Source organism: Lotus japonicus, chromosome 4, assembly GCF_012489685.1.
Source record: "Lotus japonicus ecotype B-129 chromosome 4, LjGifu_v1.2".
NCBI classification, from domain to species: domain Eukaryota; kingdom Viridiplantae; phylum Streptophyta; class Magnoliopsida; order Fabales; family Fabaceae; genus Lotus; species Lotus japonicus.
In genome coordinates, this window is record NC_080044.1 from 808,713 (window position 1) to 930,608 (window position 121,896).

General features: G+C 37.2%; 13 protein-coding genes, 2 long non-coding RNA genes and 3 pseudogenes across 31 annotated transcripts; 5 read left to right on the top strand and 13 right to left on the bottom strand.

The window, feature by feature from the left end:
- Nucleotides 1-14,187: 14,187 nt before the first annotated feature.
- On the bottom strand, nucleotides 14,188-19,927 carry LOC130715870 (uncharacterized). 8 transcript variants are annotated; one of them, XR_009011798.1, is made up of 10 exons: nucleotides 19,404-19,920; nucleotides 19,161-19,277; nucleotides 18,339-18,442; nucleotides 18,185-18,249; nucleotides 17,604-17,751; nucleotides 16,825-16,891; nucleotides 16,582-16,719; nucleotides 15,966-16,011; nucleotides 14,932-15,778; nucleotides 14,188-14,430 (listed from the first exon to the last, which is right to left on the bottom strand). It is a non-coding gene; the product is annotated as an uncharacterized LOC130715870 (long non-coding RNA). The 8 variants fall into 8 exon arrangements; XR_009011800.1 differs by having other exon boundaries at nucleotides 14,932-15,373; nucleotides 15,758-15,778; nucleotides 16,582-17,751; nucleotides 19,404-19,927; XR_009011796.1 differs by having other exon boundaries at nucleotides 16,825-17,751; nucleotides 19,404-19,926.
- Nucleotides 19,928-20,835: 908 nt separating this feature from the next.
- LOC130711875 (C2 and GRAM domain-containing protein At1g03370-like) lies at nucleotides 20,836-27,601 on the bottom strand. 4 transcript variants are annotated; one of them, XR_009010798.1, is made up of 10 exons: nucleotides 26,810-27,599; nucleotides 25,232-26,473; nucleotides 23,906-24,088; nucleotides 23,448-23,731; nucleotides 23,222-23,338; nucleotides 22,846-23,108; nucleotides 22,112-22,280; nucleotides 21,730-21,999; nucleotides 21,327-21,582; nucleotides 20,836-21,232 (listed from the first exon to the last, which is right to left on the bottom strand). XR_009010798.1 is itself a non-coding variant. In XM_057561651.1 (9 exons), the coding sequence occupies exons 1-9, from the start codon at nucleotides 27,156-27,158 to the stop codon at nucleotides 21,391-21,393; spliced, it is 3,042 nt and encodes a 1,013-aa protein (XP_057417634.1). In that variant the 5' UTR covers nucleotides 27,159-27,601; the 3' UTR covers nucleotides 20,836-21,390. The 4 variants fall into 4 exon arrangements, 2 of the variants coding, with proteins under 2 accessions (XP_057417634.1, XP_057417633.1); XR_009010799.1 differs by having other exon boundaries at nucleotides 20,836-21,235; XM_057561651.1 differs by having other exon boundaries at nucleotides 20,836-21,582; nucleotides 22,139-22,280; nucleotides 26,810-27,601.
- Nucleotides 27,602-30,255: 2,654 nt separating this feature from the next.
- Nucleotides 30,256-30,858, top strand: LOC130710604 (miraculin-like). The gene has a single exon (XM_057559936.1). The coding sequence runs from the start codon at nucleotides 30,256-30,258 to the stop codon at nucleotides 30,856-30,858; it is 603 nt and encodes a 200-aa protein (XP_057415919.1).
- A 6,328-nt stretch (nucleotides 30,859-37,186) lies between these two features.
- On the top strand, nucleotides 37,187-37,789 carry LOC130710605 (kunitz trypsin inhibitor 5-like). The gene has a single exon (XM_057559937.1). It carries the CDS (start codon nucleotides 37,187-37,189, stop codon nucleotides 37,787-37,789), a length of 603 nt encoding a protein of 200 aa, XP_057415920.1.
- Nucleotides 37,790-39,482: 1,693 nt separating this feature from the next.
- LOC130710919 (DEAD-box ATP-dependent RNA helicase 21) lies at nucleotides 39,483-42,033 on the bottom strand. Its single transcript, XM_057560312.1, has one exon. The coding sequence runs from the start codon at nucleotides 41,840-41,842 to the stop codon at nucleotides 39,767-39,769; it is 2,076 nt and encodes a 691-aa protein (XP_057416295.1). The 5' UTR covers nucleotides 41,843-42,033; the 3' UTR covers nucleotides 39,483-39,766.
- A 1,859-nt stretch (nucleotides 42,034-43,892) lies between these two features.
- On the bottom strand, nucleotides 43,893-46,355 carry LOC130714271 (U-box domain-containing protein 35-like). Its single transcript, XM_057564175.1, has 4 exons — nucleotides 45,694-46,355; nucleotides 44,695-44,813; nucleotides 44,500-44,615; nucleotides 43,893-44,296 (listed from the first exon to the last, which is right to left on the bottom strand). The coding sequence occupies exons 1-4, from the start codon at nucleotides 46,055-46,057 to the stop codon at nucleotides 44,029-44,031; spliced, it is 867 nt and encodes a 288-aa protein (XP_057420158.1). The 5' UTR covers nucleotides 46,058-46,355; the 3' UTR covers nucleotides 43,893-44,028.
- A 734-nt stretch (nucleotides 46,356-47,089) lies between these two features.
- On the bottom strand, nucleotides 47,090-49,591 carry LOC130714272 (uncharacterized). The gene is made up of 2 exons (XM_057564176.1): nucleotides 48,667-49,591; nucleotides 47,090-47,891 (listed from the first exon to the last, which is right to left on the bottom strand). The coding sequence occupies exons 1-2, from the start codon at nucleotides 49,091-49,093 to the stop codon at nucleotides 47,848-47,850; spliced, it is 471 nt and encodes a 156-aa protein (XP_057420159.1). The 5' UTR covers nucleotides 49,094-49,591; the 3' UTR covers nucleotides 47,090-47,847.
- A 408-nt stretch (nucleotides 49,592-49,999) lies between these two features.
- On the bottom strand, nucleotides 50,000-52,910 carry LOC130715920 (U-box domain-containing protein 54-like). 2 transcript variants are annotated; one of them, XM_057566075.1, is made up of 5 exons: nucleotides 52,507-52,910; nucleotides 52,125-52,402; nucleotides 51,577-51,701; nucleotides 51,387-51,502; nucleotides 50,000-51,169 (listed from the first exon to the last, which is right to left on the bottom strand). In XM_057566075.1, the coding sequence occupies exons 1-5, from the start codon at nucleotides 52,521-52,523 to the stop codon at nucleotides 50,923-50,925; spliced, it is 783 nt and encodes a 260-aa protein (XP_057422058.1). In that variant the 5' UTR covers nucleotides 52,524-52,910; the 3' UTR covers nucleotides 50,000-50,922. The 2 variants fall into 2 exon arrangements, with proteins under 2 accessions (XP_057422058.1, XP_057422059.1); XM_057566076.1 differs by having other exon boundaries at nucleotides 52,125-52,429; nucleotides 52,507-52,908.
- A 5,351-nt stretch (nucleotides 52,911-58,261) lies between these two features.
- Nucleotides 58,262-59,877, bottom strand: LOC130710610 (sugar transport protein 1-like; annotated as a pseudogene).
- Nucleotides 59,878-61,968: 2,091 nt separating this feature from the next.
- On the bottom strand, nucleotides 61,969-63,449 carry LOC130710611 (sugar transport protein 1-like; annotated as a pseudogene).
- Nucleotides 63,450-63,523: 74 nt separating this feature from the next.
- LOC130710612 (sugar transport protein 1-like) lies at nucleotides 63,524-64,962 on the bottom strand (annotated as a pseudogene).
- Nucleotides 64,963-65,520: 558 nt separating this feature from the next.
- On the top strand, nucleotides 65,521-70,629 carry LOC130711136 (phosphatidylinositol/phosphatidylcholine transfer protein SFH9-like). Its single transcript, XM_057560633.1, has 11 exons — nucleotides 65,521-65,783; nucleotides 65,883-65,911; nucleotides 66,509-66,592; nucleotides 66,688-66,741; nucleotides 66,964-67,041; nucleotides 67,528-67,581; nucleotides 67,686-67,745; nucleotides 67,831-67,926; nucleotides 68,293-68,394; nucleotides 68,522-68,602; nucleotides 70,063-70,629. Exons 1-11 carry the CDS (start codon nucleotides 65,729-65,731, stop codon nucleotides 70,342-70,344), a joined length of 975 nt encoding a protein of 324 aa, XP_057416616.1. The 5' UTR covers nucleotides 65,521-65,728; the 3' UTR covers nucleotides 70,345-70,629.
- Nucleotides 70,630-71,027: 398 nt separating this feature from the next.
- Nucleotides 71,028-73,836, bottom strand: LOC130711135 (WEB family protein At1g12150-like). The gene is made up of 3 exons (XM_057560631.1): nucleotides 73,634-73,836; nucleotides 73,165-73,346; nucleotides 71,028-72,886 (listed from the first exon to the last, which is right to left on the bottom strand). The coding sequence occupies exons 2-3, from the start codon at nucleotides 73,315-73,317 to the stop codon at nucleotides 71,336-71,338; spliced, it is 1,704 nt and encodes a 567-aa protein (XP_057416614.1). The 5' UTR covers nucleotides 73,318-73,346; nucleotides 73,634-73,836; the 3' UTR covers nucleotides 71,028-71,335.
- Nucleotides 73,837-78,974: 5,138 nt separating this feature from the next.
- On the bottom strand, nucleotides 78,975-86,074 carry LOC130714382 (acetyl-CoA acetyltransferase 2-like). Its single transcript, XM_057564284.1, has 14 exons — nucleotides 85,843-86,074; nucleotides 85,468-85,566; nucleotides 85,158-85,331; nucleotides 82,215-82,320; nucleotides 81,814-81,952; nucleotides 81,358-81,435; nucleotides 81,209-81,274; nucleotides 80,580-80,665; nucleotides 80,268-80,367; nucleotides 80,076-80,186; nucleotides 79,918-79,959; nucleotides 79,691-79,777; nucleotides 79,377-79,462; nucleotides 78,975-79,237 (listed from the first exon to the last, which is right to left on the bottom strand). Exons 1-14 carry the CDS (start codon nucleotides 85,862-85,864, stop codon nucleotides 79,204-79,206), a joined length of 1,230 nt encoding a protein of 409 aa, XP_057420267.1. The 5' UTR covers nucleotides 85,865-86,074; the 3' UTR covers nucleotides 78,975-79,203.
- A 663-nt stretch (nucleotides 86,075-86,737) lies between these two features.
- Nucleotides 86,738-99,773, bottom strand: LOC130710290 (sister chromatid cohesion protein PDS5 homolog A-like). 4 transcript variants are annotated; one of them, XM_057559499.1, is made up of 33 exons: nucleotides 99,449-99,773; nucleotides 98,202-98,405; nucleotides 97,874-98,055; nucleotides 97,584-97,710; nucleotides 97,287-97,505; nucleotides 96,788-97,004; nucleotides 96,552-96,697; nucleotides 96,305-96,447; nucleotides 95,865-96,014; nucleotides 95,688-95,736; nucleotides 95,413-95,604; nucleotides 94,660-94,842; nucleotides 93,844-93,998; nucleotides 93,637-93,763; nucleotides 93,406-93,558; nucleotides 93,247-93,306; nucleotides 92,957-93,093; nucleotides 92,749-92,866; nucleotides 92,444-92,578; nucleotides 92,139-92,335; nucleotides 91,221-91,377; nucleotides 90,979-91,125; nucleotides 90,369-90,440; nucleotides 89,683-90,285; nucleotides 89,492-89,593; nucleotides 89,234-89,313; nucleotides 88,780-88,831; nucleotides 88,595-88,681; nucleotides 88,439-88,461; nucleotides 88,144-88,197; nucleotides 87,905-88,056; nucleotides 87,321-87,724; nucleotides 86,738-87,237 (listed from the first exon to the last, which is right to left on the bottom strand). In XM_057559499.1, the coding sequence occupies exons 1-33, from the start codon at nucleotides 99,542-99,544 to the stop codon at nucleotides 87,184-87,186; spliced, it is 4,977 nt and encodes a 1,658-aa protein (XP_057415482.1). In that variant the 5' UTR covers nucleotides 99,545-99,773; the 3' UTR covers nucleotides 86,738-87,183. The 4 variants fall into 4 exon arrangements, with proteins under 4 accessions (XP_057415482.1, XP_057415481.1, XP_057415484.1 ...); XM_057559498.1 differs by having other exon boundaries at nucleotides 88,439-88,464; XM_057559501.1 differs by lacking the exon at nucleotides 88,144-88,197.
- Nucleotides 99,774-104,698: 4,925 nt separating this feature from the next.
- On the bottom strand, nucleotides 104,699-107,764 carry LOC130713700 (nuclear transcription factor Y subunit B-6-like). Its single transcript, XM_057563500.1, has 2 exons — nucleotides 107,256-107,764; nucleotides 104,699-105,569 (listed from the first exon to the last, which is right to left on the bottom strand). Exons 1-2 carry the CDS (start codon nucleotides 107,311-107,313, stop codon nucleotides 104,917-104,919), a joined length of 711 nt encoding a protein of 236 aa, XP_057419483.1. The 5' UTR covers nucleotides 107,314-107,764; the 3' UTR covers nucleotides 104,699-104,916.
- A 599-nt stretch (nucleotides 107,765-108,363) lies between these two features.
- Nucleotides 108,364-112,859, top strand: LOC130714465 (uncharacterized). The gene is made up of 4 exons (XR_009011289.1): nucleotides 108,364-109,020; nucleotides 109,311-109,708; nucleotides 111,827-112,047; nucleotides 112,440-112,859. It is a non-coding gene; the product is annotated as an uncharacterized LOC130714465 (long non-coding RNA).
- A 2,358-nt stretch (nucleotides 112,860-115,217) lies between these two features.
- Nucleotides 115,218-119,319, top strand: LOC130714936 (nudix hydrolase 2-like). Of its 3 annotated transcripts, XM_057564918.1 has the most exons (9): nucleotides 115,223-115,412; nucleotides 115,790-116,022; nucleotides 116,964-117,029; nucleotides 117,178-117,315; nucleotides 117,798-117,875; nucleotides 117,955-118,005; nucleotides 118,114-118,148; nucleotides 118,367-118,475; nucleotides 118,742-119,319. In XM_057564918.1, exons 2-9 carry the CDS (start codon nucleotides 115,801-115,803, stop codon nucleotides 118,946-118,948), a joined length of 906 nt encoding a protein of 301 aa, XP_057420901.1. In that variant the 5' UTR covers nucleotides 115,223-115,412; nucleotides 115,790-115,800; the 3' UTR covers nucleotides 118,949-119,319. The 3 variants fall into 3 exon arrangements, with proteins under 3 accessions (XP_057420900.1, XP_057420899.1, XP_057420901.1); XM_057564917.1 differs by having other exon boundaries at nucleotides 115,218-115,412; nucleotides 115,795-116,022; nucleotides 117,955-118,148; XM_057564916.1 differs by having other exon boundaries at nucleotides 115,219-115,412; nucleotides 117,955-118,148.
- Nucleotides 119,320-121,896: the final 2,577 nt, after the last annotated feature.

A 121,896-nucleotide genomic window follows, 5' to 3' on the forward strand; every position in this document is an offset into this window, starting at 1 on the left:
AGACACAGCAGCGCCGGAGGTAGCTAAAATCACTCAAGGGGACAAAGGTAAAGGTAAAGAGATAGTTGAAGAGTTGGGCGATCCTGCTGGGGAATGCTCATCTATTGCAGGAGGATTTGGCGGTGGTGCAATTTCAAGTAAGGCTAGAAAACGCTACGTAGCGGCAGTACACTCAGTACAGGAGTCGAACGAAGGCGAGTGTTGGGTGAATCATTCCCCTATTATATTCACCCCTCAGGATTTTGCGCATGTAATTCCCCATGACAACGATCCAATTGTGGTAACAATTAGGGTTAACAATTATGTGACAAAGAAAGTATTCTTAGACCAGGGATCTTCGGCAGACATCATCTATGGAGACGCCTTTGATCGCCTGGGACTAAAGGAATCAGATTTGAAACCATACAGGGGAACTTTGGTGGGATTCACAGGAGACCGTGTCAGTGTGCGGGGATACGTCGAAATTCCGACTGCCTTTGGAGAAGGAGAGTTTGTCAAGAAGTTTCAAGTAAAGTACTTAGTATTGGCGTGTAGAGCCAATTACAACGTACTCTTGGGGCGAGACACCCTCAATAAGGTCTGCGCGGTCATCTCAACTGCTCATTTAACTGTTAAATATCCCGCCTGCAACGGGAAGGTCGGGATATTGCGTGTAGACCAGAATGCAGCAAGGGAATGCTATTTGAGGAGCGTGGCGCTCTATGGGCGGAAGGCCGCCAAGGAGAGCCACCGAATTACAGAAATCTTCCCACAAGAAGGATTTAGCTTGGACCCAAGAGATGATGCTGATGATTTTCGCCCACAACCGCTGGAAGAAACCAAGCAGGTGCAAGTCAAGGACAAGTTTCTAAAGATTGGCAGTGGGTTGACAACAGAACAAGAGGACAGACTAATCACCCTTCTGGGTGATAATCTAGATCTCTTCGCATGGACCATCAATGATGTACCAGGGATTGATCCCAAGGTGATCACCCACAAGCTAGCCATACGACCAGGGGCGACCCCGGTCATCCAACCAAGGCGAAGAATGAGTGAAGAAAAGAACAAGGCTGTACAAGTAGAGACTGAAAAATTGATCAAGGCCCGCTTCATCCGTGAGGTACAGTACCCAACGTGGCTCGCCAATGTTGTAATGGTCAAGAAGGCCAATGGGAAATGGCGAATGTGCACGGACTACACGAGCCTGAACAAAGTGTGTCCCAAAGATTCGTACCCACTTCCCAATGTTGACAAGCTTGTGGATGGAGCTTCAGGGAATGAACTTTTAAGTCTCATGGACGCTTATTCGGGCTATAATCAGATTATGATGCATCCCTCGGATGAGGAAAGTACAGCATTCATGACCAATCAGGCGAACTATTGTTACAAGACAATGCCTTTTGGTTTGAAGAATGCAGGAGCTACGTACCAACGGCTCATGGACAAAATTTTTTCAAAGCAAGTAGGCAGGAATATGGAGGTGTATGTGGATGACATGATTGTAAAATCCGCCAGGGCTAGTGATCATGGCGGCGACCTTAAAGAAGCGTTTGATCAGTTAAGAACATATCAAATGAAGTTAAACCCTGAGAAGTGTTCTTTTGGGATCCAGGGAGGAAAATTCTTGGGATTTATGTTAACATCAAGAGGAATAGAAGTAAACCCAGATAAGGGAAGGGCGATCTTGGAAATGAAAAGCCCAACAAGTATAAAGGAGGTTCAGCGTTTGACAGGGCGAATGGCCGCCTTGTCACGTTTCTTGCCAATGGCGGGTGACAAAGCGGCCCCGTTCTTCACATGTTTAAAAAAGAATTCAAAGTTTCAGTGGACAGAGGAATGCGAACAAGCTTTTACCAAATTGAAAGAAACATTGGCCACATTACCGGTACTCTCCAAGCCAACACCAGGCGTTCCATTAGTGCTCTATTTGGCGGTTACTGACAAGGCGGTAAGTACGGTTTTGCTCCAGGAAGAAGGAAAAAAGCAGAAAGTTATATATTTCGTGAGCCATACTTTACAGGGGGCAGAATTGCGGTACCAAAAAATTGAAAAGGCGGCTTTGGCGATTCTGAAAACTGCAAGGCGCCTCAGACCTTACTTCCAAAGTTTCCAAGTCAAAATTAAAACTGATGTTCCCTTAAGGCAAGTACTTCAGAAGCCTGATTTATCAGGGCGATTGGTTAGCTGGTCGGTTGAGCTGTCAGAGTATGACTTACAATATGAGCCAAGGGGCCAAGTCACAGTCCAGAGTTTAATTGACTTCGTGGCGGAATTAACACCCACTGAAGGAGAGAAGACTCAAGGAGAATGGGTCCTGTCTGTGGATGGATCCTCTAATAACACTGGAAGTGGGGCGGGAATAACAATCGAAAGTCCAGATAAAATGATCATTGAACAGTCTCTCAAGTTCGAGTTCAAGGCGAGCAATAATCAATCTGAGTACGAGGCTCTAATTGCCGGCTTAAGGTTGGCCATTGAATTGGGAGTCCAGAAGTTATTTATCAAAGGAGATTCGCAGTTAGTGGTTAAACAAGTGAAAGGTGAGTACCAGGTGAAGGATCCGCAACTGTCCAAATATTTGGAAGTGGTGCGCAGATTGATGATGGAGGTCAAAGAAATCAAAATAGAACATGTCCCGAGGGGACAAAATGAGAGGGCTGATGTGTTGGCAAAGTTGGCAAGCACAGGGAAATTGGGCAACTACCAGACAGTCATTCAAGAAACTCTGCCTCGCCCGAGCATTGATTTGGTAGAAATAAAGTTGAAAGCTGTAAAGTCAGTCAGTGAGGGCGAGGTATCTTGGATGGAATCGATTAAAACCTTCTTAGAGAACCCACCAAAGGAGGATGATTTGAACACGAGAGCAAAACGAAGGGAAGCCAGTTTTTACACACTGGTGGGTGGAGAGTTGTATCGGCGAGGAATCATGTCTCCTATGCTCAAATGTGTCGATATCAAGGACGCCCTCGGAATAATGGCGGAAGTCCACGAAGGCGTGTGTTCTAGTCATATTGGCGGGCGATCCTTGGCAGTTAAGGTGATAAGAGCAGGATTCTATTGGCCAACGATGAAGAAGGATTGTTTGGAGTATGTTAAGAAATGTGAAAAATGTCAAGTCTTTTCTGACCTACACAAGGCTCCACCAGAAGAATTAACAACCATGATGGCGCCTTGGCCGTTCGCCATGTGGGGGACCGATATCTTAGGACCATTCCCTGTGGCGAAGGCACAAATGAAGTACATCATCGTGGCGGTTGATTACTTCACTAAGTGGATAGAGGCTGAGGCAGTAGCAACTATCACGGCCGCTAAGGTCAGGAGCTTCTTGTGGCGAAGGATTATTTGTAGATTTGGGGTTCCCAGGGCATTAGTAATGGACAACGGAACACAATTCACAAGTAGTGTTACCCGAGAATTTTGTACAGAAATGGGAATCGAGATGCGATTTGCCTCTGTAGAACATCCACAGACCAATGGGCAGGCTGAATCGGCTAACAAAGTTATCCTGAAGGGTTTAAAGAAGAAACTGGATGAGGCAAAAGGGCTTTGGGCGGAGGAACTACCAGGCGTTCTTTGGGCATACAACACCACGGAGCAGTCAAGCACAAAGGAAACCCCGTATCGTCTAACTTATGGAACTGACGCCATGCTCCCAGTGGAAATTGAAAACCAAAATTGGCGAGTGGCTCGGTTTAATGAAAATGACAACGGAGAAAACTTAATAGCAAATCTAATTATGCTGCCCGAGGAACAACGAGAGGACCACATAAGAAATGAGGCGGGAAAAGTGAAGGTGGCAAGAAAATTCTCAACAAAAGTGGTGCCAAGAAAAATGAGGGTAGGAGACTTAGTGCTCCGAAAAAATACAATGCCCGATAAACACAACAAACTCTCACCCAACTGGGGCGGGCCTTACAGGATTATTGGCGATGTTGGAGGAGGAGCTTATAAGTTGGAACAACTAAGCGGTCAAAAGGTTCCACGAACATGGAACGCCTCTCATCTAAAGCAGTATTTTAGTTAGTAGAAACAACAAATGTGAACGAAGTCGCACTCTTTTTCCCTTTCTTTGGAAAGGTTTTTAATGAGGCGACAATTGTAATGAAGGGACAATTGTTCCCATACGAAAGAAAATTAATGAAAAGATCATTTCAACAGAATCATATATGTTTTGAATTTTTATTACGAGTTCATGCAATGCAAATCGTATCAAGGTATGCAATACCGCGAGTAAACCTTTCGGAATAAGAAAGTATCGCCTTCAAAAGTTAAAAGCCTTGGCAATTCTAGTGGCCACTAGAAACCAAGCCTCGTCGAAAAATCGGCTAAGGTATATAACAACGAAAGTTGGGAACAACTAAAAACAACGAATGAACTTAAGATGATATCCATTTAAAGTAGAAAAAAGGGGGCGATGCCCATACATGATTTGGAATGAAAATAAAACAGGGCAATGCCCAAAGAAAAATTTCAACTTCATAAAATAAAAACAAATTCAAGCCAGGTTCTCGTGGTTGGCGTTGTTGCCCTGGCTTGTCCCAGCTTGAGGATCTTCCTTCCCTTGATCCTCATTCCTGTGCTGCTCATTCCCATCCTCGCCATCTTCTTCAGGCTCACTCTCATCATTGAATTGGGGAAGGAGATCGAGGCTAATGTCATCATCACCAACTACTTGACCATCCTTGATCTCCTTCAGCCACCCAATGCGGGAAAGATCAAAGCCCGGCTCAACTACACTGATCTGCTCTTTGGCCGCCAGAAAGCCTTGAGCATATTGGAGAGAAGCACGCCCTAGGATGGAAGCATTCAGGCGATCATGTTTCTTCTCCAACTTTTGATATTTGGCTTGAATGGCAGTGTGCTTGTCATTTATGGCTTCTTTAAGAGACTTGGTCTTTTGAAGAAGCAGGTCCGAAGCAGCCAAGTCTTCAGTTAATTTAGCACACTTCTCCTCAGCAGATTTCAGCTTGTTGTTGGCGGTCTCAGCATCAGTTTTAGCCCGTTCATAGGCTGTCTTGTAATCAGCTGCCTTCTTCTCAAAACGGTTTTTGGCTGAGATCAACTCTTTCACACACTGAGCCATTCCCGCCACAGTACTGGCGGCAGACAGCGCGTGATGGATCGCCATGGAAGCAATGTTGGGGGGACCCTGACCGGAAATGTCCTTGTGAATCCGGTTGTCAAAAGTACGGGTCATGAATTCCAGCCCATTGAAGTGAGGATCCGACAAGCTCAGCAAGGGGGGAGGAGCTTCGCCACCAATGGCTGAACTAGGCCCAGCCTGGCCAAATGGAGTTGATGGGCGGTTGATCAGCGTGCTTGAATCTTGTTGAGGGGGCGGGACATTGTCATGTCCCTTCTTTTTCTCAGCGGGACGACTTTTTGAATCAAGAGTTGATTGGTGGAGAGGCTTACCACCAGCAGCACCTGAAGTTTTTTGACGTTTAGGGTCCCTGACGTTGTCAGAACCCGAGGTACCTTCATTCTTCTTCTTCTGCTCAGCTTCGGCGGCCCTCTTTTTCGCCGCCGCAGCAGACTGGGCGAGGTACTCCTTCATCTTGAGTGGGTTCGCGTCAACCTTGCCTTTTCCCATCGTAGCTGTACGGAAAACATCAATTAGACGAGATACATGAACAAAAAGAAAAAGAAGTTACGTACAAAGATTATAAACTTACTAAAAAATTGATTTAAAGTGCCGGATTTCGACGCCTCAATCAAGTCGTGACCGGAAATTACTGGTAGTGTGCGGAGGTAATCGGCGACGCCTTGTTCAGATTCATCCAAGGCGTCGTATGAAACAGATATTTTTCGGCGAGGGTTCTTTGTCCAGTAAAAAGGGAAGAGGGGGTTATTGTCAGAATCTCGGAACAAGTTCTTTATTTCGGGCGACTCCACAACTTTAAAGTATTTCTTCTGCCATACTTTGTAATGGCTTTTAAGGGCGGTAAACCGACTCATGTTCTTACGGGCTAATAGTGGAACCCATTTCACAGAAGTAGGTTTAGTGGTGACTGATTTATAGAAAAGGAAGAACAAGGGATAGGTTGGAGTGAAACTCAAGTGTTCACAAAGAATTTCAAAGCAGCGGAGGAAACCCCAGGCGTTGGGCTGGAGTTGGCAAGGCGCCACATTCAGAAAAGAAAGAACGTGACATATAAACGGCGAGAAAGGAAGTTTAATGTTTAAATCTAAGAAGAAATAGCCATAAACAAAGAAAAAATCGGGCGATCCATCGTCTGGTTCTTTACGCAACAGAACACAGTCATCTTCGCCACATGGGAGGACATTCAACAGATGATCTTCATTATTCGAGGTGGCGGGATCTATCTTCGTGAACCCTTGAGCAGAAATTCGAAGCGAACTAATGCTCCCAACGCTGCTCCAGATAGAATGCAACAGACATTTATCTTCAACTAAATGCACGTCAGAGCGCCATTCAGGTGAAGACAAATCTCCATTAGAGGAGAGAATTGAGTCTACAGAGCCGGCGGGACCGGAATCATCATGGGTAGAAGGCGAGGAATGAATTTCAATTATAGAGGGGGCGACAACTTCCTCCTCCGTGGAGGGTGAAGAAAGTTCTAGGGAAGAAAGGCTAGCGTTTGGTAAAGACATGCGAGGCAGTTTCATAAAAAGAAGATGAACAGAGTTAAAAGTAAAAAGAAGATGAACAGAGTTAAAAGAAGAAAGAAGATGAACAGAGTCAGAGAAAAAAGAAGTAAACGAAGAGTCTCAAGAAAGAGAAAAACTAACCAGAGGGAGAAACGTGAATTTGAGAAAGGAGAACGTCGGCGATAGGGGAGCACCGCGCAATGACGACGGCCGGAGGAAGAAAAGGTTCACCGGAGTTCAAAGAAGAGAATGAAAGCTGCGGTGAAAAGGGTTTTCAGAGCAAAAGTTTTAAAAAAGTGAAAAATGAAAAGTGAAAAGGGGATTTTATAGAGAGAAAGGAAGAGAGAGAATGAGTGGGGGAAGATCGTGGGATCGTGGGATTTGAAATTCGAAAAGTTAGGAAGCGAAAAGACATTACTCCTCGAGACGCGCAACTGAAGATTGCATTTATAACAAATGATGACGAAATCCCGGAAAATAAGGATACGTGCGTCAGTTGAAAAGACGTGGTTGACGGTTATGATTAATGGCGACATATCTTTGAAACGGCAACAAAGGTGGCGAAGTGTGAAAATGGCGATGTAACAACGAAGGTAAAATGGCGATGAACGAATAAACAATAGAGGCGAACTACTAGGTAACATGATGAAGACATTTCAACTCTTTACTCGAGTCTCATGTCTTGGGGGCATGTGGACTGGGCGGGACATAAAGAAGATTATGTCCCGCCCAAAATGAACAATAAACCATTGACGATAGCCAAGGCGGGAAAGGCAACATGACGAGCTTCATTGCCCTCCCTTAGGTGATGGACCCACAAGCCAGCTGGAAGATTCCTTTGGATTTGTCTTATGTGTACGGGGATTTGGGCCCTGATTGTCAGGCCCAAATATAGGAAAGATCCATATCATGACCACCCCCTCTATAAAAGGGGAGGTCATCCACTTGTACGAGACCAACTTTTTCAGCATTAATGAGAATATTCCTTTTATGGTAGTTTTGCTATTTTAGTGCTCTGCTAGGGTTTACTTTTTGTCTTTCTCTTACATAAGCTTGCCCTAGTACAGAACAGAATGTAAAACTAAATTTATGGTTACAAGTCAAGAACTAGTATTACCGAAGTTGATGTTTACTTAGAAAAGTTACAATTGGAGATGTATATTTTGCCTTCATGCTATTTTGAAGCCTCATGTTATATAGAGGTAACCTTGTTGTAACAGTTGGAGATGTATGCTTAAAACGAGTTTGGCTAATCTGTTTGACCATTTGGTTTATTTGGTCTTTACAACCAGCAGACTAATTTTCTAGCAAGACAATCTTTTTGTGGCGGATTTTAACCGTTATATTTCTTTTTTCTACAGCCCGAAAACAGAATCACCAAGAGGAGTTTTTTACTGCATGTGTAGGATTATACTCACCAAGTATTCTAAGTTCATAAGGGGTCAAAGTCCTCAACCCCTAAATGGTAGTATCTCATATCCTCTTTCGCCTATAAAATTGTCTCATGGGCCATGGCAATTAAAACCCACCATCTTAGGTTATAAAAATGTCATATCCATGCATTTTTAGTTAACATGACATAATTATATTGTTTGAAACAAGCAATAAGATACTTAATGAGATCAATTTACAACTTTTTATTTTGTAGAAAATGACTTTGCAGTCATACTACATCAACAAGTCCATAAAGAAGGGGAGAAATATCTTCTACCACTCTTCAATCAGCCCCAGTATTCCACACAGTGCTGAATTTTCCCATCTAAATGCCTGAGTTCGTTGTCGTCCTTCTGGGTATTCTAATTTCCTTAATTGGCCCCTTAAAACCTAAAACGCAGGAAAACAAGGTTTCCTCAAATTTCTATTTGCCTCTATAAACCACGAATGACGACAGTAGGAATTGACCACGGCGATGATAAGAATCACAGGCGACGATGGTTGCATCGTTGTGTTCAAAGAGAGAATTTCACCCAAACATTACATGGTTTAATTTGGAATTATTCAAAACTGAGAATGAAAATCATAATTATTACAATAGTAATTAACTAATTAATGACATGTACATATGTATTAGTTTTACTGGGCCAACTCACTAAGGTAGCCTACACTCAACTTAGTAAGCACCCTTTTTTTCCCCCTATCTTAATGTTTCGATGCTATCCTTTTGTAGCATGAGACAATCAGATTGTTTGACCATAGCAACAACACAATAAATTCATTAAATTGTGTTTAATGAAACGTCATTTGATTGATTCAATAACAAATGAGTGAAGAGAAATTGTTGGGATATGTTGTTTAATGACATAAATGTCAACGGAAATATTGGTGTGGTAAAGGCCAAGAATTGATACAAATATTGATTGTCATTATTTCACATTCCCCCACTAATGGCAAGAGAAATTTTAATGAGTATGGAATAGGATTTTTCCTGAGAGAAAAGAAAAGAATTTCTGGTCAATAGAAGAGTTTGAGCTTAAGTGCTAATGTTCAGAGGATTGAATTAACACGTAGTGATGTGAGGTAATGTTACATGTTCAGTAAGTGAATTTCTCTTGAACCTAATGGACTCGAGACAAGACCCCCACAACACACTCATAACCTTCAAATTCGCAAAGACTCCGCGATAATATAATTGCACATTCACATTTTTAGGCCTTTCATTCACCTTGGGTCACTCATGAGTGCTCTAGAAAGATTGCCAAAGTCTTTCATAGTAGGTGGCCTAAACCTTCACACTCACGTAGATACATCTAGTGCGTCTCTATAGCCCCACCCAGCGAATGAGCTATGTATCAATCATCAGATGTGCAGATACATCAAGTGCGTCTCTTAGCACCACCAAAACACTGGGCTATATATCTCTTATGAGCTTTGCAGATACATCATGTATCAAATGAAAGTTCAGTTCATAACCTCACATCAAGCACTACCGCACGCCATAGAGATGAGATGTAGTACATAGGAGTCTTCGCATGGCTTCGTTTGACCACAAAATGGGTGTCCACCATACGTTCATCCACTCAAGGCGTTCATCCCCTCGACGTATCCCGACAAATTTCCCGGTCAATCCCTTTATCTAAAGATCCACAAGAACTTTCTCACTTCTCACGCAATCGAGTGAGACTACATCTTTTATTGGGTGACTAGCGATACATCATTTCTCATATGTGTCTCTATTTGCCATTATAGGCCTTTAGCAATACACCAATTGCAACTTACTCACAATGAATATTTATGATGTTCACCCCCACAATGGTGTATCAACCAATCAGCTTCCTGACCTTTCAATGTGACGACATCTGCTTGTGAAACTCACCTGAGACACAATTTGCATAACAAAATATATATGCTTTCTAACACTCAAACGAAGTTAGAGGATTTTAAGCTCATCAATGTAGGTGCATCTGACATTCACAGCTAAAATTATGAGTATGACATCTCAATCTACTCACAATATCTACTATTGGTATAATTCATAAAGACATAGCACATGCTTTTTCTATATAAAAATGTCTCCAAACAAAGTCATTGAAGAGTACAATCATGGATACATACCATAAAATAATTTGACCATATTTTTCCAATACAATTGTCAATGACAATGCAGTAAAGGTTACTGCCACCTCCACCAAAGAAATTTCAGCTTTAAATTTCTTTCCATCATAATAATTCTTTTTTTCCTATATCAAAAATTCGAAACATGCATGAGAGAAATCATTTACAGGACACAAATACGATTGTTGTTGTGTCTTCTCTCCAAAGTAGGTCAAGTTTGTTTTGCCATATTAACACCAGCTTACAATTTAGTGTTTATTAACACTAATTTTAAAAGCTGTATATGAAACTCCACTCTACCCACTAGACATTGTCCTTAAAATACAATTGTCTTTAAAAATAAAAGAAATTATAGCTGCTGCATACACACAAATCAACAAGCTTCACTTTGAGACACACTTCATCCATAGATGATAATCTTCCAAAAGTTTCTTAGATAGAAAATTAAAATATTCCTTTGTCTTAAAAGGTATTTCTTAATCCTCGTTCATTTCGCCCCATATGTCAAATAGTCGCTATATCAATATATAATCTGTTGCCAAAAATAAATAATTATTTAAACAATTAGCATGCAAGCAATTCAACTTGTTCTCAGTTCTCACTATTTAATTTCAATTCACAGCTTCATACAAATAAGCAAATCCAAAAGACAGGGAACTTAAGAACAAAAAAAGATCCACTATTTACCTTTCACAATTTCATACCATATTCTGCTTATAGCAACTAAAAAAATTAGTTTGTGTTTCCACCTTGAGCAGCAACACAGTTTTAAGCCACGCGTGAACAATCAAGGCAACGAAGGAGATCAAGTTTTTGAAAGGTAACTCACACGTTACTTTTACCGTTTTACGTTATGTTTTTTCCTTCCTTCCGGCTATCTTACTTTTATTATAAGAAATAACACAAACATGCCATATATATGTCAATCAATAATTAAAGCAAGGCTTAAATAAGTTTTTAATCCCTAACCTTTACCAAATGCTTGGTTTTAGTCCCTCGCCGGAGCAAAGGTGGGTTTTAGTCCCTAACCTTTGCCACAAAATTTGATTTTCATCCCTCCGGAGCTCTTGGTCAACGCCGGAGCTCCAGTGGCCCATGTAGCCTTGCCATGTGGGATTAATGAGGCCAGGTGTTAATTAATTATTTTTTAAAAAAAAATTAACTCAATAATAAAAACTCAATTACCTAAACTAATCCCTCCCCATCCCCCAATCATCAATCAAACCCATAAAACAAAATCCCAAACCCAGAAAAATTCCCAACCCTAGAAACACATTTAGCTTGCAAATAACAGTGGCATAAACCCAGAAAATGTTCAAGCAGATTAAAATAGTACAAATTGTTTGAGCAATATTGTCATACTAGAAACAAAAATAGAAATCAGAAATAGTTTGATAGAATGGTAGCAAGAACAAAAGTGTAAAACGGGTAACAGGAACAAGAGTATGAACTGGCAACAGGAAGTTGCAGCATGTTATCCATCTTCATCAAAATCACATATCATGTTGCTCGTACTCTCCCTCTTGCTCTTCATACTCATCTTCATCAGTAGTTCTCATCCATTCCTTACCCAGAAGCGAACTCAAGCAGAAAAAAATTACCCATAAAATGTTCTCTGTCACATTGAGAATAGACCAGAAATTAACATGACAGTGATAACAGTTAAGATAACAAAAATTCCGAAAATTACCTATTTTCCCTTATTCACCATAAACCCAGAAAACAACAACCCCACACCCCAACCCAGCCACTCCAAACCAGGCGCATACCCAGATCGAGACCCCCAAACCCAACCACATCCAGATCGAGCCGCAGAACTTGCTGTAGATGAGGATATTGTATGCTTCTTTGTTTGCTTCTGACGGAGATTGAGACATGGTGCTGGATGTTACAGATGGTGAAATCCAAGCGCTGAAGGGTGAGGTTCCTAATCAGGGTTTGGGAAAGCAACTAAGAAAACACCATCACTGTCGTCTCCCTGTGTTGAGTCACCACCGCCCCTCACAACGTTGTGCTTCTTCGATGATGTGGAAAAACAATAAAATCCACCTCTGTTCATTAAATGACATGGACATGTCACATGGGCCACCGGAGCTCCGGCGTTGACCAAAAGCTCCGGAGGGATGAAAACTAAATTTTTTGGCAAAGGTTAGGGACTAAAACCCACCTTTGCTCCGGTGAGGGACTAAAACCATGCATTTGGTAAAGGTTAGGGACCAAAAACTTATTTAAGCCTTAAAGCAATTATACATGATATTATCACTATCTCACTAATTTGCATATACGGTACCTAGAAAATATTATATCTCTTGTAGGTTACCTTCATGTTTTCTCTTATTCAGAAAAACTAGCAATACCAAGCACCATGGCTCATCTCCTTTTAGTTTATGCACATCGCCATGTCCCTATCATAACTCCAAGAAAGCATACCTTTTTCTTTGAAGTTATTCTCCAATCAAAACAGTAAAATCTGGGACCATTTATAAACTACACTCAGAAATTGCTTACTTGTAAAAATGGAAAATAGTTTGATGATTCGTAATTTAACATGATAACCTCCAATTGTTCAATCTTGACAAATTATAGGATAAGATCATAGGATTTACAAAGAGGCTGATGAACTTCTTGCCTCCATCTTGATAGATTTCACAGCAACCCTTCTTAAAATTAAAAAATATTCTAAAGGCCTAGTCTCGCTGTAAATGCAAAATGATGCCCTCAAATATTGTATTTGATTGCTTAGGTGGATATGAATATTGATTATCAAACAATACATTAATACAGAGAATACCTTTTCAGGATTCACTATATCAGGAACTCTCTGCACCAGAGCTTTTTTCACTTGAAGGTACTCCATTTATTGAAGTGTAATTCATAACCAATACACAACACCTCAATTAAAAATACTAAATAGAAATGGCTTAAATACTATTTTGGTCCTTGAAATTGTAAAGGGAATCAAATCTGATCCCTGTAAAATTTTCGCATCAAATTGGGTCCCTGAAATTGTTTTTTTAATCTAATTAAGTCCTTTTGCTCAATTTTGGCATGGCCACATGCACTTTTTCACATCAATTTTAGTCCCTTAAAAAATATTTTAATTAATTTTAGTCCTTGTTCTTCCACCTTCCTCTTCCACCTTCTTCCTCTTCCTCCATAACTCAAATCCTTAAACCTAGAAATTCAAAACCCTAAAAAAACTATATGTTTATCACATTCACCTTGTTCTTCCTTTTGAATTTATGTGATTTGAGTTATGGAGGAAGAGGAAGAAGGTGAAAGTGGAAGAACATGAAGGTGGAAGAACAGAAACTAAAATTGATTAAAATACTTTTTAAGGGACTAAAATTGATGTAAAAAAATCCACGTGGTCGTCCTTAGCTGACTAGGCTTGCCACTGGACTGTTGACCGGTCAAAATTGAGCAAAAGGAGTTAATTAGATTAAAAAAACAATTTTAGGGACCCAATTTGATGCGAAAATTTTACAAGGACCAGATTTGATTCCCTTTACAATTTCAAGGACCAAAAGGTTATTTAAGCCAATAGAAATAAAGCTAATGCTTAGTGGTTACATAATAAATAATGATGACCTTTAAACACACTTAATGTTTCTTAATGCATAATAACTCATGACCATTCATTTTTGTAACTGCGAACCCTGCATATTCTAATTAAAAGTGACTTTATTTCTAACCGTAACTTAGTAATCAAAACAGAAGCCGCTATGATTAAATTGATACAATTAAAAAAGGAAGAAGAGAGAAAAAAAAAGCTAATTTTCTTAATTCTTAAAGATATATCTAATTATGAGCCTCAAGTTTACCCTGGCCAGAGAAGAATTCTGATTGTTTTCCTTAGTTTTTCTCTAAGCAACCAATAAAATATCAAAAGAAACTTTGAAATCCAAAAAAAAGCTCATAGATAGATTAAAAAACACTTAGCAACTATGACAATGATGATAATAATAACTCATTGATTAATTAAGCAGACAAACTAAAATAGTACATGAAACAATAGCAGAAAAAGATTAAAACTGTAAGAAAGGAAGATAAGAAAGTTCGATGACCTTGTTCCCATTCAAACAATGAGTAAAATTACATGTGATTATTTACCTTACTGAAAAAATAAATAAAATAAAATAAAAAACAGTAATATCTTCAGCAAGTGTGTTCTCATCGGTGGAAGGATCTGAGAGGGCAGATCTAAAAATGTGAATTTCTGCTGACATGGGCAGCACAACTGGTCCAAGAAGTCTACTTCATATCTTCTTATGGCTGAATAAAACCCTGCAATCATACAATTAATATAAAACTGATGTTAACTTCAAAAAGAAATGTGTAAAACCATAAAAACAAATACCAATCAATCTAGTAAAAGTCAATTACTTCAAGAATGAATTTAGAAACAAACCTATATCAAAAGCATTCATGAAAAAGAGGGTTGATGAATCTGAAATTTGATTTGCACTAAAACGAAGAATCCCATACAACTTTTTCCAACCTCTAAACTTTTTTCCATACTAAAAAAATCACCTGCAAACCTCTAAAAATAACCTATACAACATGTAATATTAACATAGGCTTGCAGGTCCACAATCTTTTCTAAGCATTCTTTTTTTAAGGAAGGCTTATCATCATTAATTGTTAAAAACAGAGTCTACAAAAAGAGCATCAGAAACCTTCTGAGGGGGAACATCCCACCAAACATGTGTAGGGTAAAAAAATACAATAGAAGCTAAAGTGTGAGCAACTTGTTAGCCTCTCTCCTAACATGAGATAGTGCAAAACCTGTATATCGAGCAGCCAAGATCTTACAATCCCATAAGCAGACTGGACTTCCGGTGGGCAAGAGGTTCCATACATGGCATTGACTATGACTATAGCATCTGATTCCACTATAACGTTGTCCATGTCCATCTCCATCTCTAGCATTGTGGACAAGCACCATCGTAAGGCTAAAGCCTCAGCAAGGATAGGTGGCTGGCGCAGATTCTCCAACCATGACGCTGCCATCATAAATAATCCACCATCCCCTCGAGCAACAATGCCAAAACCCGTGGCGGTCTCCCCTGTCCAGTGTCCACCCAGCGTCCACATTGACCTTTTCTAAGCATTCTTGATTAGATTATTAAAATAATTACTCCATCACTTTGGTAGTAATCCCGGGAAACAATATGACAGTGATAAACAAACTCAGCAGCAAGGGAACATACAATGATGTAGCGTTTTCCTGAAAAGTTGACATCAATGTACTCATAATCACTAACAGTCAATCTTGCATTTTTCTCCCAACTGGATTTGCAAGGCATTGTTCAAAGAGGGTATATTATAAATACAACAGACATACAACTTCATATTAATTGGAAACCATAAATAGATACTTAATATAAGCAGAAATAGATACTCAATAGCATAAAGGAGCAAGGCATATGAATCTTCTGCAATGGTGAATGCTATTTCAGAGAGAAAATAAAACACCAATAACATTGAAACTTTAAACATTGAAGATGAGCAGAAATGGTTAATCTAGATTTTGACTGCTTCATTTGTTTAAAATTCTCTTCTTGTGCAGCTTTCACCATGTAGAATCCCATGTGTGATAAAGAAACAGCACCTGATGAATCATAGGGCTCATCTGCAGCAAAAATACACACATGGTTAAGGAGAAGAGGAATAGTCTAATACATGATTCAGATTTTAACATATGGAAAATAAAGAGTTTGGACAGTGGTGCTTATGAACATATGTACTGCAAGTAATGTATTAAGTTAGCATCTGAAATTACATACTAGTAATAAAAAACCACATAGGTAGGGGCTTACCTGATAAAAGAGAAAATTAATCTCATCCATCTGGGATATGGATTCACTGCATATATCAAGATTTTAGAAAAGAATTATGCAGTGGAATGGAAACAGAAACGAAAGTCATGAGTAGAGCAAGTGAATATGTCCAAAAGATCAATTATCTCTAACTCATGGATTTGAATTATGTCCTTATCATTTCTACCATTTATAAAATGAATTGTAGCATCTAGTTCACCGCACAGCTTGGATGGTTTCTTTGAATGTTTATGGGAAACACAAAGAACCAGGTCCCACAACAATGAAAATTGCAAGTTCTAACACGTTTAGTCATTCCAAAGTCACCATGAAAACACATACAGAGTCACAAATATTAAGGACTCTTAATTAGCTAAAGCTGTCAATCCCCCTGAAACAGAGAGAGCAAATGAAAGGTGGTCTAAAATTGAAGGATCCCACTAAATTCTATTGAGAGACTTTTCTTAACAAAATCATTAAAAAGAAGTACAGCCTCTTGCATGTAAGAGAGGGCAGCTTGTGCAAAAATGATTGGAAAAATAGATCAGATTACACTTTGGCTTATGACCTTGTCATCGAAACGAATTCCAAAAGACTTCAAGTGCATAGCAGATACCTCACAATGCAACTGCATCATCCACTTTTAGCTTGACCATCAAAACCCATATCAAGAGAACATTGGACCCTGAGGAGCATGCCCAAATTCAGCCTGTGGAAACTCGACCGTGACCCAGTTCTCTTTCTCTCTCTATCTCTGACACACACACACACAATTTCTTTACAGGTTTTACCAAACGTTAGCAAAAGGAATAAAATGGTATGTGATCAAATGGCAGAGGTAAAAATCCAAATGTCTTACATTACATCATTACTTGATTGTCAAGCTATTACAAAAATTGCTTCCTTTCAAATCTGGCATTATTAATCTGTTGAAAGGAAGCAAGCTAAAGTTTGATTACTTAATGCAGTACTCATTAGTCAGACATGATCATAAAAAGAAAAGAAACATTATTTTCTTTGTCTTTTAACTCTCAAGTTAAGATATAGTTAGGTTGATGTTTCCTTTTCATGTCATGAACGTGCCACAAGTCCACAACAGACAACAGAACATGTCTATTGGATAGCTAATGCCTGATTCAAAAAATGACAGCAAAATAATGCATGGACAGAATCAAATAATTTACTTCACTCCTATGATTTTGAGTAATAAACTTTTCTTCATCAAAGAACAGAAATTTTAGGTCCTTAGCCAAGTCGTCTTCTCTAATATAAGGCAAGACAGGATGATGAACAACAGTAAGAGCAGTTCAGTTTAATTACAGTTCTTGAGTAGACACAGTTAAAGTGATTTTCCATCTAGATTAGTGTAAGAATATGAGAAAAATGAATATTAATGCTGATTAATATAAAGAAAAAGTACAAAACCCGTTTCTCAGTAATGAAGGAAAAGCAATGGACTGGCTTGAGAACCAATGACAGTAAATCTAGTGGAGATTGTAGCTTCAGGAAATTGCACGATTCTTATAAATAGTTATAAGCAACACTTAGACCATTCAAGAGAATAAAAATAAGGAGGCTCCAGCAATCAAACAGAAACTCGCTTCAAAGTAAGGTTAAATAATTGAAATGAAAATGAACCTCTTTTTTCTTCTCGTCAGACCCTGAGCTTTTCCTTCTCTTTAGGTGTTTTCTCCTCCTTAAGATTTTCCACTTTCTTAGCTTCAGCTTTGTTCGCTTCTCACTTCTTGGGTTCCTTCGATGTTCTCTCCTAAGGTTTCCTTTCCACCTATCAGAACACAAAAAATAAATGAAAACAAAAAAACAGAACCCAAATCCACAAAGATGAAGGTTAAGAGGAGCAAAAGAAAAGTAGCAAAAAGAAAAATATCAAGTAGTTAAGAAAAGCAAGAGAGGAAAAAAATTTAGAACCACATTGCTAGTCAAAACACACTGCAGTTGTACTTATTAATGAGGACCCATGAAACAACAAAATATACTCATCTTTGAATATGACTTTCTTTATTAACCAACTATGTCACAAATTTTCTTTATTTTATGAATTCATTTAGCATTTCCATTTCCTAAACAATCTGTCCATGTGTAATCTACATATGAAAGATCTTGAATCTTGAACTCACCAATTCTATTAACATAATAATGTACATGTAGAAGAAGGAGCATTCTAATGTTGTGAAGTTTGTCATGTGTAAAGAATTAACCTTATTGCAATTGGATATGAGTTCTTGTGGTGAAAGCATCCTCTCGTTGATATGTCCCTTCGTTTCTGTATAAGTCAGAAAAATCAGAAACAATATAACTGCAAAATTGTTTTCTTTTTTTAACAAAGCAAAAAGAGAAGATGGTCTTGCTCACCCTTTCAGATTAATTATGCACTAAAGCTGAGCGGTTTCTCTTGGAGCCCATGCCACTTTGTGTCCTTCTAACACCCAGTCACCCACTGATTCTTCCTCAACATCCTGCAATTAACCATAAAAGGGGGTTATAGTAGAGCACTAAAAATAAAGTAAGAAAAAAAATTAATTTAACCATGGCTTTATTATAGCACAGTAGAATGGAGAGCATACAATGCCAGTCACCATGGCTTTATTATAACCATATAGCACTCTGGGAATAGGGAATGTGTTACGCAGATGGTCATTGCTCGCCAAAATTTACACCATAACTGAAAGTTGGCAATAATTTCAACCTCTCTCAATAAAAATCTCAGTTAGGGTCCCATATACATATTCTCGTAGCTCCTGCTTGCTTAATGTCCCATTTGCATCTTTATCAAGGGCAAGAAACATGTCTACAGAAATATTAACGACACACAACACAAACTGATAAGAAATAGTTTTAACTCTAAGTCAATTCCAATCTTTCATCCAATGGTTTATCAGACTCTTTGCCAACATCTTTGAAAAGTTGTACAATCATGGACATGAGCAGGAATATGTAACCGGTGCCACTTCAGCTTCAAGTTTCAGGGCCACGTGAATTACTACTCAGCATTTCACAACAATCTCCTCATGTGGGAGTTAAGTTGTCCTATGAAATATGTATACACAGACGACACCAGTAATTTCCATTATTCATATACTAATATTGACTTATTACTCATTTAATATTGAACAATTACATATTATGGCTAAGAATACAAAAGACAAATTGGATGATTAAATATGCTGTACAAACCAGATCTTTCTTTCTCTGTTTGAATTCTCCTAGCATAGCTGATTTTGACACTTCTACATCCACATCTGCATCTGATCCGGCTTTAGCATTTGTCGTTGCAGCTTACCCTAATCACAACTTTAATGGTTGATTTTCTAATTAATGACTATAATCACATGCACAAAAATTACAGAAAAAAACTGTGTTTTGTGAGGAAAATGACTAAATTAGCAGGGCAAAAAGACCAGAAGGGAAGCTAAGTACCAGGCAAATCCCAAGGTTCCCATTTGCAGACATTGATTTGAAGGATAAGCCAAACATCGTCGCCATTTCCGTTGATCTTCGAGCGGAGGTAGTAATCGATGAGCTCCTCGTCAGTGGGGGGGGGGGGATCGGAATCCCAAACATGAGCTTGTTCAGAGACAGTACCGCCACCTTTTCCAGTCTCACCGCGAAAACCTTCGTGGGTGGGAGCTTGTGGTGGAAGTCTTTGGAACCCACCCTCAGTGCGCATAAGTCAACAAAGCAATTGATTCTCATTAGATGGCAGCGGCTGAGGTGCAGAAAGAAGTCAAGCATGGCAGAGGAGTGGAAAACACAAACGCGGGTTCGTTGCTCCGAAATGTTCCAGAAATGTTGTTGACATTTGTTGTTCAAGTTCAAATGAATGTCATATAATGAAGTTGGCACATCTACAAATCCGTCTCATCAAAATATTTAATCAACTTTTGCCCAACATGTATAGTCAATAACATATAATGCATGAAGACTTTTAGGTTCAATTCATATGCAGATTCAACACCATAATTAAAACACACAAACTCCATTGTGTTGAAACAATTTTTGAATTCGTCGTCAAAATTCCAACTTCTCAGATGACCAATTATGACATCTTATTCGTGTGACATATCTCTCCATCATTTTCATCTATGTGTTCTAGTAAAGATGAGTCGACTCAGTCCATAACAGAATCTATACTACCAAACCATTGCAATTCAAATTTTTTCCGGGAAGACACACCATTAAGCCACGTGGTTTCATATGGGTTTAGCAAAGTGCTCCAAACAGTCCAAGTTTGTATATGAGAGGGGCACTTCATCTAATCTGGTCTTGTAAAGACTTCTCATTTGTATCTTAATAGATGAACTTAAACTTTGGTAGTTTAGTAAGAATGTCATGCATATTTGACTGATGGCATTCAATCATATTCATATGAGATGATGATCATTTCTAGTGTTATAAAACAGAATAAATACTAAATGTTTTGGCAAAACTGCAAAGCAGTCAAAATGGTTTTTACCTACATTTCGTACGCCCACAACTCCCCTGTGCACTTAGAAAAGAACCCCAGAATCTCCCTAGAGCTGTCACACACCACCCCGTTGATGCCACTTAAGCCCGGAGCCACCCTAGCCGAGCCATCCACGTTAAATTTTAAAACCCCATCAGATGGAGCCTCCCACACGCACGGCCTTTGCTTCTTTGGTGGCCACGGAAGACGAACAAAGACAAAATTCTTGACCGAATCAAACGCAGAAAAATTTGTTAAACAAAATGCATGCATGATGCACACTCGTCCAACAACGTTTTCCTTGAAATGAATGTATCATCATTTATCCTATTTTATACCTAGGGCTATTAAAATGCACAACAGAACATGGTCTATGATTTTTATAAGACACATCAGAACATGGTCTGTGATAAAGAAGACACACATATGCTGATGACTTCCATTGCACTTGAGCTCAAAAATTTGTTTACAACAAGCACATTGATCAAAACTTCTCTTTAACAGTATCTATACTTTTGAAAGCAAAAGACAAAACTAGCTATGATACAAGATACTGGACCATTGTTAACCAGAGAACTTATCATCTAAATGGTGACAGGAGATAACAAAACCAGAAGCTGGATTGCTTGTAACTGCTCATACAATCTGAGTATCTTCTGCTAGGTACCGACTAGTAATTTACAAAGTTAGTAATATCTCCAAGTGATCGCATGCTGAAAAATCCTTCTACAATTGATTTTGAAGCCAAAATACATTCTGGGAAGAAGCTTCTGTGGGCAGCTTCTGGGTTACATTATTGATTCTGCTGAAAGAGAACTAGAGGTAAATCCAAAGATGCTACAAGTCAATACTATGGTTTGAAGGACAGTTTTGGTTGCAAATCACCATCGTTATACCTGAGCAACTTTCATCTTCATTATAGACTGGTTGTGCAAGGTCAAATTCAGCATAACTCATTCACTATTTTGCCAAAAACTCCTTCTCTACTAGACTGAAGGTCAACTTTAAACGTTCCTGTAGATTTTTCAGGATGTTCTTTGTAATCCTTTTCTGATGTTTTGTACTTTTCAGCCATTCAATTCCAAAAAATACTTTTACTTTACATCCCTGTGCTTCCCCGGGTGAATCATCGATTTGATAGCGAAGGTGCAGCTGTGGAATGTTATTATAAAACCTTAGTCATTGGTACATAACATGAAAACAAACAAAAAGATTATGATTAAAATAAGAAAATCCTCGAAAATAAAGATATTAACATATGGTCACAGAAAGTTAAGGAGCAAGTTAAATTTGGCTTACATTGAAATAATCTCCAAGAGGGACTCCATGGAAGTTCATGACCTCTTCCAATAGCCAACTCTTTTCATCCAAAATAGATTTTTGTTGAGTACTAGTTACTTCAACTCTATAATGTGAAATACGCTTCTCAAACTTGTAATATATCGCCCTCTCATAGACATCACTATACTCAGATACCCAAGGGGTGTAAGAATAATTAACACAACCAGATTTTTCCATGACCCCACGGTCCAACTCACCCCCATTGAATAGCTCTATAAAGAAACTGACCTAAATTGATAAAGGAAAACAACTATAATCAAACACAAATATTGGCCAAGATATTAAAGAAATCAAATATGGAACCAATATTTTGCATGAGAGAGAGAGAGAGAGAGATTACAGGAACCGAAAGAGCACAAGAATGAACCTCAGACATGCTAACTTCATCAAGGCCAATGAATGACCCACTCTCTTCACTGTTAGTGCTCTTTGTTTCACAGTCGTCTTCAACTAATTGGACCTTCTGTTCAGGACTCAAGGATCTGGCCTTCCAGAGAGCCATGATAGTCCTATATCGGCACTCGAATAGTTTTCAGCTTAGAGAGATATGATATTTTACAATATAGTGTATCAGTACTAATTTCATAGATAATTCTTTAAAAGCATCATTATGAGCAGTTTGATAACCAAGATATGCTTCCAAAGCAATGGAATTTACTTGGGTGAATTCAAAATTTCACATAAAAATCTAGCTGGAGAGTTTTGGTAGCTAAACGATTTTTATCTCAGAAAATGATAATCAAATAAAGTTGGAAGAAAACATTATCATAGATTTCATGTATGAAAGCATTCATAATTCGCAATTCTCAAACTTCACAAACAATTGTCAAACCAAACTTTGGCCGACATGAAACAAAATGAGCTCAAGGACTATACTGAAAACACATAAGAAAAAACAGCAACCAAAATGAACATATTTTGGTGTTGTTATATACCCTAAACTACAAGGGTGAAGCAAAAATAAGTAAAACAGATAACAGAATATTTTTATACAAGTTGCATTTTTTGCATATGAAAAGGCTAGTATGTAGAAAAATCAAGCTTGTATGGTAACATTAAATAAGTCCAGTCTACCTGTGTGCTACATTGAAAGACACAAAGGACTGGAGACGGAACTTAAGTCGGCCTTGTTCATCCTGTGTTTTTGCACCATGCCTTGCATCCGCACCTCTACCATGCCTAAGAGTTATGACTATTATTGGACTACCCATTGATGAAAATGTAGGAGGAATGACTTGGATGTCTTCAATGTCTTCCCAAAGCAAAAAGAATTTTGTCTTGTGTCCAAACAAATTTGCATGAAACCCAATTATTCTTGCTGAGACGAATAGGCGGCCCTGTAGAGAAGCACTGACAACTTGATGAGATTATACAAAAGAAACATGTACTAGTTAAAACCAAAATAGAAATTAACCACCGCTTTCAACAGCTCGCAACAAACCAGCCATACCTGCAGGGGCATTTTCCTTTTCAAATGACAAGTGAAGTCATTGATCAAGAATTCCTCAGGTGGGAGCCCAAAGAGTTTCTGAAAGGCTGAATTTGTTTGAGGAGACCGCAAATTAATCTACAAGTTTGTAAATAAGGAGAAAGTAAGTCAAAAAATTGTAATGATCCAAGAGTACAAACAAAAAAGAAATTACAACTAAATGATGGTAACATGGATGGATTCATACCTTTTTACCCACTTCTTTCTCCATTTTACTTATATAGTGTTTTACAACATTCCCACCCCTAGTGTTGTTCAAGAAAATTCTTAAATGCAACTTAGATTGACATGCCAAAGCCAACTTTCCTTCAAGAGAAACCCAAATATCAGCAAGATCTGAGATGTTCGTTTTGAGGAAATTGATTTTAGCATGTCCTAGAGATGCAACTTCATCAAAGGGTCCATCAAAATCATAAATTTCCATATCTAGTACAGAAGGAGGGTCATCCATCGCATCAAATTCAAATATTTCTGCACAGATAGACAATTTTCTTAATAAATAATACTTTATCTTACAAAAGTCTAAACCACATATAGGAAAAAAACTAGACTGATTTGATATACTGCTGTTGTTTCAGCCTTTCAGGGTTTCAAATTTGAGTTATAATATAAGAATGACCAAATGATCCATGATATGATATTCACCATTCCACAAAGGATCAGATTTCTTGAACTTGATCGAGCTTGTTCTTGTTTTCCCATTGCAAGTAAACACCACATAAGGATCACAAAACCCACTAGAATGAACAGCAGCTAAATTGCTTCCTTCAATTAAGGCCACAGTTAGCAACCATCCATCTCCTTGTGCTTTAATTCCATGGTCACTACCTAATATTGAAGTACCCCCATAAAAAAGACCATATAAGGAAACACATAGGTACCAATAAAAGAAATAAGGGGTAAATAATAACACCGAGGGAGAAACAAATTCATTGTCAACCCAGTAAAAAGCAATAACAATTCTGGAGATATAAGAAAGCCAAATCTATTATTTCAAACAAGTAATTGGGTGAAATTTTCACCCAGACTACCTTGCCATTTATTAGGCTCATATTACTTCCGCCATGCATACAAAAGGATCTTACAATCACAAAAGGTAATTCCATTCACCCATGTACAATGTTACTATACTTGCAAATGTATATCGTGATGGAAGTTCTTTTGGGAAGGTAATAGTCCTTGGAAACCTTTACAATTAGGTCTATTATGATCAGTAGAATTAACATTTTTTTCCAAGCATGAAACTGCGTTAAGTTTTATTACCTAATGTTTGTGTGATGTATTTATAGAGTTCAAGACTAGTCCATTTTAAGGTATAGCCTGGAAATTTTGGCATGAACCTTTTACTAATTTTGATGAAAAGGAGGATGTTCCAGATATAATTTATCCCAAAAAGATATTAAGGGTTTGACATATAAATGAGCTGTTGTATTTGTAACATTAATTTTTATTATTTGTGCAACTGTAAAATATTGTAAAACAATCTCTCTTAACTAAATAAAATTCAGAGGATAATATCTGAATAAGACATGAACTTCTTCTTATCATGTCTACTAGCACTGGGTATACCTCTTCTTGTTAAGAGAGCTATTTGCTAATTAGCATTATAATGCTATACGGAATTCAAATTTGTATGCATCAATCATGTATTTGGATGGAGTGCAAACATAGTAACTTATACAGTGACTTATTGGTTTATCATCTTTTATGATATAAGTTTCCTTACGCGCTTTAGTACATGTTTTTCTCTTTGTTGCTGGTTGACTTCCCTTTTATTCTATTTTTCTCAAAAGGATTTATTGTTTCCACCTTTGTACTTCTTTTTCTGTCTTGGCGTATTATTCTTTGAGTAATAGAAAATACAAAATTTTCATTTGCTCTAGTACTTATCTAGTCGAATGAGATTTTAAATTCAATCAAATTCTCACATGAAAAGATTATTGTAGAAAATAAAGGCAACTACAGGATTACCTTTTCGTGCTCTAGCCTTCATGAAACGTGAGATTAAACCCAGCATTCGTTCACCTTGAAGTACCAAGATAGCAGAAACAACAAATTCACCAATTGAATCGGGCAAGTCAAGCCCAATAAACTCAAGCCCTTGAATTGTGTCAGGTGTAGCCAACCAAATATGGACAAGAAGGTACAACCCCATTAAGAAAGTTGAGACAAATGTGAAGTTAGCAAAATATTGCAGTGCTATCTTCCAATCTGTCTGGGGCTCTGCCTGTAATGATGCCAAAGCTTGTTCCTTGCCGGAACCAAGGTCCTTGGAGTCAACAGGCTTAACAGTTTGGCATAACAAAATGGCATACTGAACAAAGCTTTCCTTCATACCTTGCCGAGCTCCATTTTCTATCACCCCTTTCATCATGGTGCTTTGCAAAAAATTCATTCGCCATGATATCACGAGACGCGAACACTGTTCTCCAGATGGCAACTCTGGTCCTGGTGTGATCACATAAAGTAATTCTGCCCTAAACGTGCTTCCATACATAACATCCGGAGTGCTGACACTTGCCAGAACTGCAAAGTTCTTCCCATCAATTTTCAAATAAGTTTGTTCCTCATAGCCTTTTACTGCCTTGATTAATTTACTGGCAGCTTTGATGTAAGTAAGGGATCTTTTCAAGCTTTCTCCGTCATTCTCTAACTTCCAAAGACCTATTTGCAGTTCTGTGGTACCCTGTACATCTGCCAATGACTTGGGAAAATTAGAATCGGGTGAAAACAATAATACATTCAATTCTTCTGGTGCAATAATGTATAATTGATCTATAAGCACCCCTCCAGATAAGTTGCTAGGAATTTCACTTCCTTGATCTGCAGACTGCACTTTTCTGACAAGTTCTTCAAAAGTGTCATTAGAGGATGGATCCTCAGTCTTTGGCTCGCAAACTTCAGTTTTATCTGTGTCTGATAAGTCTAAATCCATGCTTGTACTGGGTGAAATTGAAGACATATCAGAACTTTTATTAAATATTTGAGCAAGTCTACCAGCAAGTGATTTTTGTGAACACGATTTTTCATCCTTAGTAGATGTTATTTCTTCCCTTGCAGGAGAAGATGAGTTTGAACGGCCAAAGGAAGATTTCGTAGAAAAATCAGGAGTTGCATCAACACATTTTCTTGGGTGGAGCATCTGATCACCAATACCATTTGACTCTGGAGATGTATTATTTTGGCAAAGGGATATACTCAGATAAATCTCACCTATCCAGAAGAACAAAAAAGAAATATCACAATTTAAGTTCAACGGCATGATCCATACAAGCAGAACATTCATAGTTAGTCAGCATATTATTTTCCAAAAGGACTTGATGCAAATGGCCCTTTAAGATGTAAACTCCAAAGTCTCAAATTGGACATAATCAGTCATAAATAGGGTTAATTTCACACCATAAAATAAAGAAATAAGCAAACTAGCTAGCCTGTTTGAATGCAGACTAATTCTACTAAAAAGAACAAGACAATGTGGAAGAAATGAAATAAAGTATTAGATAAGACTGAGGATAGTTTAGTTGAGCAGAGTAGAAATGTAGAATATACCACATTCCTTGATCTTGGACTTCTTTTTTTTGGATTTGAGAGAATACCAAGCATTGCCAAGAGATTTAATATCCTCCTCGAAAACTTGTGAGACTGGAATTTTAAGGCGCCCCACCAAGTCATTATTGAAGAACTTATCTTCATCCATGACAGAGATAACAAGTGAATCTTTGAGGTCATCAACCCAAAAACTAAACTGTTCATCCCACTTTGGTTTCAAATCGTTCTTAATCACTTTGGTCCTGAACTTGTGCTTTCCCAACTGTACCCGCACGTAGAAATGACTTACCCCATTGGAATCCATGGCTGCCAAGTTATTTGCTTCAATCACACGAACCATGAGCTTCATTGTATAACCAAAATCTTAGGCAAAAAATATGTCACTTTTCTAATCACGGAACAACCCAGGAACATGAAATGGGGAAAATTGAATGCATAAAACCCAAAAACAAATAGATTTACATAGTTTTTGTTATGAATTCATCATTCATTATAAGAAAACTGCATAAAATTGTATTATTAAGGATGAATAAACAAACCCTAAAAAGACCCAAATTAATTGTGGTTTGGAAATTAAAAATTAATGAATGGAAAATGGAAAGAGAGGAAATAACTGTGTGCGTCTCTCTCAGGTGTTTTGTGTTGTGTGTGATTTTCTTTTCTTTTCCATTTTGTAGAAGTAGAAGGACCAGGTGGTGGTGGTGGCCACCGTTGACATAGGACTATTTCACGTTGCAATTATCAATCTACTATGTTGCCTCATATCTTTGTCCCTTCCATCATTTCGTTTTTCTATCCAACTTTACTATTTATACAAATCATATATCATACACTCTTTCATACAATGATAAGAATTTACCCCAAAATATTAGGAGAATAATTTTTGTGCACTGCACTAACCGATGTTATTAAACTCAATTTCGTGATTGATTCGGTTGAGACACTGAATTAATGAGTCAAACGTTTAACTGGCGAGTCATTGGTCCAACCTGTTAAACCAAAAATATAATTATAATTCTAGGAGGTGATTTCACTTGATCCACAACTTGTTCTCAATCATTATACTCTTATAAGATAAATTTAACATTCAATACGCCGATAAGAGCTAATCATATACTAATTCCTTAGCTAGGTAAACCTACCCGTTGAAATGCTAGCCTTAATTCCTCAAGTCCAAGTAATCACAAAAGGAGCATTATAATCTAAACCTACTCGATGAGACATACCCAAAGCTTTATTCTTATTCAAAGAAGTTCATGTTTAGGTGGATAAAATATAACATTGTCACTCATAAGATTCTTTCAGCTCCTAACTAGATAATCATATCTTAATGGTGAGTATCCCGACTGTCACTCGGTTCAGACCTCATTCCCAACTCATAATATTATTACCTAAGGGTTAGTGTGTGTTTGGAAAACCCATTCAGGATCCACGTTTGGCCCCGATCCACGTTTACAGAAGCAAGAAATAGTTGCTTTTGGATATATGGATCCACGTTTGACCTCTCCAGATTTGAAACCAAATATAAACATTTCGTCGGATGACTGATGCAAAAGGCGGTTCCTTTCATTCACAAAACTGACACAAACTTTCCAATTGTCATGCACAAAGAAAATTAACAAACCTAAGACATAGGTGTCTCTCCAATTTCTATGAACTAAGCATACAACAATCCATATCAATCTTTCAATATGTTTATGAATCATTAAAGCTCTTATAACACCAATTGACCAAAAGAAGCCTTAAGCATGGAGAAGAACTCCAAACAAAGAAAATCCATAATTAGAATTGTATAAAAGTAGATTAATCTCTAACTAAAACTAAAAAAACTAATAAAAAGATTAAATAAATAAACCCAAAACACCTAAATTAATGCAAATGCAACTAAATACAAGCCCAAGTGGCTCAAATCTTATTCTACCCCTCATATACTCACTATCACTCGTATACTAACCTATTTGGAAAAAAAAAACGTAAAACTCAATTCTAAATCATATTTGGGCCGAAAGACAAGCCATATAAGTCAAATACCAAACCTAAGTGGCCCATATTCAAGACAAACCCAAAATAAAATCAAATTACAGAAACAAAGAACATCGTGAGAAATAGAGAAAATACTAGTTATACAAGCTATGATGGAAGTCAAGTATTGAAAGATGACTCCAACAATATCTCCATAAAATAACTCATCCTAGATCCTCCCTCTCCCTTTGTAGGAAAGCATGCATTAGAAACATAAAGAAAATGGCTTATATAGTACACCCTCAACTTATGATTGGTTGACTAATTATGAGAATCCTTGTCATAGAATGTGGCATGCCTTAGAAGGTTCAAGTTTTCTTATGGTTTATTGGGAAGAATGGTATTCAAACCACTTTGACGAGAAATTGTTCATACTTAACTGTTCACTTACAATTTAAAGATAACATTATCTTTTTTTTCCGCCAATAATACTTTGTTTCAATAAATTGTGATTTCTCTTAAAAATTAAATACCAAATGGTTAAAGAGAAAGAAGACAAATAAAGGAAATAGAGGAGAGAATGTGTGAGAATAAATGATAAATACAGTAATGGATATAATTCAAAAGGGTAAAAGAGGAAAACATATTTAATATTTATGAACATAAACCAAATTTATTGCATTTATTAATTTATGCAGGTTTAAGGTTGTGTGCTCTTTTTCCTTCCTAGGCTTTTTCTCATTGGGTTTTTCCTAGGAATGTTTTAACGAGGCACAATCCTTAAACTTGGTGCCATACTTTGCCTGATATTCGCTTTCTCATGAGAGAGTTGTTCTCATGAATTGTTATTTTTCAATAAAATATTTCTGTTTTCCAAAAAAAATGAAAAGAGTATAATATAATTCAATCAATGCAAAGTATAATTTGACAATAAATCATTAGTTGTGGTATTTTTATAACACAAAAAACTTTATTTGTGTTATTTGATCAACAATAAAAACATAATTGATTTCCCATTAATTTAGTGCAATTATTTTAGTTTTAACAAATCAAGTCTATCATATTATGATTATATTATTATTCTAATTAATTGCTTTAATGTTATGGAAAAAATTATTTGGTTTAATGTTTAATATACATGTAACTATAGAAAGAACCATTAAGTTTATATTAATATTTTTAAATGACATTAATTGATTAATATATCATCAACCATTCCTTTGTCAAACTTTACTAATATGTGCATATAAGCATCAAATTTATAATAATATATTACCACAATTGGCTAAATAAATTATTTCAACTTTATTACCATTACTAATTTCTAATTGGTTGGTGTAAAATATAAACGGATCCTTCACCACCGTTGGATCCATATATCCATGTTTTTCTTCGTGATTTGGTTTGAATTTAACTATGTATAAATAGATGATCCTAAAGCACTATTTTCTCATCCCAAAACACAAACAAACACTCCTATAGCAATGACAACAAATTCTCGATTACTTATCGTCTTTTTCCTTTACATTACCTTGACGATAGAACTCAAGTTTTCTGCTGGTGCGTTGCTAGACACAGATGGTAACCATTTGAATGCTGCAAGCTACTACAACATCTTACCCTTGGATTGGGGTAAAACACTTGGTGGAATTTCGGATAGAGTTGTTGCTCCCGATGGAACAGTTTCTCTTGTTCTCGATAGGTCTAAGACCTTTGCTGGCTTGCCAGTGAGCTTCTCAAACGTCACTGCATCATCAAAGGTCATCGAAAGAGACGACATCGTAATGGTCAGTTTTGTTCTGAGCAAAGATAAAAATATTTTTCCTTGGGTTCTTATCTATGATGAGTTGGCCAAAGTGTGGTTTTTTAGCGCTGGCAACCCTATCAATTACCCGGGTCGACAGATTAAGAACGGGACTTTCCGAATTTCTTATGCTAATTTGGGTTACAAGCTTGTTTTTTGTGGTGATGCCAATGCCTCAACTTGCAAAGATATTGGGATATATATAGATAGCGCTGGAAATAGCCGTATCGCTATCGATAGACCAGCAATGCTAGTTAAGTTCAAAAAAACAAGACTTTTCTAGCAACATCTTAAGGTGCGGTTCTGATTTTTCAGCAAGAAAGTGAATAAAAATATTGTATGAATAATAATGAAATCAATGTCATTCAAAGGAATTATCCATAACATAATATTTAAATAATGTTTGCTAGGGAGGTGTATCATATGAGAAACTCTTTCTTCTGTGAGAAAAATAAGAATAATTTGCAGCCTTTAGATTAAAATTAACGGATTAGATTAAAACATATAATTAAATGAATCACGTGACCTCAATCTGAAACAACTTAGTGGGTTTTGTTAATCCCCGAAAAAAATCAAAATTCAATGCAATCAATTAACAACAGAACATAACTACTCGATTGAAAGATCACAACTACAGTTTTACAGCGTCGCAGATCCAATAGTAACAATGGTAATGCGAGAAAACACAAAAATCGTTCGTTGATGGACTTAGAAACTGAGGTGCCTCTGCCATAGTGGTTCCATGGTGAAAAGTTAGATATGCGGTTCAATAGCAGCGGAGAGAAAACTTGGTGGGGGAAGAAGAGTGGAAGTCTGGCACATGATTTTTTAATTGAGTGTTTTAATCCTAGCCATTTATTTTAATCTAATGGTTTAAAAATCATGCTCATGTTCTCACGGTGCAAAGAAACCCCATTACTTTTATGTCTACAAATACTTGTTCCTCGACTTGGGGATCAAGCTACCCTTCTCCCCATTTCTCTGCCAAGTAATGAGGGAGATCAACATCGCTCCCTGCCAACTGCACCAAAACGCCGGGGCCTTCGCCAGGTGTTTTGAGATACTTTGCAACGCCGTCGGCCTTGAGCCGAGGGTTGCCCACTTCTTCTATTTCTACGCCGTGGAGCCGAAGTCCCTGAAGGCCCTAGGCTGGGTCTCTCTAAAATCCCGCACAGGTCGACAACGCCTCCACCCATACAAGAGTAATGTTAAGATGGGGCCCGAACGCCGGTACTTCCGTGTGGTTGTGCACCCCACATACCCTGAAGTCTTAACTCTGCGTGACGGGACTGCCCAATTTCCTTTTTACTGGACTAAGACCCCCCGCGTCGTTCCGCCGCCCTCGGACGCGTCGCTGAGCGGTGAAGACAAGATCATACGCAGCTTCTTCTCTAAGCTTCCCATTCTCGAGTGCTCGCAACTGCTGGTGGCCGCTCGGGGAAACACCCTTGGTCCACTCTAAGGTTGAAACCCTGCCTACTCCCTCTTCATATCGCACCATTATTATTATTATTATTATTATTATTATTTTAACTGAATCTCTTGCTAACACTTGTTGTGCATATCTCCTTTTATTCTCAGAGGAAATGAAGTTCACCAAGGTTGAATTGGAGAGTGCCCTCGCCTCCAAGGTGGTTAAATTCCCTCCCGTTTTCAACACTGATGGGGGCAAGAGAAGACGCGCCGCCGCTTCGGACGCAGTCGACGTGCCCGTCGCCCACTTACCGAAAAAGCAAATCAAAAGGTCCGAAGAAGTTTTATCTGGGGGCCAGCGCCAAACACTGCCGGTGAGACTTCCCCTCCTGAATCTGGTGAGCCGGCGTCGAGCGCCGCCGACGAGGCTGTCCTCCCCCTGCCGAAGAAAAAACCCCGAAAATCCAAAGAAGTCGAATATGGCGAACCGGCATTGGTTGGAGAGGATCGGACCGTCGCCCTCCCATCGAAATAGAGAAGCAAAAAATTCAAAAAGCCCAAATTTGGCGAGACTGCCGTCTCTCGCCATGACCCGGCTGCTGGGAGCGACTCCAATCCAGAAGGAAATACGAATGCACAGTCCGCCCCCGAGGAGACCATCACCAGCCAACCTGCGCTCGAGGGCTCTACTACCGTCGCCCCTCAATCAGTCCTTGTATCTGATCATTCGACTCAACGAGTTGAGGCGAGCTCACCTCGGGCCTCCCCGCTCGTTCAATGGATTGCAATGATGGGGATCAGGTTCCTGCCATTCTGTCGTCGCCTCTGCCTTCCCCTCATCACTCTTCTCCCGTCCCCGATCACCTAGATGTCGAGGGAGAAGAGAATCCCACGGTGGGCCACCAACTTACCCCTGTCGACTTTAGTGCAGACTAGCTAAAAAGAAATAAGCAAACTAGCTAGCCTGTTTGAATGCAGACTAATTCTACTAAAAAGAACAAGACAATGTGGAAGAAATGAAATAAAGTATTAGATAAGATTGAGGATAGTTTAGTTGAGCAGAGTAGAAATGTAGAATATACCACATTCCTTGATCTTGGACTTCTTTATTTTGGATTTGAGAGAATACCAAGCATTGCCAAGAGATTTAATATCCTCCTCGAAAACTTGTGAGACTGGAATTTTAAGGCGCCCCACCAAGTCATTATTGAAGAACTTATCTTCATCCATGACAGAGATAACAAGTGAATCTTTGAGGTCATCAACCCAAAAACTAAACTGTTCATCCCACTTTGGTTTCAAATCGTTCTTAATCACTTTGGTCCTGAACTTGTGCTTTCCCAACTGTACCCGCACGTAGAAATGACTTACCCCATTGGAATCCATGGCTGCCAAGTTATTTGCTTCAATCACACGAACCATGAGCTTCATTGTATAACCAAAATCTTAGGCAAAAAATATGTCACTTTTCTAATCACGGAACAACCCAGGAACATGAAATGGGGAAAATTGAATGCATAAAACCCAAAAACAAATAGATTTACATAGTTTTTGTTATGAATTCATCATTCATTATAAGAAAACTGCATAAAATTGTATTATTAAGGATGAATAAACAAACCCTAAAAAGACCCAAATTAATTGTGGTTTGGAAATTAAAAATTAATGAATGGAAAATGGAAAGAGAGGAAATAACTGTGTGCGTCTCTCTCAGGTGTTTTGTGTTGTGTGTGATTTTCTTTTCTTTTCCATTTTGTAGAAGTAGAAGGACCAGGTGGTGGTGGTGGCCACCGTTGACATAGGACTATTTCACGTTGCAATTATCAATCTACTATGTTGCCTCATATCTTTGTCCCTTCCATCATTTCGTTTTTCTATCCAACTTTACTATTTATACAAATCATATATCATACACTCTTTCATACAATGATAAGAATTTACCCCAAAATATTAGGAGAATAATTTTTGTGCACTGCACTAACCGATGTTATTAAACTCAATTCCGTGATTGATTCGGTTGAGACACTGGATTAATGAGTCAAACGTTTAACTGGCGAGTCATTGGTCCAACCTGTTAAACCAAAAATATAATTATAATTCTAGAAGGTGATTTCACTTGATCCACAACTTGTTCTCAATCATTATACTCTTACAAGATAAATTTAACATTCAAGACGCCGATAAGAGCTAATCATATACTAATTCTTTAGCTAGGTAAACCTACCCGTTGAAATGCTAGCCTTAATTCCTTAAGTCCTAGTAATCACAAAAGGAGCATTATAATCTAAACCTACTCGATGAGACATACCCAAAGCTTTATTCTTATTCAAAGAAGTTCATGTTTAGGTGGATGCAATCTAACATTGTCACTCATAAGATTCTTTTAGCTCCTAACTATATAATCATATCTTAATGGTGAGTATCCCGACTGTCACTCGGTTCAGACCTCATTCCCAACTCATAATATTATTACCTAAGGGTTAATGTCTCTCATTGTCACCTAGAAAACCTCAACCCTACCCAAATATAAACATTTCGTCGGATGACTGATGCAAAAGGCGGTTCCTTCCATTCACTAAACTGACATAAACTTTCCAATTTTCATGCACAAAGAAAATTAACAAACCTAAGACATATGTGTCTCTCCCATTTCTATGAATTAAGCATACAACAATCCATATCAATCTTTCAATTTGTTTATGAATCATTAAAGCTCTTATAACACCAATTGACCAAAAGAAGCCTTAAGCATGGAAAAGAACTCCAAACAAAGAAAGTCCATAATTATAATTGTATAAAAGTAGATTAAACAAGAGTGAATCAAATTATATCATAGAAATAGAAACAACGTACATAAAAGGAAAGAGAGGAAAGATGAAGCCCAAGGTAGGTTAGAGACATGGCCTTTCGGAGGAGCTGTCATCTTCCTCCATGATGCTCAAGCACCCACCTCCAAGGGCCCAACCTTCCTCTCCACCAAGCAAGTCTTTCGGCTCAAGAGAACCTCCTGATTAGGTGTTGAAATGGTTTTAAGTTCCTCCCAAGATATCCTGTAAGAAATGAAAAAACTCTATTTATAAAGTTTCAGCGTCCGCCCACAGATGTGTGTGGCCTCCTCTACGTACATGCGTGGGAAAAACATAAAACTGCAACCACCAGGTCAGTGTTGCTACGCATGTGTGTGGCCCAGTGGCGCACATGCGTGCCCTTGAGTTTTTTTTTTCCTTTTCTTCGTACAGTGCTGCCACGCATGCGCATATGAGTGGCTCGTCTAATTCTCCTTTAGTTTTGTAACTCCCTCTTCTCCTATCATCATGACTCTTTACTTGATCTTTAACCATCATCATTAGCCATCAAAATCCTATCCAACCTGCAAAGAATCTCAAGAACTCATCAAACAACAATGTCACTCATAGAAACATCTCATTAATCCTAATAATTCAGCAACCCTTCATTCAATTCAACAACTAAAACCCCCAAATGACCATCAACACCCATAAACTCATAAGATTTCAGTTCAAACCTAACCATAGGAATTAATCTCTAACTAAAACTAAAAAAACTAATAAAAAGATTAAATAAATAAACCCAAAACACCTAAATTAATGCAAATGCAACTAAATACAAGCCCAAGTAGCTCAAATCTTATTCTACCCCTCATATACTCACTATCACTCGTATACTAACCTATTTGGAAAAAAAAAACGTAAAACTCAATTCTAAATCATATTTGGGCCGAAAGACAAGCCATATAAGTCAAATACCAAACCTAAGTGGCCCATATTCAAGACAAACCCAAAATAAAATCAAATTACAGAAACAAAGAACATCGTGAGAAATAGAGAAAATACTAGTTATACAAGCTATGATGGAAGTCAAGTATTGAAAGATGACTCCAACAATATCTCCATAAAATAACTCATCGTAGATCCTCCCTTTGTAGGAAAGCATGCATTAGAAACATACACAAAATGGCTTATATAGTACACCCTCAACTTATGATTGGTTGACTAATTATGAGAATCCTTGTCATAGAATGTTGAAAATGGCCTAGAAGTGTGGCATGCCTTAGAAGGTTCAAGTTTTCTTATGGTTTATTGGAAAGAATGGTATTCAAACCACTTGGAGGAGAAATTGTTCATACTTAACTATTCACTTACAATTTAAAGATAACATTATATATTTTTTTGCGCCAATAATACTTTGTTTCAATAAATTGTGATATTCTCAGTTCTCTTAAAAATTAAATACCAAATGGTTAAAGAGAAAGAAGACAAATAAAGGAAATAGAGGAGAGAATGTGTGAGAATAAAGGATAAATACATCAATGGATATAATTCAAAAGGGTAAAAGAGGAAAACATATTTTATATTTATGAACATAAACTAAAATTATTGCATTTCTTAATTTATGCAGGTTTTAGGTTGTGTGCTTTTTTTCTTTCCTAGGCTTTTTCTCATTGGGTTTTTCCCAGAAAGGTTTTAACGAGACACAATCGTTAAACTTGGTGCCATACTTTGCTTGATATTCGCTTTCTCATGAGAGAGTTGTTCTCATGAATTTTTATTTTTTAATAAATTATTTATTTTCCAAAAAAAAAACGAAAGGAGTATAGTATAATTCAATGCAAAGTATAATTTGACAATAAATTATTATTTGTGGTATTTTTATAACACAAAAAACTTTTTTTGTGTTATTTGATCAACAATCAAAACATAATTGATTTCCCATTAATTTAGTGCAATTATTTTAGTTTTAACAAATCAAGTCTATCATATTAAGATTATATTATTATTCTAATTAATTGGTTGAATGTTATGGAAAAAATTATTTGGTTTAATGTTTAATATACATGTAACTATAGAAAGAACCATTAAGTTTATATTAATATTTTTAAATGACATTAATTGATTAGGATATCATCAACCATTCCTTTGTCAAACTTTACTAATATATGCATATAAGCATTAAATTTATAATAATATATTACCACAATTGGCTAAATAAATTATTTCAACTTTATTATCATTACTAATTTCTAATTGGTTGGTGTGAAATATAAACGGATCCTTCACCACCGTTGGATCCATATATCCATGCTTTTCTTCATGATTTGGTTTGAATTTAACTATGTATAAATAGATGATCCTAAAGCACTATTTTCTCATCCCAAAACACAAACAAACACTCCTATAGCAATGGCAACAAATTCTGCACTACTTATCGTCTTTTTCCTTTGCATTACCTTGACGATAGAACTCAAGTTTTCTACTGGTGCGTTGCTAGACATAGATGGTAACCATTTGAATGCTGCAAGTTACTACAACATCTTACCATTGGATTGGGGTAAAAGCCTTGGTGGAATTTCGGTTAGAGTTGCTGCTCCCGATGGAACACTTTCTGTTGTTCTCGAATGGTCTAAGACCTTTGCTGGCTTGCCAGTGAGCTTCTCAAACGTCACTGCATCATCAAAGGTCATCGAAAGAGACGACGTCGTAATGATCAGTTTTGTTTTGACCAAAAATAAAAATATTTTTCCTTGGGTCCTTGTCTATGATGAGTTGGCCAAAGTGTGGTTTTTTAGCACCGGCAGCCCTATCGATTACCCGGGTCGACAAGTTAAGAACGGGATTTTCCGAATTTCTTATGCTAATTTGGGTTACAAGCTTGTTTTTTGTGGTGATGTCAATACCTCAACTTGCAAAGATATTGGGATATATATAGATAGCGCTGGAAATAGTCGTATCGCTATCGATAGACCAGCAATGCTAGTTAAGTTCAAAAAAACAAGACTTTTCTAGCAACATCTTAAGGTGCGGTTCTGATTTTCCAGCAAGAAAGTGAATAAAAATATTGTATGAATAACGATGAAATTAATGTCATTCAAAGGAATTATCCATAACATAATATTTAAATAATGTTGCTAAGGGGGAGTATCATATGAGAAAGTCTTTCTTCTGTGAAAAAAATAAGAATAATTTGCAGCTTTTAGATTAAAATTAACGGATTAGATTAAAACATATAATTAAATGAATCACATGACCTCAATTTGAAACAACTTTGTGGCTTTTGTTCATCCCCGAAAAAATTTAAAATTCAATGCAATCAGTTAACAACAGAGAACATAACTACTCGATTGAAAGATCACAACTACAGTTTTACAACGTCGCAGATCCAATAGTAACATTGGTAATGCGAGAAAACACAAAATTCGTTCGTTGATGGACTTAGAAACCGACGTGCCTCTGCCATAGTGGTTCCATGGTGAAAAGTTAGATATGCGGTTCAATAGCAGCGGAGAGAAAATTTAGTGGGGGAAGAAGAGCGAAAGTCCGACACATGATTTTTTAATTGAGTGTTTTGATCCTAGCCATTTATTTTAATTTAATGGTTTAAAAATCATTCTCATGTTCTCGTATAAAAATGACTTTCTCATGTGATACATTCTCTCTCTCTCTCTACACCCTCCGGTCACATATATAAGCAAAAATAACATTTTAGATTCATTCATTTAATGAATGTATCTAGATATTATTAATGACTAGATACATTCATTAAATGAATGAACCTAAAATGTATTTTTTGCTTATATATGTGACCGGAGGGTGTATATATAATTCGTTTATAAATATCTAACGGCTATTATTAACTCGTCTTATCTTTCACCATAAACCACTCATCTCACTTAATATGTGCCTTATCTTCTCTCACTCAAAGGTCTAGGTAGTTTTTTTTAGTCAACCATAATTTTGCTCCGCAACAGAATAGGAGCCGGCTATATTGGTCCCTAGAAGATGGAAAAATTAGTCCATACAATTCAAGATTTATCCATTGGTTATATCAATCCTCGTGTTTGCATCCATGATTGTAACGCTAATATATAGAAGCGCCTATATGACGTGGTCAAGGCCCATGTTATCCTAATTACTACTGTCATATTAATCTTAATAAATTAATTTTCAGGACTTCTATCTATACCATCCTCTCTAAGATTTTAAGTAACTTTCGAGCTTAAAAGCCCTCACTAAAATAGGAGAAGAAAAAGGCTTCACCATATTGAGTTACCATTTTGTTAGCAGCTTTGAAGTTTCAGACAACTTGGAGATTAATTGATGAAGGTAAAAGGTGCAAATAGCTAATGTAAATTGGCATTTGCAAAGGAATTTTTCATGTGTTAACAAAAAAAAAAATGGTACGAGTTATCATATACAAGGCGCGCCAGTAGAATACCACGATGATAATACATAACTGCAGACATGGCACCCATGATAGACCAGATATCAACCAAAACTGAAGCCATATAAGACACAAATAAGTTATTAGTTCATCTATATGATGCACATAAAATATATCCCATCCAGCATTTGATTAGACATCAGCAAATTTTTAGAAACTAGTTTTAATTCTTAAGGAAAACCCAAACATAATCAAACTCAACAATTGGTAACAGGTTAGGGAGAAAGCAATAAGCATAATCAGAAAAGACAACCACCATTGTAGCACAAGATGACAACAAATATTATAGCCAAATGTCAAAATATTCTCATAAAAAACCTATCAATTCCTGTTGGAAATATTATGCAGGATAGTTGCTCCAAATAAGCAGAGCAAAAGCAACTACAATGATGCCAGGAAAGTGTTTTAATTGAGCTTTATACAAGACTAAAAATATAACCGCAAAAAGTAAATCGCTGCTAAGCATCATCACAGGCAAGATGTTCTACCCCAGAAAACTGGATATTACCCTCAAAGTAAGTGTCTACCTCCAAAGAAGATAGCTAATGCGCAAATACAGTATCATTTCGCCTAGGTGGTCTATCGGGAATACTTCCCGGCTTGAATTTTGAAGCTTCATGCCTTGCCAATTCAGGTGGAACAGGACTATTACTTTGAATGAGCATCTGTTTGAGGTCATAAAAAACATCAGTGTCATGAAGAGTCAGGAATGTAGTGGCGACACCCGTCTTCCCTGCACGGCCAGTACGCCCAATACGATGGGTGTACATTTCAATATTCCCAGGCATATCATAGTTGATGACATGAGCCACATCAGGTATGTCAATACCACGTCCAGCAACATCAGTGGCAACAAGAACATTGTATCTCTTGGTTCTAAATCCCTCAAGACTAATCTCCCTCTGCTCCTGCGATTTCCCTCCATGTAAAGTGGTCACACGGTATCCGTCCTTATCCAAATTCTTGGCAACCGTATCAGCATTCTTCTTGGTGTTGACAAAAACAATTGCTGTCTTGTCATTGAGCTCATCAAGCAACCTCTGGAGCTTATGAAACTTCTCAGGTTCCTTCACCATCATCACATACTGGCTGATCAACTCGGTTGCTTTTCCAGCAGTGCCTATGGTCACCACAACAGGGTTCCTCAAATACTTCCTGGCAAGCCTCTCCACTGCAGGCGGCATGGTGGCGCTAAACATGTAAGTGGTCCTGTAAATCTTCTTCTCGTCAAGCTCCTCATCTTCATTCTCAGGTTTCAGATTACTGGAAGGCATGGCATCCAGCACCCCCATAACCTGGGGCTCAAACCCCATATCAATCATGCGGTCAGCCTCATCAAGGACAACATAATTACATTGATTCAGAACAGCATAGCGCCGCTCCAAGCAATCAATCAAACGACCAGGGGTTGCAATCACAATCTCACAGCCCTGCCTTATCTTAAACCCTTGCTCCTCAATGGACTGTCCACCAACAATAGACACCACTTTGATGCCGAGATACTGAGCAAACTTAACAGTCTCATCCTCAATCTGCTGAGCAAGCTCACGAGTAGGTGCCATGACAACAGCATACGGACCCTCAGCTTCATTCTCCTCACTAATGGGTGGAAGCCTGGTGATGTAACTCAACATGGGAAGAACGAAAGCGGCGGTTTTCCCAGAACCGGTTTCGGCAACTCCAATGACATCACGCTGCTGAAGACCAAGTGGAATAGCAGCCATCTGAATAGGAGAAGGGGTCTTGTAACCAGCCTTCTCAACAGACTTCAAGAGCTCCTGGCTCAACCTACTCTCATCCCAGCTCCGCATAGGGCGAGGGATCTTGGAACCCTTGTAGGAGATGTTGAAGTCCTCCCTGAAGATACGCCAATCCCTCTCCGTCATCTCCTCCAGCTTCTTCTCACTCCAGTGGCGGTCCACCCTCATGTCAAACGTGTCATACATATCAGCAGCCTCCTCCTTCCGGCGCTGAGCGTCCGCCTCCTCCGGCTTCTCCTCAATGCCGTCCTTCTTCCGGATTTGATCCCGCATATCCTTCTCATTCTTGGCAGCAAGCTTCTTCTGCTCGCGGCGGTCCATCCCGGCGCGGAAGCCACGGCCGAAGAGAAGCTGAGCCTCGTGAGGGTTCTGGTAGAGGGCATTCATGTCACGCGAGGTGTCCTCCGTGTTCTCCCAATCGAAGGAGAAGCGGAACTTCTCACTGGGCTTGATAACACGCTTCTTAGGCTTCTTCGACCCGAGGTACTGCTCCTTGATCGCATCCAGCTCCTTCTCACGCTCCCGCTCCGCCAGTTTCTCCAAGCGAGCACGCTCCCTGGCCTTGTTCTCCTCGTCGCGCTCCCTCTCTCGGTTTCGCCGTTCGCGGTCTCTGTCCCTGTCCCTCTCGCGGTCCCTTTCACGGTCACGGTCACGGTCCCTATCCCTATCCCTATCGCGGTCGCGGCGGTTGGGGTCGGCGGAGGGGGGATTGGAATCGGAGAGGATCTGTTGATGGCGGCGCCTCTGGTCGGCGATTTGATCCTGACGGCGTTTTAGGGCCAATTCCTCGCGCTCAGCTTTAGTGAGGAACTTTGGCTTGGGTAGGGTTGCGGCCACGTCATCGGTTGGGCGTTTCATGGTGTTTGATTTTGGAATGAACTAACTAGTAGTTGCTGCTGTTAACTAGAGAAAACAAAAGAGAGAGATCGCTTGGTTAATTGCAGGAGGGGAAGGGTAGAGGAAGAGGAGAGAACTCAGATCAGATGACAAGTTCCAGACTCTTCTATTCTATCTCACACAACGGAACACACAAGGGTTTGCAAACACAAAACCCTAAGTAACAGAAAACTGGAATCCACCAGGATTTGAGAAAATTCTCGTTTTTAATTGTCAATAATAAACTGAAATAGGCTATTCCTTACAAATTCTTAAATAGGAAAAGAAAATATCCTAACAGAAAAATAAATAATATCCTAAAAGATCCTAATTAAAAATAAAAAATCCTAATTAAAAATAAATAAGCTCCTAACCAAAAATAAGTAAGATCATAAAGATTCTAACTTAATTAAAAAAAACATAATAAATCCTAAATTGATTTAAAAATACTAAAAATAATAACTTCCTAATTAATTGCTCCTGCATTAGACGAAAACACGCACAACATCTTCATCAAAACGCGCAGCAAGCCTGTCTGCGTCACTATCTATCTATCTATCTATCTATCTATCAATCCTCTCTCTTTCTGCTCCTTCTGCCTTTACTTGTAAGGATGACTATTGCCTATTTCCTAAACTTAGGGCTTGATTTAGGTTGATATAGATTGTTTTTCATAAAACGATAATTTTGAGATATATGATTAGATTCATGGGTAAAACTTTTTATGTCATATAAATTAAATCTATATCTATATAATATACTAAAGGAAGGAGTCGATCCTTTCCGTCTTCAAGAGGTTTGAGACATGATAATTTCCTCTCTCCTTATTTTTTTTTATCATGTATGTGAAAAAAAAATTAATCATATTGTGCATATTCAATAGAGGAATGCCATCCATAGAGACCGGTGGCCAAAGGACAAAAAAAACATAGGAATGCCATCCATATGATTCAAATTACGAGACAAACTTCTGAGATTTCCCACCTATTTATTACTCATGATAATCTTGTTTTCTTTCAAGCTAATAGGAGGAAGCAGATGTAATGCACCAGATCCTGATTAATTACCAACAAGTGTCAGCCAACTTATTAACTTGGATAAATCTGGACTTTCTTTTAAGCTGAAATGTTCCAGAAGGTTATAAACATGCCATATAAGGACAATTTTAAATTAAGGAGGTCGAAAGTCAATCCAAGTATCTTGAGCTACCAACCTTAATTGGCAAGTCAAAACAACAAGTTCTTAACTTTGTTCATGATATAGGGTGTGGAAGAAGCTAAAGGGTCGGAAGGAGCGATTCCTGGCGGCACGCAGTTGGAAGAGAAGTTCTCATTAAATCGATGACCCAAGCTATCCTGACTTATATTATGTGTTTTTATATCTTTGCATGTTGGACAATGTAAACAAGGAGAAAGGATAATACATTGGGTCAATTATAATGCATTATGTCAATCTGAAAAGGAAGTGGGGGCGAGTTTCTAGAGTTTTTAAGTCTTTAATGATGCTCTTGGCTAAAGATATTCTCAATGTCTGAATTCCTTAATGGTTAGATGTCTGAAGGTCAGATACTTCCTAAGATCGCATTTCACTCATGCAAACCAGGGACATATGTCCAGCAACACATGGCGAAGCATGCATTCAACAAGTAAGTTGGGTCATCAGGAAGGGTTGCTATTGGGGGATAGGGGTGGGAGTGATGTCGAATTGTCGATGTATGGACAGATAATTGACTCCCTAAACAAAACGACTTCAGAGTTTTGACTCAAAAACAAGCTAGTTGTACTTTCACTTGTGTTTTTTACCTGATGGGTTTGCATAACAAGTTTTGGCAGTACTAGCTAGGGTTCTTCATATCTGGTCCAATCCAATAAAACAAAAAAATCGATAAAAAAAAACCAAAATCCAATAAAATCGGAAACCGAACAAACTGAAAAAAAGATATAATTTCAAGTAATTATTTGAATAAATATGGATCAACGTGAACAAAATAATCTTAATTTTTTATAATATATGACAATGTTATCTATATTAATTCTATAAATCATTTAAGGGTGAGGTTATTATATATTGTATATTTTTAAGATTTATATACTACAACAATATCAAAGGATAGAAAAGTTTAGGGCCTTACATATCTAATTTTCTTTTTTGTTGTGCATATTTAATATTTACAGTGATAGATGTCTGAACCAAAATAACGATAATGGATTGGGCATAAAACGCTTAAATGGGACAACACCACGGGATTCATCTTCTTCTCCATGAGGAATTATGAAATTGCCATTGTCTTTTGAGTGTGGTGAAGTACTACTGCAATAAATCATCTGGTCGATCACTTCTCTCCCTTCGCATATGATTTTAATATCACAGCTTTCTTGTATAGTTTTCAGCACCATGTCCGCTATTGCATTTTGCCTTCTAGACCCAGCAGATTTTCTACTCATCCATGATCCAATTAATAAAACAGTTAGAAAATGCTAAGTATTTTTTTTTTGAAAGCATAATTTTTATTTGATGAAATAGTTGAAAGTACAAACATTACTCAATAAAATGAGCATAATCCCTTCCAAAAATGCTAAGTATTATAAGGGGAATTTATATGGTGTCACAGAATTGATGATTCTTGACATGGTATATACCTTAAGTTAGACTTGATAGTTCCAATCACTAATTTCCTTATATTGAGATTCCGGACCAGGTCCACGATGGCTTTAGCAACATTGTCACCCTCAATCAGCATCACCTCCACCTTAACCTGTACGTTAATTAGCTTAGGTCAATGAATTTGAGGAACTAATCTTAGATATTGCATTTCTAATCAAGAATTTTGTTACCTTTGAATCAACGCATAGGTCAATGAACTTTTGAAGGAGCAATTTCCTCTTGGCTTTCTCTAGGGTCAAGCAGATGTTAACATGCTCTAAATTTACATGACTCCTAGGAATTTTCCCCACTGTATACATCATATTATCACACATAAAAGCAGGCAAATCAGTACCGGCCACAACCACTAACTGAAGTTGTCACTTTGACTCAGACCCGATCTGGTTTATAGGTGAGTTGAATTGGTCAAAATTCAGCTCGCCCAAAATCAAAGTTAGACGAACCCAACTCATCCAGCCCGCGGGTTAGACGGGTTCGCACAGGATTGAGTTTGGCTGGCCTCTGATATATATATATATATATATATATCATCTTCCCATATATAAAATTTATCTTAGTTATATCTTAACTTAATGTGATACTTTTTAACATATTCTCTCATACCTAGGATCGAAGATTATCTTCTAATATATAAAGATTATTTTGATCATGACTCGATCGAGTCAATGTGAAATTTTCCAATACTTGGAGAGTTGAATTTGCTTGATGAACTATTTAGATTTGTTGTAAATAGTGTACTATAATCCTTTGAGAAAAAAATTCTTTTTTTTTTCTTTCATTTTTCTAACTTTTTCTATCTAAAAACCCGCAAGCCAACCTGAGAACCGTAGTAGCTCAAGCCGGACTTGCTCAATTCACTTTCCTGACAACTCAAAGCAAGTATGCTCGGGTTCGCTAGTTTCGACAACCATAGGCGGTAGAAGAAACCTTGGCGGATCCGGTATGTGGCCAAGCGAATCAAGTTGTTGATAAATCAATGAATCTCAGGATTTATCTATAGGATTTCACATATTAGAGGAGCTACAAGTTAGTTGTTGATGTAGATTTTTCTTTAAAAATGTTTTGTTCACGCCTCATTTGAGGTTGAAAGAGGTGGAGAGAAGAGAGATATAAAGAAAATATGAGATTTAATATGTAATGTTATAAGAAAAGTGGAGAAGATCACTTACGTGGAGTTGGAATGAGCTTGACTTGAGGGAAAACGTGTAGGAGACACACAGTGGTAGAGGAGGGTGTCACGGCATGCTTCAAGGCCCATGAAAGCGCTTCCATACTTGAATTTCCATCAAAACTCACAGCCACATAAACAACATCATCTTTCTCAGCTTGGTGATTATCAATATCAAGAGAGAACACACTGGCGCTCTCGCAGTCTTCTGGTATTGTATCTAAACTTAAACCCTCCTTCATATTAATATTGATCTCAAACAGCTCGGAATCTGATTCTGACTCTGAATCTTCGTCCCCTATCTCACTGCTGCTATAGCTAGAGCTACAGCTTTCTTCATCATGCAAACACTCACTTGTTAACATTATACTTATTGCTTTCTCCAATTTTATGCCAAGTTGCTCTCCCGTGATTTTAGTTGAGCTAGCTAGACCTTCATCCTAGCTTTATGTATGCTTGATCAAGATTTAAAATGAATTGAAAGGTAGATGAGTTTTTGTACTTGACATGATTTAAGTGTATATATATGTTGGTTTCTTGTTCTATAATAATGTTCTAAATTGACTTTTTTTTTTCAAATAATGTTTTTGTCCCCAAATAATAGCTTAAGTGTTAAGATATGTGGACATATGGGTTGAGAGTGAGAGGTCTAGGGTTCAAACCTTAGAGATTGTTATTTATTTTTCTGATGTAAAATAAAAAATAAAAATAAATAAAAATCCATTTAGATAATTTGAAATACTATTTAAGATTTTTGGTTAATTATATTTTATTTGATTCCTTCGTACTAGATAGATTTGACTTTGTCCTTGTTTCCCCCAAATAGCGTCCATAATCTTAAGAATTTAATAACATACATTGAGTCTAAATAAATTTTCAATAGATGTTTGACTATACTTTGAGATAGCTATGTTTAATTATACTACTTCTTTTATAGATAATAAACTTCTGTGATAATATAAAAAATTTGACATGCACTTTGGGATGATAGAAATAAATCATGGCCATTGGATATAATATTGAATCTAACATTGAATTATCAAATTTAAAACATTAAGTAATGTGACTTTTTTAATTAACTTTTATTTTTAAGTGGTCATGGTGGCCATAAATAAACTTTTCATCATGAGATATATCTCATCAGTCTATGATTACTTAATTCCAATACTAAGTGTGTGTTTAAAAAACTCATCCAGGATCCATGTTTGACTCTGATCCACGTTTTTAGAAGCAAGAAATAGTTGCTTTTGGATTTCTGGATCCACGTTTAGCCTCTCCAGATTTGAAACCGGTATACAAGTTGAGTATAATGTGAAAAACTTTATCACAATTCAAAAGAAAGTTCACTTTTATTTAAAAATACATACCAAATAAACAGATATCAAAACATTGCTAAATTCATTATAATACGTATATCTTGTATATTATTCAGCCTAAGCAAGAACCTCGAGCAGAATATGCCCATTGGGCCCATTAGTTAAAAACAAATCACATGCTTAGTCAATGGAACCCATAGCAGCATGCAAATGGGAAAATTAAGTATATCACAGACACTGATATACGTTTCTATACATTTATCTCGACATGACCAAGAAAACAATGAACAATTTATTGTCAAGAACACGTACGTCATATCTATGCGTAGAAAATTAAAAAGATGAAAATGGTAATGAATTGAAAGCAACAAAACCTGATGGGGAGCCTGGAGAAGAGCCTTTAAACAAATTAAAGTAAAACAAAGGCCATTAACAAATCTATCCTACTTCAGTGATAGTATCCTTCTGTAGTACGAATCAAGCACAATAACAGCATGAAATGCTCGCTCCAAAAAAAAAAATGTTGCAGTTCATGGCAAAAAAGTTCACCTGTTTTCATGAATAACTTGAGTTTGCAGTTTTTCACAACAATCAGGATTCAGGACTACTATTAGTTAAAAACATTTCCAGGCCAACCAAACTCTGCCCACAATGTTGTATGTAAAGTGCATTCTTCCTGGTTTCAAAAACTAAATTTTCATGTCCGCTATTGAAGTTTCAAAACCATTCAATTCATTAGTCAAAGAACTTGCCCCCTTTGCTGCAATTTACTCACACACTCAATGGTCATATCTGTGTCACTGTATGTAACCATTCCAGCAAAGGCTCTTGTGCTGGCCCTAGATGTTTTCAGCTAATATATTGTTGCAGAGAAGAATTTGGCCTGCAGCAAACAAAATTGAGCACTCTTAACCATTTATATTATTTGGAATATTCATGGAGAATATAGAGAAATTACGATATGTGGAAATGAACTTCAAAACAGAATTCAAATACAATGGTTTTTGGAATTTAATATAATCCACTAATCCTTGAGTCAAAATATAAGTGAGCAAGCAAAATTTGTGAAAAATATCTAAGCTAAAATTCAAAATATTCAAAAATATAAAAGCAGATCAAAATAAGAATCCAATTCCCAATTGAGGTGCATTAATTTCAATCAGCATAAGCATATCCATAAAAGCTTGAAGCAAGTCTCTCTTTGCTTGAGTTATGTACTTTTTCATTTGCAATTGCAACTAATAAGTGAATTCAAAAAACCATGCAGTCAAATGTACCCAAGTTAATCACAGCATCTTGTGACACCTTAAAATATACCTTCAAATCAGCTAATCTATGCAAGTGAAGAAGATGAAATAATTAACACTTAACAGTTAAAACCCATGTACCAAAACAGGCATCCAAATATTTTAATCAAAATCTACAACACAGAAACACAATTCTCTCCCCCTCTCAAGTAGCACATATAATCCAGGATATATAACCAGGAACATATTTCAATGTAGCATCAAGATATCAATTTATTAATAGGATCAGGCAAAATTAAGCAGTTGCAAAGATCCCCACCTCAGATATAGATAAAAATCTAGAACCCATAATAAGACATAGTAAGGATTAAAGCCTAATGGTGATAACAAAAATGTACCGAACATACTTACATTTAACAGGTGAAACCAAGCTTTCAATGTAATTGGTGAGAGAGCAACCAACGATGTCGCTAGCAATTTTGGTGTCTACTAATTTATTTATGATCTCTCCCGATATAGAGAATTGCTTGGGACCCACCATATGTTGACAACAACAAGGCATCCCCATTCTCAGATAAGATAAGCACGTTGCAAACCGGGGCCAGCTAAAAAAATTGTCATCGCCAATGATGTTGAACAACTGAGTCCATGACTTGTGCACTCCAAACTCCTTCATTTGCCAAACCACAAAATTACGGGTTTTCTTGTCATTTTGAGAAACACATAGGGAATCCCTCAAAACTCCTAGGATTGGCATATAAAGGTGGGGCGAATTGAGGCATTGTTCTGGTAGCTGGGTTCCAGAAACAGAGCAGCGAGCAGTATTTCCTAATTGCATAATCAAATTGTAATTTGCATAAAAGAAATCAAGCCGTTGCAGGTTCCAATTCCAAGAGTGAAGTTACAGAGCGAGATGAGATATAAGGTCGGCGAAAATCATCGAAAAATCTGCATTTCTAGAAGATTACCGGTGAAGGTGAAGTTTCACGAATGCAGAATCGGAGATGAGAGACTTACATGATTGATTTTGACACACACGTGAGATTGTACCGGAAGCCATGAAAAGATTTCTACCACAAGTTCTTCCGGGAGAAACCACGCCATGTTGCGTTGCCGGAGGTGGTGGCTGCCGGTCTCCGATTGCAGGAATAGTAATACTAGTATGTTAGGTTACGCACCGCAACGAATACTCCTTATTGCTTTTTTATTTAATACTCCTAAATTGGATCAGTTTCTTATTGGGCTTTTGGCCTGTTGCCTTTTATTTAATTTTAATTAACCAAGAAATTAGTTTAACAATAATTTATTCCTCACAAAACTAAACTATTGCCAGTGAATTTAGCGACGGATCTCAAGGGAATAAGGAATTCGACTCATTCACATCCGGATTATTATGAATGTTTGGAACCCTTATTATGCAAGGAAGGAGACATTGCTTTTTGCTAATTCCACCTGGTTTCAAAAACTAAATTTTCAATGTCCACTATTGAAATTTCAACATCATTCATTAGTCAAAGAACTTGACTCGGCTATATGATTATATCCCTGTTTACGGTGATTTTTGGTAAACAAACAAAATCCAAAAGCAATTTAAGGACCGGATTCGGAGTCCTTTCTGGGTTCTTTAGTGAAGACGTTTTAAATGTCAAAGTTGGGTTTTCGTGAAGAACGGTATGAACAAAAAGGAAAAAAGAGTAGAGGATCGAAAGAAAAAAGAGGAACAAAAAGTAAAAGGAAATTAAAATGGCAAAGGAAATAAAATTGCATTGAAAATTAAAGGTGAGAATCACAGCACACTCTTAGTCTCTTTGTAGCCATATGTCACATGAGACTTGGAGGCATCCATGGAGAGTTTTGAGTAGTTGTGTGAGTCTGCTTAATTTTACAATCAGATTTGCTACTTATAGAACTTGAAATGAAACTGCCACTAGATCCTACGGTAGAGATTACATCTTAGAAAATAACTCCCTATACTAGAGCCATACACTTGGCATAAGTACAAATATAATAGCTTGCAGCCACATTTTCCACTACTCCACTTCAATAGCCAACTTGTAACTTCCACTTAATATCACTAATATCTTCCACTAACTGTTGCTTGAGGCTTTACGGTTGAGATAAGAAACTCTGAAGCTCTCTTGCATTGCTCCATGCTAAATGGTAACCGCTCCATACATGATTCCATCTTGTTGAGAAACTGCCACTAAGATTTGCCACTACTATCTGCCACGTGCCTTTGAATTGATCTCGTGCACATCCATTAACATGTTTAAAATTAAACTGGTCAAATACTAGCAAAAGTTTCCACTTAATACTTTTGCATTTTCTCCTTGTCGAAATCCTATGGTCGAGAAATATATATACATGGCATTACTTTGGCATTAGAATGGTGCCATCAACATATAATTTGGAACTCAAAACCAAAGCCATATTTCGACTTGGAAATCAAGTTGGTATATGATTTTGACCAAGGAAATGTTGCAATAATCTCGACTCAGTAAGCTAAAATTCGACCAATATATGCAATGGATAATAATCTGGCATTAAAGTAGAAAATACACTGAAATATACCATGCATCCATGTACACCATATCTTAATATTTAATTTCCAAACCTGTAAATTTTGGTGCTAACAATCCCCAAATTTGCTGCAATTTAGTCACACGCTCATTTAAACTTAGGCTTGAAACAAATACATGAAACCAAATCACTTTGCTGACGTTCTTTTGGGGTCATGGAAATAGCAGAGGTAGAAGCTGCTGTGACTGTGAGGACCTGTGGAGAGGGTGACATCAACATCATCTGCTCATTCACTTCCTTTCCTTCACATATAATTCTCACCTTGCAACTTTCTGGTGCATTCTGCAGTATCTGATCAGCTACACCATTCCCTTTCCTTGATGATCTTGATTTTCTGTTCATCCAAAATGCATGCACTTAATTAAATGTGAAATGCTTCTTATACAGGCCTAATAAACTTGAAATATACTGTACTAGTTTGAATTCACAATTTGCACAAAATCTTAATGCACTTTACTTATGAGTTAAGACTTAGTAGCTTCAAATCACATGTGATTCGAGAGCATTTCACCTGGAACCAAAGATGCTATTAATGGTTTAGGACTATATACCTGAGTTGGACTTTGTTGGCTCCGATCACTAATTTTCTTACATGAAGAATAGGAATCAGGTCAAGGATAGCCTTCCCAACCATGTCACTCTCAATGAGGATGGTGTCTCCCTTAACCTGTTTTAAATATTTTTGTTATTAATTGAATAAGGGTTTAGTTACTTTCAATAGTGGATTTGTAGAATTAGTACCTTGGAATTAGAACATGATTGGAGGAATTTCTGAAGGAGCTCTCTCCTCTTGCCTCTTTCTTGAGCCATGTAACTCTCCACCTGCTCAGCACTCACTTGATTCCTTGGAATCATTCCCACTCCCACTGTCATCACACAGAAAAAGATATTCACACATCTTTAGATCCATCTTAAGAAATTACATTATTTGAACATGATATGTCAGCCTATGGAAATTAGTATTTTCACATAGACACTGAAATTTTATTTCTGTTTAGTTGGTATAAAATGAAACAAAACTCATTTTACAATCTGGTCCCCAATCATCTACTTGGTTTCCCACAATCTTAGTATTCCAGCTTGGGAAGTCATTTATTGAGTCTAATTAACGGACCATTTTACACCCTACCCCAAAATAGATCCATAGTTTGAGCTTTCTTTGAATTGAAGAAACCAAATAACACAGAAATATAAAGGGGGAATAAAACAAGCTAGCAATTAAATCATAGCTTTGGATCAATAGCATAGCTAACAATCAAATATTTGATATAACTGAATTGATGACTTACATGGATTTGGAATGTGCTTGATCTCAGGGAAAACATGGATGAGATAAAGTACGGTTGAGCGAGTAGCCAAGTTGTTTAGTGTCCATGACAGAGCTTCCATGCTTGTGTCGCCCTTACCCACTGCCACATAAACAGAATCTTGTTCTTCATCTTCTTCGCCAATGGCGGCCATAGGACTAGCCCCGTCATGGTTGTCCTCTTCCACTATCTCTATCTCACAGCTCAGGCTATTAGTGTAGCTCAACATTTCGTGATGGCACTCCTCCATGTGAATGGTACTGCAATGTCTCCCCCGTTAACTTCGCCTACATAAATTAATATTTGAAGGACAAACTAAAGTTATATTTATATATTTGTGTTACAAGACAAGAGAGGAACTTACTTGAACGAGAATGACATGTTGTTGAATTGAATAGGTAAGGAATTAAATAATACAAAGAGAGGAAAATGTGGAAATCTTGAAGAAGTAAAACATGTATCCAAATCCAATTAAGTTGTCACTAGCAATACTAGTTAGAGCCCTCTCTATGCTGAATCTAACATATATTATGTTTCTTCCAATTCCAAGAAATGAGAGAGGCTCATATCGAAACATAGTGTCCTTTTGTGGATTCATCCGCATAACTTCCGCAATCACCATCAGCATGATCATTGATTGAAACAGAATGCCCAGCTGCCTGCCAAAGTAGGTGATCAAGTGCATTTTTTTTTTGTAATCCTAGTTCGAGAAGAGTAGGATCACTATGGTGGAAAAAAACTATATCTACAAAGTGGTTAACTCAATTGCATTCACACGGACTTGAATCTAAGACATCTACAGTTGAACTATCAAGTGCATATATTGCTTAGTACTTAAGTGCTTTTATGAATTTTCAATTTCATCAAAATTTCAATATGAACTTTTTAACAAATTTGATTTTTTTTCCCGAGCTATTTTCATGGCCGACTGCTATGCGACTAATCCCTCAAACCTTGGAGATCACATTTATGGATCACATTAATGATCAAACATACACACTTTATTTTCATAGTTTTGACTAAAATTTAAATCTCCATCCTTATAATTTATATATTTCTTTTATAATTTAAACTTTTACCTCTTTAAATATTTTTTAATATTTCTACATTTCAAAAATTTCCCATACGTGCCCATTATACTTCCTAATTATGTGAATTCATGTTAATGTCAGCTTAATAAGCTGTAATTTTCTAGGCATAATTGTGGTATTCGTAAAATCGTAATCTAAGTCAGGTCATCAGCATTCTAATTGACACTTACTTTTAATTGCTATTTTAATTAAAGAAAATAGCAAATATTGAAAAATTGAAAAATTAAAATACTAATTTTCCAAAAATGATTCTAAAGGATATTCTTTTATTCCTTTTGGTTGGTTGAATTTGAAAAATATAAGTTAATTAAATGTATGAGAAATTAAAATACTATTTTTCCAGAAGTGATTCTAGAGGATATTCTTTTATTCTTCTTGGTTGGTTGAATTAGAAAAACAAGTGAGAGTTTATAATTGAGCGAAAATAGTGGTCATTCGACGCAAGGTTATGAAAGTCAAAAATGTTACATATGTTTATATACCTCCATTGATTATAAAAAATCTCAACCATGCCAATGACATCGTTGTGTCATTGGTTTCAATTTTTTAATATCACGTTGTTAGATAATTTGCACCATATGAATAACTCTCCTTGTTTCGTTCACATTCCAGCAAAACTTCATATGAAAATCATAAGTATTTTATTGAAATTCTTTGAGCTTTATTTTACTAAAAATGAATCAATTTCCTTTCACCGCGAAATTATTCATCTTGTTTAAATATTTCCGTTGGATCTGTCGACGTTATGGCCCAGCCGAATCCAAAAGACTTCAAACTCTGGAATGTGGAATTGTCCAAACTCCAAACAAACAAAAACTATGGGAATGTGGATGATTACAATTTAGAAAGATGTGTTTGTTGTTTGTCATTCATTCCCATTTCGGATTTCTCGATGAATATAGGTCCTATAATCCTATCTGATCATACTTGTGTTCGTTTTCCTTTGACTTGGTCATCATATTCAGAAAAAATTATTAAGGAAAAATTGCAATAAGAAGAGATGTTTGATAAAAAAAACTAATGACTTATTGTATTCGTGATGAGATGGATGTAAATGTTTCAAATTAATATTAAAAAATGCACTTGGTCTTGATATGGAGGACATAATCAAGTCATATGCGCATATCGATCTCTTCAATTGTATCATACCAATTCCTATATATGAAGGATCTCCAATGGCATTTGAGACTTTTTATAGCAACAACTTCAGTAGTTGAGATGAAATATCTTATGGCATTTGAGACTTTTTATAGCGACTCAATGTTAGAGTCCCATATTGGCTAGAGATGTGGTCAAACAATTGCTTATATATGGTTGTGCAAACCTTAACTCTTGAGCTAGCTTTTGCGTTAAGTTAGGCCTCCTTCATGGTATCAGAGCCAATGGTTGTTTGACCATGGGCCTGGGCCCCTATCCTAGATCCATTTGTTGTGGAGACCTCCCATATTTGGGCCACCCGTTTCATTCCACGCTCCAGATGTTCTACACTGGGCGTGAGGGGGTGTGTTAGAGTCCCACATTGGCTAGAGATGTGGTCAAGCAATTGCTTATATATGGTTGTGCAAACCTTAACTCTTGAGCTAGCTTTTGGGTTAAGTTAGGCCTCCTTCACTCAAGAGCTTCGTGATTTGAATTTTTCAAGTTTTCGGTATTCAACTTGGCCAGGAGTTAGTTACCAGAGGTTTAAAACTTGAAGAACACGTGTAGAAGCCGGAAGCAATTGGAAGACACTTGTAATAGAACCAGTATTTAACTGTTGGAAGGCAGATAGTCTTGTAGGTCTATAAATAGAAGGTTTCACATTGTAGTCGGGGTTCACGATTCAATTACTCGAATTACTCTAATAGCTTTCAGTCAAACGCAATGACTACAAGCAATTTTAGAGGAAAAAGAGTATCAATCTTGTGAAGCTCTTGTATTCCCGTCAATTACTAGGGGTGTACAAGACCCGGCCCTACCCGCCAACCCGTCCCGGCCCAAGCCTTTAGGGCCGGGTTGAACCTTGTCCGATCATTAAAAGAGACCGGGTTTGGGTTGATCTTTGAGTTACCCGACTTCGGGTAGGGTCGGGTTCGGGTTGGCACTCGGGTCACCCGACCCGTCCCATATATATATTTTATAAAATTGTACTTTGTTATAATGATTAAAATGTGATACATGGTGCTCAAATTTATCTTACCATGTGGATGAGATTAAAATGTGTAACATCTACCTTATGAATTAAATAAACGTTGATCAAACTATGGACACTTTCATCTCTAACAAGAGAAAATCATGTGTGTGTATTATGCACATGTGAGACAAGTGAAGAATGTTCAAACAAAATGAGTGACACGGGTACATAGATCAAACAAAATGTAAACCTCTCAAGTGCAATATATTATGAAAGAATTGGATCCTTTCAAGTTATTTCTTCTAAAAAATAGTTCAAACTTATAACTCTTTTAGTATGTTATGATCTTTAAATTTTACAATTGGTATCAAATAGTCTTATACTTATTGTCCCTCGGGCCAACTCGGTCCCGTCCTACATAGACCCATCCTAAATTGGACCCGCATAATGTCAGGTTGCTTCGGGTCTAGGGACGGGTTAGGGTCTATGAATTGACCCGGTTAATATTTAGGGTCGGGTTAGGGTTAACCAAAGTCCGTCCCTTGTACACCTCTATCAATTACTATATTCAAATAAAGTTTGCAAGTTCTATTATTCATTTAGTTGAATTTTATCTTATTATTTCATTCAAGATTGTTTTCATTTGGAGATTTGATCTTATTTAGTTTTAATACATCAAACTTTTCATCAAAAGAACCCAAGAGGACTTGAATCCTGTACCCAGATTGATCTTTGGATTCTCTTATTTGTTTACCAAATTTCAGTGTACACAAATTGGCACGCCCAGTGGGACACTTTTGTGGAAATAATTGATGTAAATTTTGCCAATACTTGTGTAATCCCTGTTTTATGCGTTTGAGAAGTGGAAGATTAATAAGTATGGCAAATGGTAGATCCAGAAATGGAAATTCCCCTTCTGGGAATTCTGGTCCATCGAATAACCAAGACGTAGTGAATCAAGATGTGAATGCCAGTGGATTCTGGCACTACACAAGCGGTTGCAATGACTGTTGCGGCCGAAATAGCAGTTCATGCACCGGTTATGGTGCCTACCCCTACTGCTCCAGTGGTGCGCAAGTAGTTACAGGGGTCTATAGACCCCCACTGATGAACTTACAGGTGAATCTACCGTATGGCATGCCTCCGGGGTTGATGACCGGAATAGGAACATTCCCTTCAGTCTATTATGATAATGTGGTATCCATAGGGTCCCTTGGCTTCGGCTTCTAATATGGGAGTTCGAAACAATGGTTATCCCCGGGGGATAGTTGGAATACGTGCATCCACTTTAGGGAATGCCTTAACTAATATTACTGTCAATGTGTTGAGACAACAAATGGATGATAGCAATAATGAAATGGTCAACATGTTTGCACAACATATAGGAACTGTGTTTAACCCCTTGATTCAGAATACTAAAAATTTCTATCAGCCGTTACAAAGGCAAATGGGTCGAATTGCTGATGCATTTGGGGTCCCTAGGGACGAAGTAGTCAATCATGTGAATGCAGCGCCAAACTACGAAACATATTTCATAGTTTTATAATTAAAACATTTCTCTTTCAATAGATAAAATAGTTAACATGTTTAATAATGACCCTAGATATGATTTGAGCAATTTTAATTTTGAAAAACTTCTTACGGTAGTAAGTGTTACATGGACTAACAATAAAATTCTATAAACGATACACACACTTGCACGCACGCACGCACGCGCACACGCACACACACATGTATATGGAAAAAAATATAAAATTTTAATATAACTCGATAGTTCTATCACAGTGTTAATTTATTTTATTAACACTTCTCTTAGTTCTTTTAATACTTGAAAACAAATCAAAACCCTTAATGATGTATATTGCCCTAATCTAAAAGAATTAAACACTACTTGAATAAGACTCGTGCGAGGGCAGATACAATTGATTCAATATATGGAGTTTTTTGAATAAAATTATTATGGTAACGATCGTTGTTAAAACATGCAAAGTGTATCACTAAATCTTGCGCATGAGTGGGGAAAGGAAAATGTATTACTACACCTCGCAGATTAGTGGTTAATGTTAAATTTAAGAAAAAAAATTATTTTAAAAAGTTTTATTAAAAATAAAATAGGCTTTTCATTTAGAAATAAAACAATCAAATACATGATGTAACTGCAGGAAATGAAATATAAACTATGTATGGAATTGCACTTTTGGGTGAAAAATGCATCTTTCTTCTTCTCTTAAAATATCTTTTCGCTAAAATAAGGTTTTTCTACCTTAATCTGTAACTTACTGGTTGTTTTCCTCCTCAAGTCCAAAAATATGAAATACTATTTAATTACTTCCTTACGTGAATGACACAGTCATGAAATGAGAGCCGCACAAATCCTGCTGGTGTTGTAGGGCTTAATTAGCACATACAGACGCGGGTATTCTATCTGGACATGAAAGGGTTCCAGGTTAGGACATGAAAGTTCATAGTAGTTTTCCGAGGCCAAATGAAAGTTGGACAAGCATGGCAAAAACAAAAAGCAAAATGGATCTCCTCATTTTTTCTGGTTGGATTGTGTTCGGACCTCGCCCTGACCTCCTTATATAGGATTCGAATCACACATTATAGTTCATATATTGTATACTTTTCCCAAAAACAAAAAAAAAACAATGAAAACCATTTACTCAGATCTTAAATATACCATGTTCCCCTGCTTATTCTGTTCAATCAACATTATAGTTCTCATGCAGCCCACAAAAGCCCTTGTGGGTCCCCTAAACACATAAGATAAGATAAGAATCTTTGACACAACTCTTGAACAGAGAAAACTTCAGCCCTTCCCTTCACTTGTAAATCCAACATACCGATGACTCCAGCACTTTCACTTCATCAATTGCTTCACTTCACTGCCAAAATAAAGATGAGCAAGTCACCTATCAATCGTGCTCAACAAATCTGGACCAATAAGGGTGCGCCCTCCAAACTTGGCCCGTCTCATCAATTGGGATGCCCTTAGTTTTAGGCAGGAAGTGGTAGATGAAAACTGTCATCAGGAACACAAAGAAGCTGAAGAAGATGAACATGCCGAACTTCAAGTGCCAAAGCATCATCAGGAAAATCTGCGCCACCAAGAAAGTGAAGACCATGTTCACCGATACGGTGATACTCTGGGCTACTGAGCGAATCTCCAGTGGGAAAATCTCACTGAGCATCAACCAACCAAGGGGGCCCATGACCAGGCAAACCCTGCTACATATAGGCAAATGAAGACCACCACAACTATAGCATACCAAGGTGGCAAATGTCCAGGGTTCCCATCAACTCCAAACCTTGCTCCGATAGCAGCAGCAATTACGGCCTGACATATCATCATCTGAACCCCTCCTTCAAGGAAAAGAGCTCTCCTCCCCCACCTATCAACTCCATATATGGATACACATGTAGCAACGACGTTCACCACGCCGGTAATCACGACCGACATGAGTCAAGCATCGTCCTTAAATCCAATTGAGCTGAACATGACAGGTGCATAGAACATGATCACATTGATCCCATAAAATTGCTGGAAGAATGGGATCAATATGGCCATGGTGAGGTTGGGTTGGTACTTCCTCTCCAGTAGGTTCCTCCAAGGGTGCTCCACTTGCATAGAGGCTTCCCTTTTTGAATTTTAATTTTGAAAAACTTATTACAGTAGTAACTGTAAATGGATGACAATAAAATTCTATAAACAATACGCACGCCTGCACGCACGCGCGCGCACACACACATATGGAAAAGAATATAAAATTTTAATATAACTCGATAGTTTTATCACATTGTTAATTTCTTTTATTAACACTTCTCTTAGTTATTTTAATACTTGAAAACAAATCAAAACCCTTAATGATGTATATTGCCCTAATCTAAAATAATTAAACACTACTTGAATAAGACTGGTGCTGTAGGGCACATACAGACGTAGGTATTCTGTCTGGACATGAAAGGGTTCCAAGTTAGGACATGAAAGTTCATAGTAGTTTTCCGAGGCCAAATGAAAGTTGGACAAGCATGGCAAAAACAAAAAGCAAAATGGATCTCCTCATTTTTCTGGTTGGATTGTGTTCGGACCTCGCCCTGGCCTCCTTATATAGGATTCGAATCGCACATTATAGTTCATATATTGTATACTTTTCCCAAAAACAAAAAAACAATGAAAACCATTTACTCAGATCTTAATTTTCCCCTTGTTTGAAGGGTAGGGAAGGAGATATACCATGTTCCCCTGCTTATTCTGTTCAATCAACATTATAGTTCTCATGCAGCCCACAAAAGCCCTTGTGGGTCCCCTAAACACATAAGATAAGATAAGAATCTTTGACACAACTCTTGAACAGAGAAAACTTCAGCCCTTCCCTTCACTTGTAAATCCAACATACCGATGACTCCAGCACTTTCACTTCATCAATTGCTTCACTTCACTGCCAAAATAAAGATGGGCAAGTCACCTATCAATCGTGCTCAACAAATTTGGACCAATAAGGGTGCGCCCTCCAAACCTGGCCCATCTCATCAATTGGGATGCCCTTAGTTTCAGGCAGGAAGTGGTAGATGAAAACTGTCATCAGGAACACAAAGAAGCTGAAGAAGATGAACATGCCGAACTTCAAGTGCCAAAGCATCATCAGAAAAATCTGCGCCACCAAGAAAGTGAAGACCATGTTCACCGATACGGTGATACTCTAGGCTACTGAGCGAATCTCCAGTGGGAAAATCTCACTGAGCATCAACCAACCAAGGGGGCCCATGACCAGTGGTGCGCTAGTAGTTACAGGGGTCTATAGACCCCCACTGATGAACTTACAGGTGAATCTACCGTATGGCATGCCTCCGGGGTTGATGACCGGAATAGGAACATTCCCTTCAGTCTATTATGATATAGTGGTATCCATAGGGTCCCTTGGCTTCGGCTTCTAATATGGGAGTTCGAAACAATGGTTATCCCCGGGGGATAGTTGGAATACGTGCATCCACTTTAGGGAATGCCTTAACTAATATTACTGTCAATGTGTTGAGACAACAAATGGATGATAGCAATAATGAAATGGTCAACATGTTTGCACAACATATAGGAATTGTGTTTAACCCCTTGATTCAGAATACTAAAAATTTCTATCAGCCGTTACAAAGGCAAATGGGTCGAATTGCTGATGCATTTGGGGTCCCTAGGGACGAAGTAGTCAATCATGTGAATGCAGCGCCAAACTACGAAACATATTTCATAGTTTTATAATTAAAACATTTCTCTTTCAATAGATAAAATAGTTAACATGTTTAATAATGACCCTAGATATGATTTGAGCAATTTTAATTTTGAAAAACTTCTTACGGTAGTAAGTGTTACATGGACTGACAATAAAATTCTATAAACGATACACACACTTGCACGCACGCACGCGCACACGCACACGCACACACACATGTATATGGAAAAAAATATAAAATTTTAATATAACTCGATAGTTCTATCACAGTGTTAATTTATTTTATTAACACTTCTCTTAGTTCTTTTAATACTTGAAAACAAATCAAAACCCTTAATGATGTATATTGCCCTAATCTAAAAGAATTAAACACTACTTGAATAAGACTCGTGCGAGGGCAGATACAATTGATTCAATATATGGAGTTTTTTGAATAAAATTATTATGGTAACGATCGTTGTTAAAACATGCAAAGTGTATCACTAAATCTTGCGCATGAGTGGGGAAAGGAGAATGTATTACTACACCTCGCAGATTAGTGGTTAATGTTAAATTTAAGAAAAAAAATTATTTTAAAAAGTTTTATTAAAAATAAAATAGGCTTTTCATTTAGAAATAAAACAATCAAATACATGATGTAACTGCAGGAAATGAAATATAAACTATGTATGGAATTGCACTTTTGGGTGAAAAATGCATCTTTCTTCTTCTCTTAAAATATCTTTTCGCTAAAATAAGGTTTTTCTACCTTAATCTGTAACTTACTGGTTGTTTTCCTCCTCAAGTCCAAAAATATGAAATACTATTTAATTACTTCCTTACGTGAATGACACAGTCATGAAATGAGAGCCGCACAAATCCTGCTGGTGTTGTAGGGCTTAATTAGCACATACAGACGCGGGTATTCTATCTGGACATGAAAGGGTTCCAGGTTAGGACATGAAAGTTCATAGTAGTTTTCCGAGGCCAAATGAAAGTTGGACAAGCATGGCAAAAACAAAAAGCAAAATGGATCTCCTCATTTTTTCTGGTTGGATTGTGTTCGGACCTCGCCCTGACCTCCTTATATAGGATTCGAATCACACATTATAGTTCATATATTGTATACTTTTCCCAAAAACAAAAAAAAAACAATGAAAACCATTTACTCAGATCTTAAATATACCATGTTCCCCTGCTTATTCTGTTCAATCAACATTATAGTTCTCATGCAGCCCACAAAAGCCCTTGTGGGTCCCCTAAACACATAAGATAAGATAAGAATCTTTGACACAACTCTTGAACAGAGAAAACTTCAGCCCTTCCCTTCACTTGTAAATCCAACATACCGATGACTCCAGCACTTTCACTTCATCAATTGCTTCACTTCACTGCCAAAATAAAGATGAGCAAGTCACCTATCAATCGTGCTCAACAAATCTGGACCAATAAGGGTGCGCCCTCCAAACTTGGCCCGTCTCATCAATTGGGATGCCCTTAGTTTTAGGCAGGAAGTGGTAGATGAAAACTGTCATCAGGAACACAAAGAAGCTGAAGAAGATGAACATGCCGAACTTCAAGTGCCAAAGCATCATCAGGAAAATCTGCGCCACCAAGAAAGTGAAGACCATGTTCACCGATACGGTGATACTCTGGGCTACTGAGCGAATCTCCAGTGGGAAAATCTCACTGAGCATCAACCAACCAAGGGGGCCCATGACCAGGCAAACCCTGCTACATATAGGCAAATGAAGACCACCACAACTATAGCATACCAAGGTGGCAAATGTCCAGGGTTCCCATCAACTCCAAACCTTGCTCCGATAGCAGCAGCAATTACGGCCTGACATATCATCATCTGAACCCCTCCTTCAAGGAAAAGAGCTCTCCTCCCCCACCTATCAACTCCATATATGGATACACATGTAGCAACGACGTTCACCACGCCGGTAATCACGACCGACATGAGTCAAGCATCGTCCTTAAATCCAATTGAGCTGAACATGACAGGTGCATAGAACATGATCACATTGATCCCATAAAATTGCTGGAAGAATGGGATCAATATGGCCATGGTGAGGTTGGGTTGGTACTTCCTCTCCAGTAGGTTCCTCCAAGGGTGCTCCACTTGCATAGAGGCTTCACTTTGAGCAATTTTAATTTTGAAAAACTTATTACAGTAGTAACTGTAAATGGATGACAATAAAATTCTATAAACAATACGCACGCATGCACGCACGCGCGCGCACACACACATATGGAAAAGAATATAAAATTTTAATATAACTCGATAGTTCTATCACATTGTTAATTTCTTTTATTAACACTTCTCTTAGTTATTTTAATACTTGAAAACAAATCAAAACCCTTAATGATGTATATTGCCCTAATCTAAAATAATTAAACACTACTTGAATAAGACTGGTGCTGTAGGGCACATACAGACGTAGGTATTCTGTCTGGACATGAAAGGGTTCCAAGTTAGGACATGAAAGTTCATAGTAGTTTTCCGAGGCCAAATGAAAGTTGGACAAGCATGGCAAAAACAAAAAGCAAAATGGATCTCCTCATTTTTCTGGTTGGATTGTGTTCGGACCTCGCCCTGGCCTCCTTATATAGGATTCGAATCGCACATTATAGTTCATATATTGTATACTTTTCCCAAAAACAAAAAAACAATGAAAACCATTTACTCAGATCTTAATTTTCCCCTTGTTTGAAGGGTAGGGAAGGAGATATACCATGTTCCCCTGCTTATTATGTTCAATCAACATTATAGTTCTCATGCAGCCCACAAAAGCCCTTGTGGGTCCCCTAAACACATAAGATAAGATAAGAATCTTTGACACAACTCTTGAACAGAGAAAACTTCAGCCCTTCCCTTCACTTGTAAATCCAACATACCGATGACTCCAGCACTTTCACTTCATCAATTGCTTCACTTCACTGCCAAAATAAAGATGGGCAAGTCACCTATCAATCGTGCTCAACAAATTTGGACCAATAAGGGTGCGCCCTCCAAACCTGGCCCATCTCATCAATTGGGATGCCCTTAGTTTCAGGCAGGAAGTGGTAGATGAAAACTGTCATCAGGAACACAAAGAAGCTGAAGAAGATGAACATGCCGAACTTCAAGTGCCAAAGCATCATCAGAAAAATCTGCGCCACCAAGAAAGTGAAGACCATGTTCACCGATACGGTGATACTCTGGGCTACTGAGCGAATCTCCAGTGGGAAAATCTCACTGAGCATCAACCAACCAAGGGGGCCCATGACCAGGCAAACCCTGCTACATATAGGCAAATGAAGACCACCACAACTGTAGCATACCAAGGTGGCAAATGTCCAGGGTTCCCATCTACTCCAAACCTTGCTCCGATAGCAGCAGCAATTACGGCCTGACATATCATCATCTGAACCCCTCATTCAAGGAAAAGAGCTCTCCTCCCCCACCTATCAACTCCATATATGGATACACATGTAGCAACGACGTTCACCACGCCGGTAATCACGACCGACATGAGTGAAGCATCGTCCTTAAATCCAATGGAACTGAACATGACAGGTGCATAGAACATGATCACATTGATCCCAGAAAATTGCTGGTAGAATGGGATCAATATGGCCATGGTGAGGTTGGGTCGGTACTTCCTCTCCAGTAGGTTCCTCCAATGGTGCTCCACTTGCATAGAGGCTTCACTTTGAGCAATTTTAATTTTGAAAAACTTATTACAGTAGTAACTGTAAATGGATGACAATAAAATTCTATAAACAATACACACGCATGCACGCACGCGCGCGCACACACACATATGGAAAAGAATATAAAATTTTAATATAACTCGATAGTTCTATCACAGTGTTAATTTCTTTTATTAACACTTCTCTTAGTTATTTTAATACTTGAAAACAAATCAAAACCCTTAATGATGTATATTGCCCTAATCTAAAATAATTAAACACTACTTGAATAAGACTGGTGTTGTAGGGCACATACAGACGTAGCCCGTAGGTATTCTGTCTGGACTTGAAAGGGTTCCAAGTTAGGACATGAAAGTTCATAGTAGTTTTCCGAGGCCAAATGAAAGTTGGACAAGCATGGCAAAAACAAAAAGCAAAATGGATCTCCTCATTTTTTCTGGTTGGATTGTGTTCGGACCTCACCCTGACCTCCTTATATAGGATTCGAATCACACATCTAAGCCGTTAGATTTATCCAACCATCTATCATTACCATTTTGCATATTGCATTGAGAAATTACCTTTTTTTTTTTAAATGTTGAGAGTTAATAATCAAATATTCGGATCACTCATCTATGTCTTTCTTAACTCTTATCCATGGTCGTGTACATCTGCCAATAGTCTATGGCGCAATGACCGGAGCTTGGGACATTTTCTATCTCAGCCTTGTCCATCTCCTTCAAAAACCTATATGGGAGTGTATTTCTCTCTTCAAGGTAGCCAACCACAAAGTGGGAAAATTTAGGTGAGAGAAAATAGCCGAAGAAATATGTATTGAAGAAAACACTTAGGACAACTATCACAATAGCACGTTCATGTCCAGTGTCATGTATAGATATTTTGGGGCTTAAGGAAAAAATGTTAGAGCGACTTTATTTGGATAAAAATCTTAAAATATTTAATATATCATATAAATTATTAATTATTTATATTAATCTTTTAGTTTTTTTAGTTGCGAAACATATTTCAGTTTTATGATTAAAACATTTCGCTTTCATGAACGGCTTACCCTTCCTTATTTGTAATTAAAAGAAATTGTACAATTAACTTAAAATATTGTTGAATAATTAACTTATTTTCTTTTACGAAAGAGAACACCTAACCTAAATTAATATGAGATTACAAAAATTAATATGAATGGATAACATAAAACTAGAGAAAATAAAATTGTAGAGAAAGATTGAAAATTGTAAGCAGGCCGCCGGGGGATGACTTGGTGGTAGGCCCGCCTTTCTTGAATCTCTGTTTTCTTCTTCTGACCGTTCATCATTGACTGACTGACTCATTGACAATTCACTCTTTTTTCTTTTATTCATTTTTATATATAGCCTTACCTTCCCTTCCTTCATCTCTTTCTCTCTCAGAGATTCTCATTTTCAACTTTCAACTGCAGATGCAGCAACCAACACTGTGTCTCAACAACTCAACTCAGCAACCAATATGGAGCTTGCTTCCATGGATGCCATCAACCACTTTCAGACATTGATGGACCAAGGTAGCTGAACAACCAACCACCTCTTTCCTTTCTTCTCTTCCATGTCTCTTTTTGGCTTCTTCTAACTTTTTTTTCCATTTTCTCTTCTGCTACTGCTAGTTGAGGAGCCATTGAAGACAACGTTTCAGGTTAGCACTTTCTCTCTTTCATTCCTTTTTCTAACACGGCTCAAATAATCTTCAACTTATCTTTTTCTCTAGAAATATTATATTGACCAACTATGCTCTGACCAATTTAACAGTAATATCTAATAAGTACTTTCTGTCTCTGGAAATACTAGAATTTAGTCATGAAAGGTTATTATATTCAATTGTTTGTATATTTTTTTTATGAAATCTGGGATTCTTTAGCAATCGGTTAACAAGCACTTAACCAAAAAAGCTAAAAAATAACTCTTTCTGACAAGCTGACCTTAATTTAAAGGGTATTAATTTTGGCACCACCCCTTTACATTTTCATGCCATCCCCTTTTGTCATTTTTACGCATTTATAATTTGCCGAATTTATAATTTGTGTTTCGCACTTATGATTGCGGTGTGTAATTGGTTCCTGCAAACATAAGCGCGGTAAATTTAGGCGGGGAGAGAATGTGTGAGGATGGTACAAAAATCAATAGTCTAATTTAAAACACCATGGGTTCCAATTATTTGTTGGCATTCTTGGTGTACATAATGATAACTTTCTTCTATTCCTCTCCTTTGGGATTTGATCACTTTAATCTGCAGAATGTTCGTCAAGGACATGTCACTGAAACTTTGATACGGTTTCTAAAAGCAAGGGAGTGGGATCTTTCCAAGGCCCATAAAATGGTAAGATATACAATGGAAGTCTCATTGTTTTTCTTGCAAATATGTTCTTGACTGTATTTAACTTAAATGTGCATCATGTTTGTGTTGTGTTTCAGTTGGTTGATTGCTTACAATGGAGAGTACAAAATGAGATTGACAATATATTATCTGTAAGTTTGAGTTATGGTGGCCCTTTACTTGATTTCTTTATCAGTTCATTATTTTAGAAGCTTTTTTGCCTGTATTTTAGAGAGACTTGCTCCTTCTATCCATGTTGCTTGATATTTTTAAAATAATGGCAACATCATGTATCTTGTAAATGCACTAGCAGTAAATTTTGATGCTGGTAATCTATTACATAACATGTGTTTGTATGGTGATTCCTTTTTCAGAAACCAATTGTTCCTCCTGATTTATACAGAGCAATACGTGATTCACAGCTCATAGGATTGTCAGGGTATACAAGAGAGGTGCTCATTCTCGAACATAATTTTTTTTTCTCATTCCATTTCATCTTAGTTGTACTTTAAGGGAAAATGGGGTTATGATGGTACTCAAAAGAGGTCCTCATTCCCAAACATAATATTTTTCTCATTCAATTTTATATTTGTTGTGCTTTATGTGAAAGTGTTTGCTTGCCAAAAAGTGATAGGCCTCCTAGTCCTATGCACATTTTTACTGACATTGATTAAAATGATAGGACTTCATTAGTGTATTTCCTTATGAGTAATGCTATATAACGTGAAGAAGTTTTAGACGAAACCCTCGGAAAAACAAATGTCTCTAATATATTGGATGGTTTGCCATAAAACATGATAATTTGCTTAAATGTAGAATAATTCAACCAATTAGGACTGTTCGTATGGGTTCTTGTGGAAAGTAGTTGTAACATCAAGCATGATCGCTTCCTTATTTATTTTTAATTTGTATGCTTCTTGTTCTTCCTTCCTCTTCAGGGTCTTCCTGTCTTTGCACTTGGTGTTGGGCATAGCACATTTGACAAAGCATCTGTAAGTTTAATCATTAGAAAAAGGAAAAAGGGATTTCACTTTGTTTGGAGAACTATTTATTACTTTACCTGAAGCTAAATTGTCTAATATCTTCTGGCATGCAGGTCCATTATTATGTGCAGTCTCACATTCAAATTAATGAATATCGTGATCGTGTTATCTTGGTGAGTACACTGTTCAGAGTTTTCTTTGTTGATCAATTAGTAGTGTTTTTTTTTTGTCTCTGTTTTGACCCATATATGGCTGTAGCCTTCTGTATCAAGGAAGCATGGGCGACCTATTACCAATTGTGTTAAGATTTTAGACATGACTGGTCTGAAGCTGTCAGCTTTGAATCAGATTAAGGTACTTTTTAGCTCCCCCTTCTAATTTTTCCAGCAGCACTGGCATACCCATGGCTAATGAATGGTGTATTCATAAGGCATTATCTGTAGTCATATTTGAATGGTGAATACTGAATAATCTTATCTGGCTTTATAGAGTTCTGTACAATGAACTAGTGTGATAATGTGTAAGAATGATCATGAACAGACAAGGATAAATAAACTATGACATATCTGAAAGTATTATGCGCAAAATCTTGCTCCAGATTTGGAGTCAGTCACACTCTTATTACTGCTTCATGAAAAATTTCATAAAGCAGAAAGTGTTCAACTTTTTCCTACTATGTTTTATATATCCTATATCATTGACTTGTTCTTGCTGATGCAGTTGCTAACTATTATATCATCCATTGATGATCTTAACTACCCTGAGAAGACACATACTTATTTCGTTGTTAATGCTCCATACATATTTTCAGCTTGTTGGAAGGTGAGAATTCATTTTTAAAAGAAAAAAAAAAGACATTATCCCTTATGACTTAGTTTCCTGCATGTAGTGGTTTATGTTGAGTTCCTATTGAGACCTTAGCATGATGTTAAAAACTCAGCATTAACAGGTTGTGAAGCCTCTTTTACAAGAGAGGACGAGAAGAAAAATGCAGGTCTTACCGGGTTGTGGACGGGATGAGCTGCTGAAAGTAAGTTTTTGTGTTTTTGTTTTGTTTTCCCCATTGATTCTTCTTTGTTTTGTTACTTTTCCTTTGTTTCTTTGAGCAAGACTCTTGGAGAGAGAAATTCATTTGAGAGAGAAATTCATAAGTAGAGGGTATGTTTTCCTCTTAAAGGTAAACAGTAAAGAATGCATACAAACAGAGGCATCACTCAGGAAAACAAAGCACACCATCCTACTGCACTTAAAGGCATTAGCAGAACAGCACAGGTCATAAAGAAGCCAACTAGGCATGAATTGCCGCAGATAAAAGACTACATTGCTGTCTATTGAAGGTCCCAGTCTCACATAGACTAGAGATATAGCCAAAATAAGTCCTTATAAAGGATAGTGCAATCTTCAACCTTGAGCTAGCTTCTACGGTAGAGTTATGTATGACCCGAATTCTAATATGGTATCAGAGTGGTATCATTCTCTAACACATGTGCTGATAGAACCCAGAAATTATGAAATGTATTATCAGCAAGAATTCCCAAATAGGAATTACGGGAAAGATACAATGAAGGGATACCAAACACCCTCCCTAAACCCCATAGAGACCCAACGCTCTCTAACCCTAATTTCCAAAGTGAATACAAAGATATCCCACAATCTTTCTAACTCTCTTATTTATAGACTCCCTCTCTAATTAACTCCCACCCCCAACTAACTACTCCCTCCGTTCCTATTTGTCTGTCCACTTTGAGAAAAATAATTTGTTCCTATTTAACTGTCCATTTAGCATTTCAAGGGAGCATTAAATGATGTTTTTACAACTAATACCCTTATCAGAACAACAAATGAAGAAAGATAAAATGCAATCTAAAGGGTAAAAATGAAAAACAAATACTACTTTTATGAAAACCAACAAAATTAATTGCACTCCTTAATATGTGTGTTTCTTCTCTTCCCGGACAGTTAAATGGGAACGGAGGGAGTATCTATTAACCCCTAATTAGCCACTAACCACTAGTACCTATCTTGTGCCATCACTATCCGGCTTTCGAGTTCCCTAAAATTTGGAACTCTGTTATAATGATGTTATTCTCTCCTAAGAATAATCTTTAGACATGCAACATATACATAATATTAGTTGAATTTGATTTATTAAAGTTAATCATAATAATTTTCTGTAATGAGTACAACAGTGAAATTGTGTCATCTCATCACATGTATATAAGGAAAAACACCACCCTCTGTGCTATATATTGAAATTTCGATTATTAATTTTCAATTAATAAGTATAATCCTTCTAAAAAGTGCATCTTTCCTTTTATAAGAGTCAGAACCATCTATGATGGAAGTGCATGTTTAACTTCAACTTCACTTTTTATTCCTTTCAGTATTCACGTGGTGGTTCTTTTAAAAAATTGAAGGCCTATTCTATGGTACCTTCTGTTTGTTTTTATATTTTCTAGTTGAATCTAATGAATTAAATTTGGCGTGTAGATCATGGATTACGCATCTTTGCCACATTTCTGTAAAAGAGAAGGCTCTGGATCATCCAAACATAGAGAAGGTGGAAGTGAAAATTGCTATTCCTTGGATCATCCCTTCCACCAACAGCTGTACCATTACATCAATCAGCAAGCCAGACTCCGTGAAGCTGTTGCACCCATCAAGCAGGGATCGTTTCATGTAGATTTTCCAGAACCTCCGGATGATGATGCAGAGATTTCTAAGACTATAGAGTCAGAGTTGCACAAATTTGTTAGCGGCAACGGTAACTAATTCTGATTTAGGATTTTCAGTTGAGACCTCAAAATCAAAGGTTTTTGCCAGTACTGCAAATATATATATATATATATATATATATATATATATATATATATACTATAGAAGGGCTATTCATCCAAATCACTTCTATCAGGATTCAGCAGAATTAGAAAGAGTTGTGTATGTATGTTAACAGAAATTCAATGGTAGTCTGCATAATGCGAGTCCCAGACTCCCAGCTTTGCATTGTTCCATAATGCAGAGTCAAATATAATATTTTGCATCATGTTTCATCTCAAAGTTTGACCTTTTGTCTTCATAATTTTCTCAAAATAAATAGAGCATCGTACTTGAAAATAAGGAGTACGAATATAATATTTTTCTTTGTGGCAAATTCTTTTTTTACATGGCAAGAAGATTGTTATTTACTTGATACTTTAATTATGATATTAGTCTCAGTCCATCCAATCTACTTCAATGCCTGGACCTTGAATTGTGTTACTACTTTTTGATGATAATGACTATTGGATTACTACATGGGCGTTATATTGCACAACCATTGCATTGCAAGCACAGTTACTTTGAGAAACCAATTACCATGCATAATAAGACAGAGTTTGCTTTATATCCTGTACGTTAATTTTCTTTAGCTTTGTGTGATGATACATAATAGGCTAGGCCCTTATGAACGGCTACATCTTACTCTTTCTCAGGAATATTCAAGAGCCACAAACATCTGTAGTAAAGGTCCTAAGAACATGAAGAAAAAAAAACCAGCAAGATAGGAATCAGAATTTGTATTTGCAAAAGCTCGTTTTTCTTTGTTGATTTTATTTTTGAAAGATGGAAACATAAACATGGTTTCCAAGCATATGGAAGAGTTAGTTGATATATAAGTGATCGTCCAGTGTCTGGAGTCTTCCAAGAGAAGGATAGAAAGCCAACACAACAACCAAGAAGATGTGTCCTTTCCCATTTGACATCTGAATCTCTAAGATGACTGATTTCACTTCTTGGTTCTCAATGAGATTAGTCTTGAAGGATGAACCGATATCTGGGAAGATGCATTAGCCACCACCACCTGTTCTTGTTGACGCCATCTTTTAAGTTCATTCTCAATTGCCACTTTTGCAGAATCTGCCATTTCTGTATACCACAAAGCAGTCTCAGTTGCAGCATTTGTTTCCTCAATTGCTTTCAGATTAGCTTCCACCTTTCTGTGTAGTTCATTTTTTCTTGCGTAGATTGCTTGTAGCTCAGCCATGACAGCTCCCTCTTTCTTTTCAACCAAATCTTCACATTCCTTGACTTTTCCTCTAAGTGACTCAAACTCTTCTCTTGACATTTTGATCTTACCACCGAATTTTGGATTGGAGGCTCTACTATGCACGTCAGACAAAATCTTCATCTCCTTCATGGCTCTTTGCTTTGCTGCTTTTGCTGCTTTAGCCTCTTTCAGAAGAAGCTCAAGTTTTTTCTCTGCTTCTTCTGCCGCTGCTCGGGATTTTTCTGCTTCTTGCTTCAGCCCTTGAGCTTTTCTGCTCGTCTCTTCTGCTTCTCTTCTGGCATCTTCTGTCTCGGATTTTAGCCTCTGGAGTTTCATACTCTGCTTGTAAAAGATATTAGCTTCTAGATCCTCCACGGTGCCTGGCTGAGGCCTTGCAACTTCCATGCTCTCTTGCAGTTCACCAGTGAGGTTAGCAGAAAGAGCCTCTGCAGCCTGTTCCTTCTCCTTCAGTTCATCTTGCTCCTTCTTCACTTGTCTTAATTCTGTCCTAAGACAAAACACTAGTTTTTTAAGGGAGGTTTCTTCTGCAGCAACGTCCTGTAGGGTCTTTGTGGCTTCTTTAAGCTCTGAAGTTAGAAGTCTCACAGATTCCATATGAGAAGCATGAACCTTTCTCATCTGCTCTTGAAGAACCTCAATCTCTGCACTTGTTTCAGCAAGTTTGGCATCTAGACTTTGGACTAGTTCGGGGTCATATTCATTCTTTAAGGACTCCAACTTTTCCTGTGCTTCTCCCTTAGCAGTTCTGTAAAAATCAACTTGAGCTTCATTCAATTGTTCAATTGATGCTTTCATGTCTGCAATTTCCTTTGAGAGTTCACTGATCCTTTCAGAGTTTAATTTCGCCGAGCGCTGAGCTTCTGCTGCTGTCTGGAATGCTGCCATCTTTGCCTCCAAAGCTGCATCAAAATCCTGCCTGATTTTGTTGAGTTCTTGCTTGCAAGAATCTAGTTCAGTTACAGTAGCTGTGTACTCTTTTCTTGCATGTTCTAGTTCTTGTTTCCAAGCTTCATATCCTATAGCTTTAAAGGATAATGTCTTCTCAAATTCTTTGCTCTGATTCCTCACAATTTCAACTGCTTCCATTGCCGATTGCTTAGATTCTCTCACATTGGCGAGCTTGGTTATCAAGTTCTGAAGGATCTCTGTGGCATTCTCAAGTTCAGAAAGGGCTTTAGCTTTGGTGGCTTCAGCACTGTCCACCTGTTTCTTTATCTTGTTCAATTCTCTTTGGGTCAAGATAAGCTGTGTTTCCTTTTCAAATACACTCTGCAAATCACCAAAGAAGCATGAAAATCTTTTGCCATAACAAACATCAAAAACATCCTCAAAAAAGTGTCATGCAATTTTGAACTTTGCCATCAAGCTGCCAAGGATAATAAGATGATATTTTCCCCAGTCATATGATCCTGTTTGGATACGTACCAAAAAGCACTAATTTGAGGTTATCTACTAGAAAAAACATTGGATGAGATCCAATAACTGCTCTTTGATCCGTATCCAAACTGACTATATTTGTTCAATGAGAAGTTATATTTGATGTATACCTCAGATGACCTTCTCTTGACAGCATATCTGTCCCTAGAGACAGCTACTTCACCAAATAAGGTAACAGCAGCTTTGACAGATTGGAATGGTGCCCTTGTGTCAATCTCTCCAACCTCTCCCCTTGGAGAATCCGACTTTCTGACGCTTGTCATTCTCTTTTGCTCTAACTTGAAAAGGGTATCTGCAAGTTAAATTGCAATGAGCATTCCATGGATCAAACTAAACATAACTCTTGATATGAACATGAAATTGCACAGGGAAATATTTAAAACTTTCAAATATTTCCAGCTCTGATATTAATAAATAATTCTAACACGTTGTACATATATAACTACATATTCATAATTCAAACTTAATTTAAAACAACCAATTTTTCATTTTGTCTGATATTGAATATCAAGCAAGATTGAAGGACACATATAATATTAAACTAAATGAAAATGATCACAAAATGAGCAATGTTCTTACGTGAGAGAAACAAAGATGAATCCTGAAGAAAACCTCTTCTAACTTGATGAGCTAGAACCAGGATAATGAATTTCCAGAGAAAGGTGTTGGAACTCAAAAGAACCCTAATGAAAACGTAGGTTCTTTGAGTCCAACTTTTCTGCACATCTGAAAGCTTTGAGCCCTTTGAAAAGAACAGGCCAGATTATGGCTGGTTAAATCTGCTAGAATGTAGAATTAGTTATGCTATTTTGGCTCGTAGGACAGAGAGGTTTGTGGTGTTGTTGACAGTAAAAACAGGCTGGTTAAATACAAAAATGACCTTTCCTGTGAATAATTAAAAATCATAGGTATATACGGAAAAGAAGGAAGATTCGGGTAGGCCACGTTGGAAATTTCATGGTAAATGTGATTAGGCAAGATAACCTTAATGAAGGGTAGTTAAGGTGCAGCTCAATCCCTGATGTTTTGATGTAATCTAATGGCTGGCTCTCTTCATGTATGGTTAGAAATTAGAATGATACAATATTATACGATTGTTAGAAAAACATGCATATCAATACCGTTTGATCCTTACATTGTAATAACTCATCCTTTGATGTTATTGTTATTATAACTAATACCGAGTTTTGAAGAAGAGATCCTTATCTGAACACCTATGTTTAAGGTACAGCTAATAAAAATAGTCTTGAGATACCGATTTACTCTCATTTAAAATACTTTCATGTGACATTCAAACTCAAATTTTCACTCCCCCGCGCGCACCTTTCATTGTTCTATGATTCTGTCTTTCTCCTTGTTCTCCCTTCTTCAATCTCTTCCCCATTTCACACATGACCCATCACAGAAAGGCACCATATCAAGATCCTTCATTTCCCATCACAGAAAGGCACCCTATTACATTCCAAGTGTTGACAATCATATAATTTTGGCTTAAATAAGTTTTTCGTCCCTAACCTTTACTAAATGCTTGGCATTGGTCCCTCGTCGGAGCAAAGGTGGGTTTTAGTCCCTAACCTTTGTCAAAAAGTTTGGTTTTGGTCCCTCCGGAGCTCTGGGTCAACGCCGGAGCTCCGGTGGCACATGTGGCATGGCCACGTGGGATTAATGAGGCCAGGTGGAATATTTTTTTTTTATTTAAATTAAAAACAGGGGGAATTAACCTCAATAATAAAAACCTAATTGCCTCCTAATTAATTTCATTCATTCATACGTTAAAAAAAAATTCATTCATTCATTGAAATTGAAATACCAGAAGTTCATCTCCAAAACCTAGAAATTTAACCATTTTCTTCATCTTCAAAACCCAGGCACCCATAATTCCCTTCATCTTCTTCTTCCTTCTTCTCATCACACTCCCACCCAACACCACCATCACCAGCGAACCCCCCCCCCCCAGTCCCATGAAGGTGAAAATGGTGGGTACTCCACTACGCCATCTACCCACAATCAGATCCGCCGTAATCTTTCCCTGTCGTCGATCCACCACCGTCGCGTGATGGATCAGCCAGATCTGTCGTCCTCTTGTGCTGGTCAAGTGTATCAACACCACTTCTAAGAGAGAAAGGAAGAGAGGGAACTGAGAGAGAGAGAGAGAGAGAAAGTCTTGTAGTTTAAAATTGGGGGGTGAAGGGTGGCGGCGGTGGGTGGGATCGCCATTATCAGAGAGAAGAGGGGGTGGGTTGAAATTGGGGTTGGGAAGGTGACGGAGAAGAGCTGCAAGATCCATCGAAACCCAAAGCCCACGTAGCACATCTGGGTTTTCAACCTGAACTTGTTCTTCAGCTTAATTTCTCCAATTCCTATCTGTTCTTTTCTTTTTTTGTTAACAGAGATGGGTGTGGGTTAATTTGTTTTGGTCTGGGTCGGGGTAAGGAGAAGGAGATTGGGATGAATTTCTGGGTTGCAACAGGGGAGGAGGGAAAAAGGATCAATGAAGAAGAAATCAAGGATGAATTTTTGGCTTATTGTTGGTTGGCAAATTGTAGTGCTCTGTATGCTGAGATCTGCGTAGGAGCTAACTCATGTGGCTATTAAGATTTATTTGGAAAAATAATTTGAGATATTGTTTTGAAACAATTAGCACTGGAGTCAATGTTACTTTGTTATGATTCATTTATATTGTGTTGAAAGTGATGATGTACAAGATTAATTAGTGAGGAAGATAGATTAATTAGATGAAGGGAGAGATTAATTTTTTTTAATTTAAATAAATTTTTTTATTCCACCTGGCCTCATTAGTCCCACGTGGCCATGCCACATGGGCCACCGGAGCTCCGGCGTTGACCCAGAGCTCCGGAGGGACCAAAACCAAACCTTTTGATAAATGTTAGGGACTAAAACCCACCTTTGCTTCGGCGAGGGACCAATGCCAAACATTTGGTAAAGGTTAGGGACGAAAAACTTATTTAAGCCTATAATTTTCTCAATCATATGTATAAATCAACTAAAAATAATTAATTGCAAAGTGGAAGATTGGTTATATGAATTTGCAGTAGCAGTGCAATTTTTTTCGAAAGAATTTATTAGAAGTAAATCATGAGGATAACCTCCTCATCAAGCAAGAAAAAAAGGAAAAAGAATTTGGTCAACACCTCTCATAGGGGTTTCTAAAGACCACAACCTATTTTAGTCAAATAATCCTCTTCTGAAACCTCTTTAGACATATGCACCACCCCCAAACAGTCCACATCACTCAAAAGTATATCAATTAAATTAAAATCATTAAGCAATTTCCATGGTTTCGTACACCCACAACTCCCTCGTGCACATGGCTTTCGATGCTATTCCTCCGACTTTTTCCTTCAACACTTTAGTGCATATGCTTACGGTGAAACTTAAACCAGATAATTTCCTTCTCTGGCGTAAACAAGTTACTGCTCTTCTTCAGAATCAGAAAAAATGAAATCCTTTTTGCTTTTTGCTGTTGCAACTCTTGTTATGACCAACAACCTTTCATTTGGACAACTGTCCGAAGGCTATTATGAAACTTCCTGTCCCAACCTCCAATCCTTATTCCGAACTGAATTTGCTCGTCTGTACAGCCTAACCTTTGCAGCTCCACCAGGATTCTTGAGGCTGATGTCCCACGACTGTGCAATTAGGGTAAGGAATGACACAAATTTAAGTAGAAGTTGTTTGGACAAATTAAATTTCATTGAATTAATATTGTTTGTGATTGTGTTCATTTTCTGATGCCTCTATTCTTTTAAACTACGACAACTTTGAGCTAGCGTCTCCAAGAAACTATGAGATACGCATTGTTAGAGATAAATAGGTGTAATATCCTAAGAGATATTTCTTTATTTATTTATTGACTTATTTTGTAATATGTCTCAGAATATTTCTAGCATATTTTGTACTTTTATTATTATAAATAACATTATCTACCTCACACACAATTTGTGGTGAAAGTATCCAATCTTACATGGTATCAGGTTTAGGTTGAAAACCCTAGCCTCCAAACTCTCCCTGTGCCGCCACCTTTTCTTTTCTTCTCTTTCATTGCCACCTCGAAAATTGTGTTGCAGCTGCCTCGAAAACCGTGCCAGCTGCAGCCTTCAAAACTGTACTGGTTACCATCTCGAAATTTGTGTCGCGCCGCCAGACAAGACGCTTTCTTTTTCAGCGCTGTCAACCGACATCGTCAGTCTTGTCGCCCAGCCGACAGCGTCAGCAGCTTTTCCCGACAGTTGTCTCCTTGCTACCTGCCACGCGCGACACATGCTGCCAGTCCAGTCTCTGCACGCCGCCAGACCGTGGTTTTCCGTGCGCTCCTTTTTTTTGTCTCCCACCGCCAGATTTCGTCATCTCGTCTTATCTTTCTGCAGCTTTCTGCCAGACTTTTATTTTCTATTTTTCTGGCCCATTTAATTTTGGTTCTTTTAACTTGACTACTTTGGCAGTGGTTGATTTTTTACAGATTGCAAATTTTCACATGACTTCCGATGCTACTCCTCCGACTTTTTCCTTCAACACTTTGGTGCATATGCTTACGGTGAAACTTAAACCAAATAATTTCCTTCTCTGACGTAAACAGATTACTGCTCTTCTTCAGAATCATAACTTGTATGATCTTGTTGACCCTACCGTCGATCCTCCGCCAGAATTTACTCAACAGACATTTGCTCAAACTATTGCTCAACCATTATGTAATGGTGCTCTTTCTCCAAATCCTCTTTGTGCTCAGTGGCAGGCTCGAGATCGTAATGTCAACAGTGTGTTTCTTTCCTCCCTCACTAAGGAGGCTTTATCTGAGCTCTAAGCGCCACCACAGCTCTTGATGTTTGGGTTGCTTTACACTCTGCTTATGCCTCACGCAGCAAGGCTCGTGAACTACATCTTCGTGATGAACTTCAACTCATGCGTCGTGGCTCTCTATCAGTTTCCGAGTACGGGCGGAAATTTCGCACTATCTGTGATCAGTTGGCTGCTATTGGTGCACCTGTGCCTAATGATGATAAAGTTTACTGGTTTATTCGTGGTCTTGGCCCCTCGTATGCAAATTTTTCCATGGGTCAGCTTGATCAGGTACATCTGCCTCTCTTTACTGACATTCTTTGTAAGGTCGAGAGCCATGCTATTTTTCAGGCTTCTCTTGAGGAATCAGTGACCCCTCCGCCTGCTGCCTTCCATGCGAGCAATCAGCCCCGCTCTTCTAGTACTCAGTCTTCCACTAGTGGCAAACGTGGAAATTCCGGTGGCGGTTCTCGTGGTGGAAATCGTGGAAACTCTAATGGTGGATCTCGCCAGCGTCGCAATAATGGTGGCTCAGGTCGTCGTGGCTCTTATACTCCTCGTTGTCAAATTTGTCGTGAGCAGGGTCACTATGCTGATAAGTGTCCGGTTCGCTGGGATCGTTCTTCTGAGTCTGCTAATTTGGCACAATCATTTGCTGCGGGTTGTTCGTTGGACAACTCAAACCGTTCCGACTGGTACATGGATACAGGTGTCACTTCTCATATGACTCCTTCTCTATCTCAGGTGACGGAGTCTCAGGACTACTATGGTAATGATCGTGTTCTTGTTGGTAATGGGGCTAGTTTACATATTACTCATATTGATTCTCATTCTGTTTCACATTCTGTTCCTTTATCTAATGTTTTGGTTGTGCCTCGGTTAACTAAAAATCTTGTCTCTGTTAGCAAATTGACTCGTAATCATAATGCTAAAGCTATTTTTCTAGATGATTCTTTTGTTATTCAGAACCGACAGACATGCGCCGTTCTGGGAAGGGGCCGATGTGATAAAGGACTTTCAAGCTCAATTTAATCTAATTACCCCCTTTTGATCTGTTTTTCACTGATCTTTTGTTATTTTAACCTTTATATTATGCATGGAACTCATAGAAGAACCTGTAATATATAGACAAAATCATTAAATTATAAGTCATACCAACAAAATCCATACATCCATTACATGAGGAATCAAACCCCGGGTATTACAAAAGATATAAATAAACAAACATGACTGCAAACAGTTGTGAAACTGAACTAATACTATTTCTTCCTGTACCTAACTTATTATATGTTTTGTCTTTCACAACATGTTGTAGAGGTGTTTTAAAGCAATGAAATGTGACGGGATCAATGTCATAATGAAGATCGTCTCAAAGTGGCACCTGACCTGCAAAATGCAAAAAGAAAATCTTAACTCACCAGCAACAATAATTATAACTTTTTTAGCCATAACAAAATAGGGTAAACAACCCCAGAATAAGGACCTGAGCTATGCCTTATAAAATAATTGAATAAAAAAGGCTTACATGAGCTCAACGACAAGAGCAGATGCACCTCCTCCTCCATTGCAGATAGCACCAACACCATACCTCCCACTCTTCTGTCTCAATACCTGAAACATGTAACTTGGCTAAGATATCCGCAGTTCACAAAACTCAGGAAAATTTCCTTTCCCAGAGTCCTAAGTTTTATCTGAAATTGCTTTTATATGTCGTGATCAACAAAAAGAATACAGCCGCACTGCGTAAAAGCATACTACTTAGGGGAGAAGTATAACAACATGAGTGCCAAGGCAGAAAGGAAATGATGTAAGAGTTTTTTTTTAAAGGCCAGAAGTTACCCCCAATAATGTAACTAAGATGCGAGCTCCACTGCAACCCAAGGGATGCCCCAATGATACAGCCCCACCATGTACATTAACTTTTTCCTGCATTTGATAAACTCATGTATTAAGACATTATACTAGGGTACATTGGAGGAACCAAAATGCAGAAGCAGCCAGAACACCCAAAAAATGGCATTTATTATGTAAGAAGATCCAAAGAGGTGAGTAACATGAACACTTACAGGATTAAGACCAAGAAGCTTCTGATTTGCAAGAGCCACAACCTGCATAGAAGAAGTTAGAACATGATCAGCAAGAGGCTTTTTATGTGTGCTTTGGAACATAAAAAACAGATCAGCAAAGAGGCTTGAATGAGTAAAATAGGTCTTGGATTCCTTACAGAAAAAGCTTCATTTATCTCATAATAATCAATTTGAGAAGCCTGAAGACCAGCATTTGATATAGCTTTTGGTATTGCAAGGGCTGGAGCAGTTGTAAATAATTCAGGTGCCTGCAAAAAGACTCTTGTTTTCAGCTCTAAATACTCAAATTAATCAAGACCAAAACAATTTACAGCAACTTTCCATTTCACCTGAGCTGCATCCGCATAACCCTTTATCTTTGCAATTACATGCAACCCAAGCTCACGTGCCTTCTCTTCGCTCACTAGCACTAATGCAGCAGCACCATCACTAGTCAAATCAACAAACCAATCCATTATCAGCAAAAGTGAAATTTAGAACCTTATGATTACCTTGCCCAAATTGCAAGGTGTAGGTATTAATTTATTACAACAATCCTCACAGAATTCACATGGGTATCAAACAATAAGATGTGTTAGTGTTGCACATAAACCACATGTGCAGAGACACACATATGGAGAGAGATAGAAAGAGGTATGGACCTTATGATAGAAGCATTGCCAGCAGTTACAGAACCCCCAACCTTTTTAAAGCTTGGTCTAAGCTTCCTTAACCTTGCAGGATCGAACTGGCAATATGAATATGAAAAATGTTAAACAAAATGAAGGAGTCTCTGCATAATTCCAAAAGTAAGCAAGTAAATTTCAAGATTTCAGTTGAAGGCTCCTATAGTTATGAACTTACTAAATGACAAGTATATCATACACAAATGTTAACGATTATTTGAATATGCTAACTCAGTTTGGTTATTCTTATTCAACATAAAATAAACCTTGGCACTCATGTAATGCTAAATGCAATGGTTAACACTAATAACAAGAATAAATACTAACAGATACGCAGTCCCTTGCTTCCAAAAAGACAACAAAAGAAATACAATGCCCACTTCCACAGAACTGACTTCAATTTGGTGACAAATTTCTCTAGTTCTATATGTGAGGAAAAAGCTAAAAAAATATGTGATAGAATAGAACCTCTCAAAAACTTCTATTTCTCAGTAACCCTGGTCAGTATACTTACCCACATGATAATCACAAGTTCAAAAGACAAACAAATCTACTAGGTGCTCCACTCAGATTAGTTAAGCACATTTGTAAATCAATCTATTTACCTTCCCCAAACCTTCATCTTTATCAACAAGTGTGGAAGGCTTTCCTCTTCCATTGGAAACTTCAACCTGCAAGTGCAGAAAATCGTTAATTGAATTCATATGAACATCCCCCAATAAGTTATTCTAACCTAAGCAGAAAGTAATCACACCGGAACTATCTCCCAAGCAAAATGACCAGCCTTTTGTGCAGATATTCCTCTCTCAAAGCTTTGAATGGCATGAGAGTCCTGAAAAACAACATATACAAAACAGCACAAAATCATAAATCCCTGATTCAACTAAGGATTGAGAGGAGTTAAAAATTAGGTTCAAGTGACATGTATCACCCAAAACAAGAGAAGTTCTAGGGGGAGGAGAAAAAGTCATGTCACAAGAAGGAACAGTTGTCAAATCCAGATAGGAAATATATTAGCTCAGCAAGAATATTGTTTTGCACAAAAATGATTAAAAAGTGGTGTTGTGAAAAACATTGACAAGCTGCCAGATGCTGATGTTGATTAAGAGTAATTGAAGAGGATAAAAGACTTAATTTAAGTAATGAAACAACAAACAAAAAAGAAATCTATTACGAAAATTTGAATAGGCTATTCACCAAGGAACACAACCTGCTCATCTCTTGTAATATCATGTTTTTCTGCACATATTTCTGCACAAACTCCCATGCCAAAGTCATTATAGACATCCCAAAGACCATCTTTGAGCATACCATCAATGATAGTATCATGTCCTAACCGAGATCCCTTCCTGTTTTCGATACAATATATGCAGAAAACATAGACTGAACATCATTAACTAACCAAATAAAATGATAGTTAATGAAAATTGGGCATCGCCAAATGCTGAAGCAACTTTTAAGCTGCAATTAGGTGGTATAAATTATTTACAAAAACATCACAAGAAAAGTGATTTCAACATGGTAGCTAAAATGAAGTCCTTCCATTAACCTCAGCATATTTCATCAGATTTCAAAAACATCGTATGAACAATTCATGAAAGAAAAGAGAACCTTGCTTCTGCAATGTACTTGGGTGCATTTGACATGCTTTCCATGCCACCAACCACAACAACATCATTGGGACCCCATTCTATGGTCTGTGCTGCAAGCATGGTAGCTGCAATGAAAAAGATGAGACCATGATTTCATCACACACCCACTAAAAGTTATATATTTAGTGTGTTTGGATAAATTAATTTTGGTAAAATTGAATATGGTAAAAGCGAGTTGAAAGTGAAGTGATGTATGTTTAGATACCTTTATGAAAAAAGTTACTTATATAAGGTAATGTTGTGAAGTCTAGTTGCGAATTGTAATTGTAAGATCAAGTTTTGATCTAGTAGTGCATACTCTATGTTGCCAAGTTTGATGCTCAGATCATATTTTTCTAGACTATCTTCTGTCGTCTTGAGTCTCTTTTCCACAGTCTCTTTCTCTTCCAGCAGATTCAGCTCCCGCTGGCAAAACTCCTGAATCTCTTCCACGAAGCAGAGGAACTCCTTCAGATCTTTCTCCATCTCTGGACCAAGATCTTCTTCAAGCAGTGTCTTCGTCAGCTCTTGTATGGTCTTTGTACCATCGGGATGCCTAATATTGAGGAACATATCTTCCTCAAACGCCTTCCTTCTGAGCTCTTCTAATGCCATTCTGTATGATGCCATTTTTTTCTGAATATTATTCGAGGTGTGAAGCTTACCTTTCTCTCCAACGTTTTTATAGGCTTCACTTTCTCTCTGAAAGTTAATGCTCTTACAGTTTCTCGAGGTTAAGTACTTGGTAACTGACCCTTCTATTTCCTCACTTGACCGGTGGTAAACGTTCATCCCTTGCATTAACTCTTCTATTTATTATCGCCTCACTCTGATTCTTACATCGTCTTCATTTTCTTTCAACTTAGACCTTCTCTAAGGGGGAAGTACCTTGTACTTCAGACTAAGTTTTTCACACCCCAAGCTTTTTGCTTATGACAAAAAGGGGGAGTAAACCCAGTTTTTGATGTGTAAGATATGTTAGTGTGACTTATTTTTCTTTTGGAGATTTTAAGAGTTCCACCTTCATGACCATAGATGTGTCACTGGGCAAATACAAGGAATACATTTCACTTCTTCTGAAGTGATTCTAAGTTGACTCTGATACCCAAGACTCTGATACCTTGTCCATGACTCTGATCACTTATGCGCTCTGATTATTCGTTTTTCATCTATGTCATAAGCTTTTCACTCTGAACTCTTATATGATTTAGCTCAGAATCTAGACTTTACTAACGTTTTCATCAAGTATTAGATTCAGGGGGAGCTAAGCTCAGAATCAAGCAGTGACTTGAATTCAGAATGAGCAAGATAAACTATTCACATCAGGATAAGTCTTATTCTATATCTCTAAACTCTGAGTGAATTCAGTTTAATGTTTAAGAATTGTTCATCAAAAATCTTAGTTTTGTCATCATCAAAAAGGGGGAGATTGTAAGATCAAGTTTTGATCTAGTAGTACAACTCTATGTTTTGATGATTACAAGTTAACCTTTTGATATGAACAATTGTGGTACTCTAACGTGTTTTTCTGAGTGTGCTATTTACAGGCTCTGACCCTGACTCAATTTCACACAAATCAGAAGCACTGTGTATAAAGGGTAACCCAAGCAACGCTTTCGCATTCACCATGTTCAGTATGAACAGTGGAAAAGCTTCAGAAGATCTGAAGCCATACAAACTCTGATGAGGACTCAGTCGCTAGAAGCTCTGATGATCCAGAAGTTCTGACAACCAAGAAACACTGAAGGTTCAGATGTTCTGATGGTGTAGAAGACTCTGAAGATCCAGAAGCTGAATAGTGGAAACTCTGAAGTCCAGAAGCAAGAAACTCTGAAGGCCATGTTCTTCCCTCTGAGTTCAGAATCAGAAGATACAATGGTCAGAGGATCTGTGCTTTCCCTCTGACTCTGATCAACCGGCTTCACAAGTTCCAATACGAAGCATTCCTCTGATCAGAAGTCTCCTAGGTTTAAAGGCAAAGGTCTCTATCGAGAAGTACAAGAGCAGTGTACTATTCTGAAATGCCTACCTACCAAGGTTCAGCCACAGCAGGTTCTGGAAGTTCCAGAAATGCCCTCCAACGGTCATATTCTCTCAACAGAAATATCCTTTGCACCTTGGACTATATAAGGCTGAAGAAAAGAAGAAAGACTAAGAGAGAGCGAGAAGAGCGAGAGAAAACAAAGAGCTGCAATACAAGAAAAGATTCAAGCCTCTACTTTCTTCATCTATTCTTATTTGGTTTACACTCAGCTTATTTAGAAGCAAACTTTTGTAAACACCAACCTCAAACAGTTGTTTGATTTTCCTTAAGGGACCGGGTAGGTCAGTATCCTTAAGAAGACTAAGAGAGTGAATCTTAGTGGTGATTCCTTTAGGAGATCAAGGTTGATCGGATCCTAGAGAAGACTAAGAGAGTGAATCTTAGTGAGAGCTAAGTCAGTGTATTGTTAGTCACTTGTAGGTTTCAAGTGCAGTTGTAACTCTTACCTGATTAGTGGATTGCCTTCATTCTAAGAAGGAAGAAATCACCTTAACGGGTGGACTGGAGTAGCTTGAGTGATTTATCAAGTGAACCAGGATAAAATACTTGTGTGCTTTTCTATCTCTATCTTTTGCACTTAGTTCTCGAAAAGATTTGTTAAAATCTTTAAGGTGGTAGTTTTGTACTGAAAACGTTATTCAAACCCCCCCTTTCTACCGTTTTTCATACCTTCAGTAATCTCAAAATTATGTTCACAAAGAATCTACTCTCTCTAACTTCTATCAGAATTGATTTTGGGAATGAAATCAATTTGATGAGATGATTCTCAAACATCTATATGGTCATCGAAAAGTGATTAAACTCAATGAGAATTGATTCTGAGGTTCCCCAACAGGAAACCAAACACAGTTAAACAGAAGTACCTTCCAAGGAACATACCTTTCATTCCTGAAGCACACACCTTGTTAATAGTAGTGCAGATTACAGATGTAGGTATTCCTGCACCTAATGCAGCCTGCCTGGCAGGAGCCTGCCCTAAATTTGCACTTAGAACATTCCCAAAAAACACCTCTTGCACAAGTGATGGATCCACATTTGCCCTCTTGAGAGCAGCTGCAGATTCATACATCAAATTAAAACATTGGAGGAGCAGAATTTGCATAAATATTTGCTGACTTAATTCTTTATTAAATAAAAATAATGAGGGCACTGGCTAAGAAAGAAAAAGGTAAATAGCTTAGTGATTTACACTTAATAACAATTGAGCCTAGCTCTGTAGCTGAAAGAGATGATAGAGTTCCAAGTAAACCACCCATTGGTGTCCGTGCAACACCAACAATACAAACATCTGCATCCAAAAAACACAAACAGAAGAGCCGGGTCAAGCTGAGAATAGTTTGAATAACTAATTCAAAATACTTGTATTTCTTATCCATTCTCTTTCCAGCAAATATGGTCCGTTTCAATTTGTAAAACTATACACATAATTGGCTATATTATATTATTGCCATGAAACATCAACTTATGATCTGAAAAGAACACATGAATTTGTATAAAATAATAAATGATGATTCAGAAATTGGTAACAAGTTTCGAAATTTTCATAAAAAATTAAGAAACATACCTCGGGGTTTTACAGAAGGCATGGGAAGCGTTCGAAATGATCCAGGAAGCAGAAAAGAAGGATTTGATCAGAGAAATGATGATGCAGTTGAGTGAGTTAAATCACAGACAGTGTGATTGAAATGCAAAACCGACTCAGTCACAGACCAAATTCGATGTCTGTTTTCAACACAAGCAGCAAGAAACAAAGATGAAAGACAAGTTTTTTTTTTTGTTTGGTAACAACGTAGGAAAGCTAAATACGGCATTATCTTAGGACAGGGCCCACTTGTCTTGCCCCATCTTCTCTTGTCTTTTGCATGCTCTCTTCTTCCAAATCAGATAATCACTGCGATTGATCTTATTCTTATTATATTAGATTAATTTAATAATATTTTCAAAACTGTTTCTCTATCAGCAATGATAATGATTTGTATCAAGGTACTTATTTCTCTTCCGGTCACATTACATCGCATATCATATTTAACAAGTAGATCCACGGATGTGAAGTTGTTCTAATCTAAACACTAAACAGAGGGTTCAGTTTTGAGTATATGTGAATGCAATTGTGTATGCTTGAATTTTGATGCTATCGAGTTTGTATTCGGCTCGACCAAGGTTTCCTTATTAAAGGATGTGATTTTAAAATATATATAAATCAAAGAAATTAGGCAAATTATCATGTTCGTTCTTTCAGAAATTAAAAAATACAGTGAACTAAGTTTAGAAACTTAATCACTTATTATTAAAATCAAATGATTTTAGAATTAATAATGTTATTGGTCCATAGAATTAACTCATTTATAAAACTTGATTTGATATACAAAAGATTCAGCAACTTCAAAGATAATATTATGACTTAAAATTTGATGGTATGGTCATCCTCTTCAGTTTTATCGGGTGTTAAGACTTTAAAATGTTTAAAATATGCTGAAGAAACAAATGCAATTATCCCCACATATAAGCTGTACACATTGTTGATTGCCATTGTCAACTATATCTCATCTGTGTTGGAATGCTAATGCCACTCCTTCATGTAAAACCTATCACCTGGACTAATAAAAGGTCATTTTAGCAGGAACATAACCCTGAAGAACCCAGAAGCACCTTCAAATGTTTTTTTCTAAACATGGGAATGACTTGTGCTACTTTACATTCTACAGGTAGAGACTACAAGGCATGTGATTCATATTTATTAGTGTGTTAATGACTAAAGATGTCCAATTTGGCAGCCATCTTCATTTGCATATCTTCATTCGCGCTAACACCTGTACTAGTGCTGAAGAGAACAAATAAGCACTACCACAGCACCACCTCTGCAACAATTTTGACAGACTAGAGCTAGCTGCAACTGCTAAACTGCTCACCGCGTTTTCCCTGAACTTTTCTTCTTCCCCATCCGATGCTTCCATTTGCTCTGCATCAGATCAGTTTCGATGATAGGCCTATAGAGTAAGTACTAGGAAAACATAAAAGTTCTAAAAAGGTTGAGTTATTTACCAGAGGCACATCATCAGAAATATCAGCTATCTTGATATCAATCCTGATATCATTAGGATTACTTGATGGTTCTACAAGAGATTTTTCCATTTCTGCAGGACTACCCTCCACGTCGCTGTTATCCTGACGCCCTTCAGAATCTGCTTCTCCTTCTCTATTAACATTTTCCCTTGAAGCTCCACTTGATTCATGCACTTCCCTCTCTGCCGAACTATATTGTGGGATGCTCTCTCTATCTTCAGAAATCGTTTCAGCATAATCCTGCTTCTCTTCATCTGATTCTTCCATAAAATGAAAGCTCTTACTTCTCTTGAGCCTCTTTATTCTGGAAATTGGTCTTACTTTCTTGCTAGATATCTTCCCCTTTGTTGTGATTTCGTCAGACCCTCCAGCTAGTTCCTCTTCTGAACGACCATCAAAAGAAAATTCAATAAAATAAGAAGCATAAGTCTTAATACAAAAAGGGGGAAGCATGACCAGTTCAATTAATTAATGTCGAAGATGCTGCAGGTATAATATTCATGTATAAAGTAAATGAGCAATCTCACAATTAATCATAGCATATCTTATAAGAAATACATTACCTGAGTTACTCTCATCAGCTCTAAACTTTATGGTCTCTTCGGGATTTGATATCCCAGAAGTCTCCCCGGCATCTTCTTGATGCAAATTACTTCTTGATACATGATTGTTTCCACCATTTACAAGTTTGCTTGAAGATTGATTGCCATTAACTCTGTGGCAAAAGTATACAAATAATCATGACTAGAGTATTAAAAATAATCACAGATGTGCAATAACAATCTCATATTTTTCCACTCACAATTTTTTTGTCTTTTTACTTGAGCGACTTGAACCTTTATGTTTTTGTCCAGAACTACAATGTAATCAAGAAAATCAGCCCACAAAACAAAGACATCACTCTCAATGAAGGTATAATAGACCGTATAAATTAGCTAGTAGCATAAATACAATTAAGCAATCCACCTAAAGCAGATGAACGAGTACTCAGCCATTTTCTAAAATATTTAAGAACCATTTCCATACTACATATATAATAAAATATAAAATTCATTCAGATACAGGTAAAACAAAAACTAATATAAGGGGATACTTACTTTTCAAGCGAAGAGATTTTTGTCTTCTGGAAAGCGATTTAAAAAAAAGAAATGAATCAGATATTCAGATTTTAATCATAATTGATATCTTCAGTGGAAATAGAAAATGTAGAAATACTACAGAGAAAGTGAGAGCATTAAAGGATAACTACAGACCTTAGAAGATTTGCGGCCTTTGTCAATAAGCTCCCAGCGCTCCTTTTCCAAGCGGAGTATTTCTACATCTCCATCATCATATAACATCTTCCACATGACATCGGTAACATTGTATTAGAATAGGAAACAATAAATAGATAGCAGACAGAAGACTTATGCACCAAGTTCGCCATTATTCAGCTTACCACATGCTTTCCTTTTAAAGGGTCATATGACTTAATAGTGCCTAGATAAAATCTGCAGAACATCAATACACCAACATGAGAACTTCAATTAGAAACTTTAACAAGACGAGAAGAAAATTATAAATTTCTCTCCACAGTTCAAAGGTGGCATCCAGGAAGCACCCTGGACGGAATGCAAGATGCTTATATCAATTCAGTACCAAGTAAAATTTAAAATACGCCAGCAGATGCAGCATGAAAAACTTGAGAAAAAACAAAGTCAGAAGGCTTTCAAAAAGCACGCAGCTGAATATGAAAAAAAAGCCTTCCTTGGAAATGTGCTAAAAATGTATCCATCACTAAAAAACAAGATCTTTCTCTTGTCTTTCCCTTTGAATGACCAAACCTATGGACATAAGTGATTTTTTGTTTTGCTTCTAAAACTGGTCCCTTAAAATTTATCATAAGCACTTACTTCTTATCCTTTCGCCACCAAACTTTAATTCTGCAACCAATTAGATCTTCAGTATCAATTTCACTTTCCCTTGTCGTGCACTGCAGACAGTAAATCAAATAAATAAAAATTGATCCAAGGGGCATGCAGGAACACATTCTGACTACAACAAATAGAAGGTGGGCAGGGGTAGGGGGTAAACATTCATACATGGCATGAAGGCACTACAACCATTAAAAACAACGACATCAACTAAGAAAGCTTGTAAATAGACTTTACCTTAGTCAACCCCGCAATATTTTTTCTTTTCGACTTTTTAGTAATGGATGACTTTGAATTATTACTTGCAGTCTTATCACGTTGTCTTAAATTATCAGGACTCTGCAATAGAGACAAAAAAATAAGCAGAAGTCTAGATTGATAAATTACATCCTACATTAGTATAAATCTATTTGACAGTAAGATTGCACCTTCATGTCATGTTCATCATGATCATTCGACTCAGCATTATGACTTTCAGTTTCAGAGCCCTTAACTTTCTGTTTTAACGAGGACAATAACAAGTCTTCGACCATTATTCTCTGCATATTTTTGTTATCTGTATCAGGGCTAACTTCTGCATCCAACAGTGATCTGGCTCCATGGGAGTATTCTCCTGAAGTTCTTCGAGATGCCTTTAATGTACTAGTTGATAATCTCAATTTTCCATTAGAAGAGGAAGACCTCCTATGTTTAGGCACAGGAATAGGTGCTGTTTCTTCAGTTTTTCTTTTTACACCTGTAGCATGCTCTGGATCCTTCAGTCCTTTCTTACTCAAAGCATGGTCATGACCATTACTCACTTCAAAATTAGCAGATGCCCCCAAGCTGTCCAAGTTAATTTTTCGGACCACATTCAAGATATCATAGTCATTTTCAGCCATTTTTGTTTCAGCTGGCAGAGACTTATTCTTTTTCACCTTTTTGCCACTGATTCCCAGAGATTTTATGTGCTTTAACATCATTCCCAGAGGTATTTCATTTTCGTCTTCACCATCCTTTGAAGCATCATCCTCAGCTAATTGGGATGGGACCTGAAATAAAAGAAGAAAACACGATTCAGGATTTAAGAAGCAATGGAAGTTGCCATGTCACTTTCCAGTTGCATCAAACATACCATTTCCGGTTCAAGAGATTCAAAATGAGCAAAGACAGTTTCATCAGCCAACCAGCTTTTCACATCACTAATCTGCCAAACGAATTCAGTGGCATTATAATAAGCATTGTTTTAATTAAAAGCTATCCTAGATCTAATAAATGCTCAAAATAATAGTAGTAGTAGTAGTAATAATAATAATAATAATAATGTTCAGCTGATTCATGGAAAACAAGAATACATCAACTGATATTTACTTTTGGGTTTCTCAAAGTAGACTAGTCTTAGTCTTAAGTCTTAACACGTTTACTTGAAAGAAGGTAGAGTTATTAAACCTGAGTCAACAATCATGAATAGAACCACCTTCATTGCCTGTTTAGAAAAAAGCCTAAACAAAAACCACCCTAATCACAACCCATATAGCAGTAACAAGAGTCTATAACATAAGGTATAGATAGCATATCAAAGGTAGTATGATGCAAGCAGCCGCAATGCTATGATTCAATCTCATTTTAATAAAAGGAATCTTATTTAAGAATGAGAAACTTTTTGTAAGGAATTTTGAACAAAATGAACTAGAATACTTTGCATACCAGAAAGAACTACAGAATTTGGCAATAAAGGAGCATACCATAGTGCCATCTCCTTCCTTCTTCTCAGATGCTTTGTACAGTGTTGGAGGTAGGGACACCAAATGAGACAATTCTTGCAAATCAACATCCTTCTGCACTAGTTGTTTTATTATTTCTAACCCAATGTCACATATTGCATGAGAATTCTGGACATTCATTGAATAAAACGTAAGATAAGTGTCTCTTACCACATGCAATTTTTAAATATGCAAAAACAACGAATAAAAAAAACATTCTCAACCTTTGTCTTTGATATGTCAACCATATCTTGAGAATGCTTGACACTCTGGAAGATCGAAGTGATAGTGGATATGATTTCCTTCTCTTTATTAGTAGTTACTTCCGACTTGGTACCTTCATCTCTTTGCAGTAACATTGACAGTATTAAGTGCAACTGCCTGAAAATTCAGAACACGTTATAAGTTCAGTAATAATGAGTAGCCCAACACATTCTGTATTTAGAATCTGATAACAAGTAAATTTGTGGGTATTGGCCTGGAGACATTCCTCATTCATATTTCAAATCAACATCATTTATGCATGTATTTGTTGAGTATAAGTATAACAAATCATTAAATGAGAAATATGTAAAAATTACAGCCAATATGAAAAGAATAAAGAAAAAAGTGTGCAGACCCTGACACGTGTCTGGACTTGATATATCACCTATGAGTTAGCAGAGACACTAAAAGCCAAAGCCTTCAGCGTTCCGTGGGAACACAGAAAGAAAAGGGTTTGAAAAGTTAGTTTTCATTAATTTGGGTATCGTATAAAAAATAGAGAAGATAGAAGGTTAAGTGTGAGACTCGCGTAAAACTTCTCTTGGCTGGGATGCACAGAAAACATGGGTTTGAGACTTGAGAGGCTTTAACAGTGAAAAGACCAAAATCTCATGTATTTATCCATACCCTTTTGTAGAGTCTAAGGATAAAAATGAAAACATAATCCTCACAGACTTTTTTCCTTCTCCTTTTCTATTGAACCAAATAAGTAGAGAAAAAACATAAGTTTTCTTTCTCACCATTTTCAACCCTTCCAAACATTTATTAAATACCAAAAGGAAACTTAAGCTCCTCCGTCCCATCTTTTCCATGCCCTTTTTGAAGAGTATCTAAATATGGATTCATCATAAGGATGTCTAAAGTGGGTAATACAGTACCGGTATATATTATCATATGCTCCAACATCCTTGCACTCATCAACATCAGGACATGAATTATGAGCAAGTGCATGAACTAGGTAAGGAAGGATGTATTCAGGGTACGTAGTCAATGAATTAGCATCTGATTGCATAGATATTTGCCGTGCCTTCACTTGGTAGTGCATTTGAATAATGTCTGCCAGGTTCTGTTTGTCCTGCATTAACAGACAGGAGTCGACATAAAAACAAAAAAAGTTAAGTGAAAGCAAGGAAAGCTTGCAATTGCAAAAAAAGACAGTGAACCAAGTCAATCAACAACTTACCTCTGCAAATTCCTCTGGCTTGGATCCAAACATGTTGAATAAGAATGCACAAGCATATTTGGCATCCAAAAGGCGGTCTTTAATATATTGGTGAACTTTGCTTAAGAAAATCTTCTTAGCTTGAGGAAAGCTGATCTGCAAAACTCAAAAGAAGACAATGAGAAGCAGTTAATTCCACAATTAAATTAAAATTTTAACAAAGTAAGTTCGGCCTTTGCATGCTTCTACCCTCATAATAATGCATAATGCAGAGAAAAACTATAAATGCTCAGGAAGAAATTGAGTAAACAGAAGATTAAGCCAACCATAGATGCCCTTAAAGTTAAGTGAAAAATATCAACAGGTATCTTCTGATCCCAAAGCCTTGACAGACGAAGAACTGCCTTTGCGGAAGCAAGCCTCAAATGGGCCTTATCAATTGAACTGCAAGAGAGCACAAATGAGTATATAGAATATGAACCCACCAATTTAAAATTTAAAAGTAATTAAAAAATAACTCTGAAGCTGATATACCTTGACTGTATTTCTTTTGATATTTCCCCATAAGATAGCATGTTCCTAAGTATATCTAGAAGACTGTCAATATCAGGACGAAGATGAGCATCTTTGACAGGTAGGTAGCTGTTTACTAAGGTTTTAATGCCATATATCTGCAGCAAAGAGGAAACAGAGGCACAAAGAGAAAGGCAGAGAATAAAATGTCAAGAAGAAACCAACATAAAGCATTTTCCTATGTATCAAACTACACAATAAAAATTGTATCATATATATCTTGAAAAAAAGAGGAGACTATTTTAACCAACCTTCAACATACAAAGATCACTTTTATTATCCCAAAATGCTTTTGTGTGATCTTGCTCCTTCTGAAACAGCAAAGAATACATTTTGATCCAAATCAGTTATTTCCAAGTTTATTTCATTTAGATGCAAATAAACAATTCAGAGGGACTTAAAAGGCTCACACTATCGCTTTTAAGAATCTTGTTTGTTATAAATTCTTCAATCTCACTCTCTCTAGTTTCGAAGACAGGCATTGCAGTCTGTGCTATACACCCGAGAGACTGCAGTACTGAAGGCAGATGTGTTTTCTCTTCCAGCAGCATATGTACAAGTTTCTGCATGTAATGTGAGAAAGATCAGAATGGTAGTATAATATGATTTCGCTTAAAATATTAAAAAAATAACTATTAAACCTTGTATAGAACAGAAAGAGATTTGAGTCCATCATCCTTCGTTATTGCAGCCAGTGCATGAACAGCATACTTTGCTTGTCTCCGACTGCCTTGTAAACATAATTTCTCCAAAATAAGGTCTACCGAACTGCATAAAAAAGAGATAGTAAGAAAGTTACACAAATACAATAAAATGGATTTAAAATGTTAGAAATCTAACAGTGGTACCTTGACGTGACGGCAAGTTGCTCACGAATAGTACCACCAGCCTTGGCTAAAACATTCAACACACCCTCTTTAATCATATCATTATCATCCTTCAGTAAATTTAAAAGCTCCTCCTCACTTCCACTAAGAAGCAATGGACAGAAACAAGAAATTATCTGCAGTTTATCACAGGGTAACTTGAAAGTTAGAAAAGATTATTCTCTAGAATTCTGTTTCATGTCCATGATGATCTAAATTATAACACTGTTCCATTGCAGAATTAAATAAACATTATAATGATCAAGACGGATACAAAAAGAGGTGGAAAAAAAACATTCGAACTTGTATGACACTGGATTAAAACAAATCTTGGACCTTCTCCTATCAGCGCATTTAGGATAAATTGATTCTATGGTACATATCAAACCCTCTTTAACCAAATGGTCAAGACTTTGATCCTTGTCACGTCCAGTCCTCCACTCTCAATTACAATAAACTTCAACCAAGGTAGTGGTGGGCAATTGGACATATGCTTTGTTCATATTTTAAGCTTATAGAGCTTTCACCTGAGAGGCTATTGTCGAGATACCAATAAAAACATTCACAAGACATCTCCTAATAGCTTGTAAATTTATGAAAAAATTACACTTCATTAACACAGTCACCCAAAGCCCACAAAATACCAATTGATCAGCATATGCAAAGACATTAAGTCCAGCTTTGCATTCATTACACGCAAAACCTGGAAACAATTTATGTTTGATGCCTGAATTCATGGACAAATGTTCAAGAATTAAGTGCAATTAATTCAAGACACCTAAAAATACATGCTCTTACCACCAAAATATTCATGCAAGATTGTGTACGCTGAGTATTCTGAGCAGATTTTTGAGCTACAGTTTCTACAAGAATTGCTTTTACATGCTCCTTGTTGAAAACCAAATAGGAGCACTTCAAGGAGAAGGTGTTCAGAAATTCATAGAGACGATGTTTCTCGCCAAGTATTTTAAGCAAATCATCCTGCAACAAGAAATAAATAAAGAAATGAGCAAAATCAGTTAGTAACAAAGTGCAAGCCACCCTTTCTTTCTTTCCCTACTAGAAAAATTGGGGTGAAAAAAACTGCATCAGAGTTTGTTATTTTCTTAGGAATAAAATTGAAAAAATAAAATTAATTGGGACTAAAACCAAACATTACAAATTTCTATGACTAAGTTGTTAAGTTGGTAATGGCATCAGCATATATCCTAAATTTGTTTTGTTACAAGGTCCCCATGATGGCCACCCGAAGATGTTTTTAAGAATCAGCTGGCCTATAATTGTGTTCCAAGAAAAAATTTATTGAAGACAATTTGACTCATAGCTACTACAGGAGAGATTGACGAAGTCCATCCATAGATATAAAGTTTGAAATCTACTCCCTTTAGATGTCCAGCCTTGCATGTGAAAGAAGTTTGTTAAGATCATACAAACTCACACTGGTAAGAGATATGGTCAAAGAATTCCACACATTGGTTAAGATCTCACAAACTCGCATTGGCTACAGTAAGTATGAAAAAAAGCATATCTACAAGTTACTGGTTATTTTACCCGGTAGGCACGAACTTGATGGAGGCTAGTATTTGGATCAACAAGATTTTTCAAAATCTTCCAGATATTAGCATCCTTTAATTGATCAAGAATCTGGAAATTCTCTTCGGCCTTTACGTGGTCAGCAAATGATCGGGACATTACTCTGAAACAGAAAATAATCTTTTTTTGGACCTCAGGAACATCTTTATCCTGCATTTAAATCAGAATCAATTCCTTTTTCTCATCAAAATTCCTTTAAGAAGTTCATCTTTCCAATTTCCGAAGTCACATACCTTGTGCATCTGCCTCAGAGACAAATACCTTTGCATTTCTTGCTGTAACCTATTACCAAAGGGATACCATCAAAAGCGAAAAAATGTATTGATTACTAATGTTTTTTTTTATTGATTACTAATGTTGAAACACCATTGTATAAGCAATCGGCCCATCACCCAAGAAACCAAGCTTACCTTTGTTTTTGCTCCAGTATCTTTTCAAGAGCCTTGACCTCCACTTTATCAAATCCAGAGAAGATCTCAACCCAAAGTCTAACAATATCACTAATTGAGAACTCTGCTGGAAACAGGGACCCAGATATAACAGCTTCAATAATATCAAATCTGCAGAATGAAATGAAGAAAGAGAATCATCGATAATTAGAAAGCCTCTATCTCATGAGAAACAGAACAGATTAACTCAATCAGAAAGGGAAAAACAAAGGTGTGAACTCGTACGAAAACAAGATTCCATCATTAAAACAATAGTGTTCAATTCAACTCCTCCCATTTGACAGTAGAAAATTTTGTGGAAACTTGAAAAAGTTATGCTATTGACAAAAGACACAAAGGTCATGATAATCATGATGCAAATAATGGCAAAAATGGTAAAGAATATAGCACAAGTGTTTCACCTGAAATCTTTGTCATATAAACATCTAAGGATCTTTCCAGGAATCCAGTCATATTCATTGGAATTGACTGTGCCACAGCTCTTCTCACAAAAAACTCTGTACACTTCAGCCAATCTCTCCATCGTATACTTTTTAACAAGTAGCTGTAAATGCAAAGTAGAAAAAGGAATTGAGATACCATAGTTAAAATAGACAAACAGTTAACTAAGACAAGAAAAAAAAATGTAAAGGAATACAATATACATACAGATTTATCACGAAGCCGCTCAGCAACAAGTTTAACAGTTTCAAGTGGAATTGCACTTAGGGAATGACATGCTACATCACAGATAACAGCCACAACTTGCTTTCGAACATTTTCATCAAAATCCAGCAGCCGTTCACAAAGGGCAGCTAAGTTTGGAACAGATAAAATCAGCAGATAGAATAAAAAGATTATAAAAAATTAGACTGGCTGCATGTACGTGTGTTAAATGCACTCACATATTATTTGAGGAGCTTCAGCTCTTGAAGGATTTAACAGCAAACAGTTCTTTACATGCTCAAGAACAGACATGCGAACCTCAACTGCTCTATCAGACAACCTCTTTAAAAATTCTGAAAATATAGGCTGAAATGCTTCAGGAATGGAAGTTCCAGGAACAGATATTATATCGCCAACCAAGTTCATTGCTTTCAAACGGGTCTCCAACTGATCAGTCTACAAATTGCCAGATAACAAGTGAGTTTCAAACGGGCTCTTGCATGAGGGGGCATGTCAGAAGTCTAATATAAAACAATTCAAGTGTCTTTTACTACCCAACAGCTTATGCTTTTGGGATAATTGGTTCATGACATTTATAATGACAGTGATAGATGATAGTGATAATTGGTTATGCTTTTGGGGTAATTCGTTCATGACATTTATAAACACAATGAAAGATGATAGTGATACTACTTAAAAAGAAATAAGAATCAATAAAGCCAAAATATCACCAATTACCAGCAGCTCTCCAGTCACATAAGGGAGAACTCCAGATAGAATCTGAGGAGCACAGCAATACAGATCATAGATAACTCCATGGTATTCAACTTCACTGTCCACTAGCTTTCTATCTCCAGACATCAATGATAGCAAAAATTGTTTAATGTTGGGTTCAAGTTTCCCCACACATTGCTGTATGACATTCATAGCCAGTGTCCTTGCAGCCTTAGTAACACCCTGGAATTAAAATTCCACATTATCACGTTTACTAAATAATACTAGATTAGCAAGAGCATTTATAGGAGAAGTACTTACTTTTTTTTCACGACCTAATGTAGATAGTAGAATAGATAAAAGTTCGTCGGGGACATCCTCACTCTCTTCTAAGAGAACCACCATTATAGTTTGCATGGATGACAGAACACTTTCTCGGTGATCATCTCTAAGCATGAAACAAAAATATACAGGCATCACACATTAAACCAAAGAACATTTGATCTATAAAAAAATATTAAAAGTACAAGAAAATATCAGGTTTGCAAACTTGGAAGTGAATAGCAGAAAGTAACCTAACTATTAATAATAAGATTTTATGATAAACTAACCTGGCAACAGCAAAGAAAGTACTGAACATTTCAGTCACCAGATCATCACATTCAAGATCCAACATCACAACACATGATCTATATCTTGCAAGAGTCTCCAATATACCAACTCTACGGGAAAAGGATGGACCGTTGGTATCGCTTAGACCACTAAAAGTGCCCACAATCAACTCAAAGGTATCCTGCAAGGAGATTTAATAAAGATTAGGACAAATATGTTCCCAAGATTTTTTTTTTTTGGTTTATACTAAAATGAAAATAATTACACTTTTAGGTTGTAAATAAGAAGATGAACTATAATTAGATAATCTTAGTTTAAGAACGAAACCTTTAGAATTTCATCACCATAAGGAGCTTCAGGTGCAGTGATCCGAGTTATCTCACTAATACATGTTGCAACTAGAAGCTTGACTTCCCTATCTTGGTGCTTCAGCAATTCTGGCTTAACAATGGAATCAAAAAAGGGCTTCAACGGATCCAATATTGAAGTGGAAGGTGACTGATCCAACTCAGCAAGGCATGCTGTTGCTTGCTGCATGTGGAAAACCGAAAAACATTTTAAGAAGAGAGGGGGATTAACAGAACCCAGTAGCTTTACTAACAAATTGTTTTCATAAGACTACATCAATATGAGCAACCAATCCTTCATTCAAAAATCACAGTCCAATGCCCTCATTCCCGCATTCAAAATTCTTCCTTTCTACTTCAACTTTTTCCCCTCCATCAAATCACATACACGAAAGTAGCAATTTTTAGTATCTTAGGCACATTAAACTACAACATTAGATCATTACACCACCCAACTTAACAACTTCTCCTGAGCTAGTGAACATAGAAAAACTACCTCCACCGCCATTCTAAAATTAACTCAAAAGATTCTCCGCAAGCTTTCTCCACCTCACCATAAGTCTCACCTCACTACCTCAAACATAGTAAACCTAACTAAGTGTCAGTTTGTATTCCTTCAATGTGCTTAATTCTAGAAACTATAATATATAAAGCTTTGAGATAAACACGCGTATGTAGTACCGGGGAGTGGACACTGATACAAACAGAGTCCAAGTGTTCTTCTCAAAGGCAGAAAAGCATACTAACATAACTCACACTCTTAATCCTGAATCCTCGCTTTTAAACCAACCCCACAAAGAATAGCATGTTTGGATCAGCTACTCTTTTCTCATAACCAACTCTAAAACCTAAAAGATACTCACAGAAGCTCGCAAATCGATTTGACTCCATAATCAATTGTAGAACGATTTCCAAACATGCACGAATTAAATTAGGCGAAAGCAAACCCCACCAAAATTGAAGACATTTAAATTTGAGCTAAATTATATATTTAATTTCTTGAATACAAAAAAAAAAACGCTTAAAAGGGTAAATTGCCGCTCAATTTCTGGCTACCTTCTCTTAGACCTTAACAACCTAGAAGCCAAACAGAATGTAACGGAAATAACTAACACAAAACGAAACAAGTTCAAATCTTTCAAGCTTACCAAAAAATCAAAATCAAAATTTTCAATTGAGAAAAAATTGGGAAATTAAACAGCGATGAATTGAAAGAAAAGAAAAAACCTTTAAGAGCTTGATGAGAGCGTCTTTGGAGGAAGGAAGGTTGTCGAGCTTGGATCCCAGGTCCCTGAGCTGCTGCAGGTGAGGCTTGTGAGCCATGATTTTCCTCTGTATCGAAACGACAGTTGGTCTGTGTCGTTTCAGTGCTCGTTCATGGAGTTCAACGAAATGAAACGAAACGAGGTTGAGAATTGGAATTACAAGAGTGTGAAGAACGAAGAACGAACGAAGAGGGAAAAGGGTTTTGTTTGTGTTTCTCTCTCTCTCTCTCTCTTTTTACTTCACACTCACACGACTTTGGATTTTCGAACACCCAACCGAAATTAACTCCAAATTCGCCGATTTCTGATTTAATCGTCGTCGTAAGCATGTTATGTATGTGTCATCCTTTTTTTTCATTGGTTGCTAATTATGTCATCTTCACTTAGCTTTCTTTTTCCATTTTTACAAGCAATTTTAAAACGTACAATTTATTTAATTAATTTACTCAACTTAAGTTAACTTAAGTAATTAAATTCTATTAAGTTACTAAAAATATTAGATATTAGATGTAGAGAACATGCATATATATATATAGTATTCGGCATTCAATGTCGACTCCATGGAGCCAAAAATCAATTTAAACTTGCAAAATGTTTAGTTTAGTTTAGTTTAGTTTAGTGCTTAATAACTGGTATAACTTTAATCATGACTATATACTAAAATTGTGTACTAATGGGTGTTAGTCGCACTTGTTAAAAGTGGTTGTTGGAACCTTGAGATCAAAAGTTTGATCATTTGGAGACGCATTATTTGGGAGATTGGCCTTTGACCTTCACTACAATCGGGTTGAATAAGATTGCTTCAAAAAAAGACACATATTAAAATTGTGTATAAATGGCTTCCAATATCATTAAATAAATAATTTTGTTGTTTAAATCTCTAGATCGAAAATTCAATTAAACAAGTCGCATTTATAAGGAGACATTTGGTATTTTCATAGTCGGGCTAGAATTGCGAGAAGTCGAGAACAATTTAAATGTACCAAAATAGTATAATTAGTTTGCTCTCAACCATGGTGAAGCTATAAGTGTGGTCATGAAAATTTATTGTTTTTTTCCCGGAATCTGTACTCTTTTTCTTGTTGTGTTCGGTGGTGGAGCTCGTTCGTGGCTTGGCATAAAAAAATGGTGGCGCTAGCCTCAAGTCAAGGGGGGGTTCTTGTAGAATACACTCTAACGCTCAAGTTAGTGAGAGGGCAAATGAAGAATCTATGAGTCTTAGAAAATGCTAATGAATAGTATTTTTATGTACATGAATGGTAGAACTTGTATTTATATGTGAGATGTGTACGTCTAGAGTCTCTATAAGTAAGTGTGAAGTCCTTTTAGCAGAGCTTTAGAGCGCACAGTGGGCTTTGAGCTATCATGCTTAAGTAAACATCTCGGCTCTTTGCTAGATCAGTCAAACACTTTACCAGTTGCTTCAGAACGATTCGTTCATACACCAATTCATGTTGATCGTCTGCAAGGTGTCTGCTTAAGGGCATAATCAGTGAATCGGTTGCGACGTCATCGGTGTTAGGAAATAACACAGCTGAAGAAGTAAAATAAATCAGGAGCACAATCAACAACACAAGAATATAATGTGGAAACTCCAAAACCGGAGAAAAAACCACGGCCGTTGTCAAAACCGACAACCAGAGAATAAACACTATGTGAAAATTGTTACAACACCTAGACTTCACTCTCAACCACTCCATGACCCCAGTACACCCACACTCTCTAAAGTAAATATTTGAACTACATCTCACAAATAAACTTAAAGTGTTTTCAGGTGCTACATCTTTGGTGTTTTGGTGTGTTGAAACAAGGAGCTTGAGATCCCTATATATAGTCTTGGACCCTCCCACCCCTCACTAATCTAAGCGATGTGGGACTTCTCCAAGATGCATAACTTGATCTTTTTTCTCCTTCATTAGCAATGTGGGACTTACATTGCAATCAACCCCAACAATCTCCACCTTGATTGTAATGGTCTTCAGTCTTCATTGTCTATACCGACAATCATTGTCTTCACCGACAAACATAATTCTCATTGTCTATATACCGACAAATTAAATTATCATACTCCACCATAAAAGAGTACACTACACTTGGAACTAAACCATCCCAATAATTTTCTTCACTTGGAACTAAACTATTCCAAGAATTTCCACATGCCGAAACCTTGCTGGAAATTTATTGTGCAACGTCCATGTTGGCTTTCTCCGGAAGTTCATCAGCCATCGACATAACCACGTACCTTGCATCAATGTCAACCAATGCCCGCACGCTATCACCACACACCTTGCATCTATATCAACCAATGCCCGTGTGCCACCTAGACAATCTCATGTTTAGAACGCCTTGTGTAATCATGATTGCATCAACTCCTCCATCACAACATCATCACAGCTGCAGACCGACTGTAAACTGTGCACCAGGTTGGTTCCCAGAAAATAGATGTGTCTTTCTAGAACCTCCCAAAACAGCACTTCACAATGTCACACTTCTTCAGCACCTTTGCAATACCACACAAAGTGATATCCATCGAACCGGAAGCTCTGATACCACTTGTTGGGGGAGACAGGGGAGCCCATGGGCCGGGGAGCAAGACACCAAGAGATCCCGACGCCACATCTTAACCCAAAACCTTAAGGCATTAGGTTTATGGGTCACATCTCTTATAAAGTCTTCTCCTCACCCACACTTAACCAATGTGGGACTCCAACTCCGCACTTGAATTCTCAACAATCTCCCCCTCAAGTGCGAGTCACCTCCACATTATCATGGCCCCCCTCCGCGGAAGCTTATCTACTCTTGCACCGTTGTTCGCTTCACCGCGTCAACGGAACCCGCCGCCTAGCCACACCGCTAGGAAGACTTTCGACACAAGGAGCCGTAACCATGACTACACCAATCATCGGCTCTGATACCACTGTTAGGAAATAACACAGCTGAAGAAGTAAAATAAATCAGGAGCGCAATCAACAACACAAGAATATAACGTGGAAACTCCAAAACCGGAGAAAAAACCACGGCCGTTGTCAAAACCGACAACCAGAGAATAAACACTATGTGAAAATTGTTACAACACCTAGACTTCACTCTCAACCACTCCATGACCCCAGTACACCCACACTCTCTAAAGTAAATATTTGAACTACATCTCACAATGCTACAAGAGCATAAGAGAAAAAGAAAACACAAATATAAACTTAAAGTGTTTTCAGGTGCTACATCTTTGGTGTTTTGGTGTGTTGAAACAAGGAGCTTGAGATCCCTATATATAGTCTTGGACCCTCCCACCCCTCACTAATCTAAGCGATGTGGGACTTCTCCAAGATGCATAACTTGATCTTTTTTCTCCTTCATTAGCAATGTGGGACTTACATTGCAATCAACCCCAACAATCGGGTCGTATAACTTTTAGAGCCAAACGGAACAATTAGGTCTTGGATTATGAGAAGAAGGATATATATGATCAAGTCCTTGGTAAATGAATGCACGATAAGGGAGAAAAGTATACGAAAGGGTAGAGGTCTAAAAAAGGGTTAGACTTAGCATGTCAGACCGAATAACTCGATTAAAGTATGGACTAGACTATTGAAATTCAAGCTCGATCTAAACTTGACCAACCTAACCATGTTTGAAAATTAATCAACCCATTGCAAACTAACTCGAGATGGTATGGGTCTACTCGGTAACTTGATTTTTTTCCTTATTTTTTTAAATTATAAATATCTTTAAACTAAATATAAAAATAAATTAATAAATATAAGATTATTAGAAAAATATTTGCTATTTTTTCTATTTTATGTGTTTTATTTTTTCATCTAGTAAAAAAAAATTACATTAACTTTCATGTGGTTAAAATTTAGCAACGATCGCGAATTCGTAGGTTCAATTCCCACTGGATGCACGCAAATAGGACCCTCCCTCCAAAATAAGTCTATTATCTGATTTTTGTTCAAGAATGACATCTTATTGAAATAGTGAATATATTCAAGATAATTATGTATTTACAAAATACTGTCTCAATTCATCCGTTTGGAGGATTTGCGAATTCCTAATGCTTATGTTAAAACGTTCCAAGGAAATTGGCAAATGTTAATGTTGCATGTCAAGCGTTAGTGGATCTGACCGACGTAAATTCTTTCAATACTAACTTTGATTATGAGTTGAGTATTTATTAGTTGACTGAAAGCATCAAAGTTGGTGGATATCAAGTGCACTTGGCAATACCTCTTTCGCATCGTGTTGTTATACAATTTGGGTTGGATAAAAACCTCTCATATTAGCACTCCAGCCTCATTAATTGCACCTCTCTTTCAAGTGTATGCATGATGACTCTTGAACACTTTGAGAAGAGAATCGTTGGTTTGACCGACGAGCTAAGTGGGAAAATGGACCTTCTTTCTTTGATTTTCAGCAAACATTTTTGGAAAGTAAAAATTATATCCAGTTCGGTTCGGAAAACTTTCTAGTCGCAGATTAGTGCGTTCTGCGCCACCGGCGGCGCAGGTTGATCTCTCTGGTGGAGGTTGCATTCATTTATTCAACTTGACATGTGGACACTGGCCTCCAAACACCGCAATTCACGGACCTTGCTATCATAACCTCTAGCCAATCCTCATATCTAGTAGTGCCACAAACTATATTTGATCCCCAACCCCAATCATACCTCATTGCCATAACTTTTAGCCTCCATGTGGATTTAGTATATAGGATTCGCAATGAATGTTAGAGTTTGGGAGAGAGTGAGAATGAATCACATGGCAAGTGAGAGATTGAGAAGTAATAAATGCAAAGACCGTCTAGTATTCATGGTAATTAGTTTTGATCAAGTCAGCGCTACTATTTTGACCTAGGATGCATCGTACACAAGTGTCAACCAAGTCAACGCTAAACCACGAGTCGAAGTTCTGAGTCAGATCCACCAAAAATTAATGTTGGCAAGGCAGATTCTAAAATGGTTGGTGTTTCTTTCATCAGCCAAACCGACGCTTCCAAACCGTGAGCCGACACTACCTTTAAATAACACATTTAAATTTTGACGTTTCAAGTCGGCTTGCCAAATGCTAACCGACCAAAATTATCGTTAGCGTCGCTAAATCAAACATTGTAGAACAAGTGCATGCGCCCGTTTTGGATTAATTAGAAAGTAAAATTCTATTTAACGGGCTAAACACATTAACCAGACTCCAATACTTGTAATTAACAATGACTGATTGACTACCTTAATTAGCTGAGAAAGTCCAGATTCAAGCTAACCAGTAACACCAAATTAAGCTATTTCATTACATAATCAGGATTAGGGTTCTATCTTCTTTCACCTGAGATTACCATCAACAGTCTAACAACTATCATAGTGAAGCTAAGTCTTCTTCTCAGCTAGATATATATAACTAAGATCTTCTTCTCTCTCTACTCAATACTCAATATCCATCATCATTTATATTGACCATTCGGCTCAGCAAGTGCAGCTTGAGATGACCCTGCAGCAGCAGCATTTGGTGTTGCAGCATTATTATGATCCCTCATGTAACCCCCCGCCATGGCTGCACCATAATACCCATTTGGATGCCCAATGTGATGATGATGGTGATGGTGATGAAATGGTGGTGGTGGCACAAAAGCAGTTGCAACCCCAATAGTCCCATATTCCACAGTCCTCTTCCCAAGCGGTTCAGCCCTCATGGAGGTTCTGTCACCCTCCATCTCACGGTACCTATGAAGGTACATGGTGAGAGGCTCAATGTAGTCATCAAACCCAAGCTTGCTCATGGCCCAAAGCACATCCTCTGCAGTGATGGTCTTGCGCTGCTCCCTCTGACAACGCTCATTGGCCTCTCCAGTGATGAAGCTGATGTACTCAGACACGCATTCTTGAATTGTTTCTTTTGCATCATCGGAGATTTTGGCATGTGGCGGCAGGATCTTCCGCATGATCCTGATCACGTTTGCAATTGGCATGAAACGGTCTTGCTCCCTCACCGTGCATTCATTGTCATCTGTTGCTGACTGGACAACGTTGTTGTTGTTCTCTGCTGCCATCACCTGCTGCTGCCTCATGTTCACCTCCGAGACTGATAGCTTCAACCCTGTGTTGTCAACTTGTCAGAGGTTAATTATTGCAAAAACTTTCATTTACCAAAACCTATTAAATTGAGTTGAGAAAATCAATGCAATATCAAATTTCATTTGGACAGACAAAAGACAAAAGTAAGAATTTCACTTTATTAAGGTAAAATAAGTTATTATAATTAACAAATGTAAAATGAATTTTACCTTATAAAATATCTCACTCTAATTGAATTCTAAAAGCAAAAGCTACAAAGAGCCTTCAACAATTTATTTTAATTTAAATATATTTCTCAAATTCAATTCTCTGCAATTATGATTACAACTGTGTTAAATATTTTGTAGGAAAAGTTTTACCGGTACAATAGTATGTAAAATAGGATTAACCAAAGTTAGAGTATGTTTGTTAAGTTGGATGTAAAATTGCTTTCATCATCTAATACAACTCTTTTTTTAAATATTTTTTTACATTAAAATTAAATTTGTATCCAAACACATCTAGAGAATACACATGTGTTTCAAACAAAAAAAAAATTGAGAATGAGGCCCAAACAGAACAGAACAGGGGTAGTGGGGACAGAGCAGGGCATAGCTGTTGAGAGGCTTGAAGCAGGGGTTTTACTAGCTTTCTCGAGAAAAGAAAAATCAGAAGAAAACGACAAAAAGCAGCTCTGAAGTCATGCCATTAAAGGAGACAAGCGAATAAAAACGGTTCTCTTTTTCATGGACTTTGTTTTCATGCATTCAAACTAGCTGAATCAAAAGCTTGTGCATGTAACAGAACAACACACCGCCCTCACTCAGGTTTATAACAAACCATTAATAAGCGTGCTTAATTAATTCTGTGTAAATCTTGGAACCAAACATGCACTAACTATTAGTAATCAAGTACTGCATGCATTATGCATATCCTTCCAAAACACCATTTCTTGGCTTGGCATGGAAATTAAGAGTTAATGAAGAAGACAGGGAGAAGAAAAGGGGGGAAGAGTGTGAAGTGGAGGCAGGTCCTTGTATTCTGATGTAAGGTTGGAGAATGCATGGACGCCACTTGTAACTCTCAAGTCAGTGGAGTCCATGCATGCATGCCTGACACTTGTTCCGTTCTACAAATCACAACCATAGGCCATTGATGTCATCATCTTCATTACCTCACGCCATTACCTTGCTTTACTGAAACTGCCTTCATAAAACAAGGGGTGGGGTGGAGTGGCGGTATATACACATACAGAAGAAACAACCTTAGAGGAAACAACCTTTGAGGTTGTTTGATAGATCAGCAAATGCAAATGATCAGCAAAAATAGTAAATTCTAGCAAATGAAAGAACCAATTTGAAAGGAAAATGAATATTCTTAAATTCATATAGTGCAGACACGCAGAGCCATAAACGAAAGGGAATAAAGTGAATAATTTATCTAGTGAGTGTTATTAAAATTGAGATATAGAAATAAAAATGTGATCTGTGTGATGAGGCGTGTGTTGGCACTGATTGAATGTCTAACTATCATTTGTTAATGCAGAGAAAGTGAAGACTAAGGAGATAAATAGCTTGCATGCATGTGGTGGAACACACAACTACCTGAGTGTATATTAAATAATGTGCATATATATAAAACACCAAATATTACAAGAAAAATGGGATAGATGGTAAAAGAAAGAACAAATGTCAGAGAGAGAGAATCATTAAAATGTAGTTTTTTTTACCAGAGGGGGTAGAGTTGGGGATCTTGCGGTAGCCATGAAAGCCTCCTCCAGTATCCATAGCATGCAGAGAGAGAGGAATGGATGATAAAAGAAGAGAAGAGAGTGAGTGGGGGTGGTGAGAGATAGATGAATTGAGAGAGAGCGTATAGGCATTGGAGTACTTGGCAAGTGTCGTGATTTATAGTGCTCAAATTCTGTCTACAACGTGTCACTTGAGGCGATGTAAACGAGGAACCCGGCAATAGCCGGTCAAAGACAATGAGACATCAGTCCACTCGGATTAGAGACTGTGACAAGACCGACAGCCGTAGGTTGCTTCCTTTATTTTCCGTTACACTAGACGTCACTTCTTGCGGTGAATTATGTTTCCTACGGATCGACTTGTATGGATAAATATTGGCGTGGATAATACACACATGAATGAGGATAAGAAAATATTGAATGGAAGATGGATCTTGCTTGATAAAGACGAACTCGACTAATGTACATTTATTGATAGGACAGTGCAGTGCCCGCCCGATCAAAATTTATCACTGATTACCAATAATATTTGGTATAACTTGTAGATAATTCAATTTCTTAATTATTTAATGGATGATTCAATTCATAAGTGATGGATGTGGAAAAAGAATTTGTTGTTAGAAGTCTATTAACATAAGTTATCTCAAAGTTTTATGAGATTAGTCTCACAGCTACCGCTTGCGAAGATATCTTGGTGTAACAAATTAAAAAATCCCCTGCCCCCACCTCCTCCTTCCTTTTCTCTTGACTGACCTCCTTCCACCCTTCCATAGGGGGCATGTGCATGTGGGTGAGCTCGCAGTGGTTATGGGTAGAAAATGAAGTTGATATGTGAAAGGAGGTCTTTAAAAACAACATTAATTGAGGAGTTGGGGTTTGCGAACAATGAGAGAGGAAGTGCGATAAAGGAGGAAGTAGTTTGGCCATTTGCGGCGGAAGGAACTCGATCTAAGGCCTCCGCATACACACACACACATATATACTCAATGTGCATCATTATGGGTCAAATCGTTTCTTGAGGATGCACAGAGTAGGATGAGAAAGAGGAAAGTGAAGGCAAGGAACAAGACAGAGATGAGCATGGAAGAAAACGATGATTTTGAAGATGAAATGCGAGAATACCTAGGTTTCACCATTGTTATTGGTTCAGCTAAAATATGAAATTCAATCCATTCAAATTAACACTTGTAATATAATATATATATATAATTCCTCGATGTCAATCTCATATCTACTACTTCTTATTCGTGAGTTTAGTTTTCACTATTCCTACAAGACCTGCAATCGAGGCTCGCCACATGTCCACTGCTTTAACACAATTCTTTTTTTCTTTCAACTGGAGGCTGGCAAACAACTTCGTTATGCACTCTTCACTGTTCCTCCCCTACGATGACGAACCCTTGATTGCTTGGGCATATCCTCTCCCCCTTTCTACCAACTCTGAAGTACAACTCACACTCTTATGATATATTCATCTCTCTTCAATCTGAAACTCGTTCAACTTTCCACTCACTTCTCACCAACCCATCTATTGCGTCCTATCTGATTGATCTGATGATGGTTTGCTTTTGGCCGCCGATTGATGTTTGCCTCACGATTTCTTTGCCGCCGTGTATGGTCTTACCATTCACATCTCTACATCTCCAATTATTCACTGTTCAAGCGTCATACCTCTCCTGCAAAACCGAGATTGTAGAGTTTGAACTTTGAATGCATCAGCAAAGGTAGACTCACTAATGAAATGGTCAGTGTCAATCCAGAGCTCCATTAATTATCTCCATTGTGTTGTATAGATTTTGTACTACTGAGTACTCAATTCCCTTAGCTGTATTGTAGATTTTTTTTTTTATGGAAATCATAATTTTTAAAAACTTATGTACTATGCTATGTGGCTGTGTCAGTAGTTTCAAAGTTAGGCTATAAATACCCCATGTTGTGAACTCCCACTCAACCCATTTTCATATCTCAATTCCTGCTCTTCGAAATCCCCCTATTTTAGTAGTCTAATACTGTTTTTTTATTTTTATTCTGTAGGGTGAGAAGATTGAAGCAAATTAGGTTGAAATGAAAATGCCCTTCAAGTGCTCGACCAAATGTTCAAACAAACTTCCAAGTGTTTGAATGCAGATAGAGTAGTTTGCATGGGATGATGATTCTGATATTTAACACTATGGCCCTGTTTATTATCCTTCTACTCACTCTACTGGTGCTCAACGTGACATAGAGATTTATGCTTACTTTTAGTTTTAGGTCTCACTGAATTGTAGCTCAACTTGACATAGTTTGGATTCTTTTCACTTGGCTTTGTACTGGATAATTTTTTCTTTTGGGTTTTTTTTCAAGGTGTGCTACAACTTATAGCTTTACTTTTCAGGAAAAATTGAAGAATATCTCAAAATGTTGGGAGCTAAATACAGCGGACCTGTAATGAAGTATAAATTCTTACCATCCTATTTTAAGTAGTAACTGCACATGTTAAAGAGTTAAGGATTTTAATGTTATCATTTCCATCTAATCCATTACTTTGAGATGAGTCTAGAGTAAATAAGATGTAATCTTTTAAAATATTGTTTCATTCTCTTCTACCATTTTCCAGCACCCCAGAAAAATTAATTATGAAGAAAGACATAGGCATAGCTATTAACTTGATGTTAAGATTCTTTGGATTTCGCTTTCGAAATCTCCTTCTTTGTTTTGCTCCTGTGAGTACTTTTGCTCCCGTGAGTACTTCAGCTGTTATGTTATGCTCCAAGTTGTTTGTGGGAGCTGGCCAAATTGTTTTTGACCCTAAATCCCTGATGAAAATGTACACAAATGTGTTGGCTAAGTGCTGGGGAAAATCTAATGTTTTTAGAAATAGCAGAGATCGTTGAAGGGATTTAATCTTTGTTTGGTAGAAAAGATTGTCCTGTTAGGACCTTTTAAGTTAAATTGATGGAGCATCTTATGACATAAAGTTACACAATTATATTATGGACTGGGTGGGGTTATTTTACCTGTAACTTGATTTGATTTTGGTGGCTTGATGTTAGTGAGGGGTTATTGACATAATCCTAATTGAGTTGGATTGTTGTCAAGCTTTTATTTGCTAGAAATAAAATCGATCTTTTTTCTTTTTTTCTTATGCTTTCTCAAACGTCACTACTCAGTGGAGTTAATGTCATTCTTGATCTTGAAAATGTATATGAAACCTTATGTATCATATAGAAAATGCTCAATTTTCTTTTACAAAAAAACAACAATCCTTCTCATGATTGTCTTTCTACTGTGTTTGTGTTGGCCCTTTTTTCTATATATTATTTGATTTCCCTAATGTTTTATTCTGCAAATGGTTCATTGCTTTTTCTTGATTGTTTCTGCTCTAAACATTGTTCGTTGCGAATCAGTACAACTCAGTTTGAAAGTAAAGATCAATTTAGGTGAAATTCTTAAACATTAGGCATTCAAAGTGACCTACAATAATTTTATGTTCAGTTTGCATCCTATAAGTAACCTGCAATCTCAAACTAAGAGAGTCTATAATTATTGAGATCAATATGAATTGCAGTGAGATTTGGGGGTCAGGACTACGAGTATCACTGACTAGCTTGGCGCAAGGTGTTTTGAGTGTTGTCCTCTGAGAAGTTCTAGAGTTTTTCTGCATTTATTATAAAAATTGGTATTTGACATCTGCTCTGATGGGTTGATTGGAATTAGAAAAGAGTGGGGGTTTGTGTTTTTGAGATATTGCAGGTAAGAAGCTTTGGAAGTTTGCATCTTATTTCTTGCTTGGGTTGTGAATAGTACAGGGAGTTGTTTGGGGCTCATGTTAATGAAACATGTCATGAATTCCCACTTTTGATTGTATGCAAAGTTTTTTTTTAATAAGCTAAAGAAATTGTATTCACATTTAGCACAAGGGGAGCTAAGCCTAAATACAAGAAAGTAGGAATTCCATACTTCGATTTCATGACTACAAGTGTTCTATTTTTTCCTCTAATTAATGTTTGTTTTGCTTTGTTGCACTTTGGTGATAGATTACTATGTAACTTTTAATAACATAATATCCAGCTCTACCTTCTTGACCTATTAGGTGTTTGTGAAATAAAGAGAAAAGAAAATTGTTTAAGGTGACAGATTGAATGTTATAACTATCACTTATTGCCAAAATTGATTATAGAATTTCTTGGAAGAAGAAAGTAACATGAAATTAAAATGTCGGTAGCTCCCTCAGTCATTTCATTTTATATTTACAGTTTAAGGTTATACTTATGATTTAGTGCAATAAATTTCTTCATTTGGTACTGTAATGGTTATAGAGAGTCATGTACCGGTTAAATTCTTTATCAGAATAATTAGAATAAAGAAGGTAACAAGTAGCTCCCTATCTCATTCTCTTTAACCATTACAATACCAAATGAAGTTGTCAAAGAGAAGGATAGAATTAAAAATCCTAATTGAGCAAGGGTAGTTTAGAGACTACTTTAAAAGTCAGAGTCAAATAGAAGGATTTGTCACAATGGTTGCCTCCTAAAATGATGCTAACTGATGATTTTGTTCTTTTCTTAAAGGCTGAAGTGGAAGTTGGGATACTTGATCAGCTTAATGCTAGCAGGATGAAGAAAATTACTTTCAAGAATCAAGGAGAACTCGAAGTGATATTTTTATGTGCAGATTTAAAAATAGATCCATATGCTGCCTGAGAGAGCAGTGTGGCACATTGATTGGTTTTGAAGACACTAAACCAGCTGATTCCTAGCTGACACGAACAATCATATAGCAAAAGCATAAGGTATAAGTTGTCCAGGGATTTCCTTTCATGAGCATTTTTCTCGTGCCTTAAGAGCCTGATTTCTAAATCTATTGTGTATTGCTGAAAATCATTGTTACAAGGGCATATATATGACAACTGAATATAAAAATTATCTGATATATGAGTTGTTTGCATGAGGTCCCTTTTTTCCTATCCTTCCTATGTGAACCCATATAATTGTTTTCTCTTCTTTTTTGGTTTTCTTTTCCATCCTTCCTACAACGAGTACATGAATTATTGTTTGTGACATTGAACAAATTTAGGTTATCTGGTTTGGATCAGTTTGCTGAACATGGTTTGTTTTTATATATCATCACTATGTCTATTTCTTCAAAGATTTTGTGTTTCAGCTCACATTCTTCATGATGCAGTTCTCCTCATGTCCATTATGTTGTATTTTAAAGTGAAGAATGATGGTTCTCTGTGCTCCTCTCATGAAGGGTATAGCTCTTAGTATGTTAAGTGTTATGGAGCTACTATGCAGCAATTTCATCTTGGTTCAAATATACCTAGCATTTAAGCAGTTGAGGAAGTATTTGGTTTAAATTGGTAGGAATTATTGATGAATGTTCTTATAATATTTCATTATGCAAAAGCTGTTTATCAGACACCTTTGTCTCTCAAAACAATTTCATGGGTCTTCCTAGACTGGCTTTTAGAGGTGGTGCTATCATAAAAAGTTTTAGTGATGTATATGATTGTAAAACTTTTGATATTGTAGGCTGTACACATGGAATCTTCACTTTCTCTGTGATCTCTTAAGTGGTAATTAAAGATATGTTGCGGCTTCCTCAAGTGGAATAATGTACTGCTTTGGAGTTCTCTATTCCAATTTGGATTTTCTTTTCGTGTCTGTTATCAATTTAGTTTTTTGTTGATGTTTTATTTGCACACATACACTTTGTTTGCTCTGTTCTTGAGTATTTCTTGTGCTCAAAATTTATTTTCAATTATGAATAGTGTGTTGGCTAATTAAAAAAGAGTCACTATTATGTTTTGATCTTCATTTTAAATGTTTGGTTTTTATGAATTACAATTAGGCTTTGATCATTCACAAGCACATAAACTCTATTTTAGTCCTTACACGAGGTATCAATTGGTGCAATGCAAACAAAAAACAAAAAAAGACTATGGATTAAGAAGATAGCACAAAAACTATTTTCCACTATAAATATTATAAGTCTTTTAAACCCATCATTGTCACGAAGTTCACATACTAAAAAGACCGCTATGATGTAAAATTTGCACTCTCAAACATTATAAGTAGGTAGATTGAAAAAAAATTAAGAGCAAAAAGGATTTATTCAAATTCAATAGAAAAGTACAATCCCACAAAAGGGAGAAAAAAAAAGAAGACCCAAAACCAACCCAAAAGAACACTCATGGTTTACTATTTTTCAACTAAGAGGTTTTCTTAAATTTAATTCATTACAAATTACCCGTGCATCGCACGGACAAACGGGCTCTATCCTAGTGTTGATACAACTAGATGATGGGAATGGAAGAAAAAGGCAAGATAATATTTCTCTTATTCTCTCTACACTTCATATTCATTACAGTGTTACAAGTTTGAAATTAAATGTACATTTATCTCATCGGAGCGATTCTCGCCTATAACATCGACGTTCTCGTTCTCCTCAGTCTTTGGCAAGAGGAGCTACTTCTGCAATCACATCCCCTATTTGTTCACTATTAATGTCACAATAGGAGTTTTTTAAGACATGAAGTGATGGGTGGCTGGTGGGGAGGGGAAATGGATGATACTGATTGGAAAAAGAGTGATAGCAACGGTCATGGCAGAATATGCAAATGTAGTACATTCTCCACATAATATATTTAAGGGGAATGCTAATGCACACTCACTCTTTTTTTTAGAAGGAGTGCATTAGCAACACACACCTTTTTCTTTGGACATAAAACCCAGGTTTCACTTTTTAAGTTAAGTTACTTTATAAGAGTGTTAAAGTAATTTTACAATCTACACTCTCTTAGACTTTGCAGAGAAGATTCATCACATGTTCATTTCTCTCTCTCACTCACTCAACCTTTTACCATTTTCACTCCATCTCTCTCGTAGCCTCTATTATTCCTTCCACTGCCATCTTCATTGTCAATCCCTCTCCCCTAATTTTAATATTGGGTATTTACCCATTTATCAATCCCTCTCCCCCAATTGCATTCCCGTTCAAGTCCATCTTCGTCTCTTCCAAGTTTCACACCCACCATCTCCATCACTATGTTGGATTGGGGGAGAAGATGCAATTGAAAATTGAGACCCTGTTCTTGTACGTTGTGGGGTTGGTTTCGTGTTGGCAGTGGAACCAAATTTCATCAATTTGGCCCCAAAAAATCCACCAAGAGAAAAGAAAAAAACTTTGCCATCATCTGAGAGACGAAGGCTGGAAATATTGGAAAGATGATGAAAGGGTAATTGTACTGGTTTAGGAGAGAGAAACAATGTTTGGAAATTGGGTACGGTTGACTGGTTGTGTTAGGAAAGAGAAAAAGCTTGGATTTAGGATTAAATAAATACCAAGTTACACAAATGCCCCTAACTTAAATCATTTTAAAGAAGAGAAAGTTTGAGTTTTTTGTCCAAAGAAAAAGGTGTGTGTTGCTAATGCACTCCTTCTAAAAAAAGAGTGGGTGTGCATTAGCATTCCCCTATATTTAAAGCTTTAAACCAAAGAATTATATGGTAAAATAAAGAGTTATGATATATACACAACTCTCCATTCCTTTTCCACCTTCATTACTATCTATTTCTCTTTTCTTTATCAATCAAATTATTTATCACATATTTACTTTCTCTCTCCTTTCTTCCTATCTCTCTCTTCCTCCACCTCTCCACACCTCATTTTTGAGGTGTGAAGGTATAATTATCCTAAAATAAAATAAGTTAGAAGAAAATGAGAAAAATTTGAAAAAAAAATAACGAAAATAATGGGGTGGTTAAGTATTTATTTGGTTAAATAGAAAATTAAAATAAAGAAAAGCCAAACCCTTCTTTTCTTTGGTTTGATAGTAGTATAAAAAAGGGAAAAATATATTATTATTTTTTTGGTAAAAAAGTGTGTTAAATAAAAATGACAAAAAATACCACAACATTCAAAGCCCAATCCTAAAACATGTATTAACTGATTAAGATAAACATTTTGATGATTAGCTCAACAATGTACCAATTTTGCAAAGGTAAGAAATTTTTTATTTTGACAAATGAATTGATGTTGTGTGAGATTGGATTCAGAATCACGCAATTATAAGATGGTTAAGTTTCCTCCTCATCCCCACAACCAAGAAAATCCCATTATCTTCAACTAAGAATTGAAGAACAGCTTCACCAGGTACCACCACCACTACTACTACTACTACTTCAACCAGCTTCTTCAACTATTGAATCTCGTTTTTCAATTGGGTTTTCCGTTTAGTTATCAAAATCATGTCTTTTTTATCCTTTGCTGCTCTTAATCCGATCTGGGCATCTTCGCTTTATGTAGTAATGCTATAAAAGTTTGTAACTTTATCTTAATCTGTTCAATCAGGAAAAATGGGTTATGAGGACTCTGCTACCCTTGGTATACAGGGGGTTGGTTGTGTTGTGTTCCCCTTTTTATAGAGAATGAATGTCTAATAATTCTGTTCTGGTTTGTGTACAAGATGTAATGATAAACTAGTTTTTTTTTAGAGTCTAATGTTAATTTTATACATGCTTCCTTGGCAGTCAAGGTTAGTATGACAACCCCCATTCCTGTGACATCCATGTCAGACACAACAGATTCATCCCTGGCTGCTGTACAAATGACTGCAGAAGAGCAAGTGCAACAGATTGAACTACTAACATCAACAGATGATGATCATGGGGGTGTTATCGTGGAAATGGATGAGCGGGAGCCTATGGATTCTACGACCTTTTTGTCCATTCTCAGAGCTTCAATTTCACACTGGAAACAGCTGGTAGTCTCTCATATTAGTTGTTTGTTTTGAATTCATTCATTCATTCATTTAGTTGATACTTACTGGGACAATTGTAAACTAGGGACATGTTTTGTATTTCAGATTAGGCATATTATTAGATAGGTATTATATGTGGTCTCATTCTGGCTGCAAGGGGCAAAAGAAACACACACATAGGGTTTTTGGTCATCTTGTCTTTCTTTGCTCATCTCGTGTGTTAGTCTATTCTGTCCTCCCAAATTTATCAATTTAAAGGATATGTACTAGTGCAGCTTTGGATTTGATACATGGCAATATGACATCCATATAAAGTTAAGGTGATTAGTTTGCCATTGTTTCTGCTCCATGTTATGGCAGTCAAAGGAAACAAAATCAGTCAATAAATTTGATTCTGGATGATTTTCATGTGGTCTTAATGGCTCTCTCTCTAGTGTCTCCCTCTCTCTGTGTTTCTATTTTCCTTTTTTCATTGTAATGGAGTAATACTTTTCTTCTTCATTTGATATATTGGGTTTCTTCGTTGTCATTGATTATGCACAACTCTTATAATCTATATGCATTTGGTTTTGGTAATATTTAAATTTACCAGCTAAAAAATATCATTATTTTTGCTGACCCTCAATCTAGCACTAGTGATCTACACTAACATTTATTGCTTCAAATTTACATTAAGATTTCTGATTTAACCTATCTTTTAGCAATTCAATTTCCTATTATGTCTGAGATAGATTAAATTCTTCCGGGAATTAAATTTATTTTTCAAAAGCTAACAAGCTTATTATGTATATGCAGCAAAACTCCACAATAAGGATAGTTTACAGTTTGAAACATTTTGATTGTTTATTCTTCGGAAATTTATTCTATCCCAACTGATTGGGCTGGAAATCTTCAATCTGCCACTATCTTTGTTTATGAGTTATTGAACCAACATTATCTTGTAGGGCAAGAAGGGTGTTTGGATTAAATTACCTATTCACCTTGCTAGCCTTGTTGAAGCTTTAGTTAAGGTGAGTTTACTACTTACTTTACTGATGAAATTGACTCTTGAGAAGTTTGGTGAATGGTTAATGAAATAGTGAATTCAAATTTCAGCCTCTGTCCTTATGCACTAGCTTTTCATATTACTCATTATTTTTGTGGCATACATGAACACAGGAAGGTTTTTGGTATCACCATGCAGAACCAAAATATTTGATGCTTGTATATTGGATTCCAGGCGGTGCAAATACTATTCCAGCGAACGCCACACACCGAGTGGGTGTTGGTGCACTTGTTGTGAATGAGAAACAAGAGGTATTTCCCTTGATTAATTAAAACTTAAAGCAACAGCAACCAATATTGTGATACATACATATCATTCCTTATCATGCCATATGATAATTTCTTAACCTGGATGGAATTGAAGTTGCATATTTGACCCTTAATTCCAGAGAACACTAATTCAATCAATCATTTAGAAAAGTGAAAGGGAAGGCACACCTTGCATCTCATTTATTCATAGAAATTACATTGATGAATGGATATCCTTGTTGTTTATTCTAAATCCTGTTTTCATACTCTTAACGTATGGGTTCAAATGAAACTGCATTTCTCTCCCCCATAAACTCTTATTTGTGTGTGAGGGCTGTAGATCAATCTATGTTCTTGTAATTCATTGTCCGTATTTACAGTGTAAAGTGAGTGATGCGTCTCTCACTGCACCTGCAAATAATACTTCAGAATTCAGCTCTATTGGCAATTGGTGTTAATGTCTCATTTTTATTAAATGATCTTAGGTTCTAGTGGTCCAAGAAAAAAGTGGACATTTTCAGGGAACTGGGGCCTGGAAATTCCCTACTGGAGTTGTTGATCAGGTAATTGTATTGATACCTTTTTTCGTTATAGTTAAGAAGCTAGTCCATGTGTTACAATGTACTCATTCAACCTTTCCAGGGAGAAGATATTTGTGTAGCAGCAGTGAGAGAGGTCAAAGAAGAAACAGGAGTAAGTAATCTCTTTGCAGTTGGGCTAGACATGAAATTTTCTGTTGATCAAAAGGAGTTTTCCATTGTTGTTCGAAGCCTAACTATACCAAGTCCTCTCAATTTTCAGGTTGACTCAGAATTTGTGGAAGTATTAGCATTCAGGTATAAATCCTTCATCTTGTTGTGTATTGGAGCACCAATAGCAATATCATTGCTTATGGGTGACTGGGAATATGTATTGGAAAATGTATATATTGCAGATCTTATTTAGTTGTTGGAAAATTTGTGAACTTCTTTTCTTTTTTATTTATTTATTCTTGTGAGTTTACAATTTAGATAACTGGCATTCCTTTCTTCTCTTATCATATCTTGATCAACAGACAAAGTCACATGTCGTTCTTTGAGAAATCAGATCTTTTCTTTGTGTGCTTGTTGCGTCCTCTTACTTCTGACATCCAAATACAAGAGATAGAGATTGAGGCTGCAAAGGTACGTACAATTTAATTGAAGCTAAGCAGTAATTAACTAATTATGGCATGTTCTCCTTGTCTTTTAAAAAATTTCAGTGTTTATGGACCCTTCTCTTATGAAGCCTTCTTTTGTGAAGCCTTCTTTTTCCGAATTTGCTATACTTTGATAGATACTATCTGACAATAAATTTTATCTATTTATTGAAAGAAGATTTTCAGGAAATATAAATTCATTATAGCCAGGGGTATGTTTCTTCAATTCTTGATATTATTTCTCTGCTGCAGTGGATGTCATTCGATGAATATGCAGCTCAACCATGTATGGAAAAGTATGAGCTTATGAAGTACATCAGTGATATATACTTGGCAAAAGTAGATGGAAGATACTCTGGATTTACTCCTGTATCTACAGCATCAATCTTCTCTAAGCACACGAGCAGCAGCTATCTTTACTTGAATGCTGGAGGCCCGACGAGGAGTAATTCTTTATAAGAATCAGTGAAGGTTTACACAGTTAGAAAGAATTCAAACTAGGCAACTTAGTAGTATTATTTGATTCATTATGTGAACAATCTCATAGTGTTACAGTGAGATGGTTCATATTTGAATTTCAAACCAATTTGAATTCAAATCATCATAATGTCACTGTCTATTTCCAACTCCTGTGTACATGTTTACACCTGCACTTAGGCAGATCTAGAGTATGAGGGTACTAGGTAAAGAATTGTTGGGTGGAGCATAGCAGTCTTATGCTTGAGGGGCATTTTTCCTCACAGGCGCTGCTTCATATTTAAGTATTTAACTCTTAGGCTAGTAGTGTCATATTGACATTATGGTATATAAAGTTTTTCTTAAGCTGCACATTTACTGGTAATTTCACTATACTGATTAGCAAATACAAAAGTAAACTGCATCCAAGTTATCAAAATCACAGAGATTAGAACATGGTAGAATCAGGGACCCCCTCACCCTCCATCCTTTTTTTTGAATGTTCTTTTTGCATGTTTCTGTATCTTTGTTTTCTGGAGCATGGAGCTTCCCTTAACTGATGCATTTCTGCTCTGATTTGTTCAAAAGCCTTCTACCTCAGGCCTTGCTAATGAGGATCCATCACTCTCAAGTCTCAACAGTACAATTAGACTCACATGAGATCTGTAGTTTGGAGGAGGCATACTAATCTCAGATTTCTACCTCAGGCCTTCTTGAGTATGCATAGAAAATTAGACATACATATTTTCCCTTTCCTCCCCATCAAAGATCGAACTGGAAGTCTCTTCAGAGGCTATCGAAGTGGACTTGTACATTGAGGCACTTTCGCCTATACTTGTTAGAATTACCCTATAATAAACATACCAAAAGATATACATGTTTCTAAAACTAGAAAATTACACTACAACACTAAATCAGGTAAATTGTTGTCAATTGTATATAAATGCATTCTGCATTATATGAAGTTGATATGCATTGACATCATAAATATGCATGAATAGAAACCAAAAAAAAAATTCTGTAGTAGTTATGATCGATGGTTGCAGTACATGGTAGTAACTAGCAATAACTTTGCTTCTTACTATAGTAGTTATAAGCTACTAAATAAACAGAGGAAGAGTTGAGAGAAGATAGTCAAAAGAGAAGATATGCCATACCGCAAAAACAAGCTCTATCAATTGTAGGTTGGCCACGAATCCTGTTCATATTATTAATCACTTTTTGAATGTACTGTTTCTCTACAACCTATGTATAGAATAGTGAGAATAGTAAAGCGCATGTTTAAATTTCCGTTGAACTTGATGTGACAAAACATTTCTTCTCTGATCCACATTAAACTAACGTGACAAGTTCTAATAAATGTATTCATGTTTACGTTCGCACCGACCAACCCGTATCAAACATACTTTTGAATGTTAAGTTTATCCCATCACATTTGATCTTGAAATTGAAAATGTGAATAAAAATATATGGTAGCTCTTATCTTTATACAAACTTGTATGAGCTAACTCATAAATGTCTTTTAAAATAATAAAAGCGCAAATCAAAGTCTAACAATTTCACAATAACATAGTATTAGTTCATAACTTCTAAGTTCTAACATAGTCTTTAGTTTGAAACATAAGATGCTCTCTTGAAAGAAGATGCACCGGCTTTTTCATTACCACCACCACCATCATCTCTCAAATCTTCATCACCGTTAGGGGTAACAATATGAGTTTGCGGGGCGGAGCCAACCACCATTGATCCCCTAAAATGCGAGTTGGGTTGAACTGACATACTTTTTAGCATTTGAGTTGAAAATCTCAATCTAACCCACAAAAAAAAGGCAGGCCAAGCAAGCTGGTCCAGCGGATCAAGCCCATTTTAACACCCTTAGTACTATAACATGTCTTCTCTTAGCTGCTAAGTAGTCTAAGTGTTTGGTTCTAAGGTCAAAATTGTTACATGAAAAAATTTAAGTAAAATAATTAATTTTAACAGTTAATGATGCTGAGTTGGTGGCCCCACAGACTTGAGATGAAACAGTGTATCTAGTCTTGATATGGTAAAATCTGGACTGGTTTTTGTCTGTATCTGTAATGCTTTCCTCTCTGTCTATTCATGAAATCCTCGTTTCACAGCTTTTCTACACACTTCCCAAAGCCTTCTCAAGGTACTATAAATAAAGCCTCACACCCTGCAACACTCTCACTCACTCATTCCATTCCATCAAATCCATGCAAACTCCACTGATGGCACCTGCTGACTCCTACATCAGCCTTCCTCCCATGTACTATGACCAGCGTCAGCGCCGCTATGGATTGGCGACAACGCTGGATTACTGCTGCTCCTTCCTCTTAGCTGCGGCTTGCTTCGCCGTCTTCCTTTTCAGCATCGTATCCCTCTCAGTGCTCATCATCTGCCTTATCATGCAGCCCCAACTCGCCACCGTTCGTGTCGACTCCGCCACCGCCACCCTGATCTCACTCAACAACACCACCGCCAATCTAACCGACGCAGCATTCAACTTCACATTCGTGGTCCGAAACCCCGATTACTTCTTCGGCGTCTCGTACAAAGATCTCGAAGCCAGGGTGTGGTTCGGAAATAACAATCGCACCCTCGCCTCCACGCGCTTGAAACCATTCTCTCAGGATGCAGAAACCGAAACCAGGGTCCAGGCCCAGATGGCGGTGGTGAATGGATCTGTTATTGACGGTGGTGTAGCTGCTGAGATCGCTGCGGAACGTGGTGGTGGCGGTGGTGGGTCTGTGAGATTTGGGGTGTCGTTGTTTGGTTCGATTTTGTTCAGTTATGATCAGATGCAGCATGATCTGGTTCCTTTGAGGTTTGAGTGTGATCCTGTGATAATGGAGTTCCAAAAAGGTGGTAATGGTACTGATACAGGGACTTTGGTTGGTCCTTCTGTTATTTGCTCTGAGGTTTAGTCTAATGTTATCATGATCAGG

Excerpts from the sequence above, each read along its gene's own strand:
- LOC130714382 (XM_057564284.1), bottom strand. The coding sequence starts at position 85,864 with ATGCCTTCTGTAAAACCCCGAG. Across the intron at positions 81,275-81,357 it reads TTGCTTGGGAGATAGTTCCG|GTTGAAGTTTCCAATGGAAG; the intron begins GTGTGATTACTT and ends CTGCACTTGCAG. Across the intron at positions 79,778-79,917 it reads AGCTTCTTGGTCTTAATCCT|GAAAAAGTTAATGTACATGG; the intron begins GTAAGTGTTCAT and ends TATCAAATGCAG.
- LOC130715920 (XM_057566075.1), bottom strand. Across the intron at positions 51,702-52,124 it reads CAAGCACATTCCAAATCCAT|TGGGAGTGGGAATGATTCCA; the intron begins GTAAGTCATCAA and ends GTGTGATGACAG. Across the intron at positions 51,170-51,386 it reads GCCAACAAAGTCCAACTCAG|AAAATCAAGATCATCAAGGA; the intron begins GTATATAGTCCT and ends TTGGATGAACAG.
- LOC130711875 (XM_057561650.1), bottom strand. The coding sequence starts at position 27,158 with ATGAAGCTCATGGTTCGTGTGATTGAAGCAAATAACTTGGCAGCCATG. Across the intron at positions 23,339-23,447 it reads AGAAAGAAGTGGGTAAAAAG|ATTAATTTGCGGTCTCCTCA; the intron begins GTATGAATCCAT and ends ACAAACTTGTAG. Across the intron at positions 22,281-22,845 it reads TCTTTCAATGTAGCACACAG|GACTATCATGGCTCTCTGGA; the intron begins GTAGACTGGACT and ends GTGCCGATATAG.
- LOC130714272 (XM_057564176.1), bottom strand. The coding sequence starts at position 49,093 with ATGCAATTAGGAAATACTGCTCGCTGCTCTGTTTCTGGAACCCAGCTA. Across the intron at positions 47,892-48,666 it reads CTTGGTTTCACCTGTTAAAT|GCCAAATTCTTCTCTGCAAC; the intron begins GTAAGTATGTTC and ends TGTTTGCTGCAG.
- LOC130714936 (XM_057564917.1), top strand. The coding sequence starts at position 115,801 with ATGACAACCCCCATTCCTGTGACATCCATGTCAGACACAACAGATTCA. Across the intron at positions 117,316-117,797 it reads TTGTGAATGAGAAACAAGAG|GTTCTAGTGGTCCAAGAAAA; the intron begins GTATTTCCCTTG and ends AAATGATCTTAG. Across the intron at positions 118,476-118,741 it reads TAGAGATTGAGGCTGCAAAG|TGGATGTCATTCGATGAATA; the intron begins GTACGTACAATT and ends TCTCTGCTGCAG.
- LOC130711135 (XM_057560631.1), bottom strand. The coding sequence starts at position 73,317 with ATGACAAGCGTCAGAAAGTCGGATTCTCCAAGGGGAGAGGTTGGAGAG. Across the intron at positions 72,887-73,164 it reads TCAAGAGAAGGTCATCTGAG|AGTGTATTTGAAAAGGAAAC; the intron begins GTATACATCAAA and ends GGTGATTTGCAG.
- LOC130714271 (XM_057564175.1), bottom strand. The coding sequence starts at position 46,057 with ATGTTAACAAGTGAGTGTTTGCATGATGAAGAAAGCTGTAGCTCTAGC. Across the intron at positions 44,814-45,693 it reads CAAGCTCATTCCAACTCCAC|TGGGGAAAATTCCTAGGAGT; the intron begins GTAAGTGATCTT and ends TGATGTATACAG. Across the intron at positions 44,297-44,499 it reads ACTATCAAGTCTAACTTAAG|AAAATCTGCTGGGTCTAGAA; the intron begins GTATATACCATG and ends ATGGATGAGTAG.
- LOC130713700 (XM_057563500.1), bottom strand. The coding sequence starts at position 107,313 with ATGGATACTGGAGGAGGCTTTCATGGCTACCGCAAGATCCCCAACTCT. Across the intron at positions 105,570-107,255 it reads CCCCAACTCTACCCCCTCTG|GGTTGAAGCTATCAGTCTCG; the intron begins GTAAAAAAAACT and ends TTGACAACACAG.
- LOC130711136 (XM_057560633.1), top strand. The coding sequence starts at position 65,729 with ATGGAGCTTGCTTCCATGGATGCCATCAACCACTTTCAGACATTGATG. Across the intron at positions 65,784-65,882 it reads TCAGACATTGATGGACCAAG|TTGAGGAGCCATTGAAGACA; the intron begins GTAGCTGAACAA and ends TGCTACTGCTAG. Across the intron at positions 68,395-68,521 it reads TATTTTCAGCTTGTTGGAAG|GTTGTGAAGCCTCTTTTACA; the intron begins GTGAGAATTCAT and ends CAGCATTAACAG.
- LOC130710290 (XM_057559498.1), bottom strand. The coding sequence starts at position 99,544 with ATGGCTCACAAGCCTCACCTGCAGCAGCTCAGGGACCTGGGATCCAAG. Across the intron at positions 97,005-97,286 it reads ATGTGACTGGAGAGCTGCTG|ACTGATCAGTTGGAGACCCG; the intron begins GTAATTGGTGAT and ends GGCAATTTGTAG. Across the intron at positions 96,698-96,787 it reads TGAAGCTCCTCAAATAATAT|CTGCCCTTTGTGAACGGCTG; the intron begins GTGAGTGCATTT and ends TTCCAAACTTAG.
- LOC130710919 (XM_057560312.1), bottom strand. The coding sequence starts at position 41,842 with ATGAAACGCCCAACCGATGACGTGGCCGCAACCCTACCCAAGCCAAAG.
- LOC130710605 (XM_057559937.1), top strand. The coding sequence starts at position 37,187 with ATGGCAACAAATTCTGCACTACTTATCGTCTTTTTCCTTTGCATTACC.
- LOC130710604 (XM_057559936.1), top strand. The coding sequence starts at position 30,256 with ATGACAACAAATTCTCGATTACTTATCGTCTTTTTCCTTTACATTACC.